The sequence below is a fragment of the Gorilla gorilla genome, chromosome 12 (genome assembly GCF_029281585.2).
Source record: "Gorilla gorilla gorilla isolate KB3781 chromosome 12, NHGRI_mGorGor1-v2.1_pri, whole genome shotgun sequence".
Classification (NCBI taxonomy): Eukaryota; Metazoa; Chordata; class Mammalia; order Primates; family Hominidae; genus Gorilla; species Gorilla gorilla.
The window spans coordinates 32,168,340-32,278,618 of record NC_073236.2 but is presented as its reverse complement, the minus strand read 5'-3'; the positions used below and the strand labels follow the sequence as shown (position 1 = coordinate 32,278,618).

Genomic DNA, 110,279 nt, shown 5'->3' with positions numbered 1-110,279 from the left:
TTCCAAAGTCACCACAAGGGCGGAAGAGAAAGCTAGAGGAATTTGTAGGATATTTTCTTAAACCCAGGCTTACATCACTTCTGTCCACATCTAATAAGCCAGAACCCAGCACCTAGAAGCTAGGAAAGTAAACAAGCACCTCGAAAGTTGGTTAATACCAAGAACCTCTCTCACAGTTAAATTTTGCATACTACTGTTAAGCCAGTCTTTGCAAATGACCCCTTCCTGCCCATCACTGCCTTCCTCAAGACCTAAAATAGCTCCCTATTTAGTGAAAAATTATCTGAATATTTAAGGTCTGCCTTAACGTGATCCCCATTGCTGAACTTTACCTCCTGACTCCAAAAACTCTTCTCTTCCCTGAGCCCAGTCCTATTTTTTTTTTTTTTTTTTTTTTTTTTTTTGAGACAGAGTCTCACTCTGTCACCCAGGCTGGAGTGCAGTGGCACAATCTCCGCTCACTGCAAGCTCCGCCTCCCGGGTTCACGCCATTCTCCTGCCTCAGCCTCCCGAATAGCTGGGACTACAGGTGCCCGCCAACACACCCGGCTAATTTTTTTGTATTTTTAGTAGAGACAGGGTTTCACCATGTTAGCCAGGATGGTCTCAATCTCCTGACCTCGTGATCCGCCCGCCTTGGCCTCCCAAAGTGCTGGGATTACAGACGTAAGCCACCGCACCCGGCCTATATTTTTCTTTTATTAAAGGTTAGGCACTAGATGACCTTGACTCTAGGCATCTGCATTCTCTTGATCTTTGCTTAGGGTGAAGCTCAGAAAAGGACTTGGTTCTGAAAGGCTGTCTGAAATTAGATTGTCCTACGTGATTCCCAGTGAATTGAGATGAATTTCCTCTGGAAGTTCAAGTCAGATTACAGAAGCTGAATTACCAAACAGACCCTCCCCACCCTACTAAAGACCCTATTACTCTGTTCACCCTAGAGCAGACAAATGGCAGGGAAGACTTGATGTGTGGACTTTTGAAAGCAACTTGAGGAAAAACACGTAACAGAATCTGTAGGTGTGGACAATAGGTGATATTGCTAAATAATGTCAAGTAGGAAATAGACTACTGACAAACTTTTGGCTGATGACTGTCTCTGGGAGTTCTGAATTTTTACTGCCTTGTTAAAAGTAAATTGAGGGTCAGGTATTTCTCTAATACATTCTACCATTTTCAGCAAGATGAGATTGGAACAAATTTAGGATTCCAATGGACATCTTTTTTACTCTATTATCCTTAGAAAAGATACCAGTGGACTTTTGAGCACAGTAGTAATGGAGACAGAGTGGGGATATGGATTTGATAGTTTTCCCTTTGTTTCCCATTTAAATTTGGTTATCAGAGCTTTTTTTTTTTAATGTGGATACTGTTCCACTTCCTTCTAAAAACAGGAAATGGCCATTTTACCTTTGAATTAATATCTCCCAATATGGCATGTAGTAGTGGAGACCTTAAATTTTGAGGTATTGGCTTCACCTAATGGCCATTAGTAGGATCAAACCTTGGAATTAGAAATTGATCAAATTGGAAGAATATCAGCATTCTTAAGGTATAAAGCAAAAATGACTGGATAGTGTTTGCAGGGGTTTGAGCCTCAAAAGAAATGAAGTAATATCACTGATGTCAAGCTTTAAAAGGAGTTTCAAAGAAATAATATTACTGATGACAAGTTTTTGTTTTTTGTTTGTTTCATTTGAGACAGAGTCTCGCACTGTCGCCCAGGCTGGAGTGCAGTGGTGTGATCTCGGCTACTGCAACCTCCGCCTCCCAGGTTCAAGCAATTCTCCCACCTCGGCCTCCCAAGTAGCTGGGAATACAGGTGCCCGCCACCATGCCCGGCTAATTTTTTGTATTTTTAGTAGAGACGGGGTTTCACTATGTTGGTCAGGTTGGTTTTGAACGCCTGACCTCATGATCCACCCGCCACCGCCTCCCAAAGTGCTGGGGTTACAGGTGTGAGCCACTGCGCCCAGCCAAACTCTAAGTTTTAAGAGAGAATTGAGTGCTTGCCACACAAAGGCACAGAAGCATTCCATGAATCAAAAGAAAGGTTGGCAATGCTAGAGAATCTTGCGATGGAAAGAATATGGCAGATGGCAGAAAGCTGGGCACCGCAGCCTGGCACAGACAGTTGGCAGGCCCACCAGTCCCAGAAATGCATCTGGGGTGTCACGATGCCAGGGTGGCCAGCGGGAGGGTTGGCCAGCTTCTGGGCTCAGGCACACCCACCCCCTCCTCCCCAGGCCTGCATTTCTAAGAATAACCCCCTCTGCAAGTCTTACATAATAAATCACACAGAGCTGAAGGAGGAAGCAAAGATACCAGGTGCCAGCCATTAGACAAGATAAATATGTTCATTTTCAATAACCAGCTATAACCGATTCCTCAGGAAGTCTAAGAGATTGACTGCAGTGGATGTCAAGTTCCTAAGTGGTCTATGTTATTGAGGCAAGACTCCTGTGGTAAAAAGAAAGTTAAAGTAGGTATGTTGAGTTGGGTGATGGGGATCCTAGTGAGGGGGCTTCTCTGAAATGCTTTTACAAGGGTTTGAGTGGATTGGGAATTGTATATACAGATTGACCATTATAATTTGAAATCCAAAATGCTCCAAAATGTGAAGCTCTTTGAGCGCTGAGCTAAAGCCACAAGTGGAAAATTCCACATCTGATCTCATGTGATGGGTCACAGGAAGATCAAGATTTAATGGGCATGAAGACAGGACGAGGCTTCAAAGGAGAATGAGTAGATGGAGATAGAGAGGTCAGAGAAATGCCAGGGGACAGCCGTGTCACAGAAGTCAAAAGATTTTCAAGAAAGAGGGAATGGTCAAAAAGCACTCAAAGTTGCCAAGTAATCAAGGAAGACAAAGCCTGAGAAGGCTCCACTGGAGTTTATCAGTGACATTTAGCAGTGATATTTACAGAGTTAGAAAGATGATGATATATTGCGAAATGATAAAAGCAGGTTACAAAATGTTTGGAACTTGAATACATTTACAATATAGTTCCACATATATGCATGGAAAAAGAAGGACCAACACCAAGGTATTACCCCTAATTATCTTTGACTAGAAAGCTTATATACTTTTTCTTTTTCTTTTTTTCTTTTTCCTTTTTTTGTTTTTTGAGATGGAGTCTTGCTCTGTCGCCCAGGCTGGAGTGCAGTGGCGTGATCTCGGCTCACTGCAACCTTCGCCACTCAGGTTCAAGCAGTTCTCCTGCCTCAGCCTTCCCAGTAGCTGGGATGACAGGCATGTGCCACTACACTCAGCTAATTTTTGTTATTGTTTTTAGTAGAGACGGGGTTTCACCATGTTGTCCAGGATGGTCATAAACTCCTGACCTCAGGTGATCCACCCGCCTTAGCCTCCCTAAATGCTGGGATTATAGGCATGAAGCACCGTGCCGGGCCAGTTTATACACTTTTCTTTATCTCTCTTTTTTTTAAAATTTTATTATTATTATACTTTAAGTTTTAGCATACATGTGCACAACGTGCAGGTTTGCTACATATGTATACATGTGCCATGTTGGTGTGCTGCACCCATTAACTCGTCATTTAGCATTAGGTATATCTCCTAATGCTACCCCTTCCGCCTCCCCCTACCCCATAGCAGGCCCCGGTGTGTGATGTTCCCCTTCCTGTGTCCATGTGTTCTCATTGTTCAATTCCCACCTATGAGTGAGAACATGCGGTGTTTGTTTTTTTGTCCTTGCGATAGTTTGCCGAGAATGATGGTTTCCAGCTTCATCCATGTCCCTACAAAGGACGTGAACTCATCATTTTTTATGGCTGCATAGTATTCCATCTCTTTTTTTTTTTTTTTTGAGACATAGTCGCACTCCGTCACCAGGCTGGAGTGCAGTGGTGCAATCTCAGCTCAATGCAACCTCCGCCTCCCAGGTTCAAGTGATTCTCCTGCCTCAGCCTCCCAAGTAGCTGGGACTACAGATGTGCGCCACCACGCCCAGCTAATTTTTTGTGTTTTTAGTAGAGGCAGGGCTTCACCATGTTGGCCAGGATAGTCTCAATGTCTTGACCTCATGATCCGCCCGCCTCGGCCTCCCAAAGTGCTGGGATTACAGGTGTGAGCCACTGTGCCTAGCCTATCTCCTTTTTATACTTCCTAGTTGTCTCCAGTGAACATGGAATGTTTTAAAATATTTTTAAAACTGCAAATAAAATGAGGAAGCACGTTTTAAAATATATGGAGTAATGAACACCAAATTTAGTACAGTGGTTACCTCATGGAGGGGAGGAGAGGAGATGAGGGAGGGGCTTCAATCTTAGTGTTAATGTTTATTTCTTAAATTAGGTGGTGGGTCCATAGGTGTTTGCTTTAGTCTTTATGCTTCTTGTATGTCTTATGCATTTCATAATGCATTTAGAAACTAAATACAGAAAATGAAGACTTTATAAATTTCACTGTTACTTTTCTTTATTTTTTTTTTTTTTTGAGACAAAGTCTCGCTCTTGTCCCCCAGGCTGGAGTGCAGTGGTGCAATCTCGGCTCACTGCAACCTCTGCCTCCTGGGTTCAAGCGATTTTCTTGTCTCAGCCTCTGGGATAGCTGGGATTACAGGCGCCCGCCACCACGCCCAGCTAATTTTTGTATTTTTAGTAGAGACAGGTTTTCACCATGTTGGCCAGGCTGGTCTTGAACTCCTGACCTCAGATGATCTGTCCGCCTCAGCTTCCCAAAGTGCTGGGATTACAAGTGTGAGCCACCGTGCCCAGCCTATTTTACATTTTTAAAAGCCAAAGCCATCATAATTTATCTTTTTAAAGATTTCTAAAAAACTGTTTATTGATGTTTATAGTTGTGTTTTATATTGTCTAAAACTCTTCCAGTTGAATTTGTATTTTCATCAAAATCAACAAAATTGCACAGAAATATAATTAACGGATACAAATTCATTATTTTTAAAGATATAAAAGAAAATGTCTTCATGGGGTTGTTCCTGAGGTGTGGAACCTTCTCCATATTCCACTGCTCTAAGCCAAGAACTTTCCCTCAACCCACAAGAACACCAGGTCCATACGGGGGACATTCCCAGATATTCATCAGGGAAAGAACACATGAACCACTTCAAAGAGACCTAACTCAGATTTTCTAGAAAGTTGCCCTGACTTCCCTTCAGAGAGCTGTGTATGTGATTCTGGAAAGTAGCATATGCTTTCTGGACAGTTTCATGTTCCCCGCTAGAAAGTAAGGCACTGCTACTAGACCCTGAGGTGGCCATGGGTTTCTATCCTAAACAGCCATTTCTCATTCTGTTCTTTGTGAACAGGACTTTTATTTCCTAAACCTGATGTGATTTTCCAGTTGAATGGAGGTGGAGAGCCATGGAAACTTGATATACAGGAAGGTGAAGTGAGAGAGGGTGCAGGAAGTACTTCTGTAGGCATGTGTGGATGCACAGATGGGATTTAGTGGAAGGTTCACATAGAGACCCCTCCTTGGGGTCTCATAGGCCTATGGAGATGGTCATGGCCATAATGGGCCTTTGCTGCAAAAACTTGTGCTCCAGATAGCCATGTGGCTTTCTTGTCACCTTTTCCAAGTCTTTGCTCAGATGTGCCCCCTTCTCAGCCAGGCTTTCGCTGGCCATCCTGTCTAAAAACAGAACTCTCAGTCAGGCACGGTGGCTCACACCTGTAATCCCAGCACTTTGGGAGGCCGAGGCAGGTGGATCACTTGAGATCAGGAGTTCAAGACCAGCCTGGCCAACATGGTGAAACTCTGTCTCTACTAAGAAAATACAAAATTGGCTGGGCATAGCAGCTCATGCCTGTAATCCCAGCTACTTGGGAGGCTGAAGCAGGAGAATCACTTGAAGCTGGATGCTGAGATCATGCCATTGCACTCTAGCCTGGGCGACAGGGTGAGACTCCATCTCAAAAATTAAAAAATAAAATAAAATAAAACATAACTCTCGCCATCCCTTCCACACTTCCCAGCCCCTGCACTCCCAGCTGTCTTCCCAGCTCTGTCTTCCTGACATTTTTACTTTTTAATTTTGTTTACTGTCTGTACACACCTACCCCTAATTAAAATGTCAACACCACCAGAGATGTTTTGTTTTATGTTCTCGCCTACTGTCTCAAAACACTACCTGGTACACAGCACACACACATATACTGTCAGATGAGTGAGAAAGTGGAGCTGTCTACAGCAAGGCCCTTCCTGTTTGTTTTTCTTGGGGGTGGTAGTGGTGAGGGGTGAGGGTGGGAGAGGAGAGGGTTGAGACACACCTTTATTTCAACTCTGATAACACTTTCTCATCTTTCCTGCTTATTTATTTATTTATTTATTTTGAGATGAAGTCTCACTCTGTCACCCAGGCTGGAGTGCAGTAGCATGATCTTGGTTCACTGCAACCTCCGCCTCTTGGGTTCAAGCGATTCTCCTGCCTCAGCCTCCCAAGTAACCGGGACTACAGGCACCTGCCACCACGCTCGGCTAATTTTTGTATTTCTAGTAGACAGGGTTTCACTGTGTTGACCAGGCTGGTCTCGAACTCCTGACCTCAGGTGATCTGCCAGCCCCAGCCTCCCAAAGTGCTGGGATTACAGGTGTCAGCCACCATGCCCGGCCTCTCCTGCTTGTCTTTTACCATATGACCTTCCTTTTCCTTTTAGATCCACTCAGTAGTCACAGGCAGCTACTTTCCTAGGAGCTATCCTGTCTCCCTGCTTATTCCCTGACGTTTACACTCCTCTACCTGTAGCAAGCTGCCCTGGTCATTCCCTCTTCTATAGTTCTATGCATATCTCCTATTTTTCTTCATATACCTCTTTTCGAAATGGCTGTTCACATGATTAACTTCTTTTGGCTGTTCACATGATTAACTTCTTTCTTTCAGATCTTAGTTTAAACATCAATTCTAGACGACCACTCTTAAGGATCTCTCTGAAGCCCCTACTCCAACTCCCACTCATTATTTCCTTCACTACACTCATCACCATCTGTTATATTTTGTTTGTTTCTTTGCCATCTGTGTAGTAGAATATAAGCATCATGAGGGCAGGGACTCTGGCTGTTTTAGGCATTCGTGTTTCAGTGACTTACTGTGCCCAGCACTTAACAGGCACACTAAATGATAAATAGCTAATGCATGAATAACTGAAATGTGTTTAGTGAGCTAAATGCCTACTTTCCACTTCTAATCTCTATTTCTCTTTTCCTTTGCTATTTTTCACTCTGTCCCTGTTGTTTTTCTTTTAAGGAGCTACCAATCAATCAGCCAGTATTTTGTATTTGTTCTTAACACATACAATACTTTCTTCTTAACTAGCACTCAAAGCTTTGATCTCTATTTGCTATTTATTTTAGACCAGAAGACTAGACCTAAGAGCCAGGACTCCACTCAAAGGCAGGATGTTTCTAAAAAAATAAAATCACTAAATACATTAATGAAAAACTCTGAAAAGATTGTCCACTGGGTCCTGCACTTATCCCTGAAAAGCCTGAGCGCAGAAAGAAGAAAAACCATTCAGGGAAACGTTGAAGAAATCTGCGCCCAAGGAGAAGGACTGAGGCAAAGATCTACTCTTGCCAAGAAAACTAACAGTAAGGGGAGGAACTTTGAATGCAGCATGTGTGGGAAGACCCCTTATAACCACGTAGTCGTCACCCACCATCAGAGGACTCACAGTGGAGGAAAGCCCCATGACTGTCAAGAATGCAGAAAAGCCTTTAGCTGTAGGAGTCTTAAGAAAAACCTGATGTCAGCCAGTGGTTCATGCCTGTAATCCCAGAATTTGGGAGGATCACTTGCGCCTACGAGTTTGAGACCAGCTTGAGCAACATAGTGAGACCTTGTCTCTGTAACATTAGTTAAAATCGAAAAAAGAAACACCTGATGTCACACACTGGGAAGAGCCCCTTTGAATGCAATGAAAACTTTCTACAACTGATTAACCCTTACTGGGCATCAGTGAACTCATACTGGAGAAAGTCCTTATGAATGCACAGAGTGTGGGGAATCCTTCAGCGGGAAAGGTATTCTGACTGGCCACAGCAAACCCGCCCTGGAGAGTGGCCCTAGGAATGCAGGGGTAGGGCAGAGCTCTGTTGTGTAGGGAAAAGAAAGAGAGATCAGACTGTCACTGTGTCTACGTAGAAAGGAAAGACATAAGATACTCCATTTTGAAAAAGACCTGTACTTTAAACAGTTGCTTTGCTGAGATGTTGTTAATTTGTAGCTTTGCCCCAGCCACTTTGACCCAGCAACTTTGACCCAACTTGGAGCTCACAAAAACATGTGTTGTATAAAATCAAGGTGTAAGGGACCTAGGGCTGTTTAGGACGTGCCTTGTTAACAATATATTTACAAGCAGTATACTTGGTAAAGGTCATTGCCATTCTCTAGTCTCAATAAACCAGGGGCACAATGCACTGCGGAAAGCCGCAGGGATCTCTGCCCTTGAAAGCGGGGTATTGTCCAAGGTTTCTCCCCATGTGATAGTCTGAAATATGGCCTCCTGGGATGAGAAAGACCTGACTGTCCCCCAGCCTGACACCCGTAAAGGGTCTGTGCTGACGTGGATTAGTAAAAGAGGAAAGCCTCTTGCAGGTGGGATGGAGGAAGGCCACTGTCTCCTGCCTGCCCCTGGGAACTGAACGTCTCGGTGTAAAACCCGATTGTACATTTGTTCAACTCTGAGATAGGAGCAAAGCTGCCCTGTGGCGGGAGGCGAGACATGTTTGCAGTAATACTGCCTTGTTATTCTTTACTCCACTGAGATGTTTGGGTGGAGAGAAACATAAATCTGGCCTACGTGCACGTCCAGGCATAGTACTTTCCCTTGAACTTAATTATGATATAGATACTTTTGTTCACGTGTTTTTTGTTGACCTTCTCCTTATTATCACCCTGCTCTCCTACTACATTCCTTTTTGCTGAAATAATGAAAATAATAATCAATAAAAACTAAAGGAACTCAGAGGCCAGTGCCAGTGCAGGTCCTTGGTGTACTGAGTGCCAGTCCCCTGGGCCCACTATTGTTTCTCTATACTTTGTCTCTGTGTCTTATTTCTTTTCTCAGTCTCTCGTCCCACCTGACTAGAAATACCCACAGGTGTGGAGGGGCAGGCCACCCCTTCATGTTGGACCATTCATCCCTCATTCGACACAGGACAGTGCACACTGTAGAGACGCATCCTGAAGATAATGAGGGTGGGAAGGTTTTCTTTATGGCTCGTCCCTTAATCAGCAACAGAAAATTCGTAGTGGAGACAAGCCCTGTGAATGCATTGAATGTAGGAAAGCCTTCCTCCAGAAAAGATGGCTCATTCACCATCAGAGAGTGCACCCCGGAGAGAAGCTCCATGAGTGCAGCATGTGTGGGAAAGTTCTCAGTCGCAAGTCCTCTATCATCCAACATCAGTGATGTTTATGCCAAACAGGCTTCGGGGTACCATGGAGGTGCTTCAGCCAGACAAGCAGTCCCCAGAGAGACTTAGCATGTTTTTGTTCAAGGTAATGACGATTTATGTTTGAGCACCTTCTATCAACTGTGTGGGTGGCAAGCCACCCAGGCACTGAGGCAAGAGACAGAAGACATGAGCTGTTCCAGTATAATAAAATATAAAACAAGAATTGTTATACCAGATATAGATCTTAGATATGATTATATATGAGTATCATTAATCATTAGTTGGTAGCAATTACTTTTTATTCCAATATTATGATAATCCTCACTCAATAATCATAGCCTAGGAAAAACCAGGCCATACAGAGATAGGAGCTGAGGGGACGTAGTGAGAAGTGACCAAAAGACGAGTGCGAGCCTTCTGTTATGCCCGGACAGGGCCACCAGAGGGCTCCTTGGTCTAGCGGTGACGCCAGCGTCTGGGAAGATGCCCGTCACCAAGCGGATCATGGTCCAGCGGTAGCAAAAGGTGTCAAGAAACAACACCCCCTACTTAGCAGACCAGGAAAGGGGGGGGGGGAGTGTCTCCCTTTCCCCGGGGGAGTTTAGAGAAGACTCTGCTCCTCCACCTCTTGTGGAGGGCCTGACATCAGGCAGGCTCGCCCATAGTTATCCGGAGGCCTAACCGTCTCCCTGTGATGCTGTGCTTCAGTGGTCACGCTCCTAGTCCACCTTCATGTTCCATCCTGTACACCTGGCTCTGCCTTCCAGATAGCAGTAGTCAATTAGTGAAAATGCTAATAGTCCCTGATATGCAGAAATAATGGCGTAAGCTGTCTTTCTCTTTGTCTCCTCTCCCTCTCTGCCTCGGCTGCCAGGCAGGGAAGGACCCCCTGTCCAGTGGACACGTGACCCACGTGACCTTGCCTATCATTGGAGGTGACTCACATTCTTTACCCTGCCCCTTCTGCCTTGTATCCAATAAATAACAGCACAGCCCAACATTCGGGGCCACTACCGGTCTCCGCGCATTGGTGGTAGTGGTCCCCCGGGCCCAGCTGCCTTTTCTCTTATCTCTTTGTCTTGTGTCTTTATTTCTACACTCTCTCGTCGCTGCACACAGGGAGAGACCCACCGACCCTGTGGGGCTGGTCCCTACACAACTGCTTATCCTTATGCCTCCATTTGGTACCACAGTCTTAATAAATAGTCTCAATTAACCATCCCACACACTTCGTTGGGATATCTCAAATTTGAGATGATGCCTGGAGGATCCCCAAATTGGTCAGAAGCTCTCCAATCAATATGCTTTGCAGGTGTTTGAAGGAGACCCTAAGATAGGGAACAGACATATTATGTATTTATTTATCGCAAGGCTGAATGCGGCAGGAGAACAAGAACTCCTTCATATCTGTGCATTGCTGTGTTCCCAGTGTGGGGCCTGGCACTCATCACGTATTTTCTTTCTTTCTTTCTTTTTTTTTTTTTTTGAGTTGGAGTCTTGCTCTGTCGCCCAGGCTGGAGTGCAGTGGTGCGATCTCAACTCACTGCAACCTCCCGCTCCCGGGTTCAAGCGATTCTCCCTGTCTCAGCCTCCTGAGTAGCTGGGACTACAGGCGCCCACCATCATGCCTGGTTAACTTTTGTGTTTTTACTAGAGATGAGGTTTCATCATATTGGCCAGGCTGGTCTCGAACTCCTGACCTCATGATCCACCCACCTCAGCCTCCCAAAGTGCTGGGATTATAGGCGTGAACCACCGTGCCAGGCCTCATCATGCATTTTCTAAACGAATGAATACCTGAGAACTTGAGCCAAAAATCAAATGCACTTATACAACTAGAAATTTTAGTAAAAAAATAAACATCAAGAAAATGTGGTACTTAAACACAATGGAGTAGTATTCAGCCATAAAAAAGAATGAGATCCTGTCATTTGCAACAACATGGATAGAACTGGAGGTTATTATGCTAAGTGAAATAAGTCAGGCACAGAAAGACAAACATCACCTGCTCTCACTTATTTGTGGGATCTAAAAAACAATTGGACTCATGGACATAGAGAGTAGAAGGATGGTTACCAAAGGCTGGGAAGAGTAGTAGGGGGTGGGAGGGAAGCGGGGATGGTTAATGGGTACAAAAAAATAAAAGAATGGGCCGGGCGCAGTGGCTCATGCCTGTAATCCCAGCACTTTGGGAGGCTGAGGCGGGCGGATCACGAGGTCAGGAGATCAAGACCATCCTGGCTAACATGGTGAAACCCTGTCTCTACTAAAAATAAAAAAAAATAAAAAATTAAAAATTAAAAAAAAAATTAGCCAGGCACAACAGGGTGGCTGCAGTCAATAATAATTTAACTGTAGATTTTAAAATAACTAAAATAGTATAACTAGATTGTTTGTGACACAAAGGATAAATGCTTGAGGGGACAAGTACCTCATTTTCCATGATGCGATTGTTACACATTGCAATGCCATATCAAAGCATCTTATGTACTCTATACACACCTACTAGGTATCCACGACAATTAAAAATAATTTTTTTTGAGATGGAGTCTCACTCTGTCACCCAGGCTGGAGTGCAATGGCGCAATCTCAGCTCACTGCAACCTCCGCCTCCCAGGTCCAAGTGATTCTCCTGTCTCAGCCTCCCGAGTAGCTGGGATTACAGGTGCCTGCCACCACGACCAGTTAATTTTTGTATTTTTTTAGTAGATATGGGGTTTCACCACATTGGTCAGGCTGGTCTTGAATTCCTGACCTCAGGCAATCCACCCGCCTTGGCCTCCCAAAGTGCTGGGATTAGAGGCGTGAGCCACCACGCCTCGCCAAAAATAAATTTTTTTTAAAAAAAGATAAGAAACATCGGCTGGGCGTGGTGGCTCTCGCCTGTAATCCCAGCACTTTGGGAGGCCGAGGCGGGCGGATCATGAGGTCAGGAGATCGAGACCATCCTGGCTAACACAGTGAAACCCCGTCTACTAAAAATACAAAAAATTAGCCGGGTGTGGTGGCAGGTGCCTGTAGTCCCAGCTACTCAGGAGGCTGAGGCAGGAGAATGGTGTGAACCCAGGAGGTGGAGCTTGCAGTGAGCCGAGATCACGCCACTGCACTCCAGCCTGGGCGACAGAGCAAGACTCCATCTCAAAAAAATAATAATTAAAAAAAAAAAGATAAGAAACATCAAGCTTCTATGTACTTAAGGCTGCCAATGCCTTCACTACAGCTGTGCTGTGAGCTCTTCATCCGCTCCTCTTGTCTCTTCCTGGAGCTCTGATTCTGGTTATGTGCTACTGTTCTTCACTCGGCTCAGGAGCCTGTGTTTCCCTTTACTTGTGGTCTTCTGGCCCCAGACCTGACCTCTGGATTCTGGAAGACAAACCCATCACCTAACTATCCTTGTTTCTACAGTGGTGGTAGTTGTTTCATCTTTGTTTAATTTTATTGATAACCAAGCTTCCTTAGTCTGGCTCTGCCATTCCACAGCACCCTGGATATAGCCCCTTCCCTTTCTCTCTTTTTTTTTTTTTCTTGAGATGGAGTCTTGCTCTGTCACCCAGGCTGGAGTGCAATGGCACGATCTCAGCTCACCGCAACCTCCACCTCCCGGGTTCAAGCGATTCTCCTGCCTCGGCCTCCTGAGTAGCTGGGACTACAGGCGTGTGCCACCACATCCAGCTAATTTTAGTAGAGGCGGGGTTTCACCATGTTGGCCAGGATGGTCTCTATCTCTTGACCTCATGATCCACCTGCCTTGGCCTCCCAAAGTGTTGGGATTATAGGCATGAGCCACCGTGCCGGGCCTTTCCCTTTCTCATCATATATTCACTTGTAGCTGTGGAAGGGAAACATGTTCATCCCAAAAAGTTCGGAGTCCTTTGCAGCATCCAGGCGCAGCCGTGGCAGCTGGGTGGGGTCCCAGGCTGAAGAGGGTAGCCACTGTGAAAATGGCTACAGGAAATGGGGCTGCGTCTAATCTCAAAGAATACCACAAAGCCAAAGTTAACTCCAGACACTGCTCGTCCACAAATGGTCATCCCTCAGTACCAAAGCAGCAGACATGAGGATGTGACTGAAGGCCAGGCCTATGAGACATGGTGTCCTCCTTCTTGCCCTCGACATCAGTACCCATGAAGCCAAAACACAGACTGTCCTGTCCACACCTACACAATAGAGACTTAGATCAGCTTCCTCACATCTATGGCTTTAAGAATTCCTGCTTAGGAGTAAAGCAGTAATTTCAGACAGCAGTTGAGAGAGCGTCAGCACCAGGATGAGGAGGAGGATAGGCTCTTGCTATCCAGGCATTAAAAGGCTTAATTATTTTAATTTCTTGTCCCATATTGGCACTCCTGTGGATGAGGGATAGAGAATTAGCATGGCCCTCCCTTCTTTCATCCTGTAAATGAGCAGGAATGTGGGACTTCAGGCAGGATAAACGGAGTGATGGTGAACCCCAGTAGCAGAGGCCTCAAAAAAATCAGTCCTCATAATGATCAGCTATCTGGCCCCTGGTGTGGTACCCAGCCTGTTGAACATGCCAGAGGTGCCATATAAAGATGTGGATTCTTCTCCATCATACTTGTGTACAAAACCTGTGCAGAGTCTGTAGAAGATGCAAAAGACCATCTACTCTAAGATCAGAGGTTCAGTGTTTCGAGCCACTTTATAGATGCTCATGATAAAGTAGCTTGCAAGAGCTAAAGTGTTGACAATGAGCATTGAGTAATGCTTACTGCGGCAGAAGCTGTTCGTTGTCTAGCCAGAAGTCATTCTTCACCTCCTTAATGATAGGAACTCTGGTTCTATTCTGAGCAGCAGAGCACCCAACTATATTTCTTGGCTTCTTCTGCAGCTAGATATAGCTAATCAGGCCAATGAAATATTGATATATCAAATATCAGGTGAATGCTATGCTGATAAAATTCAAATTTTTTGGATAGGATTCTGGAAGGGTACTTAAAAGAGTGACAGCTAGGACACTCCCTTTTGGCCTTGCCTTTTCCTTCTTTCTACCTGGAATGTGGATTTAATGGCTGGAACCCCAACAGCCACCTTGTGACTTTGAGGACATAAGCCATGCCTTAAGGATGGCAGAGGAGAAAAACAGAAGATGTCTGATTCCCCAATAATCTCATGGAGGCTTCATATCAGCCCTGGACTGCCTACTTCTGGACTTGAATGTGAGAGAATAAAAACCTGATGTAATTAACCATTGTACTTACAGCCAAAGAAAGTTCCTGTTAAACTTTCCAAAACAATACATAGAATCGACAGAAAAAGAGCTAACTCTTCCATCCTCATGTTGGGACCAGAAGGGAGGTGAGCTCTACCTCACTGTGCGGCTGGCCTGACCTCAGAAGCTTTACAGTCAGCTCCAGAGCACTGACGCCTCCAGGATTGTAGCTCATAAGGGCAGAATAATAGTCACAGAGGAGGTGTGGACCTTCCCTGTCCCCATAGCCCAGCATCATTCTTTGCAAATCCCTCATAAGTATCTGATAGTTCAATCCCAGCATCTTTCAAACATCCTTTGGCTGGTTCTCTTCAGGCCAACTTCTCTGCCACTCTTACTAAAAATATATCCATTCATCCATATAAAACTGTCTTTTCAAAGTACACACAGAATGAATTATAAACAAAATATACAACCACACTATTCACAGTTGGCTAACTGGTTGCCAAGAGCCACTTCAATATGTAGTTCTTGACTATTATTACACCTGGCTCTGGAGATGCCTGATGACCCTCCAGGTCTACTACTTATCTCATTTTGTTGTTTGGAGGTGGTGAAAGGGACATCCCAAGCATCCTCTTGGTGCAAGAGAATGACATGATATAGGCTGGAAGGTGCTTCTCATCTAAAGGTCTACTTGCTTTCCTCACAACATGGGTGGCCATTCCTGCTATTTCTTTCCTAATAACCCCCAACAGCTACCCTGCTAGGAAATGGGAGTTTTCTGTAACTTCCTTGAAAAGGCATATCAGTAAGTCTATCTGATGGAAGCATGGATGGAAATAAGATCTCCTCTATTCATTATGACTTTATGAGTTTCAAAGAATCCATAATACTCCTTTAGCTATTGTGGGGGAACAAGCCAAGCAGATATCAGCAAACCAAACACAAGCTAAAACCAACCCTGAATGTCCTGTGTCTGGGCAAAGCGGGTGTGGACCACTGTATCACTTGGCTTGACAGAAACTGCCCAGATAGACCTCCATGTCCCAGATACCTTTGCATTCTTCAGTCGTCATGGTTGCTCCTTTCAAATACCAGATAAAATGCCAGATCAACATTTATCAGGTTCCAGAAGTCCATCTGGTTATTGCTTGTGATGTCAGCAGCTGTCTTGGCCTCATTCTGTGGCTCTTTTCTGGACTGCTGTTTGCAACAGCTCCTCTACCATCAGCGCAACTTACTCAGTCAGAGATGGCCAGAAATTTCACAAGTAAATTCCTGCTATACTAGAGTTCTTTAAGGATCTGGCCACAACACTAAGGCTCCTTGAGCAACTCTAAGACAGTAAGGGATTTGCTTCCTTGAAGTTCCTGGTGCTAGGATCAGAGCCCGTCTGTCATTCTCCCCCAGGGGCTTGTCTCCAGGTTCCTCCTTCCTCGATCCAGGCCTGTGCCTCTGCCTTCATCACTTGATCCTAGCCACTGCTCCTGCCCCACCATGAGTCACTGCTCCTCGCCCACAGTTGTCCCTTTCAAAAATGCTGCCATTAGAGGGACCAGGGGTCATAGGCAGCCATGCTCCCAGTCTTAGCCCAAATTCCCTAGGAAATAGAGCTTGAGGCAAGGATTAAGAGCTGGTGCTTTATGAGGTGCAAACCTAGGGCAACATGAGTGAGGAAAAGGAAGTGAAGTAGGAAAGGATGGGAAGAAATGCAAGACGATCTGTTTGCCTGTCGACTTCTACTTCACCAGCTGGGAAAGAGAGGTTATTCAGCATGTGCATCTGCTTGGCTCTGTAAGAAGTCCACATTCCAGTGTACGTGGAGCAACCATGCCTCGAAGCAATAATGGGTAAAGGGAAGCCAAAGGAATTAATCTGATCAGCTTCCTCCATCTCTCAGATGCCCCCACCCTTCAGATGGCATCACCCAGCCACTCCTAGGGAAGCCAGCCCCCACAACCCACTGTATAGCCCTTCAATAAGGCTGGAAGTGGTGTGAGGGGTCCGAAACCTGAGTGTGCAGCTCTTTGGCCTTCGGCTGGCAGGAGGAGAGCCTGGCACTCCCAGGTAGGTAACCGTCCAGCTGCAGGTGGTGCAAATGGAAGAGCTGAGTGGGTTCACAGGCCCTGGCAGCTGAGGTGGAGCAAATGGCCGAGGGTCTGTGCAGAGGGCTAAGCGATGTGATGAGGCACAAGACACATGCCCGATGAACTCCCTCTGCTGCTTCACTCCAAGCCTGACTTCCTGCCTCAGGTCTACCTGCCTCTCACACTGTCTGAGGCCTTTGGCACCTCTCTCTGTTATGTTGAATCTCATGTACCCCAAATCTTCACCCGTTTGCCACCCAAATCCTTCCTTCACATTTTTGGCTTTGCCCTCTTCCATGATGATGAACAGATTCCATATTCATTTCTCTTAACATCAGCTTTCACATCAAAGTAAATGGCCTTTTATGGCACTACTGCTGCTTAAGAAAGGCAAAGATGCTTTCCTGACAGGATGTCAGACCTATTAGAAGGAAATAGATGTTCTCATAAGTTTTGAGGAACTCAGGGTCAATCTACCTGTAAGAGACAATGAGGACTCATGGGTTTTTATTACAAGGTGTTCCAATTCCACCCTACTGCTGTGTGACACCAATTTATGTGCTGCAGTGGGAGAGAGGTGCCACTGCTGTTCAAGGCCACATTATTCTAAAGTAGTGCCTGTGTCCGTGTGTGAAGAAAGTCCGAATTTTCCAGAAGCACACAAATTAAAGCCAAGAAAAGCAATGAGAACCATATTAGCTTCAGGTACTTTTACCTTCTCTGCATCATACAGAGAAGAGTATACTCTCCTTCAGTTACTGATCATGTAAGTACCAGTAAATACTCTGGGGATATTCCTTCTCCATGGAGCCTGATCCCTGGTGCATGCACACTGGGGTACACTAAAGAAATAAAATTAATAATTATAATATTAGAAAGAGATAGGTGCTATGGAAAAGAAATAAAGTAATGAAGGACAAAAAGGCTTCACAGAGACGGTGAACAGAGGCTTGGCGCTGGTGAGAGAACAAGCCTGGTGGCCATCTGGGGGAAGGATTATGCAGGCTGAGGAAGAGGCAGAGGGCTCCAGAGTGGAAGCTTCACCTGACTGAAGAAGGACAAGAAGGTCAGCTTGGCTGCAACAAAGCAAGCAAGGGGCAAGTCGTAGAAGAGATCAGAGAGCTAGTGGAGGTGGGTGGTGCAGGTTATGAAGGGGCTGTGGGCCATCGTAAAGACTTTTGGCTTTTATTCTGAGATGAGGGAGCCACTATGTTGAGAATAGAATGTGCAGGACAAGAGTAGAAGGGGTGGGACTAGTTAGCAGGCATTTGCAGTGATCCACGCAAAAGATGATGATTTGAACCAGGGGGGTGGTGGTGGTCATGGTGGTGGTGGTGAAATGTCATTAGGTTCTGCACGTATTTTGAGAGTAGAGCTGGTCAGGCACGGTGGCTCACGCTTATAATCCTAGCACTTTGGGAGGCCGAGACGGGTGGATCAGGAGGTCGGGAGATCAAGACCATCCTGGCTAGCGCGATGAAACCCCGTCTCTACTAAAAATACAAAAAATTAGCCGGGCATGGTGGCATGCACCTGTAGTCCCAGCTACTTGGGAGGCTTGAGGCAGGAGAATCTCTTAAACCCAAGAGGCAGAGGTTGCAGTGAGCCGAGATCGCACCATTGCACTCCTGCCTGAGCAACAGAGCGAGACTCCGTCTCAAAAAAAAAAAAGAAAGTAGAGCCAAAGCAACTGGATATGTGGCATGAGATAAAGAAAATGATGACTCCAAGGTATCTGAACTGAGCAACCAAAGGATCAAGTTGCCATTTACTGAGGTGGGGAAACTGCAGGGGGAAGAGGTTTGGCAGTGGAGGAGGGGGAACAGCAGAGTTCACTTTCGAATATGCTACATTAAAGATGTTTATGAAACGTCAAGTCAAGAGGTGGAGAAGACAGCTCAAGGTCAGGGGAAAAGCCCAGGCTAGAGATATAAATTGGGAGCTGACCACATTTGGGTGGTATTTAGAGCATGTGGGTGGAACAAGATCATCTAAGAGTAGGCACTGCTGTCGTAGTGTTGACAGAAGAAGAGAGGCCCAAGGCCTGAGCTCTGGGGCATTTCAACATTTGGTTGATTCTTAGATGAGCAGCTTTGGCATCTTCTGGGAAGTTGGTGGAAACACAAATTCTCAGAACCACCTCGGACCACCCGAATGGGGGTGGAGTTCAGCACTGCATTTTAACAAGACTTTCAGATGATTCTGATTACCATACAATCGTGCGCCACAAAATAGCATTTCAGTCAATGGCAGACCACATATGTGATGGTGGTTCCAAACAATTACAATAAAGCTGAAAAATTCCTATTGCCTAGTAATGTTGTAGCCATTAGGGCAATACGTTACTCGTGCTTGTGGCAATGCTGGCGTAAACAGGCCTACTGTGCTGTCAGTTGTATAAAAGTACAGCAACACAATTATATACAGTATGTAATACTTGCTAATGATAATAAATGACTATGTTACTGGTTTATGTACCTATGATACTATACCTTTTATCGTTATTTTAGAGTATACTCCTACTTCTAAGAAAAAAAGTTAACTGTAAAACAGCCTCAGAGAGGTCCTTTGGGAGGTATCACGGAAGCAGGCATTGCTATCCTAGGAGATGACAGCTCCGTGCCTGTTATTGCCCTTGAAGACCTTCCACTGGGACAAGATGTGAAGATGGAAGACAGTGATATTGATGACGCTGATCTTGCATAGGCCTAGGCTAATGTGTTTGTGTCTTAGTTCTTAGTTTTCTTTTCTTCTTCTTTTTTTTTTTTTTCAGACGGAGGCTTGCTCCATCGCTCAGGCTGGAGCGCAGTGGCATGATCTCGGCTCACTGCAGCCTCCACCTCCTGGGTTCAAGAGATTCTCCTGTCTCACAGCCTCCCCAGTAACTGGGATTATAGGTGAGCACCACCACACGTGGCTAATTTTTGTATTTTTAGTAGAGACGGGGTTTCGCCATGTTGGCCAGGCTGGTCTTGAACTCCTGACAGGTTGTCTGCCTGCCACCGTGCCTGGCCAGAAAAGGTAACTTGTTGAAGGACGATTCTTTTTATAAATTTAATGTAGCCTAAGTGTTCAATAGTTATAAAATCTACAGTAGTGTATAGTAATGTCATAGGCCTTCACATTCACTCACCATTCACTGACACACCCAGAGCTGAAACCGACCCAATAGTCCCACAGACAAGTTTTTTTTTTCGATAAACATAGAATGTGTCCTTTCTAGTCTTTTGTTGTTGTTGTTTTGTTTTGTTTTTTGAGACACAGTCTCGCTCTGTCACCCAGGCTGGAGTGCAGTGGTGCGATCTCGGCTCACTGCAAGCTCTGCCTCCCGGGTTCATGCCATTCTCCTGCCTCAGCCTCCTGAGTAGCTGGGACTACAGGCACCCCCCACCACGCCCGACTAATTTTTTTTTTTTTTTTTTTTTTTTTTAGTAGAGACGAGGTTTCACCATGTTGGCCAGGATGGTCTCGATCTCCTGACCTTGTGATCCGCCCGCCTCGGCCTCCCAACGTGCTGGGATTACAGGCGTGAGCCACCACGCCCAGCCTTCCTTTCTACTCTTAAAGCTTGAAACTTAAATTTATCTGAGTTCCTTCCTCAGGAAAGAACCCCAGGCCTCTCAAAAGTATCAAAGAATGGGCTGGGCACGGTGGCTTATGCCTGTAATCCCTGCACTTTGGGAGGCCGAGGTGGGTGGATCACCTGAGGTCACCAGTTTGAGACCAGCCTGGCCAACATGATGAAACCCCGTCTCTACTAAAAATACAAAAAATTAGCTGGGTGTGGTGGCGGGCACCTATAATCCCAGCTACTCAGGAGGCTGAGGCAGGAGAATTGCTTGAACCTGGGAGGCACAGATTGCAGTGAGCCAAGATCGCGCCACTGCACTCCAGCCTGGGCAACAAGAGTAAAACTTCGTTCTCAAAAAAAAAAAAAAAAAGTATCAAAGAACGGAAACTCACCAGATCACCACATCCAGACAGTGAGACACCAGGCCTCTCACGCATCATGATTGCTAACCTACCCCTCCTGAATTCCTATTTTCCCACACATTGTTACATTTCTTCCCTGCTATATAAACTCCCCACTTTAGTGGGTCAGGGAGATGGATTTGATACTGATCTCCCATCTTCACAGGTGCAGCACCCAATAATCATCTCAGTCATTGGCTTCCTGTGCGGTGAGATTACGGTCTCAGTCATCGGCTTCTTGTGCTGTGAGTGGCAGGACCTAGACTTACAAGAAAAAAGTTAACTGTAAAACAGCCTCAGAGAGATCCTTTGGGAGGTATCCTGGAAGCAGGCATTGCTATCTTAGGAGATGAAAGTGTTTTGGTAACAGAGTGACTTCTAGTCTTGCAAGCTCCAATCATGGTAAGTGCCCTATACAAGGGTACCATATCTTTTATATTTTGTTGTATCCTTTCTATATTATGTTTAGATACACAAATACCATTGTGTTACAATGACCTGCAGTATTCACCACATAACCTGCTGTACATGTTTATAGCTTTGGAGCAATAGGCTATACCATATAGCCTGGGTGTGCAGTAGGTGGTACAGTCTAGGTTTTCATAAATACATTCGATGACGTTCACACAAGAACAAAATCACCTAAGAATGCATTTCTCCGAGAGTATCCTGGTTGTTAAGTGATGCATGACTGTTGTTTGGAAAACACTGGCTTAGAGGTGAGTAGAAGAGGAAATACCTAATGAAATTGAGAAAGAGTGACCAGTCAAGGAGGAAGAAAACCAGGGAGTATTTCCAGGAGCAGGGAGTAGCCAAGTGTTATCACCTGCTGTTAATAAAGTGAGATGAGGACTGACAATTGATATGGTAACAAAGAAGGGATATCTGTGATGGGGATGGTTAGCAACAAGAAGAAAGGGGTACTCTAGACACGTTGAAACCAGTCAATAGTCCCATAGACTTTATTTTGGATAAACATAGAAAGTGACTCTTTGGTGGTTTTTTGTTGTTGTTGTTTGTTTTTTGTTTTTTTTGAGACAGAGTCTTGCTCTGTTGCCCAGGATAGAGTGCACTGGCACGATCTCTGCTCACTGCAACCCCCCCTCATGGGTTCAAGCGATTCTCCTGTCTCAGCCTCCTGAGTAGCTGGGATTACAGGCGTGCACCACCACGCCCGGCTAATTTTTCTGTTTTTAGTAGAGACGAGGTTTCATCATGTTGGCCAGGCTGGTCTCAAACTCCTGACCTCAAGTGATCCACCCACCTCGGCCTCCCAAAGTGCTGGGTATGATAATAGGCATGATCTACCGCGCCCGGCAGACTCTCTGGTCTTAAAGCTTGAAGCTTATACTTGTTTTATCATAGTTCCTTCCTCAAGAAAGACCCTCAAGCCTCTCAAAAAAGTATGAAAAGATGACTCTGAGGGAGCATTTGATGAAAAAAAAAAAAAAACAAGTATCAAAGAACTGAAACACCAGATGATGGCATCCAGACAAGGATACACCAGACCCCTCATTCATCATGATTGCTTCCTTATTCCTCCCTAGTTCCTGTTTTCCCCCACACAGTTACATTTCTTCCCTGCTATATAGACCCCCGGTTTTAGTAGGTCAGGGAGATGGATTTACAGCTGGTCTCCCATCTCCTTGGTTGTAGCATTTGATTAAAGCCTTCTTCCTTGGCAATACTCCTCTCAGTGATTGGCTTTTTTGTGCAGCAAGCTGCAGGGCCTAGACCTTATCCCTGGGGTTTCCGTAGCAACATCAGCGAGTAGTGTCTTTCATATGAAGCATCTTCTGAAGGAAACTGCCCATCCCATATCTCCTGCGGAAGGAAGGGTGGGGAGACTCCCTTTGGCTGTCATTTGAGGTGGCAGGGTTGTGTCTCTACCACAAGTCCTTTATCCCCACCAGCCCTAGCTGCCTGGACCAAATGCAGCCAATCTACGGACCAGTTAGAGGTTAAGTGTGGTTATCTGTGCAGAAGAAACCCAAAATAATACTGGCTTATACAAAATAGAAGTTTGCATCTCTCTCATGCTAAAGCCCAAGCTCTGTTCCAACAAATTACCCGGGGCTCCGTTCCTTCTATCTTGTTGGTTTACCATCCCTAGGGTCTTAACCTAGTTCACACAGCCCATGATGATTTCCTACGTTCCAGTCAGCAAGGGGGCTGTGGGTGCTGGGGAGGGCAAAGGGCAGGAATAATGAGAAGCCTTGGGAAGCCTTGAGCCTATCTAAAAATTGGAGATTCTGCTGGAGAAAGGTCAATTGGACATTGTGGCTTGTATCCACAAGGACATAGCTAATTAAATTTTCTCTTGGGAATCTGAACTGGACAGAAACCTGGCACTTTATTGTGGGAAGGTAAGTGAAAACACGCACTAGCCTGAAGACCCGCCCACCCCTGAGCTCCTGGGGAGTCTGCAATGTTGTACCCAGGCGAGTTGGAGAAAAACGCCACACTTTGAGACGAATTAAGAGTCCTTTATTAAGCCGGCGGCCAAAGAGACGGCTAACGCTCAAAATTCTTTCGGCCCCGAGGAAGGGAGTTGATTAACTTTTATACCTAGGTTTAGGAAGGGGAGGGGAACTCAAATGCAATAATTCTACAGAAGTAAAAACATGCAAAAATCAAAAAACAAATAGTTACAAAGTGATAAACAATTTAAAAGACAAACGGTTACAAGAAGAGCAACGGTACCAGGTGCAAGGCTTTAAATCTTTCCTTATAATTAGATATACGGGGTATGCCGGACACGAACTCAAGGCTTTATGTTATCTCTTTGAGAAAAATCCTGGGAACTTCATACATTGTTGGTGCTAATACCTTATCAATTAATTGGGCTCCTTTGAAATGCTGAGGATCTGCTTACACAGGTCAACTCCTTGCGGAAGGGGGTTGGGTAAGGAGCCCTTAGTGTCTTGTAAATTAAGGGGTCAATTGGAGTTTGTCCGGCTTTACCAGCTAGAGAGAGTCTTATTTACATGAGAAGCAAGGCTAGGTGATTAAAGAGACAAGCAGGATAAAATTCAAAGTAACGAGTTAGAGTAAAAACAAGGTTAGGGATTTCAGCAAGACCTCCAGGCTCCAGCCTCCTTGGGGCAGCAAGACTAGTTTACTGGTTCTTCTTGGAGACGTGGCCGTTTTTGGGGTTGAGGTGATTTCGGGATTGAAATTCCATTTTTCTTTATTCCGAGGTGCAATATGGTACAAACATCCCTGGTTAAAGTAAACTGAGATCACCTCTGTGTTGGCCACGAAGGGCCGATGCATGGAGGCGCAGCAGCGGGGACACCGCCGGGCGCCTCCCCTCCGATGGAGCACCGCAGCCCGGGAAGGATCCTGCGTAGGTCAAGGGCGCCGCCTTCCGCCCTCACAGTAGCGGAGATGCGAAAAGTCCCAAGCCGGGCGGGGTTTGGCGCGGCCACCGCCCAGAGTCGGCACCGAGGGAGGAGCGGCCCTTCCAGAGTCGCTGGCAGGGTTTAACCAGCTGGTCAGCGCTCCTCCAGGTCGGTCAGGAGCGTGCCGCGGCAAGAAACGCAGCCCCGGAAGCAGGTGCCCGCAGGGTCCTCTGGGAAGCGGTGTTGGGAGTGAGCGCCGTCAGCCGCGCCCCGCGGAGGATTCTGGGAGTGGTAGTTCGGCCTCAAGGTTGGCCGGCGCTAGGCGTCCCCGCCGGCTGTTAGATGCCTTTGTCGTCGGGCTCGGCTTCCTCAGTGTGTGGCTGGAGGTCGAACCCAGGGTAGAGGAGGGCTGAACGCATCCCCTTTTAATCTGAGTGTCCGGGAGGAGGGTGGCGGGAGGACCCCCGGGTGGGGGCGCCAGGCTGCCCACGCGTGCGTTCCCGGCCTCTTGGGGGACCCGAGCGGCGGACCTCCGGCCCCTTCCGCTGTCGCGGTTGCCTCCAGCGCGGGCCGGAGGAAGGAGTCTCCATGGAACCTGGGGGCAGAGGTGAGGATTTGGGAGTGATGCGGCCTTGGTGCCCGCTGCAGAGGGAGAAAGGGAGAAAGGCTACCTCTGGCTGGCGCAGGCTCAGGAAGGAGTAGCGTCACAAGCCCCTTCCTGCTAGCCGGTCTCACTTGGGGTTTTGAGGGATAGCCCGCCACTTCCATTGCCCTCCTGGTCTGTAGGGCGCTGGATGCCTCCCTTGCTCAAGGGAAAATATCAACACATCTGACAATTTGGCTTTTGATAATGACTTCTTTTTTGATCTCAGAGGAGCCCCATAAGGCAGTAGGAAGGAACTATCCGACCCTTTTGGAAGGTAGGGAAAGCAGGGATTTGAGAAGTCACGGAATTTGTTTACAATCCTGTTTCGTTTTTGGTGGTGGTGGTGGTTTTTCCATAAGACACATCACTTTTCTGAGTCAGGCGGTGTTGTATTAATATCTGAAAAGTCCGTGTTCAAAAAGAATTTAGTCTTCGTTTATCCTGTGAGCCTGGAATACAACAGAGATGAATCACTGAGGCGTGGACATACAAAGACTTTGAGTATTATTTTGACTACTTAGCACATGCAATATAAAAATATGTTTAATTTATATGTCCAGATGCTCATAGGAGTTCTACTGGAGTTTAAGGGCAGAGAACAGGAGGAGCCTGAGACAGCAATGGTCAAGGTGTCTTGATTAAAAGATATTATGCGATTGTCGTTTGGTTCCCAGTGTTGACTCTTCTTAGATGACAACTAGCTGGTGTGTGGCACTTCCTGCTAGTTTATTGCAAGGACAGAGTAATCATCATGGCTCCTGTCTCCACTTTTAGGATCACTTTTTGAGGACTCAGACCTTCTCCATGCTGGAAACCCAAAAGAAAATGACGTGACTGCTGTGCTGCTGACCCCTGGGTCCCAAGTAAGTTTAGATTTCTTCTTTCTTTTCCTTCTGTTCTCAGAGCAAGGGTATCTTTCCTTCCAGTGCTTATGGAATTGCTCTGCCCTGATGCCTAGACCACTGGGTTCATGCTGATAAACTGATGACTGATGACCCCAAAGGAAGTGCTCTTCAGTTGTGCAGAACTTTCTTCCCAGCGTTGCTTTCTCTCTGCCCACTGAGTGTTTGCTGCACACACATTGAGTACTGTAATTGGCCTTGGTGAGATGCAAAGAAGTAAAAGCCACTTGCTCCTGCATCGTGGAGTTTACTAAGGCAGTGAGAGATATATAAATAAAATAGTTAAACACGAAGAAATAGGTATTTTTTAAACATAGAAATGATTGGTCCAGACAAGTCATGAAAGTCTCTGAAAGAGTTTTTTTTTATCATCTGTTTGGGAGAAGTGTGGGATAAATCTGTACTTTGAAAAACAAGAGAGAGTGGGTAGTTGGAGGGTAGAATAAGGGAATATTACAAGACAGAACAGCTTTGGCCAAAAAAAAAAAAAAGTCTTCAAATGATGAGGGAGTTGGAGGTCTTCCGAGGATGTGTGGATGTGTGAGTACTGTGGGTTGACCTAGACTGTGGTGAGGGAAGCTCGGCTGTGTTGTACCCAGACCCCAGGACAGTCTACACTCAGTCTTATTCCAGAGGCAAATGAAGGCCTCATGAAGGTTTTTAGAGGCCCAGCAAGATGAAACATGCCGTAGCTGATTGGAGAGAGAGGATTAGTAAAGATGCTTCTGTAAGATCTGGCCAAGACAGTGGGAGATTGGCAGACCCCTTGGTTCAGGTGCTGGGACTCTTTGTTTCCGTCACACCAGGCCTAACAGCATACAGGTACTGATGATCCTTATAAAACCATGGGAGAAAATGCCAGTATTGATTTTGATCTGTGAATTGGTAGATCGCTTTCAGAAAGATGGGGGAGAGAAAGTCAGTAGCACCTGCTGACAGTGTCTGATTGGCCTGCCTGTGAGTTGATTGCTGAGGTTTTCTTAGGGAACTGAAGTCTGAAAGCAACTGCCTGTTAGTCTGTTAGTGTTAGCATTGTTTGTACAGAACGAAGATGGTGCACGTTATGTTACTTGTGCTGATCACTCCTGAGGCATATGACCTTAAGGGGCCATAAACTTAAAAGTGTGGGATTTCTTACTTGAAGTGTTAAAGAGTGTATTTTGGGCAGAGGATTTTCAGAGTAGGTAGTTCTTTTAACTTTATGTCATTATGTGCTTTGTTTTACCAGTCATTTTTGAAAGACTGAAATATGCATTAGAAAGCTGAATATAAACAAAATTAACCGTTCGATTCATATATATGTATATATGTATATATGTGTGTATATATGTGTATATATGTGTGTATATATGTGTATACATGTATATATGTATATATGTATATGTGTATATATGTATATATGTGTATATATGTATATATGTGTATATATGTATATATGTGTGTGTGTATATATATATGTGTGTATATATATGTGTGTATATATATTCAAGGGGCTGTGGCCCAAGTGGTAGTTTAAAGAGCGGTAAAACTGATTCATTTGCTAACCCAAGGGATGGTTTATTTTACTCTAAGTTAAATTGTAGTTGCATAGAAATTTTAAAAATAGAATTTGAAAAATTATTAGACATTTGTCTTATCAGCACTAACAGATTCAAAAGAGCATTACCTGCCCTACTGCCTTATTTCAGTATTTTAGTAAACAAACTAAACTTTGTGCCTGTCATCTAGATGAAGGTTAGGCTAAATACTCCTGCAGTGTTTTCAATGTTTAATAGGCTTCTGTTCTCCTCCCCACTTCTGTTCCCATGCACACGTTTATAGAACACCCCATTTAAACTTGTTTCTATTAATTCTTGTTCCTTCCTTCCTTTCTTTCATTCAAATATTCAACAAATATTTACAGAGTTTCTGCTCTGTGCCAAGTACTAGGCTGCTTCAGTGAGCAAAAATAGACCTGGCCTCTGCTCCTGTGGAGCTTATGTTAGCCACAAGATCCCCTCTATGTGTACAACCCAAGGGAATGGAAGGAACATGTGTTCTAACTAGAGAGTCAGGGAAGGCTTCCCTTGAAGTAACACCTGAGCTGAGATCTGAAGGGAGAGAAGGATTCACATTGCTGAAAGGATGGGGCGGAGGGCAGAATATTCAGGAATAGGAAGCAGGATGTGTAAAGGGGCTAACGGGAATAGGACACACGCTTCAAGCAGATGAAAGAATGCCACCAACTGGGGGACGCGGGCAGATTGATCAGGGTCGTTGTGAAAAATGACAAGAACACTCTGGGAACTTTCATAATCATTTGGGCTTCAGATACTGTTTTACAAATAAGTCTATATTCTGTGATGTGTAGGAAACATCTTAATTTTTAATATATATGGGACTGATTTCATTCTTAGGAAAACTAGAGAAAAAATACTTCAATTTCTTGAACCCCATATGTTTTAAAAACTATACCATAAGGAAAATACTTAATTCATAATTACATTTTTCTCTCCTTTTTCCTGTATAAGTAGTAGCAAATTCTGTAGTTCTGTAATTTATTGATACATAAACTAAAAAGTTCATACGTTCAAGTTTTACATTGAAGGTGCTTTCCTTCCTACTTGCAAGTAATATGCATTTCTGCTGCCTGGAGGCAAAGAGTGAGTCTGTGGACTACATATTCACCAGAGAATCTTAGTACTGGAAAGGGTGGCCAAGGCCATGTTGTCTGTCCTTTTTTTATCCTTTCTGTCTTCTTCCTCCTGTGCTGTCAGTTTTATTCCTCTTCAGAGGCCTCTGGAAGGAGGCTCATTGGTGAGCACCAATGTGTTTGGTTTTTCAGGAATTGATGATCAGGGATATGGCCGAGGCTCTCACCCAGTGGAGGCAGCTGAACTCTCCTCAGGGAGATGTGCCTGAGAAGCCTAGGAATCTGGTCTTGCTGGGTAAGGATGGCTCCCCCAATGCCTGTGAATTTACCCAGTGTGGTACCTTGGCCTCCTCAGTTCCTAGGAGCTCCAAGGTCCTTATATTCAATGATTCTTAATTCTAGTAGGGCCTGAGACAGGCAATTTCTGCCTTTTGTTTCTGGATATAGTTTTAACACTCCTGGAATTAGACATAAACACCTTTATTTTATGGACCTGTAGCATCCTTCTTCTCAACTCCTTGACCAAGGATGTGAAGACAAAGTGCTAATGAAAACAACTCTTAAGAGAATGGATGCTTATTCTTTAAATAGGGGGAGGTAAAATTGATAAGGGACTCAAACCCCTATCAATCTTCCTACCTCGTGAACACTGTTGAGGAAGAAATGGAGAACTGACCTCACTCTCTCCCTCTCTTACCATGTTCCTAAAGACCAGGGAATGAACACTGAGGTCTTCACCAGACTCCTTTTTCTTTCCCTATGAATAGGGCTTCCAATTTCCACACCTGTTGTAATCTCTCAGTTGGAGCATGAGGAAGAGCTGGAGAGAGAAGTCTCAAAGGCAGCCAGTCAAAAGCGTGAGTGCTGGAAACAGTGCAAGTAAAACCCAGATTGTCAATGCAAATGCTTGTGGAGGAGGAGCCTGTCCAGATTTTGCTAGACCCATGGAAAAGTTGAAGTCCCTGTCTCACCCCTATGCCACATCCTAGCTCTGTGGATGGTTATCTGTTTATAAAGTTATAATTTGATTTTTTAGAAAGTAAATACTTTCTACTCTTTCAAACCAATTCTTTTTCCCAAATAAGGTAAAATGAAACCAACATTTTAATGTTTGTTAATAACTTGCTTGGGTTCAAGGCTCTAAAGCAGGATTTTTTACATGTGTTATTTTATGTTTGCCGGATGCCATTTTTTTGAGTCTCAGATCAATGACTGTAAATTCATCTCTGGGTTTTCCCTTGCCACCTTCTCTGTCTAAGCAGAGGCAGCATAGCATGATGGTTAAGACTGCAGACTTTGGAACTAAGCTTCCTTGGTTTAAAGCTGATCTTAGCTACTCATTAGCTTTGTGACCTTTAACAAATGACTTGTGTTCTCTGTGACTTAAATTAAAATGGGGATAATGATAGCACAGAGCTTATACTGTTTTGGTGATGATCAAAGGAAATAATCCAAGAGAAATGTTTTAAACAGTACCTGGCTATATGCTAAGCAAAGATAGCTATTAAGTCCTAGTAACTTTTTTGAAAGATGTTATGGATTTGACCCTGTTACTTCTGTCAAACTGGATTACTGCAAAAGACTGTTGGCTAATTATACTTTCTTTTACTCTTACTCTTGTAAAATTGAGGCAGCATAATACTGCTAGCTTCCCCATTGAGTTGCTTACTCTGCCAGTTCTGTATTCCTCTACCTGCTTTCAAAGCCGTTGTTAGTCTGCCTAACTTTTTTGCCTTCTCTGTTCTTCAACTTGAACTCTTAACATCAGATAGGCAAGTCCCTAACTATCCTCCACTAACTGTGTGTTCATGAACATTTGGGGCTTTAATTTTTTCCACTCCCCTTAGCTGGATGTCCATTTGCTTTTAACCTATTCTACCTATTTGTCCTTTAAAATCCCAGGCACTTCCCTGAATATATCTAGTTGAGAACACTGTATTGTATTAATTTATTTCATGTAGAGACATGATTGGAATGGGTGTTAAAGACCATTTAAGCTTGGGAGTATTTAAACATTTTTAGCAATGAAGCTTTTCCCCCTCAAATTCTTACTAGGAAGCCCAGGAACTTGGGGTAGATATCTTGAGAGGTTGGGGACTCATCTGAACACATGGAGTTTTGACCTTCCCCTCCCAACACACTGCTGTTTTTCTCTTTCTTTCCTTTCTCTCTTTTTTCTTTCTTCTTGGTTCTGTTTTACTCTTTCCAGTTTGCTGGGTCTAGGGTGATGGTAAGCAATCAGAGGTGATTAGTTGCTTTCCAATTAATAAGCTTTGTGGTCATTTGAGTTTGTAGACCTGGACCATGTTGAATGCTAGCTTCTAGAATTTGTGTCTTATCTTGAGACAGTAGAACCAACAGATTTTTGTGAAAGGGAGATGGTTTTGAGCAATTAGTCTTTTAGCAGTGGTTGGGACATATTGGAGTAGGAAAAGATTGGTGGCAAGGAGATTAGCTAAAGATGGTCATTCTTGAGGCATGAAATGATAAGGCTCTGGTCAGATGGGTACAGTGAGTCTTTGGAAGACCATCTTTCTCTGATCCTATCTCCTCTAAAGGATCTATCTCCTCTAGATCCTTTTTAAAAAAAATCTGCTATTTCTCCATATCACCTCTTCTTAGTCTCATTCTGTTATTTTTTGTTATTTCCTATCCTGCTGCATAGAGGAATGTTGAGTACCTGCACACACACTCCTTTTATGCAGTCGTACTTCTTTGTCCAGTCATCTTTTTTTGTTGTGTTCTCTCAAGATTGCAAGACTATTTTTGAGAGCTTTCAAGTTCATGTGTTCCCTGTAAATATTCCTAACAAAGAATGAAACAAACATGTCTCATTAATTTCCTACCACAACAGTTATTTTTCTCTCAGTGTAGGAAATGATACACATGTGTATTTTTGCTTATTTCAGACTGGGAAACAATACCAGAAAGCAAGGAGCTAACTCCAGAGAAGGATATTTCTGAAGAAGAATCGGCTCCTGGGGTGTTAATTGTAAGATTTTCAAAGGAAAGTTCTAGTGAATGTGAGGATTCTTTAGAGAGTCAGCAGGAAAACCATGAGAAACATTTAATACAAGAGGCTGTCACTGAGAAATCTTCTAGGGAGAGAAGCTACCAATCTGATGAATTTAGAAGAAATTGCACTCAGAGGTCCTTACTTGTTCAGCAGCAAGGAGAGAGACTACATCATTGTGATTCATTTAAAAATAACTTAAAACAAAATTCAGATATAATTAGGCATGAGAGAATTTGTGCAGGAAAGAAACCTTGGAAATGCAATGAATGCGAGAAAGCCTTCAGTTACTACTCAGCTTTTGTCTTGCATCAGAGAATTCACACCGGAGAAAAACCCTATGAATGTAATGAATGTGGTAAAACCTTTAGCCAGAGCATACACCTTACTCTGCACCAGAGAATTCATACTGGGGAGAAACCGTATGAATGTCATGAGTGTGGGAAGGCCTTCAGTCACCGCTCAGCCCTTATTCGGCATCATATAATTCATACTGGAGAAAAACCCTATGAATGCAATGAATGCGGGAAGGCCTTTAATCAGAGTTCATACCTCACTCAACATCAGCGAATTCATACTGGAGAGAAACCTTATGAGTGTAATGAATGTGGGAAGGCCTTCAGCCAAAGCACATTCCTTACCCAGCATCAGGTCATTCACACTGGAGAGAAACCTTATAAGTGTAACGAATGTGGCAAAGCCTTTAGTGATCGGTCAGGTCTTATCCAGCACCAGAGAACTCATACTGGGGAGCGGCCTTATGAGTGTAACGAATGTGGGAAAGCCTTTGGCTACTGCTCAGCCCTGACTCAGCACCAGAGGACTCACACTGGGGAGAAACCCTATAAATGCAATGATTGTGCCAAAGCCTTCAGTGACCGCTCAGCCCTTATTCGTCATCAGAGAACACACACTGGAGAGAAACCTTACAAATGTAAAGATTGTGGAAAAGCATTCAGCCAGAGCTCATCTCTTACAAAGCATCAGAAAACTCACACTGGAGAAAAGCCCTACAAGTGTAAGGAATGTGGAAAAGCCTTTAGCCAGAGTTCATCCCTCTCTCAACATCAGAAAACTCATGCTGGAGTGAAAACCAAGAAATATGTCCAAGCTCTTAGTGAGCATTTAACCTTTGGCCAACACAAGAGAATTCATACTGGATAAAGACTATGTAAATGTGGTACATTCAGAGCATAGTTATTGAGCATTTACCATAGTTGCTGTGGGGGTCTACAAAGAAATTTAAGACTGTGTTGCAAAAAAGTTACTGACAAGTTGTTGCTGATGTGGGAGGTAGCATGATTTGACTGTAAAAGTATAGTTTTACATTTTTAAAAGTGTTCTTGCAGAGGACACTGACATTCCCTCAGGAAAGAGGAAAATTATTTGTAACACCCTAACGTGTATGTAAATTGCCATATCCTTGGGAGAGAAATGGGGTGTGCCATGGTGGAAACGGGACATCTTGACTGTGCCAGGTATTTTCATAATACTAAGAATATAAGTTTTAAAGAGATAAGTTATCCTTTTAGGGAAGTTGCATGGGTAGAAAAAAGAGATTGAGAATTCACAATGAGTTTGTCCAGAGTCAGGAGTGGTGGTGGAAGGGAAGTTGTCCTTCATTCTTAAGTTTAAGGAGCCAAAGGAAGTAGAGGGAAAGGATAGAAAAAAAGAGCTAGGGGAATGAACCCAAGAAATGTTGATTATGAGAACTACTCAACTGAATATTCACAACCATGAGAAATATAGACTTGCTAGTTGGTCAGTTGAAAAGTTTCTGTGAGGGTAGCCTTACCCTGCAACTAAGGAATGTTGGCTGCAGGGTAATGCAGGGTGTTTGCTTTTGGACTTTTTGTCTTTTAGACCTTGCTTATTGAAACATTGCCTACTAAATCATGTTAATTCCAAGGGTCAAGAACAACAGCTTAGAAAATTGAGTACAGGAGAGACCTTTGATGTGTTCAAACTGTTTTAAGTTATCTGAGTTACCTGAGAATGTGCTTATTTATAAAGATTTACCTCAGTTGTATCTAGTTTGTACCTTAGATTTTTTTATAGCTTATAGTAAAGTTTAGTTGTAGATTTGCACTGACACTGCGTATTAGATTATGAAAAACTTGAAAAGACTTTGAAATACCTTTTACATTTTACTCTTGGGTAGAGGCAGGTGGCATCTTTTTATATTTTTTTCATTGAAACTTTGAAGATTATTGGACATATTATTTTGAGTGCAGTGTTTTTAATTTTAGAAAGTTGTACTATGATGTATCTTGGTGTGAATTTCTTTTAGTTTACCCTGTTTGGGGTTTGCTTAGCTTCTTCAATCTGTAGGTTTATGTCTTTTGTCAAATTTGGGAGATTTTCAGCCCTCATCTCTTTAAATACATTTTAGCCCCCACCTTCTACTCCTTTTCTTCTGGGACTCTAATGAAAGAAATGTTAGCTCTTTGGTTGTAGTCTCACAAGTTCCTGAGGCTCTGTTCATTTCTTCTTGACGATTTTTGTCTGAATCTGCTCAATCTGCCATAACAAGATAGCATAGACTGACTGAGTGGCTCAAAAAAATATGTATTTCTAACAGTTCTGGAGGCTGGGACGTCCAAGATCAAGGTGCCTGCTGACTCTGCTTCCAGTGAGGGCTTTCCTCCTGGTTTACAGATAGCTGCCTTCTCACTGTGTCTTCTCATGTCTGTAGTGCATGCAGATGGGGGGCCAGTTGGGAAAGGGAGAGAGAAATAGCTCCCTCTTCTTATCAGTCCACCAGTTCTAGCAGATTAGGACTCTGCCCTTATTACCTCATTTAACCCTAATTACCCCCCTGAAAACCCTGTCTCCAAATGAATTCACATTGGGGATTAGGACTTCAACAAAATTTTGGGGAAGAGGGGATACGTTTAGTCCATAACATTCCACCCCAGCCCCCCACCGAATTTATGTCCTTCTGTGCAGAATACGTTTATTCCATTCCAACAGCCCCCAAAGCCCTAACTCATTCTAGCATTAGCTCTAAAGTCCAGACCTTCAGGTAAATATCACCTAAATCAGATATGGCTAAGACTCAAGATACAATTCATCCTGAGGCAAAATTACTCTGCAGCTGTGAACCTGTGAAACCAAACAAGTTATGTGCTTCCAAAATACATTTGTGATCTGGACATAATGTAGGCATTCCCATTCCACAGGGGGAGAAATAGGAAAGTAGGAGGAGGGATGCATCCTGAGCAAGTCTAAAACTTAGCAAGGCAAATTCCATTAGGCCTTCGTTTCGTCAGATCTTGTGAGAATAACCCTCTTTTGCTCAATGCTCTGCCTTCCAGATCCACTGGGGTAGTGGTCCTATCTCTGTGGTACTGCCAGGTAGCCCCTCTCCTAAGCCTCTGCAGGACAATTCTGCCCCTAAGTCTTCCGTTGGAGGCTTTCTGTTCTGTTGAGACCAGGGTGGTGGTTCCACCCTTTGAAACAGGAGGCATCCCCAATGGTCTCTGAATTGCTTTCAGGGTCATTCTCTTTTCTTGAAGGATAACACATATTCATAGACAAATGGCTCTCTAGTCTGGTTCTATAGGATCTAAGAAGTCCTAAAGCCTGCCTTCATTTTATTTTGTTGTTTTTCTGTCCCCTTTAGTGCCAGGTGGCTGTGTTTCTGCTGTTGTAATCCCATTTATATTCCTGGCTTCTCCTGGGGCTGCTAAACCCATCTGATCTATTTATCAAATGGTTATTAAGCCACACTCTTAGTGTTTTCTTTGTAGCAAATTTTCTCATATTTTTGTGATATGGATAGAATTTTCAAATCTCTTTAATTGTGCTTCCTTGTTTCTTAAGTTCCTTTTTCACTTAATGTCTCTCCTCTCACATTTTACTACAAGCACTAAGGGGACCCAAGCTGCACCTTCAGTGCTTTGCTTAGAAATCTCCTAAATAAACAGTTTCATCACTCTCAAGTTCTGCCTTTCAGAAAACACTAGAACAGTTCAGAGAAGTTCTTTGCCACTTTATAAGAAGAACCACCTTTTTTTTTTTTCCAGTTCTAATAACATGTACCTCATTGCCATCTGAGACCTTGCCAGAGTGGCCTTTAATATCCATATCTCTAGCATGTACCTCAAAACTCTTTTAGCCTCTACCCATCACCCAGTTCCAAAGCTGCCTTCACATTTTGAGGTATTTGTTAAAGCAGCATCCCCCTTCTGGGTACCAAAATCTCAATCTGCTTGGTCTGCCATAACAAAAATCCGTAGACTGGGCAGCTCAAACAACAAATTTATTTCTCACAGTCCTGGAGGCTGTAAGTCTAAAATCAGGGTCCAACAGCGTTCAGTTCCTGGCTTGTAGATGGTTGCGCTCTCACTGTGTTCTCACATGACCTTTTCTCAGTGCATAGGTGTGGAGAGAAATTGGATTGGGACCCCACCTTTAAGGTCTCTTTTAACCTTAATTACTTCTTCAGAACCTATCTCCAAATATAGTCACATTGAGGGTTAGGGTGTCAACATAATGAATTGGGGTCGTGGGGACATAGTTCATAACAGTTTTCTCTCTTCAGATTGAGCATTTTCTTTTTTTTGTTTGTTTGTTTGAGAGGGAGTCTCGCTCTCGTCCAGGCTGGAGTGCAGTGGCGCGATCTCGGCTAACTGCAAGCTCCGCCTCCCAGGTTCACGCCATTCTCCTGCCTCAGCCTCCCACGTAGCTGGGCCTACAGGCGCCCGCTACCATGCCCGGCTAATTTTTTTTTTGTATTTTTAGTAGAGACGCGGTTTCATCATGTTAGCCAGGGTGGTCTCGATCTCCTGACCTCATGATCCGCCCGCTTCGGCCTCCCAAAGTGCTGGGATTACAGGCATGAGCCACCGCCCTGGCCAAGTATTTTCTGTTTTTATATCTTCAAGTTCACTAGATCTTCCCTCTGTCCTTTTGATTCTGCTGTTGAGACCATCCTTGAGTTTTATTTCAGTTATTGTATTTTTCAGTTCCATTTGATTCTTTGTTCTGTTTCCTTGCTGAGAGCCTTTCTTTGCTTATTTTGTTTGTATTGAGCATGTTTGTAATTACTCATTGAGGCATTTTTGTGATGGCTGCTTTAAAATCCTTGCAGGTTATCCTAACATCTGTGTCATCTCAGTGTTGACATCTTTGGGTTATCTTCTCATTTAAGTTGAGATTTTCTTGGTTCTTGGTGTGATGAGTGATTTTCAGTTGAAGTCTGGACATTTTGAGTATTTTGGTATGAGATTTGGTATCCTATTTAAGTCTTCTGCATTGATAGGCCTCCTCTGATACCACTGTGGTGGAGAAAGTGTTGCAGGGGGTGCTGCCTCATTACTTTAAGTTGGTGTTGCAAGTCCAGGTTCACCATTGACCTCTAATGACTCCTGGGGCAGGGGTCCTTAATACTGCTGGGCAAGGGTGGGATTTACAGCTCCCCACTAGGCCTCTGCTGACACCACACTGGCTGGGGAAGATCAGGAATGCCTTGTTATTGCTACTTACATGGCCTCGATTGACAGCATGGTGTGGGGTTGAGGGTAACATCATTACTATTGGGAATTGGTGTAAGTCCTGACCCCCAACTTGGCTTCCACTGAAACCACACCAGTAAGGAAGAAGAGAGATGGCTCTGGGTAGGGGGGACGCTGCCAGGGCAATGTGTGGGGAGGGGTGGGTTTTAGAAATCTGTCTGCTCAGTTGGTCTTCTCTGATACCACCCCAGGGTAAAGGTGGAGGACTGAGGAGCCTTGTTACAGCCTGGTGAGGGTGGAAGTATAGGCGTTTGTTGGCGGGGATAGGACCATAGCTTTCTTCTGTGGTCTTTGAAGTAGGATTGTGGTTTTCTAAACATTTTCTGTCTTGCTAGGCTGCTCCCTTCCCAGTCCTTTGGCTAGAAAAAGCAGATTTTTCTTGGGGCTTTTTTTTTTTTTTTTTGGTCTGTGCCTGTTGGTGTTTCCGGGTTGCCAGCTTCTCTAGAACCTGACCTGGAATAGACGAGGCCATAAGAAAGCCCAAGAAAGTCACTGCTGTGTTCTTCCTCAGGTTCTGAGGTCCCTGGCCAGTCCATTCTCTCTCCACCTTTTAGAACTTTCTTATGTTTGCTTTGTGTATAATATCCCGGATTTTTAGTTGTAGTTAGTGAGAGCGATAGGAGAAAGTAGTGCTCCACCTTTCCCGTGACATCCTTGTGCTTGACACTGAAATCACACATCAAGTTGTGGTATATATAGGGTTTGTGGTATATAACCTAAGGGTTTGTGGTATATACAGGTCATTTGTCCTGAAGATAAGCTGCCAATTTGATAGGTAGAAACTATCAGCCTGCTTCATCTAGCTTTGAAGGAACAATAGTTTATAAATTGAGGAAACACCAGTATTTAATTGTAGGTTATAAACTGGAGAAGAATAGCTATGACTAAGAATATAAACTGTAGGGTTACATTTTTTTTATTTGTATTTTTGTTTGAAAAACATATGAGAAGCACTGGAGAACTGGACTCAGAATTTTGGATTTTTTTACAATTATATATTATGTACATGTGGCTATCTGTTCACTTTAATTTGCCATATGACATATGATATCATAGAGAATCAACAAAATAAAGAATGAAAATAACTGAGATTTGGGACAAGTCACCTTCATCCTTTGAAATCTATTTCCTCATAGATATATGTTTTAAAATTTAATGCCTACTTGAGAATGATTGCAAGAGTTAGGTCGAAAATGGATGCAAATGTGGTTTGTAAGCTATCAGGTGCTACGTAACTATTAGGTATTATTCATATAGTCATTTAGAAGACATATCCATCATGTATGCTTCACAGTGGTGTAGCCCAATAAAAACAACTGTGAATATAATGGAATGAGGCTTTTTATCTTTTTAAGTAAGTTTTCTGGGATCCTGTTAAAATCTGCATCTTTTGAGATAATCATATGGTTCCTTTTAATCTATTAATGTGGTAAAGTACATTGATTTTCTGATGTTAAAGAATCCTCGCACTTCTGGGATGCAATTTCGTGATTTTTTTCTCCATCTCTGGGGGAGTTTGTGTCCCTTGAATTTTAGTTGCATTCATCTGTTAAACTGGGATTATTGTGTTTGTAGTGTGTGGTATGGTTGGTTTTAGGGGCTATTTAGATTTACTGTTTCTTCTAGAAAGTTGTAGGTTTTTCTAAAAATGTATCCTTTTTGGTCATCGAGTTGTTTAAAATATTTTTATTTTCAAGTACTTGTTCTATTTGAACTTAGTCCCTTTTTTCTTTCCTGATATTGCTTATTTGTATCCTCTCTTGGTAATGTTTCTAGAGATGTGTCAACTTTACTAGTCTTTTAAAATAACTGACTTTTTGAACTTTTGCAAAAATCAGCTTTTATCAAAGTGCACAATAAAATTCACCCACTTAAAGGTGTTTGCTATGTTTGACGAAGATATTACCCTTGTAACTACCACCATAATTGTGTGTGTGGTTATAATAGTTCCTTCTTCTCCTCTCCCTCCCTCTCTCCTCCTCCTCCCTATCTTCCTCCTTCTCCTTTCACCCCTTTCTCTTTCTTCCTCCCTTCTTCCTTTCTTCCTTCCACAGTTCTGTCTTAAAATGACCTATGTAGACTTGTGTCACCATCACCACAAAGGGTACAGAACAATTCCACTGCACCAACAAATTCCACCTGTGCTGCTTTTTTTTAAGAGTGGCTCCCCACCCCGCATTGAGTATAAAGGCTTTGATTTTCATCAGTGTTGTGTCATTTATTCATTTTTATTGCTGAGTAGTTTTCCATGTTAGGTACCACAATATTCTTAGCCATTAACCCACTGAAGCACATTTAGGTTGTTTATAATTTTTAGTGATTATGAATAAAACTATTAGAAACATTAGGTTTTTGTATGAACATAAATCTTCATCTCTGTAGGGTAAATATTGCAGTGAAATGGTTAGGTCATATGGTGAGTGTATGTTTACCTTTGTAACACAGGGCCAACCTTTTCCAGAATGATTGATTAATTTTGTTTTCCCACCAGCAACGTATGAAGATGTGGTTGCTCCATAATTTGCCAACACCGGGTATTCTCATTGTTTTTATTTTATCCATTCTAGTAGATGTGTAGTGGTATCTCAATGTGGCTTCAATTTGCATTTCCTTAATGACTAATGATGTTGAGCATCTTTTCGTGTGCTTATTGTCCATCTATGTATCTTTGATGAAGTGTTCAAATCTTTTGCCATTTTAAAAGAATTCTATTGTTTGTTTTCCTAGTTTAGTTTTGTAGTTTGTGGCTTGTCTTTTTATTCTCTTTTATTCAATTTTTATTTCGGTGTCTTTTATAAAGCAAAGGTTTTAAATGTTAATGAAGTCCAGTTTTTCCCTCTATGGACCATACTTTGGTGTCATATTTAAGAACCCCATCCCTAACTAATGTTTAGGAAATTTTTCTTCTACTAGCTTAATGATAATGTTTTTCACTTACATCCATTTTAGGTAATTTCTATATAAGGTGTTAAATAAAGGCCCAGGCTCATTGTTTTTACATGTGGTTATCCAGATGTTTCAGCATCATTTGTGGAAAACATAGTGTTCCATTGAATTGCCTTTGCCCTTTTGTCAACAATTGATTGATCATAGTTAAGCGGGTCTGTTTCTCAGTTTTCTGTTCTATTCCATTGATCTGTGTGTCCATCCCTTTGCCAAAGCCACACATTGTCTTGATTACTGTAGCTTTGTAGTAAATCTCAAAATCAGGTAATGTAAGCCCTTCAAATTTATTCTTTTTCTAATTTATATGTTTCCACTGTCATATATTTGTCTATATATTATGTCAAGTTTTACTTTATATATTTTGACACTCAGTTGTTATCCGAATACAGGCTAAGAATTGTCAAATCTCTGGTGATTTGAATGTTTTCCCATTATGTAGCAACTTTCTTTAAACATAAGAATACTTTATAACAGATAATATTGGGGTTTTTTTGTGGGGGAGGAGGTTTGAAACAAGGTCTCACTCTCTCACCCAGGCTGGAGTACAGTGGTGGTGCGATTTTGGCTCTTTGCAACCTCAACCTCCTGGGCTCAAGCAGTCCTTCCACATCAGTCTCTCGAGTAGCTGGGATTACAGGCATGCACCACCACACCCAGCTAAATTTTTTGCATCTTTTGTAGAAATGGGGTTTCACCATGTTGGCCAGGCTGGTCTTGAAATCATGAGCTCAAGCAATCTGCCCACCTTGGCCTCCCAAAGTGCTGGAAATACAAGCATGAGCCACTCTGCTCCACCACAGATTTATTGAGATATAATTTATATACCATAAAATTCATCCATTTAAAATGTGCAATTCAGTGTTCTTTGTGTATTCACAGAGTTGCATGACCATCACCACAATAAATCTTAGAACATTATCACCTCTAAAATAAAACTTTTAGCTATAACCTCTGCTATGGTCTGTATGTTTGTGTACCCTCAAAATTCATAAGTTGCAATCCTAACCCCTAAGGTGATGGTATTAGGAGATGGGGCCTTTGGGAAGTGATTAGGTCAAGAGGGCATAGCCCTCATGAATGAGCTCAGTGCTCCTATGAAAGTGGCCCTAAACAGATCACTCACCCCTTCTCCCTTGTGAGGAAACAATGAAAAGACAGTCATCTGTGAGCTAGAAAGTGGGTTCTCACTCACATTTCATTATGCTGGTGCCTTGGACTTCCCAGCCTCCAGAACTGTAAGAAATCATTTATTGTTGTTTATAAGCTACTCAGTCTGTGGTGCATTTGTTATGGCAGCTGGAACAGACTAAGTTAACTCCTAACTCCTCTATTCTCCCCAGCACTAGGCAACCATGAATACACTGTCTATGTTTGTAGATTTGCCTGTTCTGGACATTTCATATAAATGGAATCATACAGTCATCATACAGTATATGATCTGGTGTGGTTTGAAGGTGTATTAGCCCGTTTTCACGTGCTATAAATAACCGGAAACTAAGTAAGTTATAAGGAAAAGAGGTTTAATTGGCTCACGGTTCCACAAGCTTTACAGGAGGCGTGGCTGGGGAGGCCTCAGGGAGCTTACAATCATGGGGGAAGGCAAAGGGGAAACAGGCTCATCTTACATGGCCAGAGCAGGAGAGGGGGAAAGGTGCCACACACTAAAACAACCAGATCTCATGAGAACTCTTATCACAAGAATAGCACCAAAGGGGGAAATCTGCCCCCATGATCCAATCGCCTCCAATCAGGTCCCACCTCCAACATTGAGGATTACAATTTGACATGAGATTTGGGCAGGGCCACAGACCCAAACCATATCAGAATGTGTCCCCTAAAGTTCATGTGTTGGCAGCTTGATCCCCAGTGAGGTGGTTCTGGGAGGTAGGGCCTAATGGGAGGTCAATGGATTATGGGGGCACCACCCTCATGAATGGATTAATACTAGTCTCGTGAGAGTGGGTCTGTTATCACAGGAGTGGGTTCCTTACAAAAGAACAAGTTTGGCTCCCTCTTGCTCCTCTATTGCCCTCTCTTTGCCCTTTGGCCATGGAATGATGCAGCAAGAAGGCCCTCAACAGATACTAGCTCCTTGATTTTGGACTTCCTAGGCTCCAGAACGGTGAGGAAATAAATTTCTATTCGCTATAAATTACCCATTATAGCATTCTGTCATAGCAGCACAAAAGGGGCTAAGACATGGTCTTTGTGATTGGCTTCTTTCACTTACCATAATGTTTTCATAAGGTTTATGTTATAGAATATATTAGTGCTTCATTTATTTTAAAAACATTCTTTCCTTTTTTAAAAAAATCTCAAATGTGATAGTACTTTTTTATTGTGGTAAAAAACACATAACATAAAATTTACCCTCTTAACCATTGTCTTAGTTTGTTTTGTGCTGCCATAACAGAATACCACAGATGGTAATTTATAAGGGTGGAAAATTTATTGCCTCACAGTTCTGGAGGCAGGGAAGTTCGAGATCAAGGGGCTAGCATCTGATGAGGCCCTCCTTGCAGCATCATCCCATGATGGAACATGGAAGGGTAAGAGAGATAGCAAGAGGAGACTGAACTCATGCTTTTGTAATGGCACCAGTTGCACCCACAAGGGTGAAGCCCTCATGGCTTAATCACCTCTTAAAAGGTCCTGCCTCTTTAAACTCTTAACACTGGCAATTAAATTTCAACATGAGTTTTGGAGGGGGTAAACATTCAAACCATAGCATTCCACCCCGGCTCCCCAAAACTTTAGTCCTTTTCACATACAAAATACATTCATTCCATCCCAATATCCCCAAAAGTCTTAACTGATTTCATAATCAACTTCAGATTCCAAAGCCCAGAGTCTCACCTAAAATCAGATATGGGTGAGACTCAAATCACTATTCATCCTAAGGCAAATTTCCAGCTCTGAGCCTGTGAAATTAAACAAGTTATGTGCTTCTGAAATACAATGGCGAGACAGTCATAGGATAGACATTTGCAATGCAAAAAGGAGACACAGAAAAAAAGAGAGGAGATCCTAAGCAAGTCCACTCTGTGCCTTTCCTGGGCTCGGTTCACACAGAAGCTCTCATGGGTTGAAATCTTGTGCCTGCAGCTCTCCCAGGCTGGTGTTGCACACTGGTAGCTCTACAGTTATGGGGTCATGGGAATGGCCCTGCCCCCACAGCTCTTCTAGGCCTAGTGGGGGACTTTATGCAGTGGCTCTGATCCCACAGTTCCACTGGGCATTGCCTTAGTGGGGTCTCTTTACAGTGGGGTCTCTTTACTTGTTATAGGGGTCCCTGTAACAAGTCTCTGCCCCAGGCTGTTCATGACATCCTTGGAAATCTAGGGCTACATTTAAGATCAGGTCATCTGCAGATAATTTTATTTCTTCCTTTCCAATTTATTGCTTAATTACTCTTACTAGGACCTCTAGTACTATGTTGAATAGAAGTTAGTCTGGTGAGGATCGGTAGCTGATAAATTGTCAGTTTCTGTTGACTGATGACATTTCTGTTTCTGTTTGACATTTTTGCCTCAGTTCCTGAAATGTATTTTCACTGGATGTTAAGTTCTAGGCTGCTGTTATTTTTCTCTCATCTCTTTAAAGACAGTGTCCTACTTTGGTTCGACTTAGCTTCTTATGGTTTTATAATCATGAATTGTGAGCTTACGTTTTACTGGCCTTAGTATGTAGGGATTCTGGAAGGCCTGTGTTGTGGGGTGTTTCTCTGAAGAAGAATTAAATAAATTTATTTCTTGAATTGAGATTTCCTGGACTAAGCAGGAAACATTACCTCAAATGCCAAACTCTCCTTGGGACAGGTCTGTGGTTATTGACTCACTAAGGGAAGATCACCCCATTCCTAAATCTCATCACCAAGTGTGGGGTTGCTTAGGCCCACGTGTCCCTGTGGGCCCCCATTTTTAGTGGTTAGATGCATTTTCTACCACCTGTTTCACTAAGGGTCTCAATCCACTGTGGTGTCCTGGATCCAAATCACTGCCCTGCTCATGCCCAGGTTCTGGTCTCCTGGCTTAAGTGGCTCTTGAGTCCCAAAGTCCCAGGGAGTTAAGAGTAGCATGCAAGGCAGGAAATTTCTGGTTTCTTTTGTCCTTATAAATGAAGTATTTTATTAAATGAATTATTTTTCAAGACAATGAAATAATCGCTACCACAATTTATTGATATGGCCCTAGAAAGGAGGGACCTGAGGCTCCTCTCTCCTCCCTCCCCTCCCCTCCCCCCTCCCTCCCTCCCTCCCTCCCTCCCTCCCTCCCTTCCTTCCTCCCTCCCTTCCTTCCTTCCTTCTTTCCTTCTCCTTGTTTTTTTCTTTCTAGCACATCTGCTTTATCTGTGTCTATGCATGTTTTCCTTTTACTGAACTATTTGCGACAGGATTGCCGACATCATGGCATTTTACTACTCATGTCCTGTATCTTACAAGAATATGTATCAGCATGTGTATTTTTTTATTTTATTTTATTTTTTGAGGCAGAGTTTCACTCTGTCTCCCAGGCTGGAATGCAGTGGCGCAATCATGGCTCACTGCAGCCTCAACCTTCTGGGCTCAGGTGATTCTCCCACCTCAGCCTCCCAGGTAGCTGGGACTATAAGTGCACACCACCATGCCCAGCTAATTTTTTTTTTTTTTTGTAGAGACAGGGTTTTGCCATGTTGCCCAGGCTGGTCTCAAACTCTGGGCTCAAGTGATCACCTGCTTCAGCCTCCCAAAGTGCTGGGATTACAGGCCTGAGCCACTGCGCCCAGATATTTCATTTTCAGAGACAGGGTCTCTGCTCTGTTGCCCAGGCTGAAGTGCAGCAGCATGGTCATAGCTCAGTGTAACCTTGAACTCCTGGGCTCAAGCAATTCTCCTGCCTCAGCTTCCCGAGTATCTGGGATTACAGGCACACACCACCACATCCAAGTAATTTTTTTTTTTTCTTTGTAGAGACAGGGTCTCGCTATGGTACACAGGCTGATCTCAGACTCCTAGGCTCAAGCCATCCTGCCAAAGTGCTGGGATTATAGCATGTGTCTTCTATGAGCAAGTACATTCTCCAACATAATCACAATGCTGTTATTCAACCCAAACAATCTAACTCTGTTGCAAGATTACTGTCTAACACACAGTTAGTTTAAATTTATCCACAGTTATCCCCAAATGTCATGTACAGCTCCCTGTCCAATTTCCAATCAGTTGGGACACACTGCATTTATTTCTCCTGCCTCTTTAGTTTCCTTCAGTCTGGAATGGTCTTTCCACCTCGTTTCGTCTTTCATGACATTAATATTCTGAGAAGTCCAGACCAGTTGTTTTGTAGAATGTTCTACCATCTGCGTTTTCTGTCTATTTCCTCATGATTAGATCCAGATTAAGCAATTTTGACAAGAAATCTACATATATGTGTGATTTTCATTAAATGACAGGAGGGCTGGGCTTGGTGGCTGTCCTCTGTAATTTCAGCTATTCAGGAGGCTGAGGCAAGAGGATTGCTTGAGCCTGGGAGTTCAAGGTTATAGTGAGCTAGGATCATGCCACTGCCTTCCAGCCTGGGAACAGAGTGAGACCCTGTTTTTAAAAAAATTTTTTTTGCATCACATCAAGAGACTCAAGATGCCAATTTGTCCTGTTCCTAATGCTAAATTTGATTACTTTGTTCACATGTTGTCCAAATTCTCTAGTTGTAATTAATAACTTCTCCCTTTGTACTTAATAAAATAATCTATGAATATCTTGGCTCCTAACAACTTTTCACTTAGTGTTTTTGCTTTCCATTGATGATACTTGCCTGAATCAATTATTACATTAGTGCGTACAAAATGGTGTTTTTATAATTCTGTTATTCCTCCCACATTTAATGCAGGCATTCTTATGAAAAGAGGAGCTTTCTATCTCCACTTTCCACCTGGTGGTATTTTTTTTTTAATATATCGTGAAAGGAAAGTATCTTGGGCCCCCAAAATCATTAAGGAAAACTCAAGTTGGAAACTGCTTAGAGCAAACCTGCCTCCCGTTCTATTCAAAGTTACCCCTCTGCTCACTGAGATAGATTCATATCTGATTTGCCTCTTTGGAAAGGCTAATCAGAAACTCAAAAGAATGCAACCATTTGTGTATCATCTGTCTGTGACCTGGAACCTCCCTCCCCACTTGCAGTCTTCCTGCCTTTTTTTCCAGTTGTCCCGCCTTTCCAGACCGGACCAATGTACTTCTTAATAGATTGATTGATGTCTCATGTCTTCCTAAAATGTGTAAAACTAAGCTGTGCCCTGATCACCTTGGGCATATGTCGTCAACACTTCCTGAGGCTGTGTCATGGGTGTGTCCTCAACCAGGGCAAAATAAACTTTCTAAATTAACTGAGACCTGTCTCAGATTTTCCAGGTTCACGGTATCACCATGGGTCCATGGATTCCTTTTAAAGTTTTAATTGAGGGTTAACATTCGTAACATGTATAGATCTTCAGTATATGCTTGGTGAATTTTTACATGTCTATAAACCCAGGTAACAACTAACCATACAGACCCTTTTCATTCTGCTGGAAGGCTCCTCCATGCCCTTCCCTTCCCAGTTAATCCACCCCACGCCACCCCACCTCATCGTCCCAATGCCTCACCTCCCCATCCCCGTGGGTGATCACTGGTTTGGTTTCTATCTCCCCTACTAGTTTTATCTGTTTGAACATTATTTAAATAAGATCCTGTAGTATATACTCCTTTGTATCTGCCTTCCTCACCCCACATTTTGTATGATTCAACCATTCTGTATGTATCAGTTGTTCTTTTTCACTGATGGTGTGGTATTCCACTGTAGGAATATACTACAGTTTGTTTATTCATTCTACTGTTGATAGATAATTGAATTGTTTCCAGTTTGGGGGCTCTCATGAATATAAGTGCTATGAACATTCCTAGTAAGCATATGCATTTCTCTTGGGTACATATACCTAGGAGTAGAATTCCTGAGTCATAGAGCAGACAGATGTTTAGCTTTAGAAGATAATGTCAAATGGTTTTGACTTTACCAGTTTACAGCACCTCTGTCAGCTAGGCATGAGTTCCAGTTTGTCAACACTTTGTACTTTTAGTCTGTTATATTTTAACCATCTGGCTTATGTGCAGTGGTCTCTTCATACTGGTTTAAATTTTCATTTTTCTGTGGTATATATATATATACCATGGAATAAAAGGAATGAAATAATGGCATTCACAGCAACCTGGATGGAGTTGGGGACCATTACTCTAAGCGAAGTAACTCAGGAATGGAAAACCAAACATTGTATGTTCTCACTTATAAGTGGGAGCTAAGCGATGAGGATGCAAAGACATAAGAATGATATAATGGACTCTGAGGACTCAGGGGGAAAGGGTGGGAAGGAGATAAGGGATAAAAGACTACACATTGGGTACAGTGTACACTGCTCGTGTGATGGGTGCACCAGAACCTCAGAAATTACCACTAAGGTACTTATCCATGTAACCAAACACCACCTGTTCCCTCCAAAATTTGAAATATAAATAAATAAAATAAATTCTCATTTTTCTGAGTGTTACTAATGTTGATCACTTTTTCAAGTATTTATTGGATATTGGTTATATTCTCTTTAAAAGTGACTGAATCTTTTATCCATTTAAAAAAATTCAGTGTTTTAAGTTGCTTTGCGGAAGTTCTTTATCTGTATTCTTAATGCAAGTCCTCTGGTAGCTGTCTGCATTGGGAACATTGTCTCCCAGCACTCAGCGATGGTGAGACAGGAAGTGGCAGACCTCCGTGCTGGCTCCTCCGTCGCCGCCTCTGGGTGCCTCCCTGCTTCCGATGGGATGGAGGTTTCAGGCTCACTTTGTTCTTTCCTTGCACCAAATCTGGAATCAGCCAAGGATCCTTGGTTCCTTTTAGTGAGGAATGACTATGTGTTTTTAAAGCTCTGGGGGTTGCTCTTATGTTTTCATGAGCTGATTTATGATGTTTTAATCCAGCATTTCCATTTTAAAGTGTGGGGAGTTGTAGAGAATGCCCACTTCACCCAGTGCTGACACGATAGTGTCTGTGAGTGCTTCTTAGCACTTACGTTGCTGCTCATGTACAATTGGACCCCTTCCAACTTAAAAAAATATAAGGAAGGTCTCACACTACTGGTGGGAAGATAAAAATGCTACTACCACTTTGGAAAATGGTTTGTTAATTTCTTATAAAGATACCCATTGACCCAGCAATCTGACTCCTGGATGTTTGCCCGAGAGAAATGAACACATATGTTCACAAAAAGACTTCTTCAAGCATGTTCCTAGCAATGCTCTTCCCAACTGGAAACAGCCCAAATGTCCATTAGCAGTATAATAGAAAAACAAATTACAGTGTATTCACACAATGGACTACTCAACAATAAAACAAATGAGCTCATTTCAAAACCTCATGTTGAGTGAAAGAAGTCAGAACACTACAGTACGTATTACATTATTTCATTTATATGAAACTCTAGAAAAGTCAGCACTGATCTATAGTGACAGAGAGTAGAAGAGTCACTGCTACTTTGAGGGGGACTGCCTGGGAAGGGGCAGAACAAACTTTCTAGGGCGATGACGTTCCTTATCCTGATTGGGGTGTGCATACAACTGTGTATCTGTTTGTCAAAATTGTACAGTTAAGATTTACATATGCAATGTATATAAAATTTTCCTAAAATGTGTATAAGTATGCGAGAGTGTGTGTATAAATTATGTCTCCAAGTGTAAAACAAAAAGGAAGGACAGAAATATTAACTGCCTAGCAAAAGCTTGAAGTTGGCTGAGTAGATCAAGTTAATTTAATTCCAGGGGAACATTTGGCAAAAGGGGAAACTGGAGTTCTCTGCACTATTACTGAGCTTCAGGGCTGTCATCCAGGGGCTCAGCTTTGGTTTTACTCTTTTTTTAGGGATTTGTTTGCTTCAAGAACTTCCCTGTAGTTCCCTTCAGCCTCACCAGGTGGCAGTGTCATATCAGCTAGGGGCCTGAGAAAGGTCAGCTCTCAGGAGACCCTGGTGCTCTCTGGAGCAGCTGGAGAGCGGGTGCTGTTGTGTCATCATCAGTGGTCTTTGAGCAGACTATGACTCATACTCATTCACCAGGCTTAGCTGGACATTTTTTATCTTTTTCCAAAAATTATATCTGGGGCACAAATGTGCCACCTTTGCAGGTATTCAAAAGACTGTGCCTGAGGCCCCATGGAAAGCTGGGTGGAGGAAGAGCTCCCAAATCCAACATGTAAGCTTCCCCGAAATGGAAGACTTGTGTGCGGCATGATTCCCTGTGGAGGGGTTTGGAAACATGGAAATGATTTCCCTCCACAGAGACGTACTTCTGCGACTTTTGATTTTACCGGGGGGCCCTGGGCTTCACTGATGATTATTCACATGTATTGAGCATTTACCATGCATCAGGCACTGTTTTAATTGTTGAACATACATGATATCATTTCTGGTCTAGCAGGTAGGGACTATGAATATGCCAATTTTTCAGGAGAAGAAACAGATACCAAGGGGCGTTGTGACATTCCAGTGCTTGTGAGAAGGCAGCTGGCCTGACCAGACAGTCCACTCCAGGCTACAATCCAGGCAGGGCGCCTGGGACACTCCTAGCCTAGTGGCTGAGCAGAATGATAGGAGAGAGATTTTGGCAAACATTTCCATTACAGTATTTTGTTCTTCATCTCTTTAAAATCTTGGGTGGATTCCCCAGCTCAGTGTTTGTCTCTCTTGGTACATCTCATGTACTTGGTGACATTGGAGCTGCCACTTACAGCCTATCTGCTTCAAAGCACACTGTAAGGTCAGTCTCTTTAGAGGCTTTGTCTATGGATAGCAGCAACAACAGCAACAGGAAAAGGATTCTATTTTATCATCGTTACTTAGCACATCTTTGTACCCTGGTCTTTTAAATGCTAATATAGACTGCTTTAAATATACCTATATATACATGTATGTGTGTATATGTATGTATTTAAGGGAATAGAGTTGCAGAAATATTCCTCCATTCCCTCTTGCTCGTTGTGTGGTGGAGGATACATAATGGGTACTAAGTACAGGTTTGCGAGCTGAATGGCCTGTTGAATTCTTGGCAAAAGGCACCTGAAATTATGTTTAGCTCCCTAGTTAGTTTGCCTCATTATGTGGGATGTCCTGTTTCCTGCCTGATTGGTTTTGAAAGGCACTTTCCTGAGGGACGACTTCAGGTCACCTCCTGAGCCTCTGGTTTTATTTTCTGGAAGCACACCTTTGTCCAGAGTTTCTTTAAGGACTCCAAATTAGTTTTTTTGTTTTTGCTTTAGTTTTACACATACACACCAGACTTACATTTTATTTTTTCCTTTTCTTTTTTTTTTTTGGAGGCAGATTCTCACTCTGTCGCCCAGGTTGGAGTGCAGTGGTGCAATTATAGCTCACTGTGGTTTAGAACTCCGGGGCTCAAGCAGTCCTCCCACCTCAGCCTCCCGGGTGGCTGGGACTACAGGCACGTGCCACTAGACCTGGCTATTTTTTGAAAAAAATAAAAACATCTTGTACGGGCGCGGTGGCTCACGCCTGTAATCCCAGCACTTTGGGAGGCCGAGGTGGGTGGATCACGAAGTCAGGAGATGGAGACCATCCTGGCTAACACGGTGAAACCGCATCTCTACTAAAAATACAAAAAATTAGCCGGGCGTGGTGGTGGGCGCCTGTAGTCCCAGCTACTCAGGAGGCTGAGGCAGGAGAATGGCGTGAAACCGGGAGGCGGAGCTTGCAGTGAGCTGAGATTGCGCCACTGCACTCCAACTTGGGCGACAGAGCGAGACTCCATCTCAAAAAAAAAAAAAAAAATCTCGCTATGTTGCCCAAACTGCTGTCAAATTCAAGCAATCTCCCTGCCTTGGCCTCCCAGAGTGCTGGGATTACAGGCATGAGTCACCACACCTGGCCCTCCTTTGAAACTTCCCCTAACTCCTTTGAAATGTCTTGGGGGCTAATTTTTGTATTTTTTGTAGAAATGGTGTTTCACCATGTTGGGCAGGCTAGTCTGGAACTCCTAAGTTCAAGTGATCTGCCTGCCTTGGCCTCCCAAAGTGCTGGGATTACAGACATGAGCCGCTGTGCCTGGCTCATTTCTTAATTTTGAGAATAGGTCAGTTTTGTGAAATATGTGTGTCTTTTTTTGTTTTTTGAGACGGAGTCTCGCTCTTGTTGCCCAGGCTGGAGTGCAGGCGCGATCTCGGCTCACTGCAACCTCCGCCTCCCGGGTTCAAGCAATTCTGCCTCAGCCTCCTAGTTTTGTGAAATATGTGTGTCTTATTCCAGGAGGCAGTGGTGCAGGTGGGAGTAGGTGTCCATTTGGATGAGGTCTCCATATGGCGCCAGCAGTCAGGCGCTCAATGAGGAGCATTTATTTGGAAACAAAAGAAAAACAAAGCGGTTATTATGATTAGAAGAAGGCCCCAGGAAAAGTAATTTCTCTCTCTGACATTTTCCTATCCCTCTTTCACCTGCCCAAGGCAGGACTCTAATCTGACTGTGGGTCTAAGACCTTCATTTCAGAGAAGGTCCTGCCTCACTCACCCTGGAAGAAGGAGTGCCGCACAGAGAGGCCAAGGAGACTCTGGACGGACGGGCCTTGCAGGGTTTCCCACTTGGTCTATTAGCATTTGATCATGCTCTTCTTGTCCAATCACATTTCTACATGGTTGTTCAGGCTTCAGTCATGCCTATCCAATGAAGATTCCATAAAAGGCCCAAGAGGACAGGGTAGGAGGTTCCAGATAGCTGAACACATGGGGGCTCACAGGAAGGTGAACAAAACTCTTTCCTGTGCCCAGAGGATGGAGCACTCCAACTCCACGGGGGCCCTTCCAGACCTCACCCTGTATGTCTCCTCATCTGGCTGTTTACTTGTACCTTTTAAAATGTGCTTTGTAATAAACTGGTAAACAGAAGTGTTTCTCTGAAAACTAACCCTCTTTGGGTTTTATTATCGTAATTTGCTGGAGCGGCTCACAGGACTCAGGGAAACACATGAATCTGGTGGGTCAGAAGTTCCGGAGGTCTGGACTTGTGGCTGGTTAGAAGGAGGGGAGGGCCTTGTGGGAGTGAGTTCTCACCTTGTGGTTTCTTGGGCTATCTCTGGGTGGACAGCATCAGAATTGAACTGAATTGGAGGTCACCCAGCTGGTGTCCGCTGCACAACTCAATGCTTGCTTGGCGTGTGGGGAGAAATCCCCACACATTTGGTCACAGAAGTCTTCTGTGTTGGTTGTTGCTGAGGGAGAGAACAGGAAAAAGCAAACTGAGTGTTGTTTTTTTCCAGACTTTCACAAAGATTAATAATTGGACACCTAGTCTCTGAGTTCAGAAGGCATCCAGTCAAGATTTCTAGAGTTGAGCTCAGAGCATCCTTGGATGATAGAATGGAGACAGCAGTTGTAGTTTGATGCACCTCCTGGTTTGCAGTTGGAATGTCTTCAGTTATGGCACTGGATGTTCCAGTAAACTTTTTTTTTTTTTTTTTTTTTTGAGTCAGAGTCTAGCTCTGTTGCCCAGGCTGGGTGCAGTGGCGCAATCTCGGCTCACTGCAACCTCCGCCTCTCGGGCTTACGCCATTCTCCTGCCTCAGCCTCCTGAGTATCTGGGACTACAGGCGCCAGCCACCATGCCTGGCCAATTTTTTATATTTTTAGTAGAGACAGGGTTTTACCATGTTAGTCAGGATGGTCTTGATCTCCTGACCTTGTGATCCGCCCACCTCGGCCTCCCAAAATGCCAGGATTACAGGCGTGAGCCACCGCGCCCGGCCCCAGTAAACTTTCTCAGTGGCTCAGACAACAGCAGGCATGAAGTTTGTCCATATGGGATTTGTTGTGGTGATTTCTCTGAAGTTTATATCAAGTGGTCAAGTTTAGTTTGTTAGGGTTTCAGGAAAAGGGAAGTTTTACTTTTTAATGACTCCAAATCAGAAGGGCGGGAGAAAAATTGGAAATGTATAAAACAACAGGAGCCAGTTCAAAAGAGGAAGAAGCTCAAAGGTGGTGAATACAGTACTGTTCAACGCCTCCCCAGAGGTTACAGCTTTAGTTGAAACAGAACTGTCTTCCTACAATCACCTCCATTTTCATCAGACATCTCCTGAACTGCTTGGGCCCACCAGGAAGTAGCCTTCTTTATTCACCTGGAAGGCAGGGGACTCTGTGGGCAAGGAACCAGGCTGGTTTAGTCAGGGGGCTTTACTGATTCCACGAAGTCACCTCTAGTTCCTTAAATCTGTCTGGTCATATCTGAAAATAGGACATTCCAGTCAAAGCCTTGGCAATGTAGTTAATGTTTTCAAATTGTGTCTTGTTATAGATTCTTGTTGAACCTATGCAAACAACTATATTGCCATAAAAATAAGAATACTCAAAGTTTCCAGAATTCTGGAGTAATCAAGTAGGAAGAAAAGGAGAAATGTCTCAACGTTATTTACAAAGGTATAATTTACCAGACTGCTGTAAGGTATAGATAGCTTAAGAGAAAAGAGAAAAGGGTTTCCTTAAATATGGTAAACAAGACATTAAAGAATCACCAATGTTTTAAATAGTTATAAAAACTACAATCATCTTCTTCGGTTCATTTAGTTCCATGTAATTAATTCTTGTTCTGCTCTATCTTGGATTAGCAGTTTTCTGAATCCATCCATTTTTTTCATTAGAGCTGTGGAAATTTTTACCACGTTCAGTGGTATGATCTGAACATTGTCAGGAGCCTGTATCATTGCATAGTACTTGTCAGAGTCTTTCCATGAATCTCTTTGAAGATGAAACACTTTTGTCTGTAGCTGGTTGTAAGAGCTTTCAGGAAAGCATCAGAGTACAACAACTGTCTGTGATAGACAAAACAAACAAACAAAAAATAACAGCCTTCCAGAATAGTCGTGATTGAGGATATGGTGAGAGTTTACTATAATAGAGTTGGCAAGAAAATTTTATTATTTCTGTGGAATACAACACCTTAAGATCCATAGAATTATGACTGATTATATGGACACTAAGGGCACTGACAAATTTCTAGGAATTTCACATACAGGCATATATCATTTTTATTGTACTTTGATTCTTTATTACACTTTGCAGATATTGTGTTTCTTACAAATGGAAGGTTTGTGGCCACCCTGCGTGGGCACAGTTTATCCAACAGCTATGTGCTCACTTCGTGTCTCTGTGTCACATCTTGGTAATTCTCACAATATTTTAAACTTTGTCACCATTGTTGGATCTGTTATGGTGATCTATGATCAGTGAGCTTTTTTTTTTTATTTTGAGACAAGAGTCTCCCTTAGTCACCCAGGCTGGAGTGCAGTGGTGCGATCACGGCTCACTGCAACCTCCACCTCCTGGGTTCAGGTGATTCTTCTGCCTCAGTCTCCTGAGTAGCTGGGACTACAGGCGCCCGCCACCATGCCTGGCTAATTTCTGTACTTTTAGTAGAGACAGAGTTTCACCATGTTGGCCAGGCTGGTCTTGAACTCCAATCAGTGATCTTTAATGCTACTATTGTAGCTGTTTGGGAGCACCATGAACCGCCATTAAGATGGTGAACTTAATTGATAAATGTGTGTTCTGACTATTCCTCTGACCAGACGCTCCCCTCCCCACCTTCCTAGGGCCTCCCTATTTCCCTGAGACACAACAGTATTGAAATTAGGCCAATTAATAACCCTACAATGGCCTCTAAGTGTTCAAGAGAAAGGAAGAGTCACATGTTTCTCATTTTAAATCAAAAGCTAGAAATGATCAAGCTTAGTGAGGAAGACATGTCCAAAGCCGAGACAGGCTGAAAGCTAGGCCTGTTGCACCAGTTAGCGAAGTTGTGAATACAAAGGAAAAGTTTTTGAAGAAAATTAAACATGCTACTCTAGTGAACATTTAAATGATAACAAAGCAACACAGCCTTATTGCTGACATGGAGAAAGTTTGAGTGGTCTGGATAGAAGATCAAGCCAGCTGCAATATTCCTTTAAGCCGAAGCCTAATCCAGAGCAAGCCTTGAATTCTATGAAGGCTTAGAGTGGTAAGGAAGCTGTAGAAGAAAAGTTTGAAGCTACCAGAGGTTGGTTCCTGAGGTTTAAGGAAAGAAGCCAGCTCCATCACATAAATTAAGTGCAAGATGAAAGCAGCCAGTGCTAACAGAGAAAATGCAGCAAGTTATCCAGGATATTTAAGATCATTGATGAAGGGGGCTACATGCAACAACAGATTTGCAATGTAGACAAAACAGCTTTTTATTGGAAGAAGATGCCATCTAGGACTTTCATAGCTAGAGAGGTCAATGTGTGGCTTCAAAACTTCATGGGGATGAAATTGGAAATCATCATTCTCAGTAAACTATCGCAAGAACAAAAAACCAAACACCGCATATTCTCACTCATAGGTGGGAACTGAACAATGAGATCACATGGACACACGAAGGGGACTATCACACTCTGGGGACTGTGGTGGGGTGGGGGGCGGGGGGAGGGATAGCATTGGGAGATATACCTAATGCTAGATGACGAGTTAGTGGGTGCAGCGCACCAGCATGGCACATGTATACATATGTAACTAACCTGCACAATGTGCACATGTACCCTAAAACTTAAAGTATAATAAAAATAAAAATTTAAATTAAAAAAAAAAAAAAAAAAAAACTTCATGGGACAGCCTGACTTTCTTGTTAGGGCTAATGCAGCTGGTGACTTTAAATTGAAGCCAGTGCTCATTTGTCATTCTGAAAATCCTAGGGCCCTTAAGCATTGTGTGAAATCTACTCTGCCTGTGCTCTATAAATGGAACAACAAAGCCTGAATGACAGCACATCTGTTTATAGCATGGTTTACTGAGTATTTTAAGCCCAGGGCTGAGACCTAGCTCAGAAAAACGTTACTGCTCATTGACAGTGCACCTAAACACCTCAGAGCTCTGATAGAGATGCACAAGGAGATTAATATTTTCATGCCTGCAAATACAACATCCACTCTGAAGCCCATGGATCAAGGAGTGATTTCAACTTTCAAGCCTTACTATTATTTAAGAAACACATTTCGTAAGGCTATAGCTGCCACAGTAATTCCTCTGATGGATCTGAACAAAGTAAATTGAAAGCCTCTGGAAAGGAGTCACCATGCTAGATGCCATCAAGAACATTTGTGATTCATGAGAGGAGATCAAATATCCACATTACTAGGAGTTTGGAAGAAGTTGATTTCAGCTCTCATGGATGACTTCGCAGGGTTCAAGCCTTCAGTGAAGGAAGTAATTGATGATATGGCAGAGAGAGAAAGAGAACTAGAATTAGAAGTGGAGCCTGGGCCAGGCGTGGTGGCTCACGCCTGTAATCCCAGCACTTTGGGAGGCAGAGGTGGGTGGATCACCTGAGCTCAGGAGTTCGAGACCAGCCTGGCCAACATGGTGAAACCCCGTCTGTACTAAAAATACAAAAATTAGCAGGGCGTGGTGGCGCGTGCCTGTAATCCCAGCTACTCAGGAGGCTGAGGCAGGAGAATCGCTTGAACCTAGGAGGTGGAGGTTGCAGTGAGCCGAGATCACACCACTGCACTCCAGCCTGGGTGACAAGAGCAAAACTCCGTCTCAAAGAAAAAAAAAAAAAAGTGGAGCCTGAAGATGTGACTGAATTGTTGCCAATCTCATGGTAAAGCCTGAACAGACAGTTGCTTCTTGTGGATGAGCAAAGGAAGTAGCTTCTTGAGATGGAATCTACTACTCCTGGTGAAGATGCTGTGAACACTGTTGAAATGACAACAAAGGATTTAGAATGTTACATAAACTTAGTTGATAAAGCTGAACCAGGGTTTAAGAGGAGGGACTCCAATTTTGAATGAAGTTCTACTGTGAGTAAAACACTATCAGACAGCATGCTACACAGATATTTTGTGAAAGAAAGAGCCAATTGATGTGGCAAACTTCACTGTTGTCTTATTTTAAGAAATTGTCACAGCCACCCCAACCTTCAGAAACCACCGACCTGATTAGTCAGCAGCCATCATCATTGAGGCAAGACCCTCCACCAGCAAAAAGATAGGTTTTTTTTTTTTTTTTTTTTTTTTTAGATGGAGTCTCACTCTGTCGCCCAGGCTGGAGCACGTCTAGCTCTGTCACTCAGGCTGGAGTGCGATAGTGCAATCTTGGCTCACTGCAACCTCCGCCTCCTGGGTTCAAGCAATTCTCCTGCCTCAGCCTCCTTAGTAGCTGGGATTACAGGCACCTGCCACCACACCCAGCTACTTTTTTTGTATTTTTAGTAGAAACGGGGTTTCACTATGTTGGCCAGGCTTGTCTTGAACTCCTGACCTCAGGTGATCCACCCACCTCGGCCTCCCAAAGTACTGGGATTACAGGTGTGAGCCACTGTGCCTGACCTATGGGATAGTTTAAACGTAACTTATATGCACTAGGAAACAAAAAATTTGTGTCACTTGCTTTATTGCAATATTTAACATATCAAATAAGCTTAAGTAGTCTAGTAGATCTACTTTTATAAGATGAGAAACAAATCCTTTAAGATCTTCCAGGGGTTCTCTGGGAAATTCCGAAGTTTGTTCAAGGTTGAAAAGAAAAAAAGACTTTATTTAGAATTTGGTTTTGGGGAGGAGCAAAGATGTCCAGTTAGAAGCAGCTGCGGTTTGCAGCACTCATGGAGAGGAATGAAAGGAGCAAGTTAATACAGCACCTTCAACTGAAATATCCAGCTTCTCACATTGGGAGTGACTAGGAAAATGACTTGACCCATGAAGAACGAAGAAAAGCAGGGTGGGGCAATGGCCCACCCAGGAGCAGCACAGAGCCAAAGGAACCCCCACCCCCAGCTAAGGGAAGCGGTGAGTAATTGGGTGACCCCACTCGGGAAACCATGCTTCTTCCACGGATCTTTGCAACTTGTGGATCAGGAGATCCCCTCGTGAGCCCACACTACCAGGGCCTAGGGTCCAATACACAAAGCTGTGTGGAGTCTCAGCAAAGCAGCAACTCAGGCACACACAGAGACCCAGGAGTTTTACATACTCCAGCCCTGGGATCCCCAGCAAGGCGGAAGGTCCACTCGTACATACCTCTAAAAAGGGTGCTGAATCCAGGGAGCCAAGCAGTATCATTGTGCAGGCCCCACTTCCATGGCATCTCTTAAGATAAGACCCACTGGTTTGGAATTCCAGCCAGCCAACAGCAACTGGCTGGAGTCTGCCTGAGACAGGACAGAGTTCCCAGGGGTGGGGCAGCAGCCACCACCTCTGTGGTTCAGTCAACTCAGCCATTCCAGCCTGTCCAAATGGTGCGGAAGAGGAAGTGTCCCCCACAGTGCAGCATAGCTGCTTTGCCAGATCATGGCCAGACTGTTTTAAGCAGCACCTTGGTCCATTCCTCCTCACTGGGTGGGACCTCCCTGCAGGGGCTTTAGCCACTCCAGCCAGGGTTATACGAACAGAGCTCTGATCTCTCCCAGGGATGGAGCTCCCAAGGGGAGGGACAGCTGCCATCTCTGTGATTTGGTCGACTCAGCCATTCCAGCCTGCTGGCTTTGGAGAGTCCAAACTGTCCAGACCTGGAAGGGTCCCCACCCCACTGCCCCCAAAGCAGCACACCTGCTCTACCAAAAAGCAGCCAGACTGCTTCTTTAAGTGGATCCCTAATCCCATTTCTCCTGTCTGCGTGAAACCCCCCAACAAGCATGTTTGGGCCGGCAACAGGTCAGCACCCCCCTGAGATGGAGCTTCCAGAGGAAAGAGCAGGCTGCCATCTTTGCTGTTTCATAGTCTTCACTGGTGATACCTCCAGGCACAAGAAAAACTGAGGCAACTAGGGTTTGGAGTGGACCCCAGCAAACCGTAGCAGCCCTAAAGAATACTGGCCTGATTATTAAAAGAAAAACAAACAGAAAATAAAACAACATCAACAAAAAAGACCCCACAAAAATCCCATTCAAAGGTCAGCAACCTCAAAGATCGAAGGTAGCTAAGCCTACAAAGATGAGAAAAAAATCAATGCAAAAGTGCTGAAAACTCAAAAAGCCAGAGTGCTTCTTCTCCTCCAAATGACCACAACACCTCTCCAGCAAGGGCACAGAATTGGGCTAAGGCTAAGATGGCTGAAGAGACAGAAGTAGGCTTCAGAAAGTGGGTAATAACAAACTTCGCTGAGCTAAAGGAGCATATTGTAACCCAATGCAAAGAAGCTAAGAATCATTATAAAATGATACAGGAGCTGACAGCCAAAATAGCCAGTTTAGAGAGGAACATAACTGACTTGATGGAGCTAAAAACACAACATGAGGACTTCACAATACAGTTACAAGTATCAATAACAGAATAGACCAAGCAGAGGAAAGAATCTCAGAGCTCGAAGCCTATCTTTCTGAAATGAGACAGGCAGACAAGAATAGAGAAAAAAATAATGAAAAGGAATGAACAAAACCTCTGAGAAACATGAGATTATGTAAAGAGACTGAAGTTATGACTGATTGGGGTACCTGAAAGAGACAGAGAGAATGGAACCAAGTTGGAAAACATACTTCAGGATATCATCCAGGAGAACTTCCCCAACCTAGCAAGATAGGCCAACATTCAGCAAATGCAGAGAACCCCAGTAAGATACTTCATGAGAAAATCAACCCTAAGACATATAATCATCAGATTCTCCAAGGTCAAAGTGAAAGAAAAAATGTTAAGGGCAGCCAGAGAGAAAGGCGAGGTCACTTACAAAGGGAAGCCTATTAGACTAACAGCCAACCTCTCAGCAGAAACCTTACTGGCCAGAAGCAATTGGGGGCCAATATTCAACATTCTTAAAGAAAAGAATTTCCAACCCAGAATTACATATCCAGCCAAACTAAGCTTCATAAGCAAAGGAGAAATAAGATCCTTTTCAGACAAACAAATGCTGAAGGAATTCATCACCACCAGGCCTGCCTTGCAAGAGCTTCTGAGGGAAGCACTAAATATGGAAAGGAAAAACTGTTCCCGGCCACTACAAAAACACACTGAAGTACACAGACCAGTGACACTATGAAGCAATTGCATAAACAAGTCTGCAATATAACTGGCTAGCATCATGATGACAGGATCAAAGTCACAAATAACAATACTAACCTTAAATGTAAATGGGCTAAATGCTCCCAATTAAAAGACACAGACTAGCAAGCTGAATAAAGAGCCAAGACCCATCAGTATGCTGTCAAGAGACCCATCTCATGTGCAAAGACACACGTGGGCTCAAAATAAAGGGATGGAAGAAAATTTACCAAACCTGTGGAAAACAGAAAAAAGCAGGGGTTGCAATCCTAGTTGCTGACAAAACAGACTTTAAAGCAACAAAGATTAAAAAAAAGACAAAGAAGGGCATTACATAATGGTAATGCATTCAGTTAAACAAAAAGAGCTATTATAAATATATATTCCTAATACAGGAACACCCAGATTCATAAAGCAAGTTCTTAGAGACCTACAAAGAAACTTAGACTCCCACACAATAATAGTGCAAGACCTTAACACCACTGACAATATTAGACAGATCATTGAGAGAGAAAATTTAAAAAGATATTCAGGACCTGAACTCAGGTCTGGATCAAGTGGACTTGATAGATATCTACAGAACTCTCCACCCCAAAACAACAGAATATTATACATTCTTCTCATTACCACATGGCACGTACTCTAAAATTGATCACATATTTGTAAGTAAAACACTCCTCAGCAAATGCAAAGAACTGAAATAATAACAAACAGTCTCTCAGATCACAGCACAATCAAATTAGAACTCAAGATTAAGAAATTCACTCAAAACCACACAACTACATGGAAGCTGAACAACCTGCTCCTGAATGACTCTTGGGTAAATCATGAAATGAAGGCAGAAATCAAGAAGTTCTTTGAAACTAATGAGAACAAAGAGATAACATACCAGAATCTCTGGGACACAGCTAAAGCAATGTTAAGAGGAAAATTTATAACACTAAATGCCCACATGAAAAAGCTAGAAAGATCTGAAATTGACATCCTAACATCATAGCTAAAAGAACTAGAGAACCAAGAGCAAACAAACTGCAGAAGACAAGAAATAACCAAGGTCAGAGGGAAACTGAAGGAGAGAGAGACATGAAAAACCCTTAAAAAATGAATGAATCCTGGAGCTGATGTTTTTTTTTTTTTTGAGACAGAGTCTTACTTTGTTGCCCAGGCTGGAGTGCAGTGGCATGATCTTGGCTCACTGCAAGCTCCGCCTCACGGGTTCATGCCATTCTCCTGCCTCTGCCTCCCGAATGGGACTACAGGCGCCCACCACCACACCCGGCTAATTTTTTGTATTTTTTAGTAGAGACGGGGTGTTTTCACCATGTTAGCCAGGGTGGTCTCGATCTCCTGACCTCGTGATCTGCCCACCTCGGCCTCCCAAAGTGCTGGGATTACAGGCATGAGCCACCATGCCCAGCCTGGAGCTGGTTTTTTGAAAAAAAAAATAATAAAATAGGCTACTAGCTAGACTATAAAGAAGAAAAGAGAGAAGAATCAAATAAACACAATCAGAAATGATAAGGGGGATATCATCACTGACCTTAAAGAAATACAAACAACCATCAAGAATACTTTAAACAGTTCTATGCACATAAACTAGAAAATCTAGAAGAAACGAATAAAATACTGGACACATACACCCTCTCAAGACTGAATCAGGAAGAAATTAAATCCCTGAATAGACCAATAACAAGTCCTGAAATTGAGGCAGTAATAATTAGCCTACCAATGAAAAAAAGCCCAGGACCAGACAGATTCACAGCTGAATTCCACCAAAAGTACAAAGAAGAGCTGGTACTATTTCTACTGAAAGTATTCAAAAAAATAAAAAAGGAGGGACTCCTCCCTAACTCATTCTATGAGGCTAGCATTGTCCTGATACCAAAACCTGGCAGAGATACAACAAAAAAAGAAAATTTCAAGCCAATTTCCTTGATGATCATTGATGCAAAAATCCTCAATAAAATACTGGCAAACTGAATCCAGCAGCACATCAAAAAGCTTATCCACCACAATCAAGTTGGCTTAATCTCCAGGATGCAAGGTTGGTTCAACATATGCAAATCAGTAAATGTGATTAATCACATAAACAGAACTAAAGACAAAAACCACATGATTATCTCAATATGCAGAAAAGGCCTTCGATAAAATTCAACATCACTTCATGTTAAAAATTCTCAATAAACTAGATATTGAAGGAACATACCCCAAAATAATAAGAGCCATATATGACAAACTCACAGCCATATCATACTGAATGGGCAAAAGCTGGAAGCACTCCCCTTGAAAACCAGCACAAAACAAGGATGCCCTCTCTCACCACTTCTATTCAGCATAGTATTGGAAGTTCTGGCCAGGGAAATCAGGCAAGAGAAAGAAATAAAGGGTATTCAAATAGGAAGAGAGGAAGTCAAATTGTCTTTGGAGATGACATGATCCTATATCTAGAAAACCCCATCATCTTGGCCCAAAAGTTTCTTAAGCTGATAAGCAACTTCAGCAAAGTCTCAGGATACAAAATCAATGTGCAAATATCTCTAGCATTCCTATACACCAACAACAGACTAGCAGAGAGCCAAATCACGAATGAACTTCTATTCACAATGGCTATAAAAAGAATGAAATACCTAGGAATACAGCTAACAAGGGAAGTGAAGGTCCTCTTCAAGAACTACAAACCACTGTTCAAAGAAATTAGAGAGGACACAGACAAACGGAAAAACATTCCATGCCCATGGATAGGAAGAATCAATATCGTAAAAATGGCCATACTGCCCAAAGTAATTTATAGATTCAATGGCATTCCCATTAAACTACCATCAACATTCTTTACAGAATTAGAAAAAAACTATTTTAAAATTCATATGGAACCAAAACAGAGCCCAAATAGCCAAGACAATCCTAAGCAAAAAGCACAAAGCTGGAAGCATCACACTACCCAACTTCAAACTATACTACTAGGCTGCAGTAACCAGAACAGTATGATACTGGTACAAAAACAGACACATAGACCAATGGAACAGAATAGAGAACTCAGACATAAAGTTGCATACCTACAGCCATCTGAGCTTCAACAAAGTTGACAAAAATAAGCAATGGGGAAAGGACTCCCTATTCAATAAACAGTGCTGGAATAGCCAGCAAGCCATATGCAGAAAATTGAAACTGGACCCCTACCTTTCACCATATATAAATATTAACTCAAGATGGATTAAAGATGTACATGTAAGACCTCAAAGTATAAGAATCCTAGAAGAAAACCTAGAAGACACCATTCTGGACATTGGCCTCAGGAAAGAATATATGATTAAGTTCTTAAAAGCAATTGTGCCAAAAACAAAACTTGACAAGTGGGACCTAATTAAACTAAAGAGCTTATGCATAGCAAAAGAGACCATCAACAGAGTAAACAGACAACCCACAAAATTGGAGAAAATATTAACAAACTATGCATCCAACAAAGGTCTAATATTTATAATCTATAAGGAACTTAAACAATTAAAAACAACCCCATTAAAAAGTGGGCAAAAGACATGAACAGACACTTCTCAAAAAAAGACATACAAGTGGCCAACAAACATATGAAAAAATGCCCAACATCAGTAATCATCAGGGAAATGCAAATCAATACTATAATGAGATACCATCTCACACCAGTAAGAATGGCTATTATTAAAAACAAAAAATAACAGATGCTGGGGAGGCTATGTAGAAAAGGGAATGCTTATACACTGCTGGTGGGAATGTAAATTAGTTCAGCCATTATGGAAAGCAGTTTGGCGATTTCTTGGAGAACTTAAAACAGAGCTACTATTCAATTCAGCAATCCCATTACTGAGTATATATCCAAAAGAAAATAAATCATTCCACCAAAAAGACACACACACTCATATGTTCATTGCAGCACTATTCACAATAACAAAGACACAGAATCAGACTAGGTGCCTATCAACAGTGGATTGGATAAAGAAAATGTGGAACATATACCATGGAATTCTATGCAGCTGTAAAAAAGAATAAAATTATGTCCTTCGCAGCAACATAGATGCAGCTGAGGCCATTATCTTAAGCAAATTAACACAGGAACAGAAAGCCAAATACCACATGTTCTCACTTATAAGTGGGAATTAAACACTGGGTACTCATGGACACACAGATGAAAACAATAGATGTTGGGGACTACTAGAGGGAGGAGTAAGTGGGGAGAGAGGGGCAAGGGTTGAAAAACTAACTATTGAGCACTATGCTCAGTATCTTGGTGACAGGATCAATCGTACTCCAAACCTCAACATCATGGAACATACCCAGGTAACAAACCAGCACATGTACCTCCTGAATCTAAAACAACAGATGAAATTACACTTTAAAAAGACAACACGAAGCACAACAAATTATTTTGATTGGATATAGACTTTTTGTTTCCCAGGCAGAACCCTAAAAAAGTAAAGAAAAACCCTTCATAATCTCTTATTAGGAATAGACCAATAACCTAAGAAACCTGGTTATTTTAACAGAGAGAAAAAAAAAACATCTCTAATTTTATATCAGCACATTTTAAAAATATTTATAAGTAAATCTATTTAATCCTAGCCAGCTTTGACCTTGCAACACAAAATTTCTTTTCCTCAGAACTCCTGCAACTTTCTATATTCATTTAGGTTTCATCTTTTTCTTTTATTTTGGAATAACCGGTCATTTTATTTTAGGACAAAATTACGCTACTTTCACCTAATGGAAACATGCCCTTCATCCTTTTTTAAATCAAAAACACATTGTACTTTTTTGCATACTTTATTGATTGATTGATTGACTGATTGATTGATTGAATTCGGGGTCTCACTACATAGCCCAGGCTGAATGTGAACTCCTGGGCTCAAGTAATCCTCCTGCCTCAGCCTCCCAAGTAGCTGGGACTGCAGGGACCTGTCACAGCATCCGACTGCAGACTTTTAATATAAAAACACATCCTGTTTTTCTCCCATACTTTGAACACAGGGTTTTTACCCTTCACCTTTTTGGTTTCTAATAGTTTCATTTACATATATTGATTTTATATGTATATATATATATATATATATATTTTTTTTTTTTTTTTTTTTTTTTTTTTCTGAGACAGAGCCTTGCTCTGTCACCCAGGCTGGAGTGCAGTGGCACGATCTCGGCTCACTGCAACCTCTGCTTCCTGGGTTCAAGCGTTTCTCCTGCCTCAGCCTCCCCAGTAGCTGGAATTACAGGCGCCCGCCACTACGCCTATGTTTTTTTTTAGTGTGTATTTAGTAGAGACGGGGTTTCACCATGTTGGTCAGGCTGGTCTTGAACTCCTGACCTTGTGATCCGCCCGCCTTAGCCTCCCAAAGTGCTGAGATTACAGGCGTGAGTCACAGTGCCCGGCCTTGATTATAATTTTTAATCATTAATAACCTTTCTTTTACAGAGCAACCTAGAAAGTAAACAATATTTGAATCATCTCAATATTAACATCCTGTAGTATACCAGCACATTTTACCAATATACCATCTCATCATTTCTTAGGTGTGTTCTTTTTTGTAATGTAATTTTTTGATGTGACAAAAATAATGTATTTATTAATAGAATGAAATAGCCTTTGTCTCTCTACAAAAAACAGGAAGCCAAAAACTAGAGAAACTTAAACACGCATAATAATGTTTCAGTATTTTATCTCATTTGGAAATGATCTAGATAGTCAATGAATATTCATCTTTTAACTTAGTAGAACTTTAAAGTTTCAAATTTCCAAAAAGATTTTGGAACTTATTTTTAAACAGACATATAAAACATAACCATTGTTTAAAAGTCCATTTATAAACTTTTATGTCACTTAATTTACTTGCTTTTAACAATTATGTTTGAATTGTTTGTGAAAATTTCATGAGACATTAAACAAAGCTAGTAATCATCTTATTTTGTAGATAAATCAGGCAATATTTTAAAAATCATGGAAGTAAGAATATAAAGGTTAAAATAAGTTCTTTCCAATGTTTTCTTCTTTTTCTTTTTATTGCAGCAGTTGGCATATGTCAAGCAATTTATTTTTATTGTGTATTTTATTGTTAGGTTGAATTTATAATTTTATAATCTTGAACATCTAGTAAAGATAATATAAGTTTACTTGACTAGTAAACCCAGGTAGAATAAGTTGTATGTCTGCAGTACAGTTAATGTTGACAACTCTCAAGACACATCTGATTTAATTAAACCAACAAACTTAAACTAGCTTTTATTTATGGAACATTATCTCAGATCATATGAACATGAAAAACATTTGGGTTAGTTTCTATATGTCTGAGAATTTTAAGAATACTTATAATAATAAGCATTTATGTAATAAATGTTTATTATTTGTTTATATTTATAAATTATTTATAAATTTATAAATATAAAATATTCATAAATTATTTATAAATTTATAAATATAAAATATTCATAAATTATTTATAAATTTATAAATATAAAATATTCATAAATTATTTATAAATTTATAAATATAAAATATTCATAAATTATTTATAAATTTATAAATATAAAATATTCATAAATTATTTATAAATAATTATAAATATTCAGTTATTTATTATTTATGTAATAAATGCTTAAATAATAAATAAATATTACATATTAATAAATGCTTAAATAAGCATTGACGTCGATACTTATTTACATAAGCATTTATGTATTTATAAATGCTTATGTAAATAAATGCTTTATAAAAAATAAATGCTTATATAAATAAATATTACATAAATATTTATTATTTATGTAACAAATGCTTAAATAATAAATATTACATATTAATAAATGCTTATTATTCTTTAAGCCAGTTCAGTAGAGCTCTTTTACAAATTAATTTTGGCAATCACCATTTGGTGGTAAAAAAATCACCTATACATAACATATGTATGTAGATATGAACATACAAATGCAAACAGAGATCTTACAGTTTTCATCTTAAATCTTAGCCATGAGTTAGGTATAAATACAGGAATATAAACTTACTAATTTGTATAAACATTGATTCTCACCTTGGCCTTATTCACTTTTTCCTTTCAGTCTGATCTTCCTGTAGGTAACAATAAGACATTTGTTGAGGATGAGAACTCTCTAAAATAATCCTTTCAGATATAAAAATCCAAATCTTCAAAGGTACACCTACTTTAATTATGACTCAAAGCCAATAAGCCTTTTTAGGCTTAACATTAGCCTTTCTTGGCCTACCTATAGAGGCAGAGACATCCCCAAAAGAGTGTGCAAAGGATGTGGAACTCCCCAATGCAAAGACTGTCCCCATGAGAGCCTAGGAAAGCAGAGACCCTCATGTTAACAAGGCAAGGAAGGCTGAGACGGCAATGACCCCTGTGGACTGTGACCCCGATTTTAGAATGAGCTTCCCCAAGAGCTTCTGGACTGCTAGCCACAGGCTGGCACCTGATGGAAGCCTGACCACTTGCGTCCCTATCTGACAGAGACCAGAGAATATTTTTGCTGGTTACAAAGCAAAACTCTTAGGACATGAAACAAGATGAAAGGAGCATCTCTTCTTAGGATTTTCCCCCTGTGACAAATCACACTTTCAAAGGTCAGAGACAAGAAAATGAAGACTCTTTAGGGAGGCTGTGGATCAATGACCTGTGGGTACCCAGAACCAAATTCACAAGTGTTGCAATTAAAATATCTAATTCTTACAAATGTTTTCCTCCTTCCAATCCAAATTTGGAAAGGAAGGGACAAGGAAAAACCTTGGCCTGTGTTGGAAATAAGAGTTCGGAGTCGCAAAGAAAATGAGCACTCAAAGGATTTCTCAGTGAGGCAAATTTACTTCTTTTCTTTTTTTATTATACTTTAAGTTCTAGGGTACATGTGCACAATGTGCAGGTTTGTTACATATGTATACATGTACCATGTTGGTGTGCTGCAGCCATTAACTCGTCATTTAATATTAGGTATATCTCCTAATGCTATCCCTCCCCCCTCCCCCCACCACACAGCAGGCCCCAGTGTGTGATGTTCACCTTCCTGTGTCCATGTGTTCTCATTGTTCAATTCCCACCTATGAGTGAGAACATGCAGTGTTTGGTTTTTTGTCCTTGTGAGAGTTTGCTGAGAATGATGGTTTCCAGTTTCATCCATGTCCCTACAAAGGACATGAACTCATCATTTTTTATGGCTGCATAGTATTCCACGGTGTATATGTGCCACATTTTCTTAATCCAGTCTATCATTGTTGGACATTTGGGTTGGTTCCAAGTCTTTGCTATTGTGAATAGTACCACAATAAACATACGTGTGCATGTTTCTTTATAGCAGCATGATTTATAATGCTTTGGGTATATACCCAGTAATGGGATTGCTGGGTCAAATGGTATTTCTAGTTCTAGATCCCTGAGGAATCGCCACACTGACTTCTACAATGGTTGAACTAGTTTACAGTCCCACCAACAGTGTAAAAGTGTTCCTGTTTCTCCACATCCTCTCCAGCACCTGTTATTTCCTGACTTTTTAATGATCACCATTCTAACTGGTGTGAGATGGTATCTCATTGTGGTTTTGATTTGCATTTCTCTGATGGCCAGAGATGATGAGCATTTTTTCATGTGTCTTTTGGCTGTGTAAATGTTTCGTTTTGAGAAGTGTCTGCTCATATCCTTCGCCCACTTGTTTATGGGGTTGTTTGTTTTTTTCTTGTAAATTTGTTTGAGTTCATTGTAGATTCTGGATATTAGCCCTTTGTCAGATGAGTAGATTGCAAAAATTTTCTCCCATTATGTAGGTTGCCTGTTCACTCTGATGGTAGTTTCTTTTGCTGTGCAGAAGCTCTTTAGTTTAATTAGATCCCATTTGTCAACTTTGGCTTTTGTTGCCATTGCTTTTGGTGTTTTAGACATGAAGTCCTTGCCCATGCCTATGTCCTGAATGGTATTGCCTAGGTTTTCTTCTAGGGTTTTTATGGTTTTAGGTCTAACATTTAGTCTTTAATCCATCTTGAATTAATTTTTGTATAAGGTGTAAGGAAGGGATCCAGTTTCAGCTTTCTACATATGACTAGCCAGTTTTCCCAGCACCATTTATTAAATAAGGAATCCTTTCCCCATTTCTTGTTTCTGTCAGGTTTGTCAAAGATCAGATAGTTGTAGATATGTGGCATTATTTCTGAGGGTTCTGTTCTGTTCCATTGGTCTATATATCTGTTTTGGTACCAGTACCATGCTGTTTTGGTTACTGTAGCCTTGTAGTATAGTTTGAAGTCAGGTAGCGAGATGCCTCCAGCTTTGTTCTTTTGGCTTAGGATTGACTTGGCAATGTGGGCTCTTTTTTGGTTCCATATGCACTTTAAAGTAGTTTTTTCCAATTCTGTGAAAAAAGTCATTGGTAGCTTGATGGGGATGGCATTGAATGTATAAATTACCTTGGGCAGTATGGGCATTTTCACGATATTGATTCTTCCTACTCATGAACATGGAATGTTCTTCCGTTTGTTTGTATCCTCTTTTATTTCATTGTGCAGTGGTTTGTAGTTCTCCTTGAAGAGGTCCTTCGCGTCCCTTGTAAGTTGCATTCCTAGGTATTTTATTCTCTTTCAAGCAATTGTGAATGGGAGTTCACTCATGATTTGGCTCTCTGTCTGTTATTGGTGTATAAGAATGCTTGTGATTTTTGCACATTGATTTTGTATCCTGAGACTTTGCTGAAGTTGCTTATCAGCTTAAGGAGATTTTGGGCTGAGACGATGGGGTTTTCTAGATATACAATCATGTCATCTGCAAACAGGGACAGTCTGACTTCCTCTTTTCCTAATTGAATACCCTTTATTTCTTTCTCCTGCCTGATTGCCCTGGCCAGAACTTCCAACACTATGTTAAATAGGAGTGGTGAGAAAGGGCATCTCTGTCTTGTGCCAGTTTTCAAAGGGAATGCTTCCAGTTTTTGCCGATTCAGTATGATATTGGCTGTGGTTTTGTCATAGATAGCTCTTATTATTTTGAGATACATCCCATCAATACCTAATTTATTGAGAGTTTTTAGCATGAAGCGTTGTTGAATTTTGTCAAAGGTCTTTTCCGCATCTATTGAGATAATCATGTGGTTTTTGTTGTTGGTTCTGTTTATATGCTGGATTACGTTTATTGATTTGCGTATGTTAAACCAGGCTTGCATCCCAGGGATGAAGCCCACTTGATCATGGTGGATAAGCTTTTTGATATACTGCTGGATTCGGTTTGCCGGTATTTTATTGAGGATTTTTGCGTCGATGTTCATCAGGGATATTGGTCTAAAATTCTCTTTTTTTGTTGTGTCTCTGCCAGGCTTTGGTATCAGGATGATGCTGGCCTCATAAAATGAGTTAGGGAGGATTCCCTCTTTTTCTATTGATTGGAATAGTTTCAGAAGGAATGGTACCAGCTCCTCCTTCTACCTCTGGTAGAATTCGGCTGTGAATCCATCTGTTCCTGGACTCTTTTTGGTTGGTAAACTATTGATTATTGCCACAATTTCAGCTCCTGTTATTGGTCTATTCAGAGATTGAACTTCTTCCTGGTTTAGACTTGGGAGGGTGTATGTGTCGAGGAATGTGTCCATTTCTTCTAGATTTTCTAGTTCATTTGCATAGAGGTGTTTATAGTATTCTCTGATGGTGGTTTGTATTTCTGTGGGATTGGTGGTGATATCCCCTTTATCATTTTGTATTGCATCTATTTGATTCTTCTCTCTTTTCTTCTTTATTAGTCTTGCTAGCGGTCTATCAATTTTGTTGATCTTTTCAAAAAACCAGCTCCTGGATTCATGGATTTTTTGAAGGGTTTTTTGTGTCTCTATGTCCTTCAGTTCTGCTCTGATCTTAGTTATTTCTTGCCTTCTGCTAGCTTTTGAATGTGTTTGCTCTTGCTTCTCTAGTTCTTTTAATTATGATGTTAGGGTGTCAATTTTAGATCTTTCCTGCTTTCTCTTGTGGGCATTTAGTGCTATAAATTTCCCTCTACACACTGCTTTGAATGTGTCCCATAGATTCTGGTATGTTGTGTCTTTGTTCTCGTTGGTTTCAAAGAACATCTTTATTTCTGCCTTCATTTCGTTATGTACCCAGTAGTCATTCAGGAGCAGGTTGTTCAGTTTCCATGTAGTTGAGCAGTTTTGAGTGAGTTTCTTAATCCTGAGTTCTAGTTTGATTGCACTGTGGTCTGAGAGAAAGTTTGTTATAATTTCTGTTATTTTACATTTGCTGAGGAGTGCTTTACTTCCAACTATGTAGTCAGTTTTGGAATAGGTGTGGTGTGGTGCTGAAAAGAATGTATATTCTGTTGATTTGGGGTGGAGAGTTCTGCAGATGTCTATTAGGTCTGCTTGGTGCAGAGCTGAGTTCAATTCCTGGATATCCTTGTTAACTTTCTGTCTCATTGATCTGTCTAATGTTGACAGTGGGGTGTTAAAGTCTCCTATTATTATTGTGTGGGAGTCTAAGTCTCTTTGTAGGTCTCTAAGGACTTGCTTTATGAATCCAGGTGCTCCTGTATTGGGTGCATATATATTTAGGATAGTTAGCTCTTCTTGTTGAATTGATCCCTTTACCATTATGTAATGGCCTTCTTTGTCTCTTTTGATCTTTGTTGGTTTAAAGTCTTTTTTATCAGAGACTAGGATTGCAACCCCTGCCTTTTTTCGTTTTCCATTTGCTTGGTAGATCTTCCTCCATCCCTTTATTTTGAGCCTATGTGTGTCTCTGCACGTGAGATTGGTTTCCTGAATACAGCACGCTGTTGGGTCTTGACTCTTTATCAAATTTGCCAGTCTGTGTCTTTTAATTGGAGCATTTATCATTTAAGGTTAATATTGTTATGTGTGAATTTGATCCTGTCATTATGATGTTAGCTGGTTATTTTGCTCATTAGTTGATGCAGTTTCTTCCTAGCCTTGATGGTCTTTACAATTTGGCATGTTTTTGCAGTGGCTGGTACTGGTTGTTCCTTTCCATGTTTAGTGGTTCCTTCAGGAGCTCTTTTAGGGCAGGCCTGGTGGTGACAAAATCTCTCAGCATTTGCCTGTCTGTAAAGGATTTTATTTCTCCTTCACTTATGAAGCTTAGTTTGGCTGGGTATGAAATTCTGGGTTGAAAATTCTTTTCTTTAAGAATGTTGAATATTGGCCCCCACTCTTTTCTGGCTTGTAGAGTTTCTGCCGAGAGATCAGCTCTTAGTCTGATGGGCTTCCCTTTGTGGGTAACCCGACCTTTCTCTCTGGCTGCCCTTAACATTTTTTCCTTCATTTCAACTTCAGTGAATCTGACAATTATGTGTCTTGGAGTTGCTCTTCTTGAGGAGTATCTTTGTGGTGTTCTCTGTATTTCCTGAATTTGAATGTTGGCCTGCCTTGCTAGATTGGGGAAGTTCTCCTGCATAATATCCTGCAGAGTGTTTTCCAACTTGGTTCCATTCTCCCTGTCACTTTCAGATACACCAATCAGACATAGATTTGGTCTTTTCACATCGTCCCATATTTATTGGAGGCTTTGTTCGTTTCTTTTTATTCTTTTTTCTCTAAACCTTCTCTTCTCGCTTCATTTCATTCATTTTATCTTCCATCACTGATACCCTTTCTTCCAGTTGATCGAATTGGCTACTGAGGTTTGTGCATTCATCATGTAGTTCTTGTGCCCTGGTTTTCAGCTCCATCAGGTCCTTTAAGGACTTCTCTGCATTGGTTATTCTAGTTAGCCATTCGTCTAATCTTTTTTCAAGGTTTTTAACTTCTTTGCCATGGGTTTGAACTTCCTCCTTTAGCTTGGAGTAGTTTGATCATCTGAAGCCTTCTTCTCTCAATTCGTCAAAGTCATTCTGTGTCCAGCTTTGTTCCATTGCTGGTGAGGGGCTGCGTTCCTTTGGAGGAAGAGAGGCGCTCTGATTTTTAGAATTTTCAGTTTTTCTGCTGTTTTTTCCCCATATTTGTGGTTTTATCTACCTTTGGTCTTTGATGATGGTGACGTACAGATGGGGTTTTGGTGTGGATGTCTTTTCTGTTTGTTAGTTTTCCTTCTAACAGTCAGGACCCTCAGCTGCAGGTCTGTTGGAGTTTGCTGGAGGTCTACTCCAGACCCTGTTTGCCTGGGTATCACCAGCGGAGGCTGCAGGACAGCGGATAGTGGTAAACAGCAAATGTTGCTGCCTGATCATTCCTCTGGACGTTTTGTCTCAGAGGAGTACCCGGCCATGTGAGGTGTCAGTCTGCCCCTACTGGGGGGTGCCTCCCAGTTAGGCTACTCGGGGGTAACGGACCCACTTGAGGAGGCAGTCTGTCCATTCTCGGATCTCCAGCTGCGTGCTGGGAGAACCACTGCTCTCTTCAAAGCTGTCAGACAGGACATTTAAGTGCAGAGGTTTCTGCTGCCTTTTGTTTGGCTATGCCCTGCCCCTAGAGATGGAGTCTACAGAGGCAGGCAGGCCTCCTTGAGCTGTGGTGGGCTCCACCCAGTTCGAGCTTCCCTGCTGCTTTGTTTACCTACTCAAGCCTCGGCAGTGGCAGGCACCCCTCCCCCAGCCTCACTACCACCTTGCAGTTTTATCTCAGACTGCTGTGCTAGCAATGAGCGAGGCTCCGTGGGTGTAGGACCCTCCAAGCCATGCGCGGGATATAATCTCCTGGTGTGCCATTTGCTAAGACCGTTGGAAAAGCGCAGTATTAGGGTGGGAGTGACCCTATTTTCCAGATGCCATCTGTCACCCCTTTCCTTGGCTAGGAAAGAGAATTCCCTGACCCCTTGCGCTTCCCGGGTGAGGCGATGCCTTGCCCTGCTTTGGCTCACACTTGGTGTGCTGCACCCACTCTCCTGCACCCACTGTCCGACAATCCCCAGTGAGATGAACCTGGTACCTCAGTTGGAAATGCAGAAATCACCCGTCTTCTGCGTCACTCACGCTGGGAGCTGTAGACTGGAGCTGTTCCTATTCGGCCATCTTGGCTCCACTCGAGGCAAATTTACTTCTGCAGAAGGGTGCTGCTCACTCTTGTCACTGCGAGAGCACACCAAACAAAGGAGGGAAGGGGTTTTTATCCCTAATGCAGTCAATCCCTGCTACTGTTGTCCAGTCCCCACTGGCTGGAGTTGGATGGCACAATCTAAGCTGATCCTGATTGGCTACTTCTAATGGAGCAAGGGTTGGGGGCTACAGCAGCGGGAAGAGCAGTTTTGAAACGAAGGGTGCCAAATAAGGAACAGATGTGGGTTGTTATAAATTGGGAATGGGCGTGGGTTACAGATTGGGAACAGATGTGGGTTACAGATTGGCAATGGCTGGAAGGTTGTTTACCATAACTAGGGGCAAGGAGGCAAACAAGTTAGGCTTTGAAAATAGAGGACAAAGAACAAGGGAGTTGAAAAAGTGGAACCTTTGAAGAGGAATTCACTGTATCCAACACCTGGATCCCTTGACTAGGCACAACAGACATAATGCCTGACTCCCTAAGAATTCCTACCTCTCCCAGGGCCCCGTCCATAGGTTCTAGAGCAAATGGGGCATCTTAACCTTTTAGGGTCCCATCCTCATCACCAGAAACTGTAGGGAGGGCAAAACTTTTCCTCCACCTGTTAGGATTTCTGCTGGGCCTGAGAATGAGATTGACATCAGACAGATTAACAGGAGAAAAGCAAACACATTTATGTAAGTTTTACATAACATGGGAATTCTCATAAGGGATCAAAGGCCGAAAGAAATGGCAAGACCTGCCTGCATGTGTATCAGGTTAGACAAGGAGAAGCGATTGCAGAGAATAACTGGATATGTGGCGAGGTGCAAGGGAGAGAATTACTTTAACAAGGTCTGTTTGCAGGGAATTCTCTTGGCGACAACTCCCCATTGAAGAATGTTCCTTTCTTCTGGAGAAAGGAGGGCACCTTTCACGTGGGAGTTTTTGTCTCCTGTTTTCCGGGAGAGAAGGAAGATCAGAGTGCCCTCGTTGCATCTGCTGTTTTCAAGTTGCCTTAGCTTGAGGTAATCCTTATGTCAAAGTGGCCTATTTTGGGGTTGAATGTTCTGCCACTCTTCACTGGGATTGGAGTGTGTATGTGTGTATTTGGGGGAGATTGGAGGCTTGAGTTTGGCTGCTCTGACAAGACCCAGAGATCCAGGCAGATGGAGGCACCACCATCTTATCACATCACCATCTCAGCACACTGCTTCAGGGTCTCTCCCATGGAGAAGGAAGCCAGGTGACCTCACACCTACTTCGCTGTGCTTCAGCCAAGAAGTAACCCACTTGACTTTAACTTACAGCCTGCTCATCAGAATTAGCCACATGTCCCTGAGCCAACTACAACGGAGCCTGGAATATGCAATCTTCCCCAGCATCTGGGAGAGGAAAGTGAACATGGAGCATTGTCTTGGCTGTGGTGGCCAACAAACATTGGGACAGAACTTGATTGTGGGGGCACCAGTGGGAGGCGAGTGTTATGATCCGATGGCTTCACTTGTGAGCTATTCTTCATGATAATATAGGCTAAACCTGAGCCCTGGGCTCCAGGACAGGCAGTCTGCTGCCTTTGACTAACTTTTAAGTGCAGAGGTGCTGGGCTTCTCTGTAGAGGAGCAGCACTGCTGAATCACAGTGATTTTCCTGGAGAGAGAGTCCTAGGAGGGGATTCCAGCTGTTCCCCACCCCACCTGAAGCAAAGGCTATTCTTCCCACAGGAGTGCTCCTGGGGAGCCTGACACCACCAGGGAGGAGCCGCACTTAACCCTGGGGCTTCTTGTCAGAGCTTTGGTTAGGTGAAACCTGGATCCTGGAGGTGCCCTGGGAAGCTTCTGTCTCCAAGATTCACACCCAGGGGTCCGGCTGCTGCATGGCTCCCAACATATCACAGAGCCAAGGCTCCTTCTTCCAGCTGGCCCATGTCTTGAGTTTCTGCTTTATGCTTCTGGTGCTTCTCCCAGCAGCCTGCTGCCTGTTGCAACATGTGCTCACATGCCGCACTTCATTTCTGCGTCTGTACTCACCAGCTCATCTAGTTCCTGCTGGGCGCCAAACACACACCCACCCTTTTTTGCTGACCTTCTGTCCCTTCCTCGGTTTGCCACCTCCTTGCTTCACACTGACTTTGAAACAGTGTGTCTGGCCTCCGTGTTACCCGCCTTTTCCCTGATCTAGCCTAGATCCTGAATGCCAGCCATCCCCCTCAGCTCTTCCTCTTGGGCTCCATTCTGCTGACACTCATAATTCCTACTTTGTCTCCCCTTCTTACCAAAGGCCTAATCTTCATTTGGGGGCACTGCCTCCCTCACCAAAGTGCATTCCTGGACATCCTAGAGCAGCCTACTTCACCAGGTTGTAATTTACACCACAGGTCCCCCTAGGACATTGCCAGTCTCCACGGAAACCTTGACAATGAAGCCAGTCTCCTGGGTTCTCATCCTCTCTCCCTCTGGGGACAAGAAGACTGACTGCAAGAGTAAAGGGCCCATTTCTGTCTCCCTGGGCCCAGGCAAACTGCTGCCTCTGCCTCTGCTGTCTCGGGCCCTGCCTCATCTGCAAGAATGCTGCTCAGGAAGTGCCTGCTTCCTGCATGATGGGAGGTGGGATCACCAGGAGCTGATTGGTGAAGCCGGGGGTCAATCTCAGAGGTCAGCAAGGCCAAACCCCGCTTTGGCACATGGAAGACTGGGGTCCTCAGTGGCTCATGAATCCCAAATGAGAAGGTGAGGGCGGCCTGCAGCCCAGGTGGTTCTCTCTGAGTGTGCAGTGTCCTCTAGGCATCCCTCCAACAGTGACCTGCAAAGGGTTGTGTACATGGAGAGGGTTCACATTCCAGCCCCAGACAGAACCCCATATGATGTTATCATCAGGCTACAAGTTTGAGTTTTCAGTGCCAGGATCTGAGACAGGAGGAGACTCACGACAACCCAGAAGAGGGAGGCCCTGCAGGCAGGCAGAGCCCAGAGAGATTCCCCACCACGGACACCTGTGAGGGCATCAGGAGGAACGTGATGACTGACATTCCTTCCTCTGTGGCACTTACCTTCCTTACCTCCAACCATTTGTCAAAGACCCTTACACAATTCTTTTTTTTTTTTTTTTTTTTTTTTTTTTGAGACACGGTTTTGCTCTTTTTGCCCAGGCTGCAGTGCAATGGTGTGATCTCAGCCCACTGCAACCTTCGCCCCCTGGGTTCAAGCGATTCTCCTGCCTCAGCCTCTTGAGTAGCTGGGATTACGGGCACCCGCCACCACGCCTAACTAATTTTTATAGTTTTAGTAGAGACGGGGTTTCACCATGTTGACCAGGTTGGTCTCGAACTCCTGACCTCAGGTGATTTGCCTGCCTCAGCCTCCCAAAGTGCTGGGATTACAGGCGTGAGCCACCACGACTGGCCTCCACAGTTCTTTTAGTGGAGATTCAAGGACAAAGGACAGGGACTGGCTCCCAGATTCCAGGTTGTGACCAGCAGCAAAGTGAGCAAAGGGACACTACAGAATCCTCTACTGTGCTGAGGTCTTCGATAGAGGAAGTTGCCTTGCAAGGAGGTGGGAGGGATGCTGTGGGATGGGCTGAGCCATCTAGTTGGATATGAAAGGAGAGGGCCTGGGGACCTCCAGGCAGAAGTCCCTGGAGTTCCTCATTTGCGACTGGTCATGCATCAAGTTCCAGGGCCAAGGCTGGTAGGAATGGGCCCCGTGCAGGCATTGGGGGCTCCCCTTCTCCTTCAGAGCTACATGGAGGTGTGGTGCCAGTCAGTGCATGCTCTAACGTATTTAAGTACCAGCAGAGTAAAACAAGAATGAAAGGGAAAAGAGAAGACATGAATTATTTTGTTTATGCTTGACAAGCACAGGATCCTATTTTAATACAACACAACTTATGGATATGTATTTTTATTTTCTTCAGTACTATGTCATTTCCTTCTAAAATACTTTTACTAATTGGGGACTAGGAGAGTAAAACTTAAATGTATTAGGCAGCAAGAATGCAAGTGAGGGAGAAGTGAGGGAGAACAGCCACACTTTCTGAGCTGTGCTCTGACAGGGAGAATTTGCTTGGTACACTCAGAACAAAATGCATCTACAGTCAGATAACCTCGAGACACAGAGGATGGCATTGAAGGCTTCATCCACACAGTGTCTACACTCCCTTCTCCCTGAGCCACAGAGCTCTGTCTTTATTCCAGGCAGCAGAGTGCCCGGCCGAAAGTTCATGTTTCCCACCCTACCTGTAGTTATGTGTGGCCTTATGACCAAGTTCTGGCTAATAAGATGTGAGTTCAAGGTCTGGGGATGACCTCTGGGAAGGCTGTTTAAAGGAAGTTGAGACCAGGAGGGATACACCTCCTCTCAGCCATCTCTGAGCCTGGGATGTGGATGTGATGACTAGACCTTCTGCAGCCATTTTGTTCCTTGAAGTAATCACAAGGTTAGAGACTGCCTTAGGATGATAGAGTAGAAAGAGAGAAGGAGCAGGGGTTGTTGACATTTATGGTGCTGCCGGGACAGCCCTAGATTTTCAACCTCCAGTCTCATTTTATGTGAGAGGAAATATATTTCGGCTTAGGTTTCCCCACTGTTATTTGGAGTTTTCTGACGTATTCAACTGAACCTAATCCAAGAGATACTTGACACAGAAATCCCCCTTCTGGGAGACTCAGAAGTTATAGTAGCAAATTAAAGACAATAAGGAGCTTTATAATCAAGAAACCTATTATAGGCAGAATTCTAAAGATGTCCCTGGAGGACTCCTGTCCCTTGGCTATTCAATCAAATGTCATTCAAGGTATGGCTGTGACACGACTTTGCAGATGTAATTATGGTTACTAACCAGCAGACTTTAAGATAGGGGATCATCCTGAAATATGTAATTGGTTCCAGTGTGAGTCATTAAATACAGATTAGGAAGCGGATGAGTCAGTCAGAGAGATGAGGCAGAAAAGATGAGAGAATATGGCAGATTCAGGAGTCAGAGATTCCAAAGGTGAGGAGGATTGGATGCACCCATGGCTAACAGCCAGCAAGGAAACAGGGGCCTCAGTCCTACAGCTACAAGGACCTGGATACTTCCAACAGCCTAGATTCTACCACAGAGCCTCCAGATCAGAGCCCAAGCCATCAACCCACACCTTGATTTTAGTCTTGTGAGACTCAGAGCAGAGGAACCAGCCGAGCTACCCAACTTCCTACCTACAGAACAGTTAGATCATACATTTGCATGGCTTGAAGCCACTAAGCTTGTGGGGATTTCTTTCAGAAATAATAGAAAATGAATACAGAAACCTGATCACTTTCACGTAAAATATTAAATTTTTGGCAAAATAACACATACATTTGGTAAAAAATAAAACAGTACAAAAAGAACTATACTGAAAAATCAGCAAAACCCTGCCCTGCCCTTGCTGCCTGCAATCACACTTTCTTCTCTTAATTATTTTTTCTGATATTACCTCCATATCTCTAAAAAATGTTGCTGTATCTAGATTTGTGAACACAGACATTGCGTATTAACTTTCTATTATGAGAGAATCAAATGTAGCTCCTTCATCCTTTTTCATCACACTACAATTGCTTTAATATGTTTGTTTTTATTTTTTGTTTCTTTTTTTTTTTTTTTTTTTTTGAGAAAGTCTCGCTCTGTCGCCCAGGCTGGGGTGTAGTGGTGCCATCTTGGCTCACCGCAACCTCTGCCTCCCAGGTTCAAGCGATTATTGTGCCTCAACCTCCTGAGTAGCTGGGATTACAGGCGTGCGCCACCACACCCAGCTAATTTTTGTATTTTTACTAGAGGTGAGATTTCCCCATGTTGGTCAGGTTGGTCTCCAACACCTGACCTCAGGTGATCTGCCCGCCTTGGCTTCCCAAAGTGCTAGGGTGTGTTACAGGTGTGAGCCACCGCGCCCGGCCACAATTGCTATAATATGAATGAATTCCACCTCCAGTGTTGGCCTAACTCTTGCAGGTGTACTATGATTGCATCTCTTTTCTTAGTCCATGTTATAAAATTTCCCTGTTTGGTAACTTGCATAATTTACTAGACACATATCTTTATTTCCAATACTCCATCAGGCACCTTCTACAGAGTTTTCCTTTATTCTAGAATCCCTATCCCCAGGTATCCCTCTTTCCCTGCCATCCACACACACACACACACGCACACACACACCGCTCCTCTCCCACTCTAATCTGGTCTGGGTGGTCTCCAAGTTATGTAAACAGCTGGTTGTCATCCTGAGGTGTCTCTGCCTCTCTTTTGGCATTGATTCACTATTTCCTGATTCCTGTATCTTTCTTATTCTTGGCTTGTGCCACCATTTTCGAGGAATACATCCTCTAGGAAGTTCTACAAAAAAGAATGCAGGATATATTAATGTTTTAGGTCCTTTAGGTCTAATATTGCCATCTTTATGCCACTGAAATAGTAATTTGGCTGGTTATAACAGTCTGAGGGAAGATCATGTGGCCTCTGCATTTGGAGGCCCTTGATCCACACTGTTCTGCATTTGGAAGCACTGCTGCACTGTCTTCTGCATTGGGAAGTCACTGATGCACTGTCTGACATATTAGGAAGGCACTGCTCTGCCGTCTCTGCATTTGGGGGCACTGTTCTGCTGTACTCGGCATTTGGATGTTACTGCTCACTGTACTCCAGCTGGAGGCATGGCTCCAATGTTCTCTGCATTTGGAAGGAAACATTCCAGTGTTTTCTGCAGTGGGAAGCCCTTGTTCCATCCTTCTGTGGATGTGGAAGGCACTGCTCTGCTTGTGTATTTGGGGGACACTGTTCTGCTGCTCTCTTCTTTACCATCATCTTCATCTGCAGGCACAAACCCTTTCTTCTGCTGTGGAGCCACAGCCTCCCTGCCCTTTGCAGGCTGAGGCACTGCTCCACAACTACTGCTTCCCTTTGGAGTCAATGCTCCCCTGTCGTCTGCACTGACCTGGGACTGCTTGGCGGTCTTATGTATTTAAAGAGACAGCATTCCCTCTTTGCTCTGTATGTGGGAAGGCTCACAACCCACACTGTTGTATTGGGAGGCAGGGCTCCCATGCCCCTTGCACTTGGCTGTCTCTGCTGCTCTCTCACTTTCATCTGGAGTCACTGCTTCCCTGCCCAGTGCATTTGGAAGGCATAGCTGCCCTGTCCTCTGCCTTCGGTGGAACTGCCTCACTCCACTGTGCGCTTCCATGGGCCTGCCCCTTGTCCCCTGCATGTGGAAGGCACGGCTCCACTCTCCTCTACATTTGGAGGCATTTCACTGTGATCTGCATTTGGGGACACCACTCCATTTACCCTGTGGTTTGGTTTGGATCTATGTCCCCTCCAAATCTCATATTGAAATGTAATCCCCAATATTGGAGGTGGGGCCTGATGGGAGGACTGGATCATGGGGACATATCCTTCATGGATGGCTTAGCGCCGTCCCCTTGGTAATGAGTGAGTTTTCGCTGTGAGTTCACGCGAGATCTGGTTGTTTAAAGGTGTCTGGCACCTTCCCCTTCTCTCTCTTCCTCCTGCTGTCGCCATGTGACCTGCCTGCTCCCCCTTTACCTTCCGCCAGGAGTGAAAGCTCTCTGAGTCCTCCCCAGAAGTTGAGCAAATGCTGGCACCCTGCTTTGTGTACAGTGCACAGAACCGTGGGCAAGTTACATCTGTTTTCTTTTCTTTCTTTTTGTTTTTGAGGCAAAGTCTCGCTCTGTCACCCAGGCTGGAGTGCAGTGGTGTGATCTCAGCTCACTGCAACCTCAACCTCCTGAGCTCAAATGATTCTCCTGCCTTAGCCTCCCGAGTAGCTGGGACTACAGGTGTGAAACACCATGCCCAGCTAATTTTTGTATTTTTAGTAGAGACGGGGTTTCACCATGTTGGCCAGGCTGGTCTCGAACTCCTGACCTTAAGTGATTGTCCTCCCAAAGTGCTGGGATTACAGGCGTGAGCCACCGTGCCCAGCCTCTTTTCTTTATAAATTGCTCAGTCTCAGGTATGACTTTATGGCAATGTGTAAACAGCCTAACATACCCTGTGTCAGAGGCTCTGCCCACAGCCCTCCACATTTGGAGACATTGGAGCTCTTGTCCTCTGAGTTTATGTGGATGTCACTGATCCAATGTCGTCTGCATTTGGAGCTGCTGTTCCACATCATATGCTTCTTTATTTTTTTGAGACAAGGTCTTACTCTGTCACTGAGGCTGCAGTGCAGTGGCACATTCAATCATAGCTCACTGTAACCTCGAACTCCTGACCTCAAGCGATCCTTCCACTTCCCAAGTGAGTCCTGTGCTTCTGGAAGGAATGGCTCCAACACTCCCTGTCTTTCTAATGCATTGATAATCCACTCTCCTGTGCATTTGGGGGGCCCTGCCGCACTGTCCTCTGCACTTGGATGTCACTGCTCCACTGCCATCTTGATTTTGAGGTCCTTTCTCTGCTGTCCTCTGCATTTGGAACGATCAGCTGGAGTGAGGCAGGCATTTGCAGCAGCGGAACTGCTTTGGTCACTGACTTCATCTGTTTTCCCGCCAGCTTGGTAGTCCATCCCTAAGAGCTCCACATAGCCTTGCTGGCCCCCAGTGGTCCCCCAGAGCACCCCATAGGCTGCCCAGACCTTGGCAGGGAGCGTCTGTATCTCTACACATGCCTACAGTGGGTGTTACACCCTAAACTGCAGCTGCCCCCCAACTAGCTGAAGGCTTCCTGAGATATGTTCTGGGGCCCATCTGCAGCCTAGGCTCCTCCCGGCCACCCAGCTGCTTCCTGCCCCACCCCTTGTGACAGCGTGGAGGGCACCCACCGTCTCCCACCCTCCTTTCTCATGCCTATTCCTTACTTGTGTGTATTGGTCCCTGAGGCTTGGTGCAAAGGCTACTTATACTTAGGGTACAGGCTGCGGTGGACATGGAAGGTGGGGGGAGAGACGGCCACAGGCAGGAAAGGGATCCTGATGCCCCCTCACCAGCCCACACAGAAAGGTCAGGAGCTTATGAGGTGGGGGTGCCCCTGCCCTACAGGATAAGAGCTGTTTCCTGTGAGGGGGGCCTAGGGCTGCCCTGGCAGTGGCTCTCGGGCCTCCTGGCCCACCAGAACGTCCTGGCAAGCTCACAAAACTCACAAACACTGAACTCCACTTCTAGAGATTAGAATTTGGGAGCTCTGGGGCATGAGCCCAGATCCGCAGGTGATTCTGACAGGCAGCCAGGCGGAGACACGGGGGTGAGATGAGTTTTCTTTGCAGCCCACCCAGAGAGGAAAGGCCTTTCCTTTCAAAGAGCCTCAGAAAGCAATGGTCCAGGTCCTTCCTGCTTCCTGGGAGATGCCACGTGGCTCTACTTCTGAGGGGTCTGTGCGGTGGGTGTGGGAGCACCTGGGGCTCTTGGGTGTCAGGTGTCCTATGTCCTCTCCCATGGTCTGTGGAGAGCATGCACTTTTGGTCTGCAGAGTGCACCAGCTGGGTAGGAAAGGGAAATGCTGCTGGGAGTGGGACCCTGGAGGCCTGCACCAAAGTGCCTGCGCTTGTCCTTCCATGCCTTGAACCAGGCGTGGGTGGCCGGGTCTGTAAGGCAGAGAATGTAGGTAAGAAGTGGGGGAGAAGGCAGGGTAGGGTCAGATCTCTGGGTCCTCTCAGTGTGGAAGATGGGAAGCCAATGCTGCTTTCCCCTGACCTTCCCATTCTGCCTCCTGACCCTTGGGGGCGGCTCTTGTCCTGGCTCGGTGCTCCTGGCCCTGCCTCATCTCACTGTCACTGTCCTGAGAGGGAGTCCAAGCTGCAGAGCAGGGCTGGGCAGTGCAGGACGACGGCACAGGCCCCAGCTGCCAGACCTTTGACCTCCAGGGCCATCTAGCCTTACAAAATCATCCTGGGCGTCTCGCCACATTATTAACTCACAATAACTTGCGGTTAGCTAATCCTTTATGGTCTTTCTGTTTCCACAAATAGTTGTGAGTCTGAGAATCCTTGAGTTGGCCGTTTCATCCTCCCTTTCGGGCAGTGGGTATGAGCCCCGTTTCAGTCTCTCCAGATCCCTTCCAGGCCTCCTCCTGCCATCGGGACCACACACTTTCCCCCCGGTTCTGTGCAGTAGGTGCTCTAATGAGACTGGTTTCCAGGTGCTGAGCAGGGCAGGCTGTGATCAGAGTAGGTAATGGGCTGCCAGAAACTTCCTTCAGGCTTTGGGTCTCACGTTTCACCCCAGCGTGGCACCCCCATCCCAGGCTCCGGGCTATGGTTGGGCAGGCTCATCTTAGGCCTAGCCCTACCTCTTCCCGGGCCCCACTGATGAGAAGCCTCTGCTCTTCCACCCTGGACTCCCAGAACTATCTCAGGGACAAAGGGTGCAACAGAAAGTCTGTCTATTTCAGCTTGTTAGTGCAGAGCTCCTGAGGACCTGAGCAGGTCACATCGGGAGACTCCGGGGGACCCACAGTGCTCGGGAGAGTTTGATGGACAGTGCTGTTGTGAGCCCCCAAGAGGCAGAAACAGACACATGGCCCCTCCAAAGGGGGAACACCAATGACCTCTCCTTCCACTGATGTGGGGGAAGAGACTGAAGGGGAGAAGGTGTCAGGTTAGGCCCAGCGGCTTTTGGCCAACGTGTGTCCACTGTCTTTCTAAGTCCAGTTCTAGGGGGGCTCTGTGATGCTACCAGACCACACGTGGCTTCAGCAGCCTCGAGGTTCTGCACACCAGACTTCTGTCTCTGTCTCCTCCCCAGGGGTCAGGGCTCCAGGGCCCCAGGGAGACGGGCAGCTGATGCCAGTGTCAGATGTGGCCTGAGCCTAACCTTGAGACAAGCCCCCTGCTGATCTTGGAGAGAGAGGGCAGCCGAGGAGGCTCTGGTCAATGAGGAGATCTGGGTCAGGCTGGAAGATGCTGCTTTCGCATTTGACACAGAGGCCATGGAGAGGGGGCAGAGGGGACTCACCCGACCATGGAGACGGGGGAAGAGCACTCACCTGGCCATGGACCATGGAGAGGGAGCAGAGGGTACTCATTGAGGGGACTCACCCAGCCATTGAGAGGAGGCATAGCCTATCCCGTGGGCCCGGGCTGCAAGGACTGAAGTTTTTAGTTGACCGGAAGCCTTCCTACAGCAGGTCTTTCTGGAGGATCTGTTTGATTGTGGCCTGCTTTTTCTAGAAACTCACCCTGCCACAGGGAACCAGAGCACAGCCATCCCTGCCTGCAGGGCCCCTGCCCTCCCAATCTGACCACTTCTAACAAAGCTCCCTGAGGCCCTGATGTCCCGTGGCCTTCTAGTGCCTTACTGGCCTGCCGTCGCCATCATGGGGACTCTCGACACTTTGCTGAAACCCTCACACACTTCCACACTTGGACAGCCTCTGTTTGGGTTGCATCCCATCCTTACTGCCTGGAGAGGCTCTTGAAGAAGGTCCTAGGGCTCACTGAAGAGCCTCCTCCCTTTCCCACCCCACCCACCTCGCCCTTCCTCACCAGGCTCACTCATCACAGCGGCACAGAGTTTTAGTTTGGGGATTCACCCATTCATTCTTCTTCTTTTTAAAAAATCTATTTATTTATTTATTTATTTATTTATTTATTTATTTAAAGACCAGGTTATGAGACTGGCTAATTTGTTTTTTTTTTTTTTTTTTTTCTGTATTTTTGGTAGAGACAAGGTTTCACCATGTTGGCCAAGCTGGTCTTGAACTCCTGGGCTCAAGCGTTCCACCCACCCCGGCCCCCATAGTGCTGGGATTACAGGTGCCTGCCACCAACCCAGCTAATGTTTGTATTTTTAGTAGAGATGGGGTTTCACTATGTTGGCCAGGCTGGGCTGGAACTCCTGGCCTCAAGTGATCCACCCGGCTTGGCCTCCCAAAGTGCTGGGACTATAGGCGTGAGCCACTGCACCCGGCCAGGGGTTTTGGTTTGTTTATTTTCATGGCCCTTATGGGGAACAAATCTTATCTTTAAATGTGTTCAGATGTGCTTTTCCAAAGTTTCGAGACTGGAGAATATGCTGAGAATACGCTGGGTTCTGTCTTCAGGGCTGAAGAGGATATGACGGTGAGTAAAACTCAGTCCTGTCTATGTGGGGGAGACAGAGAGGTAAACGGGTAATATGGGGGCAGGTTTCATATTAAGGGATGCCTTGAAAGGACCCCTCACTCAGCCTAGGGGTCCTAGAGAAGGTGACCACTGAACCAAACTTAAAGGATGAGCAGAAATTGGGTGAACGTGGAGGCTGGGGATAAAGAAGGGAAATCATGAGCAGGGCCAGGATGGAGGGGAGTGTGGTAGGGTGAGCCGAGGACTGCAGGAACTAGCCAGGGGAACTGAGAAGGGCTCCAATGTTGGAAGGCCCTGGAGAAAAATTAAGGAGTCCAGTGTAGGAGCCGCTAGGAGGTTTGAAGCAGGGGAGCCCGGGGTCCATCTGCATTCACGATGGTCCTTTCTGAAGCAATACTCAGGAGGGGTGCTGGAAGGCTGGATGTGTGGCTGCATGCCAGAACGAGGGACAAGAAGTCAGGCAGGGACCCACATTCTGGGAGCGTGGTGGTCAAAATGCTCCAAAATATTCCCAGAAAGGCATCCCAGAGGCCTGTTCCCCCATGGCCACCATGTGCCACAAGCTTGGGCCCAGCCGCTATGCTTACTCCATATAAGGCTGTTGTAGCCAGAGGGCCCTGGTGGACTGGGAGACCCTGCCTCCGGTTGGGACCATCAGTTTCCTCCCACTAGGATGGAGAGTGTGGCCTGTGGTGCTGGTGGGACTCATAGTAGACCACCTGGGAGAACACATAGACTCAGATCGGCAGGGCAGCCCTCTCTGCCATGTTGGATGAGGAGAGTCTATTCTGCAGAGGAGGCCAGCGTGCACTGGGGAGAGGCCCCGTCCCAGAGAGAGGGTCTGAGACAGACATGGGGGCACTTGATGGATTTCCTTTTCCGGGATCTGAGCCCTCCTGAGGGCCCTTGGACTCCAAAAGTGCCCTTGTATCTCTATAATAAATCCTCATGTTTCAAATTCTTCAGTTGACCTAAGTGGGTTTTTCATTGTTGCCATCAAAAATGTTGACTAAGACAGTGGCCGTGCATAGCCTTGATGATCTGGTAAGTGGGTCTTTGTCCCCTTGAGTTGGTTTAAAACTCATTCCCAGTGTATGGCATGGATAGCAGAGGCAAGAAAGAAGAGGAGCCTGTCTTCTTGCCTGCTGTTTCCTTGAGAGTGTCTGAGCATCTTGCTGGTCTATTCCCAGCACGGCTGCGTGAGGCAGCCAGAGGGGCCCAGGGGCTTTGTGGAGGGCAGAGTTCCTCCCCTTGCTGAGGTCTCCATCTCTCCCCGCCTCTTCCGCACCTTGGGGCTGTGGGGTTTGGGGAACATCGATCTTCTGGAGTTGCCTGAGTCAGGGTGAACACGTGGCCCCAGGAGGTGTTTCCAGGGCAACCAGGAGCAGCTTCTCCCGGTCAACCAAAGAATTCCCCACGGAGGTCAGAGGTTGCCAGGGGTCAACAGGAGCAGAGAAAGTGCAGGTATGCCCAGAAAGATGTGAGGAAAAGGAGGGGCCAGGACCCCCCTTGGCCTCCCATCCCCACTTCCAGAAGCCCTCCAGGTGGGCGGCCTGCCCTGCCCCCCAAGGCCCTTAGTGGCTACCCCAAGGGCACCCATGCTTGTGAGCAGCCCCCACCTGCCTGCTTGCTGGGCTTTTCCAGGGAATTCAATTAGAGCAGTGGCTTCCTCGCCTCCTCTGCCCAACTCCAGGGCTGGATCCTGAACCCCACCTGCTCTCCCACACAGGGCTGGGGATGGGAGGAGGCAGGGGCTGACCGGTGGGTCTGATGATAAATTGTTTATTGGGATCCTGCTGGGGGGAAGGGGAGCTGTCCTGTCCACTCCTGGCTTAGCTGCTGACTCAGAATAGTCCTTTCTTCCATGCATCTATTTCTCCATCTGTTCAACAGGCAGATTCAGCATCTTCATCCCGCCCTGGGCTGAGGAAGAGGCTTGGTATGTTTTTGTTTTTCCTAGGGGAATTCTTATCTTCAAACTACAGTGTTTTTACCATACACACAAATAAAAACAATAGCAGTAGCCAATGATTGGCTTAATTATGACAATAATTGAGAAGAGAGAGGGGGTGGGAGTGGAGCACGTGAGGCCAAAGCTGCTTATTTCCCAAGTCCCCAAGGGCTTTTAGTACTAACCAGGAAGCTGGGACCTGAATTCCCCCACCACTAGTGCACCCGAGTCAGAAGACACAAAATCGCCTAAGCGGCAGGTGCTCAGGTGAGGGCTGTGCCCATCTTGCTGCTGATGGGGTGGTTAGAAAGCCATCCCAGGGGAAGGCATTCTTTCTAACAGCCTAAATTGGAGGGAGAAGGAGAAGGGAGAAGCAGTGAGGCCCTGGAGAGACCAGCCCTTCCTCAATGCAGCCTCTGTGGAACCAGGAGCCCCCAATATAGATGCTGGGTTCAGGTGAGTCGGGAGGAAGGGCTGTGGGAGGGCCTAGGCACAGCCTGCACTGAGCTTCACAACACAGTCATAGGCAGTGTGGCCAGGGGCCTCTCTGCACACCCTGGGGTTGGACCCCTACAGGAGGAGCTGGCCCTGGACCCTCCCTGGGGTCCAGGGCCAGCTCCCACCAGACCTAGGGTGCCAGGGCACCCCTAGACTATTCTTCACTGCATCCCTGATCCTCATCTCTGAATCACCCTTTGATGAAGCCCCACTTCCTGTCTCACCCCACTGTAACTGGACTATGCCTTCTACCATTGTGTTCTCTCATCCCCTGGCTCTAAGAAAGCCACAGAGGCAGCAATGGGGAGGGTAAGAGCTCTACTGTGGGCCCAGTCCTGATTCACACCTAAGGCCCTAATTGCCTGATAACCCTACCAGGGACAGCAGGACATCCCTGAGCCTCTCACCCACCCTGCAGACCATCCTGAACTACTGCCCTGGGCTGAGCTTGGGGGTCCTGGGAGCCATGGAGCCAGCCCTTCTCTCCAAGGCTCCCAGTCAGGGGCAGGGAGCTGCCATGGAATCTCACAAACTTTGATTACTTATTTAAATACGAGTAACACGTGTTTAGTGCACAGAAATGAGGAAGCAAAAGACAATGAAAAATTGCCGGCAACTCCACTGCAAAATGATTGCTGTTTTACACCTTCACTGTGTGTACTGATCTGTAATCTTCTTTTTGTTGTTGTTGTTGTTGTTGTTGTTGTTTTTGAGACAGAGTCTCGCTCTGTCGCCCAGGCTGGAGTGTAGTGGCGCGATCTCAGCTCACTGCAAGCTCCGCCTCCCGGGTTCATGCCATTCTCCTGCCTCAGCCTCCCCAGTAGCTGGGACTACAGGTGCTCGCCACCATGCCCGGCTAATTTTTTTTTTTGTATTTTTAGTAGAGACGGAGTAATCTTCTGTTTGAGGAAATGATCGCCATTTTACACCTTCACTGCGTGTGCTGGTCTGTAATCTGCTATTTGCACTTATGAGTGCATGTGAATATTTTTCAGTCACAAGAGACATTTCCACGGCATGTTCTTTAGCAACTGCCCAGTGTGTGATGTAAGAGGCTCATTTTGCTGGTTCCTCAGTGGTGGCTTTCAGGACTGTTTCTGATATCTGCCAGCCCTTCGGTGAATTTCCCCATGACCTGCTCAGCTACAGGTGACTTTTCTGGGCATTGGGCATACAGCTGTTCACAAAACAGAGACCTGTGCAGACACGTTTCTGGTCATATCCTATCACTTCTTTCAACTGCTGACTGGATGAGGTATGGCCAGGCCAAAGGGCACACCTCTGGGATTTGCCCTCCCAAAGGCCTGTGCCTGTCAGGGTGGGCCTCTGTTCCGGATTGGCCTGGCAGTGGGCACTGGGCATGACCTGCAGGGACAGAGCAGGTTCCAGATGAAGCAGGGAGAGCAAGCCTGGGTCCTGGCCCTGTGTGTCTGGTCTTATGACTATTTTGACCAGGGCTTCACCAAGCAGCTGTTTTCCCAGCTCCTAGACTGGGCTGCTGGGGCTGGGCATGGAACAGAATATTTGAAATGGGGCCACTCTAGGTGATCCCAAGCTGCTGAGGTGCCTTTTGGACCCAGCTGGTGGCAGCCGTTGCCTGAAAGGATCTAGGTGGTGGGGAGCCCAGGCTTCCACCCGAGGCCACCAAGGGCGGTCCCAGCCTGGCCCTGCCCCCTACCCTGTGCCTCCACCCCTGCCCTTCCTATGCTCCAAGGCAGACAGGGAGGCGGGAGGCCAGGTAGCTCAGGAACCCAAACCTGTCGGGCAGGTTTTGAGAGCTGTGGAGAGAGGGACAGAGGCTGGAGAAGGATGCATGGCCTGCCCTGGGCTTGCCTGTTCCCTCCTGAGCCTGAGCCCCTTACCTTCCTGACCCCATGAAGCACGCACTGGCTCTGCTGGCTCCCCTGCTGGGCCTGGGCCTGGGGCTGGCCCTGAGTCGGCTGGCAGCAGGGGCTACAGACTGCAAGTTCCTTGGCCCGGCAGAGCACCTGACATTCACCCCAGCAGCCAGGGCCCGGTGGCTGGCCCCTCGAGTTCGTGCACCAGGACTCCTGGACTCCCTCTATGGCACCGTGCGCCGCTTCCTCTCGGTGGTGCAGCTCAATCCTTTCCCTTCAGGTGAGTGTGCCCCTCCCCATGAGGGCCTCAGCATTTGGGTCCCCAGCCTGGCTTCCTCTGTCCCACTCTACCACGGGATGTGCCCAACCTACAAGCAGGCACTTGCCATCTTCCTGGGGTAGAAGGCGGAGGATCTGGGGAGGGCTCCAGAACCTGCTGTGTGACTGTGGGTAGGCCTCACTTCCTCTCTGAGCCTCAGGTGCTCTGTCTGTAAAGTGAGGAGGTTACATTGGAAATACATTAGACCTGACTCAGACATCCTCTTAGTCTATCGGTGCTTGGGTTGGGTGGTCCAGGAGTGGCTGAAGGACCCTCCCAGTCCTGTCCCTTGCTGCTTGAGGGGAAGAACTGCCAGGCCAGGCCCCTTCTCTGCCTGGCTTGCCCAGGCTCAGGACTGACCTGTAGGGTCCAGGAGGAGAGGTCTGCAGCCTCCTCTCTGCTTGCCCTCCTGTAGCAGTGCCAAGGTCAGGGCAGGATGGCACAGGGCTGCGGTGATGCAGCCTTCTGCGAGGGTGCCATGGTGGTGGCAGGAGCCCTGCCTCAGAGCCACTTTGCCCTGGCAGTGGGGAGAGGAGGGACACAGGGGCAGGGCAGTGGCTGCCCCCAAATCCTCATCTTGGCTCTTTCCCATAGAGTTGGTAAAGGCCCTACTGAATGAGCTGGCCTCCGTGAAGGTGAATGAGGTGAGCAAGCTGGGGAAAGGTGCTGGGGGAGGGAGTTCTGGGGTGAGCAGCAGGGTGGGAGCAGAAAAGCCTTGGCTCCCCTTAGCCCACCTCGCTGGGTGTCCACCAGGCAGGGGCTCAGGCATCCTCTCCCCTCCTCTGTGGGCGCTGCAGTCCGCAGACCTGGGTGCAAACCACAGCTCTGCCATTTACTGGCAGTGAGGTTTGCAGGGAGCTGGAACTTCCTAAACTTCAGCTTCCTCCTGTGTAAGATGGTGATGAGCAGTAAGAATGCGGTCACCTCTGGGACGGGTTCCATGAGATGCAGGCCATGCCCCTGACGGCACTCCCGCCCCTTCTGGTTTCCCTCTGGACTCAGGCAGAAGCCAGGGCTGGGCAGTGGGGGTCGGGTCACCCCTCATGCCCTGCTGCCTGCCCAGGTGGTGCGGTACGAGGCGGGCTATGTGGTGTGCGCTGTGATCGCGGGCCTCTACCTGCTGCTGGTGCCCACTGCCGGGCTTTGCTTCTGCTGCTGCCGCTGCCACCGGCGCTGCGGGGGACGAGTGAAGACAGAGCACAAGGCGCTGGCCTGTGAGCGCGCAGCCCTCATGGTCTTCCTGCTGCTGACCACCCTCTTGCTGCTGTAAGGCGCTGCCCAGGGCCCGGGCAGGGCGGGCTGTGGTCCCCAGGCTCCCTCTTACCCAGCAGGCACCTTCCTTCCCCCTCCATTCCCACAGGATTGGCGTGGTCTGTGCCTTTGTCACCAACCAGCGCACGCATGAACAGATGGGCCCCAGCATCGAGGCCATGCCTGAGACCCTGCTCAGCCTCCGGGGCCTGGTCTCTGATGTCCCCCAAGTGAGCACTGTTACCCCTCACCCTCATGTGCCCCTGTGAGCACTGGGCCCGGGCAGGACAGAGCCGAGTGGGCCCTCGATGGCCCATAACCAGCACATCTGAAAGCCGCCTCCTCTCCCGCCCTTGCCTGAGAGTCGACCACCCTCAGGGTGGATGCCATAGGGGCAGGGAAGGGGCCAGGGAGAGATGGGGGTAAGGACTGTGGGTGACCAGGAAGGGCAGCCTCAGGGCCTTGTGTTTGCCTAGGAGCTGCAGGCCGTGGCACAGCAATTCTCCCTGCCCCAGGAGCAAGTCTCAGAGGAGCTGGATGGTGAGGGTCTCGGGGACTGGCAGGTGGGCTGGCTCCCTCCAGGGCCCCTGCTTGGGTGCCTCGGTGGGGGCCTCTCACTCCCTCATTCTGGACACCCCCGGGAACAGGCTGGTAGAGGTGGGGATCAGGCCGGCTGGAGAGCAAGAGTGGCCGCCACTCAGCTGCTGGAGGAAGAAGCCCTGTCCCCGCTCCTTCACTCCCCTCCACCCCCCGGCTCCTGCAGAGCCCGGTGGGGCCTGGGGAGGCAGGATGGGAATGGGGAGGGCCCCTCCACTCTTGGGGCCCCACCCTGCAGACTGCCCTGTGCTCTGCAGGTGTTGGTGTGAGCATTGGGAGCGCGATCCACACTCAGCTCAGGAGCTCCGTGTACCCCTTGCTGGCGGCCGTGGGCAGTTTGGGCCAGGGTGAGCTGGAGCCGCATCCTGGATAGTGTGGAGCCCAGCGGGTGTCCTCCTGGGGCGATCCCACCTGCACCTAGCCCTGGATTTCCTGAGCCACCTCTGCCCCACCTATGACTTCCCCATCGCTGTACCCCAGGATCCAGCCCCCCTCCCCTGGCTTAATGTGCCCTGGGGCAGTTTCCATTGTAGGCAGGAGGTCAATGATTTGCAGGTCCCTTTGGCTGGGGGAGGGGAGTTCTGCCTCCTGCAAGGCGTCTGGGGATGCATATGGTGGACCCTGCTCAGGCTGGGTGTGGGTCTCTCAGTCCTGCAGGTCTCCGTGCACAACCTGCAAACCTTGAATGCTACAGTGGTAGAGCTGCAGGCCGGGCAGCAGGACCTGGAGCCAGCCATCCGGGAACACCGGGACCGCCTCCTTGAGCTGCTGCAGGAGGCCGGGTGCCAGGGAGATTGTGCAGGGGCCCTGAGCCGGGCCCGCACCCTGGAGCTGGGTGCTGATTTCAGCCAGGTGCAGACCCAGGACAGAGTCCTCTTAAAGCCACGGAGGGCTAGCTGCCTGCTGCTCCTGGGATCTGGCAAATTCCCAGTCCCCTTGCCCCAATGTTCCTCCCTTGCTCCACCCACCCAGGGTTAATGCGGGTCATCCGGGCAGTGGGTGGAGTGCTCCCCAGGCCACGCCCTGTACGTGAGCTTCATGTATGTGAGCTCCTTGAGTTCTTGCTGCCACCAGGGGCAGTAAGAGCCATGGTAGTCCTCATTTTACACTTGAGGACATTGGGGTTCAGAGGCCCCTGCCCCCCTCATCCACCCTCAGGGATCCCCTTCAGGCCTCTCCATGAACTTTGTCATAACCCACCTTCCCCCATTTCAGGTGCCCTCTGTGGACCATGTCCTGCACCAGCTAAAAGGTGTCCCCAAGGCCAACTTCTCCAGCATGGTCCAAGAGGTGAGAGCCACCTGGTCTGCCTGATTTCTCCCTCACCTGCCAAGTGAGGGCCTCTGTTTCCCCCTTTTGGGCAGGAACCCAGTTGAACCTAATATTTGGGGTCCCACCCACCACACAGCACCCTGGGCAGGGGACTCCCGACGACCATCCTTGGTGTGCACACAATCTGTGCTCAGATGGGAGAGCTGGGCCCTTCAAGGCGGCAGGCGTCTGGGGGTGGCAAGGGAGCAGTGCTCAGTCTGAGCCCAGAGGGTAGGCGGCTCCCCTGGGTGGAGATGGGCCAAGGGGGAGGATGCTGTGTTGTGAGTCAGCGCCCAGGACCCAGGACCTGGAGCTGGGGAAATGATGAGTCAGCCATGCTGGGTGGCTGGAGTGGAAGATTCTAGAAGGAAGGAAGTCAGAGCTGAGGCTAGAAGGGTGGACTGGAGCTGGACCTTCAGGAGCTAGACCTGGCAGTTGTGTGGAGGGCGGCTGAGAGTTCACTGCAATGGTGGGAGAGGGATCGGGGTAGGAAGAAGAGGTCCGGGAGGAGCAACGTTTTGGGAAGTTGAGTCAGACCGGGCCAGGGAATGGGAGAGGAGGGCAGCGACCAAGAGAAAAGAGGGAAGCTGGGAGCACTGAGGGGGGCCCTCCCTCTAGGCCTGGTGACTTTGGGGTCTCCCAAGAGGGGACACTGGGCAGAGATGGGGAGGCCCAGCACTACTTGGTTCCTGCAGGAGAACAGCACCTTCAACGCCCTTCCAGCCCTGGCTGCCATGCAGACATCCAGCTTGGTGCAAGGTTAGGCTGCACGGGTCAGAGGCAGCTGCCAGGCATGGCTTCCCATCCCACCCCTACCAGGGAGGCTTGTTGAGAGAGGACTGGGGTGGCGGGGGACTGTCTTCCCTCTGTGGTTCCCAGATGTTCTTCCTGCCCGCTTGTCTTGTTCCTGGGCCCCAGGGTGCCCTCCGCACCCCACAAGTCCCTGCTACTTTGGGCAGAGCTGAAGAAGGCAGTGGCCCAGCAGCCGGAAGGGGTGAGGACACTGGCTGAAGGGTTCCCGGTCTTGGAGGCAGCTTCCCGCTGGGCCCAGGCACTGCAGGAGGTGGAGGAGAGCAGCCGCCCCTACCTGCAGGAGGTGCAGAGATACGAGACCTACAGGTGCTGGGCACCCGCAGGGTGGGATGGGGTGGGGTGGGGTGGGCAGCCCAGCCTCTATGCCACCCTGACACCCTGAGCCCCATTCCCAGCCTCTATCAACTCCTGACTGTACTGAGCCTCTGTGTTCTTTGTTTGTTTGTTTGTTTTTGTTTTTTTCATTTTTTTTTTTTTTTTTGAGACGGTGTCTTGCTCTGTCACCAGGCTGGAGTGCAGTGGGGCGATCTTGGGTCACTGCAACCTCTGTCTCCCCGGTTCAAGTGATTCTCTTGCCTCAGCCTCCCAAGTAGCTGGGACTACAGGCGTGCGCCACCACGCCCAGCTAATTTTTGCATTTTTAGTAGAGACAGGGTTTCACCATGTTGGCCAGGATTGTCTCTATCTCTTGACCTTGTGATCCGCCAGCCTTGGCCTCCCAAAGTGCTGGGATTACAGGCCTTAGCCACCGTGCCCGGCCGCTTCTGCATATTTTTAAGCCAAGACTCCTGACTCCAGAGGCCTCCAAGTCCCTACCAGGCTGTGTGCCCTTGGAACCTGAGCCTGGAGACCACACAAGAGCAGTAGGGCCTCAGGAAGAGTCTGTATCTGCATTTCTGAAGCCCCAGCCTTGGGGTTAGAGGCCACACCCGGTCGCCATGTCCCGCACCTGTCCATGTTGGTGCCAGCCACCTCCTTTCTTAGTGACACCCATGTCCTCTCTGTGGCAGGTGGATCATGGGCTGCGTGCTGTGCTCCGTGGTCCTATTCGTGGTGCTCTGCAACCTGCTGGGCCTCAATCTGGGCGTCTGGGGCCTGTCTGCCAGGGAGGACCCCAGCCACCCAGAAGCCAAGGGCGAGGCTGGAGCCTGCTTCCTCATGGCGTAAGAAAGGGCTGGGAGTGGGGAAGGGTCCCCTCTTATAGGGCTGGCTGATTAGTCTCGCTCCTGAGCATAGCTCCCGGTGTGGCTGCCAGTGTCAGCGTCATCATCTGAATAAAGGGGTTGAACCAGAGCAGGAATGGCCAACAAGGAGCTCTTCCCTCCTACAGCAGGGGCAACTGTAGCACCTAATGGGCACTCCTTCCCCTAAGTCAGACACAGCCTAGAGTCCCTACCCCAGCTTCCAGGCGGCCCCCACCACCAATAGGCAGCAGCACCAGAGGTGGAATCCGTTTGCCAACCCCAGACTAGATGGTCTCTAAGGCCAAGGCTGCCACATACAGTTGTACAGGCTGTTCACTGAACAAGAGTACCTGGCTAAGGGGGTAAGTGGGGGCTGAAATCCACCCCATGTTTTACTTTCCAAGCCTCACAGCCTGACATGGGGCTGTGCCTGCCTCATAAGCCCTTCGAGCCCCCTGGTCTAAGATCTTTACTCCTCAGACCTGCTGGGATTCTGCCCTGTCGGCAGGTCATGCCTGGTCATGCCAGGTGACCCTTTTGAGTGCTGGGTCCTGGAGTAGGTCACCTCCATGGGCCCTAGGCACAGAAGCGAGCAGTCTTGGCTCTTTGGGTTTTGTTTGTTTTTTGTTTAGTTTGTTGTTGTTGGGACAGGGTCTTGCTCTGTCACCCAGGATGGAGTGCAGTGACACCATCATGGCTCACTATAGCCTCACCCTCCCAGGCTCAAGCGATTCTCACACCTCAGCCTCCCGAATAGTTGGGACTACAGGCGTGTGCCACCACCCCCAGCTAATTTTTAAAATTTTGTAGAGACATGGTCTCACTCTATTGCCCTGGCTGGTCTCATACTCCTGGACTCAAGCTATCCTCCCACCTCAACCTCCCAAAGTGCTGGGATTATAGGTGTGAGCCCGGCTAGTCCTGGCTCTTTGAACAAAACAGCTGTTCTCTCCTCTAGGCTGCCAGGGCCAGCCAGGGAACCAGGAACAGGGTGGGGATGAGGTGAAGGTGAGGCCGGGACAGTCAGGAATTCTGGGTTCTCCCTCCTCTCCAGGAGGCCAAGTCCTCCAAGCTCCTTTCCTCTAAAGGCTCTGTCCTGAGGCCAACTGGCTGAGCAGGCTGGCCCTGGGGTGAGGGTGGGACAGAGGGTATGGTCAGGGCAGCCAGTCCCTGCTGTCCCTCAGTCCTGCCTCTCGCCTTCCCCAGAGGTGTGGGCCTCAGCTTCCTCTTTGCTGCCCCCCTCATCCTCCTGGTGTTCGCCACCTTCCTGGTGGGTGGCAACGTGCAGACGCTGGTGTGCCGGAGCTGGGAGAATGGCGAGCTCTTTGAGGTAGGCCTGTCTCTGCTCACAGGCCCTCCTGGAGACAGAGGTGGGGGGCGGTATCAGCAGAGCAGGAGGGTTGGGGGAAAGTGGGGGTCGGGGGGTAAGAGGGAGAGAGGGAGGGGAGGAGTGAGACAGACATGGCCAAGGAAAGAGACAGAAACCCGCCAGTGGATGGTGGAGGGAGAGAGCACCCATGAGTCCCTGAGATGCTGCCCAGGCCCCAGGGCAGGGACCCTGAGAGATGGCACCCTGACCCATTCCCTCTCATCTCCTAACACTGTCTGGGAGCTGGGACCCTGGTGCCCGGTGAGCTGCGATGCTGGACCGGGTTCTCTGCAGAAGATTGGGCTGGCACCCCTCCTAGGGATTCATGGGAAGAGCCCCCGTAAGGATTTGGGGCCCAGGGGTCACCAGAGTTAGAGGCCAGGTGTGAGCTGGGGTGAGGGGATGTTTCCTACCCCTGGTCTGTGCTGTGCCACAGCAGCACAGGGCCAGGCCCTAGGGGACCAGGGTGGCCTTGCCCCCACCCCGCTCTGTGCCCATTTCTCACTGCCCCATCCCCAGTTTGCAGACACCCCAGGGAACCTGCCCCCGTCCATGAACCTGTCGCAACTTCTTGGCCTGAGGAAGAACATCAGCATCCACCAAGCCTATCAGTGAGTGGACAGCCTGGGCAGAGCTGGGGACCGGGGAAGGAAGGAGGAGGGCCGGTGTCCCTCAGGGGACATCAGCCCCCCCGCCACCCCCAAGGCTCATCGTCTGCACCCCTCACTCCTCCTCAGGCAGTGCAAGGAAGGGGCAGCGCTCTGGACAGTCCTGCAGCTCAACGACTCCTACGACCTGGAGGAGCACCTGGATATCAGCCAGGTAAGAGAACGTTTCGGAAACTGTGAGGAGCCCTCCTCAGATCCCCCTCCTCTGGTCTTTTTGCCTCTGTGGAGGCACTGTCTCTTTGAACCTAGGAGACCCGAGAAGTCTGTGTGAGCGATTAAGGTGCCCAAGGGCAGAGGCCTAGTTATCAGCTCTGGGGAAGGTTCCGGGTGTGTAGGTGGGTCCGTGTGCACCTGAAGGCTATGCCCAGCCCCAAGCACAGCCAAGGTGGCAGCAGGAAAGGCTGGTGACAGCAGGAGGATGAGGGGGCCCATGTGTCCTGACTGAGGACAGGCATTGGCTGGGATGCTCCACTTGGGAGGGGGAGGCTGGGGAAGGACGTGGCAGTGACAAGGATGGTGGTGAGTCTGGCTAACGTTGGTGGAGGGCCTGCCAAGCTCACGCAGGTGGGAGGTGGTGGTGGCAGGATTCCATCCCCAGCCTGACAAACAAGCCTCTTCCTGTAACCTCTGGAGTTACTGGAACTTGGTGTGTAGAACTGGAGACACTTGCCAATGCTGGAAAGAGACAGTTCTAGAATGAAGGCAAGGAAGGGCTGTTTCACAAGAGGGATGGACTTTGAGAATGGGGCTCTCCTCATGGTGCACAGAAGCTGGAAGACATTCACTCCTCGACTTCCACGCTCCTAAGCATATGCTGGGGAAACCCACATCCCCTGGCCCTGGTTCCCCTCTCCATCCCCAAACACAGAGCATGCTAACTCCTGATTTTGTATCGTTCTGGGAAACCCTTCCAACCCCTGGATCCACCAACCAGCCTCGGCCCGCGGACAGCACAGCCGGATGGCCCAGCCCCAACTCTGTGCCTTGAACTGCACAACTTGGGACAGTTATGCAGCTCACTCCTCCTTTCGCATCTTTAACCAGGCAGGAGGCCCCTGAGCAGGCGATATCTCAGTGCTAGGCCGAGACACTGCCCTGTGGAGGAAGGCTGGCCAGGGAGGGATGAACCAGGGCCCTGGGCAGAGGAGCCCCCATCCCCTGCTGGCGGGAAGACATGGCTCTCGAGCGGAGGAGTCCTGGGCTCTGGTCCTTGGCAGGGGAGGGTCCAGCTCACAGGAGAGTCTGGATAGATAGGGCTTTGGATTCAGATGCACTGGGCAGTCCTCTGAGGCCACCTGACAATGTACCAAATGTGGCTGTAAGAATCCTCGTCCTCAAAGGAGATACTGACGGGTAGGCAGACATGAGTAGGACACAGGGCTTTCCAGAGCACGGGGAGGGTACCGGCCACCTTCCCACTTCTCCTGAAGCTGCTGCCACTGATGCCTGAGACACTGCCTGAAGGCCCCCACCCGAGAGGGCCAGGCCTTTTCTCCTCCAGGAGAAGGCAGCCTGGAGGGATGCGGGGAGGAGAGCCAAGCTGGGCTGCAGTCTCTAACCACCTGTGTAACCTCGGCAAGTGGACGCTCCACTCTGACCTCAGTTTCTTATCTGTTAAACACTGGGCTGACTTTTATGACCTCTAAATCTCTTCCAGTGATAGTAGGAAAATGCTAAGACTCTTTCCTGAAAATGCAGTTGCGTTCATTCACTCATTCATTCATTCATTCATTCACACAGCTAACAAACTTGTCCCCTGCCCACCATGTGTGACCCTCCGAGTTAGATGCTGGGGGTTTGGGGCTGAATAGGCAGGCAAAGTCCCACTCTCGTGGAGCTGACAGCATTGAACAATTAACCCACAAATAAGATCATTTCAGAGCAACAAGTGCTTTGAAGGCCTCGACACAGCTGATGGGATAAAGAGCAGCTGAGAGAGCTATTTTATTTCAGGTGGCCAGGGAAGGTCTGTGTCTCTGCCCAGAAGCCAGATGGGCACTGGAGGAAGGCCAGATCTTGGCATTTGGGGCAGGGGCCTACTGGGAGCCTGTCTGGGGCTTGGGGTGTCCAGGGCAGGGGGCCCTGAGGGCCTGCTATGTGAGTCTGTTCTTGTGTTGCTGTAAAGGAATACCTAAGACTGGGGCATGGTGGCTCATGCCTGTAATCCCAGTACTTTGGGAAGCTGAGGTGGAAGGATTACTTGAGCCTAGGAGTTCAAGACCAGCCTGGGCAACATGGGGAGACCCCCCTCTAAAATTTTTTTTAAAAGCCAGGTGTGGTGTCTTGCATCTGTAGTCCCAGCTACTTGAGAGGCTGAGGTGGTAGAATCACTGGAGCCGGGGAGATCTAGGCTTCAGTGAGCTGTGATTGTGCTATTGCCCTCCAGCCTGGGCAACAGAGCAAGACCCTGTCCCCTCCCCCAACCAAAAAAAAAAAGCAATACCTGAGGCTGCATAATTTATAAAGAAAAGAGGTTTAAGTGCAGGCTGTACAGGAAGCATGGCACCGGCAGCCGTTTCTGGGGAGGCCTCAGGAAGCTTCCACTCATGGCCGAAGGCCAAGGGGAGCCAGCACATCACATAGGGAGAGAGGGAACGAGAGAGCCAACGCAGAGGTGCCACACTCTTTCAAACACGTGAAATAACTGAGCAAAACTCACTCATCACATGGCAATGGCACTAAGCCATACATGAGGGATCCGCCCCCGTGATCTAGTACCTCCCACCAGGCCCACCTTCACCCCCAACACCGGGGATCACATTGCAACATGAAATTTGGAGGGGACAAATATCCAAACCATATTGCCTGGTGACCCCCGCGCTTAGGGGAGCATCTCTGGGGTCCTGGCTCAGCAACTGGGCATGACTCCCGCCCTGCGCCCGCTCTCCCAGTACACCAACAAGCTACGGCAGGAGTTGCAGAGCCTGAAAGTAGACACACAGAGCCTGGACCTGCTGAGCTCAGCCGCCCGCCGGGACCTGGAGGCCCTGCAGAGCAGTGGGCTTCAGCATATCCACTACCCCGACTTCCTCGTTCAGGTCAGTGGTGGGCACCTCAGCAGGGCTTCCTCAGCAGGTGGTGATGGAACGAAGGGTCCCACAGAGGAGCTGGGTGTGCATCTTGCCTTGTCCAAGCTCTGGCTCTTCCACATTTCCTGGGGCCTCTTCCTGTGGAGGTGTCCCCAGATCATGTGCCCCTGGGCCTGTCCTCCTGCCACCACCCCGGTCACATGGGAATGGACACCCTCTCCCCCAACCAAACAGCATGTGTTGCTGTTCATGGTTCTGAACCCACTGCTGCCGAGGACGCAGTGGGAAGTTGCCTCTTCCTTAGTTACACCAGAGGGTGCCTTATTTGTTCTTGTTGTTTCTATCTCACTGGGAAAATGTCTGAAATATTTCACAGTTCCAGGGAAAACTCACTGTGACTGATGTGTCACAATACACTTAGCTGGTGTAGGTTATATTTGATAAGACTGGGGATTTGGAGGCTGGGATCAGGTGGTGGTGGGCCCCAGGGGAGCTGGGTTCATCCCTCCTGGCCTCTTCTGTCCACCTGCAGATCCAGAGGCCCGTGGTGAAGACCAGCATGGAGCAGCTGGCCCAGGAGCTGCAAGGACTGGCCCAGGCCCAAGTGAGTGGGAAACAGGGCCCCAACTGGGCAGCAGGAGCCACAGGGGGCTTGGGAGGCGGGAAAGGGTGGGAGGATGTGAGGGCAAAGGCAGGGAACTGAGAACCCCCACCAGTGAGGCCTGAGGCTTCTGACCCCTGGCTGGGCTGGAGGGTTTTGCAGCATCAGTTCTGACTCAAGCTCTGCCACCCATTGGCTGTGTGGCCTTGGGCAAGACATGCAGCATCTCTGAGCCGGAGGTTCTTCATCTGTTGGGTGGACCGTCCTCCATCTCAGAGCAGATGAAATCACTTCTCTGGCCTCATGCAGTTGGGCAAGTGTTTCTGTGTTTGCCACTTGTGGGATTTGCTGGGACAGGTGCTGTGAGGACATTGGGATGAATGAGATGTCATGGCAGTTGCCCTTGAGGGGAAAAATAGCATTTTGTATTTATAACTATTTAGGGTTTAAAAGTTCTCTTTGAAACATCCCATAGGCCCCACAATAACCCCACAGGGTGGGCAGAGCCAGAAGCATCCTCAATTTCAGCAGGTGCCCCTGCAGCTCAGGCATGTTCTGTGACTGACTTAGGGGCACCCAGCAAGCTAGAGTGAACCTAGAATTTGAATCTAGGCCCCCCAAACCAAGATCAGGCCCTGGAGCTTAAGGAGGCCTCGGTTTTCTGCCTCTGAGCCCAGCACTCCCACTTTCTCTTGGTATGTCAGACTGAAAGGCTGGGTGAGGGGTAGATGGGTCCTGGGCGGGGCCGTTCTGATTTTTGTATCCTTTTAGGACAATTCTGTGCTGGGGCAGCGGCTGCAGGATGAGGCCCACAGACTCAGAAACCTTCACCGGGAGAAGGTCGTCCCCCAGCAGAGCCTTGTGGTCAGTTTGGAGGCCCAGGGAGCCTGGGGCCTGGGGGAGGGGAGACGTGGAGAGGGGACAGTGAAAGGGGAGGGAAGTTCTGAGAGTCCCTTCCCTCCCCTCCTCTCCCCTCCCCTCCCCTCCACTCCCTTCCACTTTCCTCCCCTCTCCTCCCTCCCCTTCCCTTGCACTCCCCTAACCAGCCCTGATCTCTTCTCCACAGGCAAAGCTCAACCTCAGTGTCAGGGCCCTGGAGTCCTCTGCCCCGAATCTCCAGGTGGCTGCTGTTGGTGGGGACGTATGGTGGAGTAGGGGGGCTGCAGAGGCGGGGAGGAAGTAGGAGCCCATCTCACTCTGCACCTCAGAGCTCTGCCCAGGTTGCAGGTGGGGTTGGGAGGAAGATGGGGGTGGCAGCAGAGCCTGGGGGATCACCACCCTTGGCTTGTCTGTTGGAGCTGAACCCTCTCCTGCTGAGTGTGCCGTGGTGTGTGTTGAATTAATGAATGGATGCGTGAATGTGTGACACTGAGTTGAGGCTCTCGTCCCCTCCAGCTGGAGACCTCAGATGTCCTAGCCAATGTCACTTACCTGAAAGGAGAGCTGCCTGCCTGGGCAGCCAGGATCCTGAGGAATGTGAGTGGTGGGTGGGACAGGGAAGGGGCTTCCACCCCAGGCTTCTCCAGTCCCAGCTTCTCACTGTGGCTCCCAGGAAAGCTGGGCCTGTCCTCAAGTTGCCAGGCATGGGGGGTGGCGTGGGTGGGGGGCACTGCTGCTTCTGGGACCCCTACAGCCCAGACCTCCTTTCCTTCCTGCAGGTGAGTGAGTGTTTCCTGGCCCGGGAGATGGGCTACTTCTCCCAGTACGTGGCCTGGGTGAGAGAGGAGGTGAGTGGGGCCTCAGAGCAATGACTGATTCCCTGCTCCATTGGACCAGCTGTTCACCCTGCTCTGCCCCGTCCCCGCCCCCGGAGCCCCTTGGGGGTGACCCAGGCCTTCAGGATCAAACCCAAACTCCCAAACCTGGCATCTGCACCCCTGCTTGCTGGCTGAGCTCTGTCCACCCCACCTCTGCTGCAGCGCTTCGCTGAGCTGAGTGTGAGCAGGGTTGGCGTTCTCCAAAATGTTTCATCACACCTGGCCTGCGGGTCCTTCCCTGGGCTGGCCCTTTCCCAGCTTGTCCAAGGCCAATCCTCAAAGCCCACCTCCCGATGCAGACCCTTGCTGAACACAGCCTCTGCAAGCTGTCTGGACGCCCACGCTAGGGCAACAGTGGTCTGGTTTTACCCTGAGTGTGTCTGTGTGTCTATGTGTGTGTGAGTGTGTGTGTATGCATGCACACACGTGTGCTTTCAAGCACTGTGGCTTGACGCACAGTGCTGGGTCATAGTAGGCCTTAATCCAGGCTGGTGAACAGATGGAAAGGGGAGGGGCCCAGCGAGGAGCCTGTAGAGTATGTCTGCATCTGTCTGTACCTGCCTCTCTGCATGTGTGTACAAGTGTGCAGTGGCCCCAATGGTGTCCCCAGGCCTTTCTGTGTCCCTGTCAACCACTCTCCCTGAATTGAATATGGGTGTGCGCCTGTGGGTCCGGGTGTCTCTGCATCACCTGCCTCATGTTGGCACCACAGGTGACTCAGCGCATTGCCACCTGCCAGCCCCTCTCCGGAGCCCTGGACAACAGCCGCGTGATCCTGTGTGACATGATGGCTGACCCCTGGGTGAGTGCCCCAGCTCATCAGGGCTTGTTCACCAAGTCCCCGAGCCTTCCTGCTCTCCAGGGAGGGCCGGGTGAGCAGGGTGTGAAGCCAGGCATGGCCTCTGCCCCGGCTCTGATGACAAGGCAGCTGGGTGAGGCTGGGTGCCACGTGGGTTGGTGAGCCGACCTCATGCCTTGTTGCAGAATGCCTTCTGGTTCTGCCTGGCATGGTGCACCTTCTTCCTGATCCCCAGCATCATCTTTGCCGTCAAGACCTCCAAATACTTCCGTCCTATCCGGAAACGCCTCAGGTGAGGGGCTGCCGGGGCTGCAGGCAGCATCAGGGGCCAGAGAGGTGTCCTTTCAGCCGCCAGGGTCCCCTGTCACAGCCCCTCCTGAGACCTCCCAGGCAGAGGAGGCTCATGACCGAGCTCTGAAGAGCCACACTCTGAGGAGCTCCAAAGCCAGGAAGTTCTCCCGTATGTCTGCCCCTTACCCTTCTTGCTGCATCCATTCGGGCGCAGCTTCGTGGGACCCTTCCCATCCCCCACAGGGCTTCCGAGGAGAAACCCTCAGGGCTCTGGGTTTGTCCCTGTATTGGGGCTGAGGGTCTGGGGGGAAGGGTATGCTCACTCTCTGTCTTTGACACTGCAGCTCCACCAGCTCTGAGGAGACTCAGCTCTTCCACATCCCCCGGGTTACCTCCCTGAAGCTGTAGGGCCCTGTGGGTGAGTTTTCCCCAACTCGCTTAATTGCTCCCTGCCAGGGATTAACGGAGTGGGGTGGGGAGGGGCTGGGGTCTGGGGTTTCCAGGGCCTAGGAGGGCAGGAAGGCTTGGGGACATGGTGGAGTCTGGGTATTGGGTGTGGCCCATCCAGCAGTGGGGCTGACAGCCCTGTTCTCCCCTCCCTCCCCTTCACCCGTTTCCTTCTTAATCCCTGACAGGGTGAGGTGACCCTGAGGCTGCCTGTCCTCCCCTTTGATTTAGCCTGGGCCACAGGCCTTCGGTAGCTCTTGCCCCAGAGCCCAGGCTGGCATCCAGGCCTGGACTGTCCCCAATTCCGGCTTACCTGGCCCCACCTTGCCTGCTCCTTTCCACCCCTTTCTGCTCACGACCCCCATCATTCCCTCTCAGAATCACATGGGACTTCTGTGCAGCTGCAGAGCCGGCAAGTCCCTCCAGGTGTCACCCCTTACCCCCATGCTGGTGGCATCCTCACAGGAAGAGCCTGTTCTCCCCCTGCTGGAGCCTGGACCCTGGGGTGGGACAGAGGCCTCGTCCAACCCCACTCCCCTTCCCGTGTGTCTTCCCCCTGCCAAGCCTCCCCCTGCCCCTCTCTGAGCCCCTCGCCCCCCCACACCGTCCTCATCTGGCCTCCCCCCGGCCCCCGCTTCCCTCTTATGCCCTTCCCGGCCCTTTGCTTCCTCCCTTAGTCCCCTCTTCACCATATCTCCACTGCTACCTTGCTGGCCCCAGAGACCACCCTGCCCAACCAAACCACTCAGGTAACGCCACTAATCAGGCAGGGGCCACCATGGCCTAGGTCTGGGCTGGCTGCAGGCCCTACCTCATGGCCTCTGAGCCCTCCACTGCCCCAGGGCCTTGGGCCCTCTGCAGATCTCATCCAGGATTTATTGGTGTCCAGTGGGGTGAGGGAGGCCTGTCTGAAGGCCGAGCCTCCCTGCCTGCACCCAGGTTAGAAATGGGGGTACCAGCACTTAGCTCCTCCCTGAGTGCTGGCTCCCAAGGAAGGGACCTGGGACCTGGGCCACAGTGGGGGCTTGCCCTTACCTCTTCAGAAGGAAGCATCTTCCACAGCCCCCACCCAGCTTTCTTAGGAGTGATCTGGTGGCCAGAACAGGATTTTGCACGGCCCCTTCTATCCTGCGCGTGTGGCCTAGGGTCATCCCCAGCCCATCCCTGTGTCAGCCCTGAGTGCTGGACACTGCGTTCCAGAAATGAGGAAGAGGAGAGAGAAGAGATGGACAGACCTCAGATCCATTAAAGTGTTCTCACTTCCCTGAGACTTGGTTCTGGGTCCTTAAAACCAGGTTTCCTAGGCTGGGGCCCTGTACATAGTTGGTGTTTAATGAGTGTTTATGGAGAGGAGAGTTCTAAGGTCACCTCTGGCTGCAGGCATGCGGGGATTATTCCAGCAATCTGCAGGTAGGGAGTGGGTCCCAGCCTGGGAGCCTCCTGTCAGGAGCAGGCAGACCTGGACTCACAGCCTGGCTGTGATGCTTGTTCGCTCAGCTTCTCCATTTATGAGATGGGGAGAATAGTCACAGCCTCCTCAAAGGGTTGTGAAAATCAAATGCGATAATTTGTGGAAAGCCCTTAGCAGTGGCCTGGCACAAAACAAATGCTCAGTGGATGGAAGCTGCCTATTATTATTGTCGTTGTTGTTGTTTGCCATGACTGCTCTGGGCCGGAGGTAGAGCTAGCGTCTGGGCATGTACGAGGGAAGAGGAGGCAGGCCTCTATTCAAAGGCAGAAATTCCTTTAAGACTGTGGTCTGCTGGGTTTCAGGGAGTGTCTGTGTTGTTTGTTTTTGTTTGTTTGTTTGTTTTGAGACAGGGTCTCGCTCTGTCACCCAGGCTGGAGTGTAGTGGTGCAGTCTTGGCTCACTGCAACCTCCACCTCCTGGGCTCAAGCGATTCTCATGCCTCAGCCTCCCGAATAGCTGGGACTACAGGTGTGTGCCACTATGCCTGGCTAATTTTTGTATTTTTTGTAGAGACGGGGTTTTGCCATGTTGCCCAGGCTGGAAGTGTCTATGTTTAACTGCATCTTATAAACCAGCAACAAGTTTTCTACTAGAAATTAGAATGGTGCATACACAATGTATTATTATCACTGTCAGATGAGCATGCTTGAATGTAGCATGACTGCCTCTTTTTTGCTTTTCCTAGAGGTTTTTTTTTTTTTTTTGCTTGTTACTCCTCTGTTGACCTACCTGGGGGAAGTAGCACCCTTGCATTTAAAAAATAAAATTGATGGCATTACAAATGGAATAGAAACAATTTTTTAAATATTTTCAGTTCTCTTTCAAAATTACCTATTTCATCTTTTATATATTTGAACATATTAAGCATAGTTATTTTAAAGTTCAGTTAGTCCCTTATATGGAGCCTCCAAGAGTCTGTTTCTAGTGCCTGTTGTTTCTCTTGTTTTTTGTTAGTTTTGTCCCATCTCCTCCCATACTTGGCAATGTTTTAATTGAGTACAAGTAATTTCAGGTCTAGGATGGAGTTATCTTCCTCTATGAGGATTATGTTTACATCTGGCAGGTGGCTGGGGATGCAGTGAGCTAGATCTCTTTCATCTACTTGTAGGGGATGAGATGATTTGAGTCACTTTAAGGGCTGATCTACTTCTGTTTCATTCATATTCATAGGGTGAAGCCCACTGGGGCTCCAACCCAAAGCATAAAACATTTGCCAGGTAGCCTTCCTGTTGGTGGGTTTTGCAGTGTCTTCTAGAATCAGCAGACCCCCTACAGAAAACGTAGTCCCACATGCCATGCATATGTCTCTGAGTTGCCTTCTTTTCCCAGATCTTGGCCTTGTAATTCTTCACTGCTGTGTTTCCTTCCCAATACTCTCAATTAGACTTAAATATATATATATGTACATATGTTTATTAAATAAATAAATATATATATAACTTTAAAAGCTGTTCAAAATGTCCTCCCCCGCCCCACACACACACACAAGTTTTGAGCAGCTTTTTAAGTTGTCCTGAACTGGGAATTTGGTCCAAATTACCCAGTCCACAGTTATTAGAAGTAGTCCTAAAAAACTGACTTTGATGTTCCCATTATAAATTGGGAAAAGGCTGCCACTCTTTGAATTTAGTGTTCAGAAACTGTGGCCCAGCTAATTGAACATTGTCTTTTGAAAGGAGTTTTGTTTAGAGAGCAGCACGGTAATACTGGTTACCCGGGGATGGGGTGGCGCTCGGCAGTTGGCAGAGAGACAGAAATAGCCACAGAGAAAAATAAATTACCGATTTCTCTGGCTCTTAAAATGCTGGAATCCTAAAATGCTAATGCTACTTTATATGTGAAACAAAGCCCCTTCGAGGTCACGATCTCTCTCTTCTGGCCCATGACTGTCTCTGAGGGAGCAAATTATCATCTGGTTGAGCAGAGGAAGCTCCGGGAACTTACGTGGCTGGTTCAGGGTCTCAGAAGTTGAAGCCCAGCCAGGCTTTGGAAGCAGGTCCCCTGGTCCTGGTGGCCCTGGAGGTTTCTTCCTGGAGGCAATGCCAGTTCCCATTCCCTGTGGGCATGTGGGAGCGAGGCCCTATCTCCAAGGTGACTTGAACCAAGTGTCCTTGCTGTCCCTGTGGCAGGGATGACAGATTGGGGGTGCTAGGAGTTCTTCCAGACCCTTCAACCTGGCCACCCAACAGAAGGCCTCATGGTAGATTCTGCCAAACAAATGCCAGATGGGCCAAGGTGTCTGAGGTCCCAGGTGGCTGCTCAGGGCAGCTCCGGCTGGCTCGAGGTGTACAAAGGGAGAGCCAAGTGGCTGGGGCAAGAGCCTGCCCAACTACCTGGAGGGACAAACAATGTGAGTTAACATTTATTTGCTGAGGTCTGAGCATAAGTCAGGAAGCACTTTCCATGAATTAACTGGGAGGCAGGCATTGTTATTTACCTGCCTGACAGTTGAGAAAGCTCAGGCACACAGACTGGATGTGGGCGGAGTGGAAAGGGCAACACTCATCCGAATGAATCAGCTGAGAACAGTGCCACTCAGGCCACATCTGAGTCTTCTGGAATCAGCCTGAGGCCCTGATCTGGGCGGATGTGGACAGCCTCCCCCTTCCCTACTCTCCCCGAGCCAGAGCCGTCCATCGCTTCTAGCCTGAGTGCCAGGAGCTGAACCAGGAGGCTAGTGGCCAACCTGGTGCACGCAGCACATGCTGCCGGAATAAAGCTCCTTCTCCATGGTCCCAGCCCTTCCTAGCATATGCTGGGTGTGCCCATCCTGGGGTGGTCCACACTCATCCATCTTACAAATGCTGACCGAGAACTGCAGCTCGGGTGAGGAGGGATGGAGGGGGTGTGCAGAGGGTGGGGCCCCATCCGAGCCCTTGGCTTCTGCCCACGAGTGAAGCAGAATTTAGGGAAGAGGTGGCTGAGCCCCTACCCACACTGAGGGCTGGAGTGGGAGCCAAGGAGTCAGGCGCTGAGGTTAGAGGAGGGAGGTTTCAGGGAGGCGAGCTGAGTCCAAGGGGTGCGGTCGGCCGCCCTCTCTTCACTTCAAGCTGCAAGGAAAGGGGCTTTAAAGAAAGCCGCCAGAGAGCTTCACGGTATCCCCTGCAGTTTAATAAATCCCTTGGACTGATGCCTCACCCACTGCAAAGTCTAGAGGGCAGTCAGGCTGGCTGCATTGAAGGCGGAGCTAAGGAGAGGGCTGGCGGCCCAGGTGAGGTCCTCCTGTGAGAGACAGCATGGAGTCTCCTAGGTCCAGTCGAAGGAGGCTGCCCAGAGAGTGAACCGACCTCAGCCAAGAGGAGGCAGAGCTGCCACTAAGTATTGGGGGCTTATGAGTCCCCTGAGGCCCATGTGAAACACTCTAGTCAGGGGACCATGGGGCCAGGCTCTGAGGACCCTTGGAGGAGCCCACAGAGAAAGAGGGACAGCTCTCAACCTCTGCAAACCCAGAGCGCAGCTCAGCCAGAGGCTGCCATGCCCGCTGCCTGCCCCAAGCTGCCACCCCCAGGCCTGAGCTGGGTGGGGAGCAGGAGAGTTGATGATGGCATGGGCTTCGATGGGGGCTGAGCCTGTGTTTTGTGATGTGAAGTGATGAGGACCATTTGTATTTTCTTACCAAGATGCACCCAGCCGGCCAGGCTTTCTGTCTCTCTCTCTGTCTCTCTCTGTCTCTCTCTGTCTCTCTCTCTCTCTCTCTCTCCTCTCTCCGCCCCCCGTACCCCTCAGCCAGGGCCCAACAAAAAATAGGGCCTAAGGAAAAGAGCCCTGGGCTGGGGCTCCACAGAGCTGGGTTTGGAGGCCTGGGGAGGAGGGACTTGAATTTGGGCCTGGAATGCGGGATCATGAGCAACAATGGAGGAAGGCGCAGAGGCCCCCAAGGCCTGTGGGCAGGAGCACCGTGAGCCGCTCGCCCGGGGAGGACAAGAATGAAGGCCCTGGTCAGCTGAAACAGCCCACGACTGCCTCCTGAAACACTGTGACGAGAGGAAACCCGATCTTCATCCGGCCTTGAAATCATCCCTTCCTTTCCCACTTCCAAACTCCCCCCAGCCTCGGTTTCTCCCCGCAGCCCCTATGTGAGGAAACCACAGTGGGAAACACAGGGCTGAAGCGTTCCTAGTGGACAAGACCAGGTCCTTCCACAGCCTCCTTAACCTTCTGTGGGTCTGATACACCGCAGAGAATACTGGGAATTGCCAAGGCCATCTCTGGGAAGTCTGCAGATGCCCGTGTACCCACAACAGGTCCGCCTCTGAGGCCCACGTGGGAGTCCAGCCCCCTTTCTCCTCCCCTTCTCATTCCTGTGTTCCCCACAGGCCCAGGGGAGGGACCCAGCTGGAAGCACTTGGGGCCCTGGACAGGCCACTGAGGAAGGGGGGTGTGGTGGCAGGGTCACACACGCCCCACATCTGTATGAGGGGTGTCCACC

At 46.6% G+C, this 110,279-nt stretch overlaps 2 protein-coding genes across 8 annotated transcripts; both read left to right on the top strand.

Moving 5' to 3' along the window:
* Nucleotides 1–24,237: 24,237 nt before the first annotated feature.
* On the top strand, nt 24,238–44,559 carry ZNF892 (zinc finger protein 892). The gene is made up of 5 exons (XM_004031406.5): nt 24,238–24,568; nt 25,382–25,470; nt 28,334–28,436; nt 28,909–28,998; nt 31,051–44,559. Exons 1-5 carry the CDS (start codon nt 24,550–24,552, stop codon nt 32,316–32,318), a joined length of 1,569 nt encoding a protein of 522 aa, XP_004031454.2. The 5' UTR covers nt 24,238–24,549; the 3' UTR covers nt 32,319–44,559.
* Nucleotides 25,382–105,647, top strand: PROM2 (prominin 2). Of its 7 annotated transcripts, none has more exons than XM_055378985.2 (28): nt 25,382–25,470; nt 74,487–76,348; nt 85,571–85,653; nt 87,550–87,595; nt 87,950–90,223; nt 90,857–90,906; nt 91,326–91,528; nt 91,623–91,743; nt 91,990–92,053; nt 92,368–92,457; nt 92,760–92,962; nt 93,326–93,400; nt 94,117–94,180; nt 94,381–94,540; nt 95,245–95,397; nt 96,625–96,748; nt 97,307–97,398; nt 97,525–97,609; nt 100,347–100,493; nt 101,017–101,088; nt 101,857–101,949; nt 102,152–102,205; nt 102,481–102,561; nt 102,744–102,812; nt 103,555–103,644; nt 103,827–103,933; nt 104,277–104,350; nt 104,568–105,647. In XM_055378985.2, the coding sequence occupies exons 5-27, from the start codon at nt 89,980–89,982 to the stop codon at nt 104,338–104,340; spliced, it is 2,505 nt and encodes an 834-aa protein (XP_055234960.1). In that variant the 5' UTR covers nt 25,382–25,470; nt 74,487–76,348; nt 85,571–85,653; nt 87,550–87,595; nt 87,950–89,979; the 3' UTR covers nt 104,341–104,350; nt 104,568–105,647. The 7 variants fall into 7 exon arrangements, with proteins under 7 accessions (XP_055234960.1, XP_055234959.1, XP_055234958.1 ...); XM_055378984.2 differs by having other exon boundaries at nt 85,571–87,120; XM_055378983.2 differs by having other exon boundaries at nt 74,487–74,647; nt 85,571–87,595.
* Nucleotides 105,648–110,279: the final 4,632 nt, after the last annotated feature.

Coding starts and splice junctions, on each gene's coding strand:
- PROM2 (XM_055378983.2), top strand. CDS start 89,980: ATGAAGCACGCACTGGCTCTGCTGGCTCCCCTGCTGGGCCTGGGCCTG. Junction 97,399..97,524: donor AGCATCCACCAAGCCTATCA/GTGAGTGGACAG, acceptor ACTCCTCCTCAG/GCAGTGCAAGGAAGGGGCAG. Junction 102,562..102,743: donor CAGCCAGGATCCTGAGGAAT/GTGAGTGGTGGG, acceptor TCCTTCCTGCAG/GTGAGTGAGTGTTTCCTGGC.
- ZNF892 (XM_004031406.5), top strand. Junction 25,471..28,333: donor TGCTGACCCCTGGGTCCCAA/GTAAGTTTAGAT, acceptor TTGGTTTTTCAG/GAATTGATGATCAGGGATAT. Junction 28,999..31,050: donor AAAGGCAGCCAGTCAAAAGC/GTGAGTGCTGGA, acceptor TGCTTATTTCAG/ACTGGGAAACAATACCAGAA.